General features: G+C 53.7%; 2 protein-coding genes across 5 annotated transcripts; one reads left to right on the forward strand and one right to left on the reverse strand.

Annotated features, from left to right (window-relative positions):
* Positions 1–1,251: 1,251 nt before the first annotated feature.
* Tpo (thyroid peroxidase) lies at positions 1,252–84,943 on the reverse strand. Its single transcript, XM_047522150.1, has 21 exons — positions 84,649–84,943; positions 84,099–84,183; positions 79,556–79,707; positions 70,353–70,485; positions 59,778–59,907; positions 57,543–57,749; positions 56,377–56,895; positions 54,056–54,314; positions 52,698–52,868; positions 51,359–51,596; positions 48,937–49,145; positions 48,103–48,270; positions 21,611–21,742; positions 15,510–15,609; positions 11,537–11,654; positions 8,800–9,016; positions 8,242–8,328; positions 8,067–8,164; positions 5,901–6,015; positions 5,189–5,310; positions 1,252–1,335 (listed from the first exon to the last, which is right to left on the reverse strand). Exons 1-21 carry the CDS (start codon positions 84,941–84,943, stop codon positions 1,252–1,254), a joined length of 3,639 nt encoding a protein of 1,212 aa, XP_047378106.1.
* Positions 84,944–118,188: 33,245 nt separating this feature from the next.
* Tmem18 (transmembrane protein 18) lies at positions 118,189–125,046 on the forward strand. 4 transcript variants are annotated; one of them, XM_047523344.1, is made up of 5 exons: positions 118,189–118,366; positions 119,307–119,424; positions 121,845–121,899; positions 122,474–122,567; positions 122,651–125,046. In XM_047523344.1, exons 1-5 carry the CDS (start codon positions 118,295–118,297, stop codon positions 122,738–122,740), a joined length of 429 nt encoding a protein of 142 aa, XP_047379300.1. In that variant the 5' UTR covers positions 118,189–118,294; the 3' UTR covers positions 122,741–125,046. The 4 variants fall into 4 exon arrangements, with proteins under 4 accessions (XP_047379300.1, XP_047379302.1, XP_047379301.1 ...); XM_047523346.1 differs by having other exon boundaries at positions 118,196–118,351; XM_047523345.1 differs by having other exon boundaries at positions 118,206–118,351; positions 119,304–119,424.
* Positions 125,047–141,037: the final 15,991 nt, after the last annotated feature.

Genomic DNA, 141,037 nt, shown 5'->3' on the forward strand with positions numbered 1-141,037 from the left:
TAGGGGTGCACCTCCCAGGGCCTGGGGGCCCTTCTCAGGGCTGCAGAGGAAGACGGAGACCGGGTTCCAGGCCACTGGAGTCTTGGGAAGAGATGGAGTCAGTTGCCTTACTGGGAGATGGGTGAGGACCCACGTGCGCGATGGCACAGCCCGGAGGACAGGGAGCACACCTGCTCCCTCCGCGGCCCAGGGGCAGGCCGGCTTCCTGCAGAGCAGCCGCCACGCCCTCATCCACAGGGCAGGGTCTGCAGGGGCTCCTATGCATCCTGAGCTTGAGCCCAGGTCTGGGCTGCGTGGGAAGCCTGTGGCCTGGCAGCCCCGAGCCAGCCCGCCGGCAGGGAGGACCCACAGACGGGAGGCCACTCCCCACGAGACCCTCTTCCACAAAAGGCCTTGTTCTCCACTCCAGCCCCTGGGGGTTGTTTCTGGGTTGGCCTGGAAAGTCTCAGCTGAGCCGTTTCCAGAAGGCCGGCAGAACATGGGCCAGCTGTTGCAGATGGGGGGGGGGTGCCCTGAATAAAAGTGGGTGGGCATGGGAGCTGGTGCTTCAAGGGCAGAGGTGAGCCGGGGTCTGGTCTTCTTCCACCAGTGCAGCAAACCGCCATCGCCCCCTAGTGGAGCACCTGCCTCATGGCGGGCCAGGGGCAGGAACAGACCTGCGACAGGCTCCCGTGGAGTGGTCCCTGTGACACACCCCAGGGTCCCTCTTGGGAGAGGCCCTCTCACAGGTGCAGGCCTCCTTCACTCTCAGGGGAAGGCATAGGGGTTCCACTGTCTCCCTGGGCATCCAGGCTTTTTCTAATGGCCACGGGACTGCACCGACCCTGGAGCAGGGCACATGGGGGCAGAGGAATGGCCTTGCCTCAAGTCTATGCAGCTCTGAGGCCAAGGACACCTCCTCCTAAGAAATGCTCTCAAGTCACCTGCAGCATCAAGAGGGCATGGGGCACAACGCTCAGGTCCAGCCTGGGAGGACCAGCCCTCACGGTGGACATCCGCGTGAACCTTGGGCGCTTGGCACTGGTGCATCCGGAGGTGACAACCCCTCTCTCCTGTGTGTCCCTCCCGCTGAAGCCTGTCCCACTGTGCTGGACTCCGCCTGCGCCAGAACCTGCCAGGCTGTTCCCGCAGGCAGACTCAGGGTCTGAGGACTGTCAGTTATCTGGCCCTGGAACATGTTGTCCCCTGAAGAGGTCACGTGCCTCTGCTGACCCAGTGATGAAGAGTCAGCCCTGGAGGGACTGTATCCCTTCAGTGGTCGGCCACAGTCCCTTGAGAAATCTTCTGCTTGATCCAAAAGCTGTCCTGTTCTGACTGCTGCTCGTTCTTCCCAGACTGCTTAAGCACTGGAGAATCATGACCAGGGTTTCAGGACATCTAGGTGCCCAGGCCCATGTCCTGGAGAGTTCCCAAGGCGTAGTTGGATTCTAAACATCTTTTTGGTCACGGGTTTGGGCTGTGCAGCAGAAGGACACGGGACAACTACAGGTGCTGCTGTCACCACAGGGCCTTGGGACCAAGGCCCTCAAGTGGCTCCTCTTGCTCTGGCCCTTCCTCCTGACCCTGGGGTGCCGCCCTCAGCTCTCGCCCAGGAGGTGACAAGGTGAAGCAGAGGAGATGCACCAGGATCAGGGGCACCTCGGGCCCTGCCCAGTACTGGTGTACCAAAGCAGAGGCTGCTCCCCATTATTTTCTCAAACTGCAGGGGCTCATCAGGAGGCTGGGCGCGTGCTTTCACAGCGGTTAGAGAGCCAGTGAACAGGACCTCTTCGCTGGACCTGAGATGGACAGCTCAGGGTCCCTTGGAAAAACAAAACCAAGCCGAGACTAAACCACCACTCAGACCTTTCAAAGCATCAGAGCTTGACAGACAGGAAGCACAGCCAGGAGGTCTCATACCCAGTTGGTGAGTGGCCATCTAGGCCAGGAGTCTCTGGATGCACCAGTGCCCTGGAAACCCCTTCCTGGGGGACATTTCTATGGCCTGGGTGCTGGTCATCAGAAGTGGATGTTTCGAGCAGCAGTTCTCCAACACCCTCTGCTTGCGTCTCTCCCAGGAGCTGGGAGGGCCCTGGGATATGGAATGGGGTGTGCACAGCCCTCTCCTGGGAGGGCTTGGCAGGGAGGAAGCAGAGCACCCAGGACACAATGCTTAGGGGCAGCAAGGCTGACCCGATGGGGTACAGGGCGTGCTCCACGCCTGGATGTGAAGTTGGCCCAGGAAGGCTCCACCAGCAAGAGACCTGGACACTGCCTTGAGGTGTGGCCAACCTGGATGGTGGAGGGACAGTGAGGGGTGCTCAGGAGTGGACACATGGTCCTGGTGGTGGTGAGGCCCCCAGGGAAGCTGCCCAGCACCTTGGGCCCTGGCTCCCCCCCACCCTGGGCTCCGGATGTCCTCCCTGGGTCTCCACAAGGCAGGCCTTCTGCAACCACCCCTCCCCAAGGAGGAGGCGTGGGGAGTCAGGATGAAGCTGGGGAGGCAGAGGAGAGGGACTGAGGCTGGTCAGAAGTTTTCCTAACTTGCCAGGGTGATCTCTGCAGGACAGTCCACCCTGTCCCCACCTCCTGCCTCTGACCTCACCAGTGGCCCCCACTTCCAGTCCTGCTCCTCTGTCCCAACTCCCAGATCTGGGATGCCCACAGAGTGTGAGGTTGGCCATGGTGGGCATGTCCACAGCACTGAGGTGGCAGGACCTGCCCATGGAGGCTTTCCTGCACAGCTTTGCAGAGCCCACCAGGTTGGCAGGGGAGGGCGGAGGGGGGAGGTCATTCCCATGGAGGGGCAGGGTCCACAGTGTGCTCTGACCACGAGAAGCAGCAACATTGAGCACATGTCCACATGGGCCCGGGAGAGACGGCCTGGGTGGCCTCCCTCCTGCCCTGGACAGTGGAACCCTCTCTCCTCACACTCCCCTCTGGACCCTTTCCACCCGAAGTCACACCTGTGCACAGCTGGGGGAGGAGAAAGGGGAGTGGCCTCTGAAGAGGGAGCAGGTCCTGTTCTTCACATGCCCACCGAGCTCCAGGCACAGAGGAAGGGGGCAGAGAGGCGCCAGGCACGGCTGGGCACAGGGCCAGCCGCGTGCCACCCCAGCCCCAGAGGACCACAGATGGTGTGGAGAAAGCTCCCAGCGAGTTCAGGCGGCGGCTCCATGGGTGTGAAGAAGGTGCAGTGGTCCCGAGAAGCTGAGGTGCGGGAGCAGGACCCTCCTCCTCCTAATGTCATGGGGCCTGAAGGCCGGCGACCTGCCAAGCTGGGCCCGGGTGCTTCTGACGAACTCGCTTCCTGAGCTGGTCTGTACAAACGCCCAGACAGGCAGTGGGAAGCTCACGAGGCCCTTCCTCTGCCCTTGCCCGTGGGTCACTCGCGATGCTGGGATCAATGGCACAGCTTTGATCACCTGCGGGGAGGACCAGAGAGGAGCTTCTGCTCCTTCTGTCACGTTGTATCTTTTCCTTCTCTCCCTTCCTGGCTCCTCTGCTGCACAGGATTCCTAGGGGATTGTACCAGGCTGCGCACAAGGACTGAGACCCAGGAGGCCCTGAGGTGCTTGTTAAGTACTTGTGAAATAAGAGGACATGGGGACAAGCCAGGAGCAAGAGGAGGGGCAGCAGGGGAAGACCAGCTCCTCGAGCTCCCACTGCTGCCGAGTCCAGTCCCAGTCTCAGCAGCCCAGGAGGGTGACCGGCAGTGGGAAGACGGTGTGCTGAGGGCTGCCCCCCTGGTCAGGGAGCAGCGAACGTGCTCATGGGCAGCAGGTGAGCCCGGCTGAAGAAGACCTCGGGGTGACACGGGCGTGGCCTCCCACCAGGGTCTGGTTCCCTTCCGTTCTGCCCGCAGTGCTCAGAAGCCGGGTGGCCCCACAGAGCAAGGCTGTTCTGCCCGTGGCAGCCTCTGCACAGGACCCTGACACTCCAGCCACAGGCTAGGGGCTGGGGAAGCAGACCCCAGAGTTTCCAAGATGAAGCTGAAAGACAGTATATTCTTTCCTCTCTCTGCGCCAGCTGCCAGACCTGGGAAGGGCAGTTTGCAACAGAAAAAATAAGCAGAGCAGGGAAGGTGCCTGTGATTTGGGGGTGAACTTCCAGGAAAGCCTCTGTGGGTACAAAGCTTCCAGGGGAGTCCTGCCCACAGAAACCTACAGAGCCAAGAACAGCGTACAACCCCCAGGCTTCTATCACCTCCTGTATTTGAGCAGCAGGATAAAGTGTGGCTGTCAGGAAGCCCTGGCAGACACCAGATGGCCACAGCAGGCCAGAGGCAGCAGGATGGAACAGGACTGTGCAGCACCCTTCTCAGGACGGGAGAGGGCAGCGACCGGGACTTCTCCCAAGGAACTGGATTCTGTGCTGACATCTTGCTGTTTTCTAGGTCTGGACGGCGCAGTCGAGCAGTGTTTTCTTTGGAAGTTCTAGGGACGTCCTGAACCACCAGCCGGATTTGGTCCCGGGGCCTGGAGGGGAGTTTAAGGACAAGGGAGGGCTGCGGAGGAGAAGCAGATGCGGGAGCTCAGCTTCGCAGTCCGCCTCTTTCATGCAGGAGCAGTGGGCACCCCACTTGCCATTCGTTCGAAATGGCCTTGGTCAGCTGCCACGTGCTTGGGAGGCCATCAGTAAGCTCCTGCACTGTGGGTCCATGCTTCCTCCCTGGGGCGAATGCCCACAGATGCCCGAGACCCAGGTGCTTAGAACAGCTGGGTCTGGTCAGATGGCACCTCGAGCAACTCGAGGACGACTGGGCTCTGCTCAGGGCTCTGCTCAGGCCAGGTGCCTCCTCTGCTCTGCCCCGACTGTACACGTTCTTTGGAGAGAAATTTCCTGGGCTTCCTGTGTTAGGCGAGTCTGTCCTGTAAAGGAGCAAAGCATTTCCAGAGCAAACCCAGAGCTGGACTGCAGGGTCTTTCTGTCAGCGCTGACACGTGGGCAGCAACACCTGGGCTCTCCTCTTAGAGCTCCGGCAACTTGACTGTGGACGCTCTGTGGGGAGCACCACTCCATCAACGCCCCGGGCGCTGGACACCTTCCCGAAGTGACCAAAACTCCTGTGTCACACAGATCAGCTCTGCCTACTTGTGAGTTTGACGCGATTGAAACCACACTCTACAGAGTCGTTCTTCTGTTACTGTCCATTTACGGGGCCTTGGGTGCACGCGGTCTGTTTGTGGTCACGTGGAACAGACCGCACCTTGTTCCACCAATCCAGAACTGCCTGCTGTTGTGCTATGCTGTTGTGGGTCGTGAGGTGCGAGCAGGTCTTCTGCTGCACCTGACAGCGCACTTCGCTGGGGATCAAGGCATTTCCACGTCCTGCCACACAAGGGACGGCCAGGGGATTTCACCAACTGGAGTTCCCACCAGAAGAGAGCTCCAGGCCATCCTCTTCCGCAGCTGGGGTACTGAGAGCCCTGAAAGGCAGGTCCAGGAGCACAGTGCGCTCCACCTGGCAGACAGCACCTCGCATCACTAGTGAGCGGAGCTCCTTGGGTGCTTGTCAGCCTTTGGATATCTTCTCTGGTGAGGTCTCCTTGTAGTGGTCAGTAGTCGTCTCTGTCTGTTCTGGACGTCACTTTTCAGAGACCTGCATCCCAGAAGCCACCTCTTGGTTGTGCCTGTCATTCTCCTGACAGTGCCTTGCTGAACAGAAGCTAATGGTTAGCCACGTCCCACTCATCAGCCTCGTCCTGTGGGCCCATTGTGTCCCGCTTGGGAACCTTGGTGGGCAGTAGCTTTTCCTTTGCGTAGTCTCCAGGAATGTGATGACCTCACCTTTCCTGTCCAGTTCTGTGGTGAGCTTGGAAATGGCCCTAAATACAGCAGGCTGCGGGGGCCAGGTTCATTCACTTCCGCTGACCTTTGTCCACATTTGGAAGGCCGGCTGTCCCTGTGGCCCGCAGCACCTTGGATGCAGGGGTCTTGCTGGCCTGTGCCGTGCTGCAACTCAGGGTGAAACTGCTGCAGGTCTGCAAACTGGCTCAGTGTGCCTTTCCACACTGCTTCAGTGTCAGTTTGTCCCTTTTACAAAAAACACAGAGAGGAGGTTTCAGAAATTTTGATTGGTAGTATATTCAATCTATAAATTTTGGGGACTCAATGACAATTTTACAACTTTAATCCTCTGATTCATGAATATGGTGTTTTCCTGTACCTATTGCTGAGTCCTTTGATGGGTTTCAGTAATGTTTGCAGACTTTTATAAGGCTCTTATGCATTTTCGTTAGGCCTATTTTTTGGTATCGATAGGTTTTATGCTATTGTATGCTTTTTTAAAACTTCATTTTCGGGATATGCCATGCTAATAGAGAAACACAAAGAATCGTGGTGTCCAGCCAAGAATCTTGAAATGTTCACTCATCAGCGCCAAAGGAGTTTATCATGTTCCTTTGGATTTTCCACAGACACGGTTCCTCTATTTGTAAGGAAGCATTCATTGATCTATTTCCTGCACTAATTGCTTATTTATCTTCTACCCTGTTGCACTGTTTGGTGTTTCCAGGAAGAGGCTGAAGGGGATCTTGGAAATCCCTGCCTTGTTCAGGAAGGGGTGGCATGTCCATGGGTGTGCTGTGTCACACTGAAAACCGGCCTCTGCCCATGGGAACTGTGTTTTCTTAATCATCTCCTGTTTGAATCATGGCTGGATGCTGGATTTTATTACATGGTATTTCTGTATGTCTTGATATCTTCACACCTTTGTCTTTTATTCTGTTAACACGTTATGTTGCTGTGAGTGATTTTAAGTGCTAAGTCAACTTTCATTAGTCAACTCCGTTGGCCCATTTTTCTTCTTAAAGAGTTTCCTATCCATTTTCTCATTTTGCTTGGAGATGCTTGTCTGCGACCATGAGGAAGCTTGATGTGTAAGCTTCATTTTTCTCTGTTTTCTACAAGGTCACGTTGCCTTCAGAAGACAAGTTATGAAGAGTACTCTTCTCTGGGAGTTTGTGTGATATTGTTATTTTTTTCTCCTTAAATGTTGGAAATCATTTTCTAATTAAGTTGTGAAAAGCTTTGAGATGGAGGGTCCATTGTCCTTAACGGGTGCAAATCCACTGAGTGCTCCTCTCTTCTCACTCCGCTTGCAGGTGGTGTCAAGGACACTGTGCCTTTCCTGGTGTTTTCAGTGTTTTTTAAAGTAAATTAATCGTGAGGGAGGATGTTGCAGGAGCATGCAGTCCATGGACAGGACAGACTGCCTGGCTCCTCCACCACTGCTGGGCGTGCCCGCAGGGGCGTTTCCTCCCCTCTGTCCAGAGCAGTGCTGACAGCTCCCTGCTGATGACCAGCAGGAGAAGCAGAACATGTCCATCCAGCCAAAGCCGAGGGAGACCCAGGCCTTCAGAAATGAAGTCCATGGCCCCGGGGAGACTGTCTTCATGCTGAATCTGATGAAAGAAGCGAAGAGAGTGGAAACAGCTCACAGGGGTGGCCCCTGATCTCCTGGTGATGCTGGCAGGGGCTTCCCCTGAGATCCTGGGGGACATCCAACAGGAGTGCCTGCCAGGGAAGTCAGGGCCGGGGAGGATCTCCCTGGGGTCCAGGGCTTGCTCTGGGGGACGAGATTTTGATTCTGTGATGGGTGGGAGAAGGTGGGAGGGTCCTCACTTCTACGCTTCCCGGTCTCTTGAAGCTGCAGGCCATGGTGGGGTTCTGGGGCATCTGTCCTGGGCCCACAGGGAGCAGGTGTGGCCTCCGAGAATGACTGGTTCAAGGAAACTGCCTTAGGGTCCTCTCAGGGGTCACAGAAGCAGCACTGGGCTGTGCTGACCCCAGTTCCTTTTCTGCTGTGCCCTCCTTTCCTTCGAGGACCCCCAGGGGCTAGGAGCCTCACCTGTGTTCTAAGTGAACCATGATTCCCTGAAGGTTTATGGACCAAAATTTCGTGGAGACCAACTACGACTCTCTGTGTCTAGTAGCCACCACGGCAAGCCAGGCACGAGTTTCTCTTGGTATGATCTTCCTGCGTTTCCCCCTCACTTGGTGGGATGATAGGGGCCCTGTGGCACTTCTCAGCCCCTTGAAGGGGCAGGAGAACAGCCTTTTCCTGGTCTCTGCATCCGACACACCACGACCACTCGGAGCAGGAGAGGTGCTGGGGCAGCGCAGTGCACCTGTAGTGGGAAGGAGGCAATGCCCAGCTGCTGATGAACCTGCTGCGGTGTCCCTGTGAGGCGCAAGTCAGGCGGAGATCTCAGAGCCCGCCAGGCAGGTCTGCCACCTCAGCCGCACGCAAGGCCTTACCTTGGGCGGCAATGCCGAAGCGCAGGCCGGCATGCTGCCCTGGGGTTGTGTGCCCGCCCACCCACTCACCTACTCCCTGGCTCTGGACTGCATGGGGCACAGGGGGCACCAAACAGGCTGAAGGTAGATTTGCCTTGGTGCAGGTGAAGTCAAGTGAGAGGCCACCTGTCCTTCCTGCTCCTTGCTGGAGGCTCAGTCCACCGGCAGGTGTGCAGGGAGTGACAAGAGCCAAGGAGCGGGGTGGCTCTGCGGGAGCCATCCTGTGGCCGCAGCTGCGGCTGGGAGAGGCTCTGCCATGCTCCCTCTCACTCCAGTTCAGCCGCCCACAAGAAACCTGGTCTTCACATCCATGGTTGCATGAGGAACTGGCCATGTTTAGCTCTAAGAAACAAGCCAGCAAACAAAGATCCAGGTAAGATAAAGAGACTTCTGTGTACAAGTGCCAATTGGCACCCTGGAAAACAATGGCCAATAGAAGCTTCCAGCAAAACACACCAGCAGGAAAGCAAGTGGCGGCTCTGCTATCCCCACACTCCCCAGCAGGTGGTGCTGTCAGACCGTGGTCCACCCAGAAGCCATAGCCCAGGTGAGTCCTGACTGGCAGGATTCCACCCACTCGGAGCCCAACTCCGGGAGGAGCCCTGAAGGCTCTTGCTTTCTCAGGATCACTGTTCTCCTCCCTGGCCTGCAGGAGGCCAGGGTTCCAGTGCAGGAAGAGAGGAGAGAGGCACAGAGGCTGTGCACCACGTGCCCCGTGCAGAAGCAGCAGCAGCAGCTGTGGCCAGATGGGGGAGAAACCAGGCTGGTGTACAAGGAGCTCTGGGGGAGAGAAATGGGTCCCAAAGGCCAACAGGTTAGAGGCCTGGTCCGGACAGCTCCCTGGGGAACTGGGGTCAAATGGAAGGTTGCAGGTCGTTGGTGGCGTGTCCTTGAGGGGCACCGTGGGGGCCTGGTCCTTCCTGCTCTCTTCCCGGTCCCAGCCATGGGGGCAGCTCTGCCCTGTACTGCTCTCACCATGATGTGCTGCCCCGCCACAGGCCTACAGCGGTAGGGCTGTGATCTGGAGCTGGAACCTTCCTTCTCCAAGTCGACGACCTCAGTGTTCGTTACAGTAATGGGAAGTGGGTCGATAGCGTGGCAGAAGGGGAAATCAAAGCCAGAGAACCACCTCAGTGTTGCTGGTACACCTGGGGTGGTTATGGTGGAAATCATATTCCTAAGGATACGAAAGTGCATTCAATGCAAACTCTCCAGGACAGGTCAGACAATCTTTACAAAAAAGGGTGAGACACAGCCCTTAAAGGTTGTATGATTTATTAGTCTGCACCGTATAGTAACTACAATGCAATGCCAGATGTGCCTTTATTTGGCAAAAAGTCTCAATGGGGACGTTTGAACAGAACTGCTTTGCACCTAGGGTCTAGGCTGGTTCATGCTCAGCAGAAGCAGCAGCCTGTGGGTCTTGGGCCTTCTCCAGTTCCTCTCGCACGAAGCTCAGAACAAACTCCCATCGCATCTGATCTTGCTCCCAGAGAAACACGCTCTTCACAGGGGTGCCTGAAGCAGGAGTCAAGGTCACCAGGGGCCAGCGAGGAGATGAACCGTCCGCTTCCCATCAGACTGCTGAGAGGTTTCCCACACCAAGGTTCACCGAGGGTCTGGGTGAGGCAGCTGGGGACCTGCACTTGAGGATGCTGGCATTCCAGAGCAGCAAAGGCTGCTACTCACAGAGAGGGAACTGGGACCCACAGGTCAGCTCCTGGGGAGGGAAGGCGTGGTGAGCCGTCCCTGTGGGTAAGGCTTGAGCAGAAGCACCCTCTCCTGTCAGTCAGGCTGATCCTGAGGGAGTGGACGTTGCCTTGGCAGGAGAGCACTGCTGTGGGCACAGCTTGGAGAAGCCCTCACTGCAGGTGGGTGAGGGCTGGCAGCTGCAGGTCTCCTGCTCTGCAGCAGAGCCCCAGGGGCTGTGCTCACCTAAGGCACAGGGCACCTTTACTCCCCTGGCCTGCACATTGGCCGGAGGTGATCTGTCCAGATGGCCCCGTGGATGTACAAGTGACTTCTTTAGCTTAAACCTTAATTTAATTGACAACTAATCATACGTATTTGTGTTGTAAAACCTGATGCATTTTACCTATGGAGGTAATTAACTTATCCACTACCTCACTACTTAGTTTTGGTGGTGAGATGTTTGTTTAAAAGTCGGTTCTTTCGGCAACTGTGAAATCCATAGTATGTTATAGCTCACTACAGCCCACGCCAGGTGGGAGCCATCTCCAACTCACTGCTCCCCTGGCGTTACCTGAGCTCCTAACCACACCCTCCACTCCACCCAGTCCTGCTACCACTGTCCACTCTTCGCTTCTGCAAACTCAAAGTCAAACTTCACAAGGGATGCCTAAACACAGCATCTCTTGGGGTGGTCCCAAAGGTAAAACTGCCAGAAAGCAAATACAGACTTTCTGCTCTGGGTATGTAAGGCAGACTTGCCCCTTTTTGTTCAGACACCTCACCTGTGTGAACCTGCCCCCTTCCACATGAGCCCACTCATAGAAGGCAACACCTCCAACCCCATCCACTTGACCCTGACCACAGTATCCTTGGTCTGTGTGACCAATGCAAGGTTGTTTTTCTGAGAATGTTAAGTTCTGCCCTTCTGAAGATGTAATTTCTGAGAATGTGACTTCTTTTGTAGCCTGGTAATTTTCTACTTTTATGAAATGAATCTTGTAATTATAATTTCTTCTCTTGCCTCCTGCCCCTCTTTGTGGTTTTAAGTCCTATAAGCTTGTTGCTACCCCAGTCGGGGTTGAGGGTTGTGGAACTGCTTTGTTCTCTGCGCTCCTGGCCCTGGCCAGCAATAAAGCCTTTGTCTTCACTTTCAAAAGACCTGGAGAATTATTTGGGAATTTGGGAATAGTGCCTTAACAGTTATAGTTACTCTATTTTAAAAAGTAAATTCACGAGTCAACATCTCTCTCTGCTTTTGTGAATTCACTGTCACTATTACAGCCAGGATTCAGATGGTGGTGAAGCAAATGCTGGAGTCTGGAAATGGTTTGTGCAGTTGGAAGGATTTTCCACCTCAAGCTCTGGCCTACTGATTCCATTTGCAGTGTTTTACAAGATAGGTCCGACTTCTGACACGGTACATTCCCCATGAACACTGCGTGTGAAATTGGAGGGAGGACCTGCGAAGCATGGCACGTGAAGGCTGAGGGCCTGCACTGAGGTCCTGGGCTTGGTGGGAGACCCTCGGCGTGTCGTCAGCCCAACAGGACCTCTGTGCACCCACCTGCTCTGAGTCCACAGCTGCAGCCGGGTGCTGGGCCGGCCCCACTTCCCGACGTTCTCCATGTCCTTCTGCGTCTCTCTCAGGGATGGGCAGTGTGGATTTTGCATCTGAATGTGACCTGTGGTAAGACACGTCCAGTTACTGCCCTCAGTGTTTGGAAGACCCTGAGGGGCTGTGGACATGACTGCTCCCCAAAAGGAGCCTGGAAGGAAGTGGTGGGGTGCTTTCTGCCTGGCATGACTTCCTGCCAAAGGAATGGTTTCCGTGGCTGGGCGGACAGCATGGTGGTGGTTTCCACCAGCCTCCAGGGAGAACAAGTCTGGCCCAGAAACGCCAGGGCCATTGTGACAGGGCTGCTCTGGTCAGGGAAGTACTCCACCACCCCCACCCACCACGACTCGGAGGACATCCCCTCACTGGACACAAGCCACTGCCCGGTCCCCTCTGCTCCAGGCTTCCCTGTGCCTCCCCTGCAGCTCTGCACTTCAGGACGTCCCCTGGGGAGGAGGCTGCTGCTGCTGACCACAGCCCTGCCCTGCATCCGGAGCTCTGTCCTGCACGTTCCCAGCAGGAGGAGGTCAAGGAACATTCCTGAGGACACGGCACATTCCTGTCTTTCCAGGCAGCTCTTCTGCTGCGGGGGCAGCAGCCGTTGCAGCCCACGGGCTCGGCCTCTGGGGGGCACCGTGGAGGGCTGCGGCTCCGGGCTGCGCCTCGGAGTGGAGTCAGGGCAGGTGCCAAGGCCCTGCTCTGCTTTCTAACAGGGATGACACCTCCACCTTATTTCAGGCCACAGGTGGACAGTAAATACGCTACACGTCTCAGTAGTTTACTTTTTTTAGTTTAAACATTGCTCAACAATGTCCTAGTGTTTAACAGCAAAGTCAAGACCTAAAACTCCTAGAGGCAAATTTCCTTACACATTTTTATTTTTTCCAAGATGTAAGGTGGTCTTTTTGTATTTGCTCAAATTTTCAATTCTTATTCACTGTAAATGATGGGTTGACTTGATTCATTAAACAAGTAAAAGCCAAAAAGCCCTCCCCAGGGCACCTGGGGCCCACCAGGAACTTGTACCAGCAACGTTAGCTTTCAGTACTTGACCCCACGCAGGCCCAGTGCTCTCTGGTTCACCCAAAAGGGCTATGTGTCGTTAAATCAAACAAGGACACGAGCCCTACTCTATAGATAAATACGGAGGGGCTGCCAAGCTGGACAGGACACTGCAGGAATTATCACTAGGTGATAATTGATATATTTTTAGGCAGTGAGGCAATAAAATGTTTGTTTTTTAATACTTTAACAGCAAAACAAAAAGATTATATCTGAAGTGTATGCTGCAGAAACTCAGATAAATAAACTGTGTACAACAACCAACCCAGGTCTGTAAAGCAGTCATGATGCAGAAATGCACTCTGGGAAGTGAACTCACAAGTCATTTTCCTGCAGTAATGCTCCCAACACTGGGCACCCAACGTGATATTTTGCAGATACCTGAATATTTTCTGCTTCGTGTGATTTCTTTGGTCTAGTCCTAAACACCTGTTTTCTCCTCTCCCTCCCTTCCTACTGAGGGCCCACACAGGTCGGGCAATGGGCCCACCCCTGAGCTACCTCTCCTGCCCCATCTCTTCTCGAGGAGGTGAGTTTCTTAGTCAGTGGACAGTCAGCACCGCGGTACCATGCTCGGCACTGGAGGGGAACTTCCTTTAACAGGGGCAGCCCTGGGGTCGGCTGTGATGGTTCAAGCATTTGATGACAACGGAGGCCAGCCCTGACTGAGCACCTACTGTGTACTGGGAATGCACAAAATGCCTGGTAGATGGTATCGGTGACCTTCATAGCAGCCATGCAATCAGCCATGGTCCTGTCACTCAGGGAGCTGCAGGGCTCAGGGAGGCCCAGCGGCTTGGCCAGCCTGCCCTGTGCCCACAGCTAGGGGGTCCTCTGACTGCAGGGTCACTGCCATCTGCATCAGCTCCCCCTACACAAAATGCCCTCAACCAAACAGTGAGGGTTGGAAGACAAATCTGAAGACTGCATGGCAGAGTTGGGAAGCCACGTTCCCCCTGCTGAAGAGCTTCAGCAGCCTGGAACTCCAGAGCCTCTAAGTGACAGATAACAACCAAGGTCACGTCATTAAGGGGTCGTGACTTCACTACTATTTCAAAGACACCATCAAATACTAAGATGCCGTCTACTTTTGAAAATGTCTAAAATGTAAGGACTTGGCGAGGTACAACCACCTCTGTCTTCTGAAGAGCAATTTGACAGTAGGGAAAATGTCAGCGTTCAGACCAAAGCACACGCAGTCCCCTCAACAGTACTTCAGTGATAGGTTTGCTTTCTTTTCCATTCTCTTCACTGTACAGTTGTGGCACAAAGTGTCTTCCGTAAAGAACAAGTCGCTGCGTTTTCGTAGTCTTCTGAAGTTTAAACCACGGTGCTCTCTCCGAGTCCACCTGCTCCCCACAGGGAGAGGGGTGTGGTGGGAGGTGATGGGACGGAGGTGCTTTCCCCGTGAACACGCCACACCCCGACCTGACTTGCACCTGAGAGAGTCAGACGGGTGCCAGGCAGGCGAGAAGGGTGGACCAGAAGCTTATGCAGGAAGAAAGAAGCACGGGATTACCCTGCCTTCCCACCTGGCCAGAGGTGAACCAGGCCTGGGGAGTGCAAGGTTTAACCTCGGGGCAGACAAATAAGCGTGTCACAGAAGGGAGAGCTTCGGACAGGGGGACAGCCAGGAGATGCCCTCTGGCACCAAGGGCCTGAGCAGGGGCACCACTCCATGGCCACTGGCACCCACAGGGACATGGGAGGCAAGGCCCCGTGCAGACCCCGTGGAGGCAGCACTCAGGGTTCTGGCCACAGTGACCGACAGCGAGAGGCAGCCGCACATGGAAACCACAGGTGGGACCTCTGGAAGCCACAACTCTGGTGACCCTGGATAGCTAAGACTCCCAGTTTTGATTATTTAAAAACCAGTTCTTGTGCTATGTGCAAAAAAGTTTGAAATGTGCACAAAAGTTACTTCTCAGCTCAAGTGGCAGGCATTTCTTAGCTTCACCAGAAACATAAGGACGCTGGAACATGAGCCTAATCCACTATCGACAAGAGGAGAAGTACCCTAGAGGAGCAGCCCAAGAGCAGAGGACACTGCCCACAGTTCACTGCTGGATGTCCCTCTGGAGAACCCTGCAGCAAACAGCTCTGCAGGCCGGGGCAGGTGGGACGGCCCCACGGCGGCAGGGGCTGGCTTCCAGGAGAATGTGTGCCTCTGTGGAGAAGCCTGCAGGTGAAGTCCCAGCACCCCAGAAGCACGTGCAGGTGCTGCTGGGGGTCGGCAAGTCCTGGGGGTCCAGCCGGGGCATCCGTGACTTCTTACACTTTACGATTTGTCTTAACACTTTCTATTTAAAATGAAAAACCAAACCGTGTGAGAACATTTGTGATGGCCAGAAACTGACCCTTCAGAGCGTCAGTGAGTGGCAGAGGGTGAGGGCAGAGCCTGGTTCTCTTCTGCAGGGTGAGGGACAGGCCATTGCTGGAGGAGGACCCCCAGCCAGCTTCCTTCCACAGAGAACACCAGACGTGACAGAAACCCTCAGACGTGCCGTGTGGACGTTTGAATGGCGGTGCCGTTCTTAACATGAAGGCTCAACTGTCACTTAAAGCTTTCCATGCACGGAAGACTTTTTCCTCTGAGAAACCTAACAAGGGAGCTTTCGATGCATCACTCAGCTTGTCCACAGAGGTCAGGCACCCGAGGCAATACCACCGTCTCTGCCTGCAGCACGTCCTAAGTCCCAGAAAGCTGGGTACGAGGTATAGAGCAACTCTGAGGCCAACGCATCTGGGACACCGATAACCCGTAACTGGCGTCAGAATAACAAAGCAGCTTTGTCGCTGGCCTGGTCCAGAGGAGCGAAAACTGCCAGGTCTGAGGAACAGGAGAGGGTGTGGGACTTACCACCTGCAAATCACCATCCAGGTGAGGGCTGCCAAGCCACCGACGAGCAGCGTGCCCAGTGCGATGGAGACCCAGGACGCCCGGGGAAGCCTGCCAGAGTCTGGGCAAGAAGAGACACAGTCAGCAGAGCCACCTGGGCTGCAGCAGCATCTCGTCTGTCCCTGGCCCACAGCCCCAGCTGTGGAGGGCCAGTTGCCTGCCCAGAAAAGCCACTTAAACTGTTAGCCCAGCCCTGAGCACGCAGGGCATGGAAGGAGGCAGGGACGGGCTGTGCCCTGAGAGCACTGTGGTTCCTGGCTACCTGCATTGCAGCCTCAACCTGGAAGGGAGGGGCCCCCGCCAGGCACGAGGGCACAGCAACCTGAGCAATCCCGCCCAGAGACCTGGGCCCCACCAGGACAGGAAGTGGGCATGGCGTGGGCCATGACTCTAGAACGGAGTACAGGTTGTGGCCTCAAGTTGGTGGCGGATTTTGGTGTCTGCAGAAGCCACCTGAAGGTTAACCTGCGTTCAGAGCAGGCTGCTTGCTGGAACCCAGAGCAGAGGACCATGGGGTCTCAGGCAGACCAGGAGGCTGGGAGCCGAGCCCTGGGTCCCACAGGGTCTGGGGCTGGGGCCTCCGGCGGTGCCTTCCTGGGCATGACATCCCTGCCCTCGTCCTAGGAGGGCTTCCGTGCCCCTCACGGCCTGATTTCCGTGCTTTCTGTGAGCTGTGATCTGGGGCCTGCCTAGTTCTGATCTCAGTCCTCGGTCACAGGCTTACTACTCCCTGGGCTAATGAGCAGCTTGCCTCTGGCTCTCCAGCATGGTTAGTAGCCAAGGAGAAACCCAGGATGAGATGAAACCCACTTTTAAGACTTACACACTCAATTGGTGTAATCCACGGAGTCTGGCCAAGCTCTGGGGACAGGTGGAGACCCTCCTGGGTGGCAAGGACTGGCCTGGGAGCTCAGCCCTTTGGCCTGGCTTTCATGCTGGATGTTACAGACTGACACTTGAATCCTCCCACAGGTGTGCACAGGTATGGTAGAGTCGTAGGTGTGGCTTCCACGAGGGCAGCATGCAGCCCCCGGGTGTGTGTGGTGGACAGACAGGAGCTCACCCTTCCTCCAGCTGCCTCCTCTCAGCCTCCCCCCTCTGCCCTGTCCTCCATTCCTACCCCTTCCTAACTGACTCAGGGTTTTACCCTCTCCTACAGCTGGGGAGTGTTCATTTCTTGCCACAACTTCCTGGGCTTCATATTTGGTGGACAGTATTCAGGCAGAACACCCCAAACCACCCCAACCTGGCTCCCCTCCCTTGGCTGTTGGTATGGTTTGGACATGAGGTATGAGACAACGCAAGAAGTTTCAGAGGAGAAGTGATCAGACTGTGAGAGTCTTAACCCAACGGGTGAACTAATCCCTGATGGGATTAACTGACCAGTGACTGGAGGCAGGAGGGGTGTGGCTGGAGGGAATGTTGATTGAAGGCGTGGCTTTGGGTATATTTATCTGGCAAGTGGAGACCTCTCTCTGCTTCCTGATCACCATGTGAGCTGCTTCCCTCCACCACCCTCGTCTGTCATGATGTTCAGTCTCATCTGGAGCCCCAAGGAATGGAGCCCACCTTCTATGGACTGACCTCTGAAACCGTCAGCCCTCAAATAAGCCTTTCCTCCTCTACAGTTGTGCTGGTCAGGTGTTCAGTGGCAGCAGGAGAGCTTCACTTGGGGCACCACGGGGCTCCCGGAGCTTCTGCAGCCTGGAGCCCACCTCCCTGAGCCTCGACCCAGGGTCCCACTCTCAGCAGCCTGGCCCTGCTGTGCCTGTCTTTTTCACATGAGCACACACCCACTGCAGAGGTCCTGCCCTCAACCTCTGCCTGCACACCACGCCCCCTTCCAGACCGCTCCTGAGACAGGTGGGTCCCGGGTGGAAGCTGTGCCCCTGGGGCCATGATCACACCAGGCCTGATCACATCTGCTCAGTCCCAGCCCAGCCCCGTGAACACAGGATCCTGCCTATCATCTGCCTGGGTTCTCAGACACCTGTTGTTCCTTTTGGAATACACAGAAGAGTGAAGAAATACTGATTTTCCGGAAAATCTTCCTGGTTCAGTATTTAGCGTTCAGAGAGACCCTCTGTGGATCGTCCTGAGCCAAATGTCCAGGAGGGGCAGATGAGGTGCCTTCTCTTTGGGAATAGCAGCCAGAGTTTTTCCCAGAGCCATCTTGGAGGCCAAAAAGACATTACCAAAAATACAGCAAATACTTCTGGGGCTATAGCAACAGGGAAATTTGAAAGTGTCCTCCATGGCCACCTGAGAAAGTTCCCGAATCAGTTTTCTTGGGTCTACAACAGTAAGTGCCAAAAGCAGCCCCAAACTGCATTCTATAAACGTGTTCAGCATGGCTGTGGGCTACCTTGCCAGTCTGCCTCTGGATGGTGATTCAGACGAAAGTTTGCATTTAAAGTTTCAGTGTAAAAGCTTCAGTTTTCTATAGTTTATGCTGACCAGTCATGATCTGGTTTTAAATAAAAAGAGGATCCATTTCAAATAGAAAATGTGATCAAAATCAGAAGATGAGGAAATGGCAGTTTTGAGGGAGGAAAGCCAACTCCGAAGGGGGTGTCAAGTAAGAGAGGAGGCTGCCAGAAAGGAGGCTGCAGACAGCAAGAGCCTCTGAAGGGAACCAGAGGGCACTCCTGCCTCTGGGTCCCGGGGGCCTGGCAGTGCCCAACCAGTTGCTCAAGCAGCCTGCTCACCCTGAAGACCGCCCTGGTGCTGAGGGGGGCTGGAGTGGGGAGTCAGGTGGGGGCTGGGCTTCTGGTCCTGGGCCTCCACCTGCCCCTGGGTCTTGGGCCAGGACCAGCACAGTCTGAAACGTCCCGTGACAGGCTGAGAGAAATGTCCCGCTCGCTCCAGAGCCGCTGGAGCTTCCTGGGTGCATGGCAGCCTGCCTGCTATCTTACCACAGATCTTTCCAGAAGGAAGGCGTGGCAGAGCTCTGCCATTAGGGGAAGCCAGGGTTCTGGGCAGGCATGGAGGCCCTGGGCAAGGGGCCTGGGCAGCTGCAAGAGGTGCAGCTGGTGAGGCTTAGGCCAAGTGCTCTCTGGTCGGTGTGGAGGGAGAAAGTGCCACGCCCAGCAGACCTCAGCCCAGCCAGCAAGGGACATTCCCTGCTGCACAGCGGCAGGCAAGTCCCTCCTCCAGCCAGGCTGGGCGTGGCTTCCACACCCTGGGCTGCACAGCAGCTGGCAAGTCCCTCCTCCAGCCAGGCTGGGCGTGGCCTTCCACACCCTGGGCTGCACAGCAGCTGGCAAGTCCCTCCTCCAGCCAGGCTGGGCGTGGCCTTCCACACCCTGGGCTGCACAGCAGCAGGCAAGTCCCTCCTCCAGCCAGGCTGGGCGTGGCTTCCACACCCTGGGCTGCACAGCGGCAGGCAAGCCCCTCCTCCAGCCAGGCTGGGCGTGGCCTTCCACACCCTGGGCTGCACAGCAGCTGGCAAGTCCCTCCTCCAGCCAGGCTGGGCGTGGCCTTCCACACCCTGGACTGCACAGCAGCAGGCAAGTCCCTCCTCCAGCCAGGCTGGGCGTGGCCTTCCACACCCTGGGCTGCACAGCAGCTGGCAAGTCCCTCCTCCAGCCAGGCTGGGCGTGGCCTTCCACACCCTGGGCTGCACAGCGGCAGGCAAGCCCCTCCTCCAGCCAGGCTGGGCGTGGCTTCCACACCCTGGGCTGCACAGCGGCAGGCAAGCCCCTCCTCCAGCCAGGCTGGGCGTGGCCTTCCACACCCTGGGCTGCACAGCAGCTGGCAAGTCCCTCCTCCAGCCAGGCTGGGCGTGGCCTTCCACACCCTGGACTGCACAGCAGCAGGCAAGTCCCTCCTCCAGCCAGGCTGGGCGTGGCCTTCCACACCCTGGGCTGCACAGCAGCAGGCAAGCCCCTCCTCCAGCCAGGCTGGGCGTGGCCTTCCACACCCTGGGCTGCACAGCGGCTGGCAAGTCCCTCCTCCAGCCAGGCTGGGCGTGGCCTTCCACACCCTGGGCTGCACAGCAGCAGGCAAGTCCCTCCTCCAGCCAGGCTGGGCGTGGCCTTCCACACCCTGGACTGCACAGCAGCAGGCAAGCCCCTCCTCCAGCCAGGCTGGGCGTGGCCTTCCACACCCTGGGCTGCACAGCGGCTGGCAAGTCCCTCCTCCAGCCAGGCTGGGCGTGGCCTTCCACACCCTGGGCTGCACAGCAGCAGGCAGGTCCCTCCTCCAGCCAGGCTGGGCGTGGCCTTCCACACCCTGGGTTGCACAGCAGCAGGCAGGTCCCTCCTCCAGCCAGGCTGGGCGTGGCCTTCCACACCCTGGACTGCACAGCAGCAGGCAAGTCCCTCCTCCAGCCAGGCTGGGCGTGGCCTTCCACACCCTGGGTTGCACAGCAGCAGGCAGGTCCCTCCTCCAGCCAGGCTGGGCGTGGCCTTCCACACCCTGGGTTGCACAGCAGCAGGCAGGTCCCTCCTCCAGCCAGGCTGGGCGTGGCCTTCCACACCCTGGGTTGCACAGCAGCAGGCAGGTCCCTCCTCCAGCCAGGCTGGGCGTGGCCTTCCACACCCTGGGCTGCACAGCAGCAGGCAAGCCCCTCCTCCAGCCAGGCTGGGCGTGGCCTTCCACACCCTGGGTTGCACAGCAGCAGGCAGGTCCCTCCTCCAGCCAGGCTGGGCGTGGCCTTCCACATCCTGGACTGCACAGCAGCAGGCAAGCCCCTCCTCCAGCCAGGCTGGGCGTGGCCTTCCACACCCTGGGTTGCACAGCAGCAGGCAAGTCCCTCCTCCAGCCAGGCTGGGCGTGGCCTTCCACACCCTGGACTGCACAGCAGCAGGCAAGCCCCTCCTCCAGCCAGGCTGGGCGTGGCCTTCCACACCCTGGGTTGCACAGCAGCAGGCAGGTCCCTCCTCCAGCCAGGCTGGGCGTGGCCTTCCACACCCTGGACTGCACAGCAGCAGGCAAGCCCCTCCTCCAGCCAGGCTGGGCGTGGCCTTCCACACCCTGGGTTGCACAGCAGCAGGCAGGTCCCTCCTCCAGCCAGGCTGGGCGTGGCCTTCCACACCCTGGGTTGCACAGCAGCAGGCAGGTCCCTCCTCCAGCCAGGCTGGGCGTGGCCTTCCACATCCTGGACTGCACAGCAGCAGGCAGGTCCCTCCTCCGGCCAGGCTGGGCGTGGCCTTCCACACCCTGGACTGCACAACAGCAGGCAGGTCCCTCCTCCGGCCAGGCTGGGCGTGGCCTTCCACACCCTGGGCTGCACAGCAGCAGGCAAGTCCCTCCTCCAGCCAGGCTGGGCGTGGCCTTCCACACCCTAGGCTCTTCTAGGCCAGGTCAGCAAGACGCCCTGCTGACCACGGTGTCTGGTAAGCTCCTCTCAGCTTTTCCCACCCACGAGGCCTCCACGCTGCCCTTGGACTGCACATCCACACCCCTGAGTGTCTTTGCTTATTGGAGTTGAGTTCAGTTTTTCAAGGAGTTCTCCCCGCTGCTGCAGTCGCTAAACAAAATCTGCTTTAACTCCCCTGGTGCGTAATTTCTTATAAAACCTAGAGGCCAAGATACTCACTCACCTCTGTAACTGAGTGGCTGTGTGGTCTTGAGAAAGTCACTCAACTTTTCTGTTCCCCAGACTCCCCTTCTGTGCAGTGGGGATTAACCACAGCACTTCCCTCAGAGAAAAGTCAGAGGATGAACCAGCTGAAGGCTTACAGTGGTGCTGAGCTGATGGCAGGCCCTCCCTAAACTCTGGTGAGGATTGAACACTGTCCATCATGCAGAGCAGAGTGCCATTCTGAAGGACAAAGGTGGACACACAGGCAGACCTGGCACTGCCCAGTCTCTGTCAGGGCAGAGGGGTATGAGCTTGAAGCAGGAAAGAGGCTGACGGATCTGTGCCTCTGATGTGGACTGCTGGTCCTGCGTCCCCGGCCTGCTGGCAAAGGCTGCGGCAGGCCCTGGATGCACAGCCTCCTGCTGGGCAAGGCGGCCTCAGCCACACCTGGCCTCAGTCTTCTCCCCTCCCCAGCTTGACTGGCGCCCGACTGCCCTGAATGCATTGTCCTGGGACGCGGCGGGAGGCGGCTCACCTACGCAGGTGCGCTGGTCCTCGCCCAGCACGTAGGGGTCGGTGCACACACACAGGAAGCTGCCCTTGGTGTTCTTGCACTGGGCGGAGACATGGCAGGGCGGGTGTGTGGGGTCTGCACACTCGTCCACATCTGGGGAAACAGCACACGGTCAGCAGCAGGAGAGCCCGGTCCTCCCCACAGGCAGCCCGGAGCCCAGGCCCAGCCCTCTGTGGACCCACAGGGAGGCTCCTCTGGCTCCCTGCCTCCCACAAGCGGAATGTGGGGAATGTGGGCACCCACATAGGCTCCTGTTGGCTCTGCCAGCTGGGCAGGTTGTGGTCCAACAGTGCCGCCCTCTCTCTGTGCTCACTGAGCTCCCCCAGGCTGTCTGTCCTACCCCCTAGCTTCCCACATCCCTCCGGAGCAGCAGGGGATGGTCACCAGACACCAGCCCAGCTCTTCCTGCCCTGGCCATGTGGGACACCTCCAGCCATCAGCACTGGATTCGGCCTGGCCAGACCCTTCTGTGAGCCCAGCACGCACAAAGTAAATGACCCGAAGGAGACCCGGGTCTGTGCGCCCCGGCCACACGCCCAGCACCAAGACTTCCCAGTATGCTTCCCCCTGGGCACCACGACAGCACCACAAACTGAGCGTTTGGAACAGGACTGTCCTTCTCAGTCCTGGGGGACAGAAGTCTGCATCGAAGTATCTTCGGCAGACTGTGCTGCCCCCGGAGGCTCTAGAGGCAGGTCCTTCCCTGCCACTCCCAGCTTCACTGCTGGCCTGTGGGGTCCTGGAGGCCACCCGCAGTCCCTGTGCAGCTGCTTGGCCTGTCTCTCCTCATTCCCTAAGGACGCAGGTGTGGGATGAGGCCCACCCTCGGTTTAGCTTGGTGGCGCCTGCAAAGGTCCTGTTTCCAAACAAGGCCCTGCCCTGAGGAACCGAGGGCTAGGACTCGAACACTTCCCCGAGGGGCCCGGCTGCGTCACGCGGGGACTCAGCGCCTCCCCGAGGGGCCCGGCTCCGTCCCACTGATCTGTCCACTCTAACCAGAAGCACATCAGCGGCCAGCGTGTTGATCTCCCGGGTGAGGGCTGGCGCCAGGCCTGTGTTCCTTTTAAAAGGAGGAGCAGCCGAGGCTGGCAGGGTCGCAGCCCCTGGAGCAAGTGCAGGTGCCCTCTGACAGGGTCTGTTTTCAGAGAGGAGCAGATGGAAGTGTCGAGGGCAGCACGCCCACGGCGGCACAGACCTTCCACACCTCTGGGCAGATTCGTGCTGGCTGCAAACCTTATTTTCTGTAGTGGGCATGAAGCACTTTTGTTTGGTGCAAAACCCTTCGATAATTATTGGTACAAAGAGCCTCTGACCGGTAGTTTTTGCCTATGGGACCCCAGGAGCTGATGCACCCCAGGGACTCCTGGCAGCTGCTCTGCTGGTTGTCTGTTCTGCACGCGGGGGGGACTTCGGTGCAGAAGGAGTTGAAGCAGAGAGGCGCCTTAGTTGATTTCCTGCATTAGGCTTCAGCTACGCTTGTGGGTCTCCATTCACAGCTGAGGACACATCAACAAGCAGACTGACACACTCATGTCCATTCACCATAGTGAACAGTCCCTCTGTCAGGCATCGAAGAGCCTGTTTTTTCCTTGTAATCCTTGGTTTGTATGTTTTCAGGGCAGGAACAGCTATGGTAAAATACCTGGGTGCATAAGTGGGTGCATCCGTTGCATGAGTCTTTCATCACTGGGCCTTTACCAGTTTGTTTATTTGAAGAATGTTATATTTTAATTATAAGTGTAGTAAGACAAAACCAGAGTCGTACCAGTAGAAGTCAATATCTCTCCCTCTCCCGCCCATCTCGCTCTGCTGAGGCGACCGACACCAGCGACCTCTGGGGTCATGCCAGGACTCACTGCCCTTGCAGGATGGGACTTTGAGCACCGACCACATTGGCAGTGATGGACAGGGGCCTTGTTCTCCACCCTGTGCTTCACTGAGGGACTGACTGACAGCCACCGAGCTGACTGCACCGCCATCCTTAGCATGCATCTGAACACTTTGTGGCACACAGAAGAGGAGGCACCTTGGGAGTGACTGGGATGGATAGCAGGAGGGTGTGGAGCCCAGGTCAGTGGTCAGGGCAAGGAGAGGGTCAGGGCTGGTCCTGGGGTCTCCACTTCACATGCACTGTCCTGTAATCTCCCAAGGTCTCCTGGAGGGCACGGAGCCTGGCTCAGGAGTAGTTTCAAGCTGCTGCTGGCCACGGAGTATCGAGACCCATCCACACATGGAGCTGGGTCCACTGTTAGCCTCAGAACCTGCCAGCCACTGTGCCTGGCAAGCAACTGATCTGAACTTTAGGGAGCCTTAATTGTTGGGGTGAAGAACCAGGGAGATTCCAGGAACAGGTGTGGTTTGATGACCTCACATTGTCCAGTGCAGGCAGGAAAGTGCATGCTCAGGAGCAGGACAGTGAAGCATGTGGCCTGCAGGCCAGCACAGGCCATTGCAGTTGGTCAGCCCAAGGAGCTGTAGGGTGAGTGCAGATCCCTCACCAGCTTGGGCTCCTTTTCCCTTGGCTCCTCATAGAGCCCTGTGTGGCAGTCAGAGCTGAAATGGATGTGCAGTGTGCAGGTGTCTACACTTAGAGGGATGTGCAGTGTGCAGGTGTCTACACTCAAAGGGATGTGCAGAGTGTGCAGGTGTCTACACTCAAAGGGATGTGCAGTGTGTGCAGGTGTCTACACTCAAAGGGATGTGCAGAGTGTGCAGGTGTCTACACTTAGAGGGATGTGCAGTGTGCAGGTGTCTACACTCAAAGGGACGTGCAGTGTGCAGGTGTCTACACTCAAAGGGACGTGCAGAGTGTGCAGGTGTCTACACTCAAAGGGACGTGCAGAGTGTGCAGGTGTCTACACTTAGAGGGATGTGCAGTGTGCAGGTGTCTACACTTAGAGGGATGTGCAGTGTGCAGGTGTCTACACTCAAAGGGATGTGCAGTGTGCAGGTGTCTACACTCAAAGGGACGTGCAGTGTGCAGGTGTCTACACTCAAAGGGACGTGCAGAGTGTGCAGGTGTCTACACTCAAAGGGACGTGCAGAGTGTGCAGGTGTCTACACTTAGAGGGATGTGCAGTGTGCATGTGTCTACACTTAGAGGGATGTGCAGTGTGCAGGTGTCTACACTCAAAGGGACGTGCAGTGTGCAGGTGTCTACACTCAAAGGGACGTGCAGAGTGTGCAGGTGTCTACACTTAGAGGGATGTGCAGTGTGCAGGTGTCTACACTTAGAGGGATGTGCAGTGTGCAGGTGTCTACACTCAGAGGGATGTGCAGTGTGCAGGTGTCTACACTCAAAGGGACGTGCAGAGTGTGCAGGTGTCTACACTCAGAGGGACGTGCAGTGTGCAGGTGTCTACACTCAGAGGGATGTGCAGTGTGCAGGTGTCTACACTCAGAGGGACGTGCAGAGTGTGCAGGTGTCTACACTCAAAGGGACGTGCAGAGTGTGCAGGTGTCTACACTCAAAGGGACGTGCAGAGTGTGCAGGTGTCTACACTCAAAGGGATGTGCAGTGTGCAGGTGTCTACACTCAAAGGGACGTGCAGAGTGTGCAGGTGTCTACACTCAGAGGGATGTGCAGTGTGCAGGTGTCTACACTCAGAGGGATGTGCAGTGTGCAGGTGTCTACACTCAGAGGGACGTGCAGTGTGCAGGTGTCTACACTCAGAGGGACGTGCAGAGTGGGCAGGTGTCTACACTCAGAGGGATGTGCAGTGTGCAGGTGTCCACACTCAAAGGGACGTGCAGAGTGTGCAGGTGTCTACACTCAAAGGGACGTGCAGAGTGTGCAGGTGTCTACACTCAAAGGGACGTGCAGAGTGTGCAGGTGTCTACACTCAAAGGGATGTGCAGTGTGCAGGTGTCTACACTCAGAGGGATGTGCAGTGTGCAGGTGTCTACACTCAAAGGGACGTGCAGTGTGCAGGTGTCTACACTCAAAGGGACGTGCAGAGTGTGCAGGTGTCTACACTCAAAGGGACGTGCAGAGTGTGCAGGTGTCTACACTTAGAGGGATGTGCAGTGTGCAGGTGTCTACACTTAGAGGGATGTGCAGTGTGCAGGTGTCTACACTCAGAGGGACGTGCAGTGTGCAGGTGTCTACACTCAAAGGGACGTGCAGTGTGCAGGTGTCTACACTCAAAGGGACGTGCAGAGTGTGCAGGTGTCTACACTCAAAGGGACGTGCAGAGTGTGCAGGTGTCTACACTCAGAGGGACGTGCAGAGTGTGCAGGTGTCTACACTCAGAGGGACGTGCAGAGTGTGCAGGTGTCTATACTCAGAGGGACGTGCAGTGTGCAGGTGTCCACACTTAGAGGGATGTGCAGTGTGCAGGTGTCTACACTCAGAGGGATGTGCAGTGTGCAGGTGTCTACACTCAGAGGGACGTGCAGTGTGCAGGTGTCTACACTCAGAGGGACGTGCAGAGTGTGCAGGTGTCTACACTCAAAGGAACATGCAGAGTGTGCAGGTGTCTACACTCAGAGGGACGTGCAGAGTGTGCAGGTGTCTACACTCAAAGGGACATGCAGTGTGCAGGTGTCTACACTCAGAGGGACGTGCAGTGTGCAGGTGTCTACACTCAAAGGGACGTGCAGTGTGCAGGTGTCTACACTCAAAGGGACGTGCAGAGTGTGCAGGTGTCTACACTCAAAGGGACGTGCAGAGTGTGCAGGTGTCTACACTCAGAGGGACGTGCAGAGTGTGCAGGTGTCTATACTCAGAGGGACGTGCAGTGTGCAGGTGTCCACACTTAGAGGGACGTGCAGTGTGCAGGTGTCTACACTCAGAGGGACGTGCAGAGTGTGCAGGTGTCTACACTCAGAGGGATGTGCAGTGTGCAGGTGTCTACACTCAGAGGGACGTGCAGTGTGCAGGTGTCTACACTCAGAGGGATGTGCAGTGTGCAGGTGTCTACACTCAAAGGGATGTGCAGTGTGCAGGTGTCTACACTCAAAGGGACGTGCAGTGTGCAGGTGTCTACACTCAAAGGGACGTGCAGTGTGCAGGTGTCTACACTTAGAGGGATGTGCAGTGTGCAGGTGTCTACACTCAAAGGGATGTGCAGTGTGCAGGTGTCTACACTTAGAGGGATGTGCAGTGTGCAGGTGTCTACACTCAAAGGGACGTGCAGAGTGTGCAGGTGTCTACACTTAGAGGGATGTGCAGTGTGCAGGTGTCTACACTTAGAGGGATGTGCAGTGTGCAGGTGTCTACACTCAGAGGGACGTGCAGTGTGCAGGTGTCTACACTCAAAGGGACGTGCAGTGTGCAGGTGTCTACACTCAAAGGGACGTGCAGAGTGTGCAGGTGTCTACACTCAAAGGGACGTGCAGAGTGTGCAGGTGTCTACACTCAGAGGGACGTGCAGAGTGTGCAGGTGTCTATACTCAGAGGGACGTGCAGTGTGCAGGTGTCTACACTCAGAGGGATGTGCAGTGTGCAGGTGTCTACACTCAGAGGGATGTGCAGTGTGCAGGTGTCTACACTCAGAGGGACGTGCAGTGTGCAGGTGTCTACACTCGGACGTGCAGAGTGTGCAGGTGTCTACACTCAAAGGGACGTGCAGAGTGTGCAGGTGTCTACACTCAAAGGGACGTGCAGTGTGCAGGTGTCTACACTCAAAGGGACGTGCAGAGTGTGCAGGTGTCTACACTCAGAGGGATGTGCAGTGTGCAGGTGTCTACACTCAGAGGGATGTGCAGTGTGCAGGTGTCTACACTCAGAGGGACGTGCAGTGTGCAGGTGTCTACACTCAGAGGGACGTGCAGAGTGTGCAGGTGTCTACACTCAGAGGGATGTGCAGTGTGCAGGTGTCCACACTCAAAGGGACGTGCAGAGTGTGCAGGTGTCTACACTCAAAGGGACGTGCAGAGTGTGCAGGTGTCTACACTCAAAGGGACGTGCAGAGTGTGCAGGTGTCTACACTCAAAGGGATGTGCAGTGTGCAGGTGTCTACACTCAGAGGGATGTGCAGTGTGCAGGTGTCTACACTCAAAGGGACGTGCAGTGTGCAGGTGTCTACACTCAAAGGGACGTGCAGAGTGTGCAGGTGTCTACACTCAAAGGGACGTGCAGAGTGTGCAGGTGTCTACACTTAGAGGGATGTGCAGTGTGCAGGTGTCTACACTTAGAGGGATGTGCAGTGTGCAGGTGTCTACACTCAGAGGGACGTGCAGTGTGCAGGTGTCTACACTCAAAGGGACGTGCAGTGTGCAGGTGTCTACACTCAAAGGGACGTGCAGAGTGTGCAGGTGTCTACACTCAAAGGGACGTGCAGAGTGTGCAGGTGTCTACACTCAGAGGGACGTGCAGAGTGTGCAGGTGTCTATACTCAGAGGGACGTGCAGTGTGCAGGTGTCCACACTTAGAGGGATGTGCAGTGTGCAGGTGTCTACACTCAGAGGGATGTGCAGTGTGCAGGTGTCTACACTTAGAGGGATGTGCAGTGTGCAGGTGTCTACACTCAGAGGGACGTGCAGTGTGCAGGTGTCTACACTCAGAGGGATGTGCAGTGTGCAGGTGTCTACACTCAAAGGGATGTGCAGTGTGCAGGTGTCTACACTCAAAGGGACGTGCAGTGTGCAGGTGTCTACACTCAAAGGGACGTGCAGTGTGCAGGTGTCTACACTTAGAGGGATGTGCAGTGTGCAGGTGTCTACACTTAGAGGGATGTGCAGTGTGCAGGTGTCTACACTCAAAGGGATGTGCAGTGTGCAGGTGTCTACACTTAGAGGGATGTGCAGTGTGCAGGTGTCTACACTCAAAGGGACGTGCAGTGTGCAGGTGTCTACACTCAGAGGGATGTGCAGTGTGCAGGTGTCTACACTCAGAGGGACGTGCAGTGTGCAGGTGTCTACACTCAGAGGGACGTGCAGAGTGTGCAGGTGTCTATACTCAGAGGGACGTGCAGTGTGCAGGTGTCTACACTCAAAGGGACGTGCAGTGTGCAGGTGTCTACACTTAGAGGGATGTGCAGTGTGCAGGTGTCTACACTCAGAGGGACGTGCAGTGTGCAGGTGTCTACACTCAGAGGGACGTGCAGTGTGCAGGTGTCTACACTCAAAGGGACGTGCAGTGTGCAGGTGTCTACACTAAGAGGGATGTGCAGTGTGCAGGTGTCTACACTCAAAGGGACGTGCAGAGTGTGCAGGTGTCTACACTCAGAGGGATGTGCAGTGTGCAGGTGTCTACACTCAAAGGGATGTGCAGAGTGTGCAGGTGTCTACACTCAGAGGGACGTGCAGTGTGCAGGTGTCTACACTCAGAGGGACGTGCAGAGTGTGCAGGTGTCTACACTCAGAGGGATGTGCAGTGTGCAGGTGTCTACACTAAGAGGGATGTGCAGTGTGCAGGTGTCTACACTCAGAGGGATGTGCAGAGTGTGCAGGTGTCTACACTCAGAGGGACGTGCAGTGTGCAGGTGTCTACACTAAGAGGGATGTGCAGTGTGCAGGTGTCTACACTCAGAGGGATGTGCAGTGTGCAGGTGTCTACACTCAGAGGGATGTGCAGAGTGTGCAGGTGTCTACACTCAAAGGGACGTGCAGAGTGTGCAGGTGTCTACACTCAGAGGGATGTGCAGTGTGCAGGTGTCTACACTCAAAGGGACGTGCAGAGTGTGCAGGTGTCTACACTCAGAGGGACGTGCAGTGTGCAGGTGTCTACACTCAGAGGGATGTGCAGTGTGCAGGTGTCTACACTCAAAGGGACGTGCAGAGTGTGCAGGTGTCTACACTCAGAGGGACGTGCAGTGTGCAGGTGTCTACACTCAGAGGGATGTGCAGTGTGCAGGTGTCTACACTCAAAGGGACGTGCAGTGTGCAGGTGTCTACACTCAGAGGGATGTGCAGTGTGCAGGTGTCTACACTCAAAGGGACGTGCAGAGTGTGCAGGTGTCTACACTCAGAGGGACGTGCAGTGTGCTGGTGTCTACACTCAGAGGGATGTGCAGAGTGTGCAGGTGTCTACACTCAAAGGGATGTGCAGAGTGTGCAGGTGTCTACACTCAGAGGGATGTGCAGTGTGCAGGTGTCTACACTCAAAGGGACGTGCAGTGTGCAGGTGTCTACACTCAGAGGGATGTGCAGTGTGCAGGTGTCTACACTCAAAGGGACGTGCAGAGTGTGCAGGTGTCTACACTCAGAGGGACGTGCAGTGTGCAGGTGTCTACACTCAGAGGGATGTGCAGTGTGCAGGTGTCTACACTCAGAGGGACGTGCAGAGTGTGCAGGTGTCTACACTCAAAGGGATGTGCAGTGTGCAGGTGTCTACACTCAAAGGGACGTGCAGAGTGTGCAGGTGTCTACACTCAGAGGGATGTGCAGTGTGCAGGTGTCTACACTCAGAGGGACGTGCAGTGTGCAGGTGTCTACACTCAGAGGGACGTGCAGTGTGCAGGTGTCTACACTCAGAGGGACGTGCAGAGTGGGCAGGTGTCTACACTCAGAGGGATGTGCAGTGTGCAGGTGTCCACACTCAAAGGGACGTGCAGAGTGTGCAGGTGTCTACACTCAAAGGGACGTGCAGAGTGTGCACGTGTCTACACTCAAAGGGACGTGCAGAGTGTGCAGGTGTCTACACTCAAAGGGATGTGCAGTGTGCAGGTGTCTACACTCAGAGGGATGTGCAGTGTGCAGGTGTCTACACTCAAAGGGACGTGCAGTGTGCAGGTGTCTACACTCAAAGGGACGTGCAGAGTGTGCAGGTGTCTACACTCAAAGGGACGTGCAGAGTGTGCAGGTGTCTACACTTAGAGGGATGTGCAGTGTGCAGGTGTCTACACTTAGAGGGATGTGCAGTGTGCAGGTGTCTACACTCAGAGGGACGTGCAGTGTGCAGGTGTCTACACTCAGAGGGACGTGCAGTGTGCAGGTGTCTACACTCAGAGGGACGTGCAGTGTGCAGGTGTCTACACTCAGAGGGACGTGCAGTGTGCAGGTGTCTACACTCAGAGGGACGTGCAGTGTGCAGGTGTCTACACTCAAAGGGACGTGCAGAGTGTGCAGGTGTCTACACTCAAAGGGACGTGCAGAGTGTGCAGGTGTCTACACTCAGAGGGACGTGCAGAGTGTGCAGGTGTCTATACTCAGAGGGACGTGCAGTGTGCAGGTGTCCTACATTCAGAGGGATGTGCAGTGTGCAGGTGTCTACACTCAGAGGGATGTGCAGTGTGCAGGTGTCTACACTTAGAGGGATGTGCAGTGTGCAGGTGTCTACACTCAGAGGGACGTGCAGTGTGCAGGTGTCTACACTCAGAGGGATGTGCAGTGTGCAGGTGTCTACACTCAGAGGGATGTGCAGTGTGCAGGTGTCTACACTCAAAGGGACGTGCAGTGTGCAGGTGTCTACACTCAAAGGGACGTGCAGTGTGCAGGTGTCTACACTTAGAGGGATGTGCAGTGTGCAGGTGTCTACACTCAAAGGGATGTGCAGTGTGCAGGTGTCTACACTTAGAGGGATGTGCAGTGTGCAGGTGTCTACACTCAAAGGGACGTGCAGTGTGCAGGTGTCTACACTCAGAGGGATGTGCAGTGTGCAGGTGTCTACACTCAGAGGGACGTGCAGTGTGCAGGTGTCTACACTCAGAGGGACGTGCAGAGTGTGCAGGTGTCTATACTCAGAGGGACGTGCAGTGTGCAGGTGTCTACACTCAAAGGGACGTGCAGTGTGCAGGTGTCTACACTTAGAGGGATGTGCAGTGTGCAGGTGTCTACACTCAGAGGGACGTGCAGTGTGCAGGTGTCTACACTCAGAGGGACGTGCAGTGTGCAGGTGTCTACACTCAAAGGGACGTGCAGTGTGCAGGTGTCTACACTAAGAGGGATGTGCAGTGTGCAGGTGTCTACACTCAAAGGGACGTGCAGAGTGTGCAGGTGTCTACACTCAGAGGGATGTGCAGTGTGCAGGTGTCTACACTCAAAGGGATGTGCAGAGTGTGCAGGTGTCTACACTCAGAGGGACGTGCAGTGTGCAGGTGTCTACACTCAGAGGGACGTGCAGAGTGTGCAGGTGTCTACACTCAGAGGGATGTGCAGTGTGCAGGTGTCTACACTAAGAGGGATGTGCAGTGTGCAGGTGTCTACACTCAGAGGGATGTGCAGAGTGTGCAGGTGTCTACACTCAGAGGGACGTGCAGTGTGCAGGTGTCTACACTAAGAGGGATGTGCAGTGTGCAGGTGTCTACACTCAGAGGGATGTGCAGTGTGCAGGTGTCTACACTCAGAGGGATGTGCAGAGTGTGCAGGTGTCTACACTCAAAGGGACGTGCAGAGTGTGCAGGTGTCTACACTCAGAGGGATGTGCAGTGTGCAGGTGTCTACACTCAAAGGGACGTGCAGAGTGTGCAGGTGTCTACACTCAGAGGGACGTGCAGTGTGCAGGTGTCTACACTCAGAGGGATGTGCAGTGTGCAGGTGTCTACACTCAAAGGGACGTGCAGAGTGTGCAGGTGTCTACACTCAGAGGGACGTGCAGTGTGCAGGTGTCTACACTCAGAGGGATGTGCAGTGTGCAGGTGTCTACACTCAAAGGGACGTGCAGTGTGCAGGTGTCTACACTCAGAGGGATGTGCAGTGTGCAGGTGTCTACACTCAAAGGGACGTGCAGAGTGTGCAGGTGTCTACACTCAGAGGGACGTGCAGTGTGCTGGTGTCTACACTCAGAGGGATGTGCAGAGTGTGCAGGTGTCTACACTCAAAGGGATGTGCAGAGTGTGCAGGTGTCTACACTCAGAGGGATGTGCAGTGTGCAGGTGTCTACACTCAAAGGGACGTGCAGTGTGCAGGTGTCTACACTCAGAGGGATGTGCAGTGTGCAGGTGTCTACACTCAAAGGGACGTGCAGAGTGTGCAGGTGTCTACACTCAGAGGGACGTGCAGTGTGCAGGTGTCTACACTCAGAGGGATGTGCAGTGTGCAGGTGTCTACACTCAGAGGGACGTGCAGAGTGTGCAGGTGTCTACACTCAAAGGGACGTGCAGAGTGTGCAGGTGTCTACACTCAAAGGGACGTGCAGAGTGTGCAGGTGTCTACACTCAAAGGGATGTGCAGTGTGCAGGTGTCTACACTCAAAGGGACGTGCAGAGTGTGCAGGTGTCTACACTCAGAGGGATGTGCAGTGTGCAGGTGTCTACACTCAGAGGGACGTGCAGTGTGCAGGTGTCTACACTCAGAGGGACGTGCAGTGTGCAGGTGTCTACACTCAGAGGGACGTGCAGAGTGGGCAGGTGTCTACACTCAGAGGGATGTGCAGTGTGCAGGTGTCCACACTCAAAGGGACGTGCAGAGTGTGCAGGTGTCTACACTCAAAGGGACGTGCAGAGTGTGCACGTGTCTACACTCAAAGGGACGTGCAGAGTGTGCACGTGTCTACACTCAAAGGGACGTGCAGAGTGTGCACGTGTCTACACTCAAAGGGACGTGCAGAGTGTGCACGTGTCTACACTCAAAGGGACGTGCAGAGTGTGCAGGTGTCTACACTCAAAGGGATGTGCAGTGTGCAGGTGTCTACACTCAAAGGGACGTGCAGTGTGCAGGTGTCTACACTCAAAGGGATGTGCAGTGTGCAGGTGTCTACACTCAAAGGGACGTGCAGTGTGCAGGTGTCTACACTCAAAGGGACGTGCAGTGTGCAGGTGTCTACACTTAGAGGGATGTGCAGTGTGCAGGTGTCTACACTCAAAGGGATGTGCAGTGTGCAGGTGTCTACACTTAGAGGGATGTGCAGTGTGCAGGTGTCTACACTCAAAGGGACGTGCAGTGTGCAGGTGTCTACACTCAGAGGGATGTGCAGTGTGCAGGTGTCTACACTCAGAGGGACGTGCAGTGTGCAGGTGTCTACACTCAGAGGGACGTGCAGAGTGTGCAGGTGTCTACACTCAAAGGGACGTGCAGTGTGCAGGTGTCTACACTTAGAGGGATGTGCAGTGTGCAGGTGTCTACACTCAGAGGGACGTGCAGTGTGCAGGTGTCTACACTCAGAGGGACGTGCAGTGTGCAGGTGTCTACACTCAGAGGGACGTGCAGTGTGCAGGTGTCTACACTCAAAGGGACGTGCAGTGTGCAGGTGTCTACACTCAGAGGGACGTGCAGTGTGCAGGTGTCTACACTCAAAGGGACGTGCAGAGTGTGCAGGTGTCTACACTCAGAGGGATGTGCAGTGTGCAGGTGTCTACACTCAAAGGGATGTGCAGAGTGTGCAGGTGTCTACACTCAGAGGGACTGTTGCAGTGTGCAGGTGTCTACACTCAAGGGATGTGCAGTGTGCAGGTGTCTCACACTCGAAGGGAACTGTGCAGAGTGTGGCAGTTGGTCTAACACTCGAAGGGACGTTGCAGTGTGCAGGGGTGTCTACACTCAGAGGGATGTCTCAGAGGGAGGTGCGAGTGTGCAGGTGTCTACACTCAGAGGGATGTGCAGAGTGTGCAGGTGTCTACACTCAGAGGGACGTGCAGTGTGCAGGTGTCTACACTCAGAGGATGTGCAGTGTGCAGGTGTCTACACTCAGAGGGATGTGCAGGTGTGCAGGTGTCTACACTCAGAGGGACTGTGCAGAGTGTGCAGGTGTCTACACTCAAGAGGGACGTGCAGAGTGTGCAGGTGTCTACACTCAGAGGGACGTGCAGTGTGCAGGTGTCTACACTCAAGGGACGTGCAGTGTGCAGGTGTCTACACTCAGAGGGACGTGCAGTGTGCAGGTGTCTACACTCAGAGGGATGTGCAGTGTGCAGGTGTCTACACTCAAGGGACGTGCAGAGTGTGCAGGTGTCTACACTCAAAGGGACGTGCAGTGTGCAGGTGTCTACACTCAGAGGGATGTGCAGTGTGCAGGTGTCTACACTCAAAGGGACTGTGCAAGTGTGCAGGTGTCTACACTCAAAGGGACGTGCAGTGTGCAGGTGTCTACACTCAAAGGGACGTGCAGAGTGTGCAGGTGTCTACACTCAGAGGGACTGTGCAGTGTGCAGGTGTCTACACTCAGAGGGACTGTGCAGAGTGTGCAGGTGTCTACACTCAAAGGGACGTGCAGTGTGCAGGTGTCTACACTCAGAGGGATGTGCAGTGTGCAGGTGTCTACACTCAGAGGGACGTGCAGTGTGCAGGTGTCTACACTCAGAGGGACGTGCAGAGTGTGCAGGTGTCTACACTCAAAGGGACGTGCAGAGTGTGCAGGTGTCTACACTCAGAGGGACGTGCAGAGTGTGCAGGTGTCTACACTCAAAGGGACGTGCAGTGTGCAGGTGTCTACACTCAAAGGGACGTGCAGTGTGCAGGTGTCTACACTCAGAGGGATGTGCAGTGTGCAGGTGTCTACACTCAAAGGGACGTGCAGAGTGTGCAGGTGTCTACACTCAGAGGGACGTGCAGTGTGCAGGTGTCTACACTCAGAGGGACGTGCAGTGTGCAGGTGTCTACACTCAAAGGGACGTGCAGAGTGTGCAGGTGTCTACACTCAAAGGGACGTGCAGAGTGTGCAGGTGTCTACACTCAAAGGGACGTGCAGAGTGTGCAGGTGTCTACACTCAGAGGGATGTGCAGTGTGCAGGTGTCTACACTCAAAGGGACGTGCAGAGTGTGCAGGTGTCTACACTCAGAGGGATGTGCAGTGTGCAGGTGTCTACACTCAAAGGGACGTGCAGAGTGTGCAGGTGTCTACACTCAAAGGGATGTGCAGTGTGCAGGTGTCTACACTCAGAGGGACGTGCAGAGTGGGCAGGTGTCTACACTCAGAGGGATGTGCAGTGTGCAGGTGTCCTACACTCAAAGGGACGTGCAGAGTGTGCAGGTGTCTACACTCAAAGGGACGTGCAGAGTGTGCAGGTGTCTACACTCAAAGGGACGTGCAGAGTGTGCAGGTGTCTACACTCAAAGGGATGTGCAGTGTGCAGGTGTCTACACTCAAAGGGACGTGCAGAGTGTGCAGGTGTCTACACTCAAAGGGATGTGCAGTGTGCAGGTGTCTACACTCAGAGGGATGTGCAGTGTGCAGGTGTCTACACTCAAAGGGACGTGCAGTGTGCAGGTGTCTACACTCAAAGGGACGTGCAGAGTGTGCAGGTGTCTACACTCAAAGGGACGTGCAGAGTGTGCAGGTGTCTACACTTAGAGGGATGTGCAGTGTGCAGGTGTCTACACTTAGAGGGATGTGCAGTGTGCAGGTGTCTACACTCAGAGGGACGTGCAGTGTGCAGGTGTCTACACTCAGAGGGATGTGCAGTGTGCAGGTGTCTACACTCAGAGGGACGTGCAGAGTGTGCAGGTGTCTACACTCAAAGGGACGTGCAGAGTGTGCAGGTGTCTACACTCAGAGGGACGTGCAGAGTGTGCAGGTGTCTATACTCAGAGGGACGTGCAGTGTGCAGGTGTCTACACTTAGAGGGATGTGCAGTGTGCAGGTGTCTACACTCAGAGGGATGTGCAGTGTGCAGGTGTCTACACTTAGAGGGATGTGCAGTGTGCAGGTGTCTACACTCAGAGGGACGTGCAGTGTGCAGGTGTCTACACTTAGAGGGATGTGCAGTGTGCAGGTGTCTACACTCAAAGGGATGTGCAGTGTGCAGGTGTCTACACTCAAAGGGATGTGCAGTGTGCAGGTGTCTACACTCAAAGGGACGTGCAGTGTGCAGGTGTCTACACTTAGAGGGATGTGCAGTGTGCAGGTGTCTACACTCAAAGGGATGTGCAGTGTGCAGGTGTCTACACTTAGAGGGACGTGCAGAGTGTGCAGGTGTCTACACTCAAAGGGACGTGCAGTGTGCAGGTGTCTACACTTAGAGGGATGTGCAGTGTGCAGGTGTCTACACTCAAAGGGATGTGCAGTGTGCAGGTGTCTACACTTAGAGGGACGTGCAGTGTGCAGGTGTCTACACTCAGAGGGATGTGCAGTGTGCAGGTGTCTACACTCAGAGGGACGTGCAGTGTGCAGGTGTCTACACTCAGAGGGACGTGCAGTGTGCAGGTGTCTACACTCAGAGGGATGTGCAGTGTGCAGGTGTCTACACTCAAGGGACGTGCAGAGTGTGCAGGTGTCTACACTCAGAGGGACGTGCAGTGTGCAGGTGTCTACACTCAGAGGGATGTGCAGTGTGCAGGTGTCTACACTCAAAGGGACGTGCAGAGTGTGCAGGTGTCTACACTCAGAGGGACGTGCAGAGTGTGCAGGTGTCTACACTCAAAGGGACGTGCAGTGTGCAGGTGTCTACACTCAGAGGGATGTGCAGTGTGCAGGTGTCTACACTCAGAGGGACGTGCAGTGTGCAGGTGTCTACACTCAGAGGGACGTGCAGAGTGTGCAGGTGTCTATACTCAGAGGGACGTGCAGTGTGCAGGTGTCTACACTCAAAGGGACGTGCAGAGTGTGCAGGTGTCTACACTCAAAGGGATGTGCAGTGTGCAGGTGTCTACACTCAAAGGGATGTGCAGAGTGTGCATGTGTCTACACTCAAAGGGATGTGCAGAGTGTGCAGGTGTCTACACTCAAAGGGATGTGCAGAGTGTGCATGTGTCTACACTTAGAGGGATGTGCAGTGTGCAGGTGTCTACACTCAAAGGGATGTGCAGTGTGCAGGTGTCTACACTCAGAGGGATGTGCAGAGTGTGCAGGTGTCTACACTCAAAGGGATGTGCAGTGTGCAGGTGTCTACACTCAAAGGGATGTGCAGTGTGCAGGTGTCTACACTCAGAGGGATGTGCAGAGTGTGCAGGTGTCTACACTCAAAGGGATGTGCAGAGTGTGCAGGTGTCTACACTCAGAGGGATGTGCAGTGTGCAGGTGTCTACACTCAGAGGGATGTGCAGTGTGCAGGTGTCTACACTCAGAGGGATGTGCAGAGTGTGCAGGTGTCTACACTCAAAGGGACATGCAGAGTGTGCAGGTGTCTACACTCAGAGGGACGTGCAGAGTGTGCAGGTGTCTACACTCAAAGGGACGTGCAGAGTGTGCAGGTGTCTACACTCAAAGGGACGTGCAGTGTGCAGGTGTCTACACTCAGAGGGACGTGCAGAGTGTGCAGGTGTCTACACTCAAAGGGACGTGCAGAGTGTGCAGGTGTCTACACTCAAAGGGACGTGCAGTGTGCAGGTGTCTACACTCAGAGGGATGTGCAGAGTGTGCAGGTGTCTACACTCAAAGGGACGTGCAGTGTGCAGGTGTCTACACTCAGAGGGATGTGCAGTGTGCAGGTGTCTACACTCAGAGGGACGTGCAGAGTGTGCAGGTGTCTACACTCAGAGGGACGTGCAGTGTGCAGGTGTCTACACTCAAAGGGACGTGCAGAGTGTGCAGGTGTCTACACTCAGAGGGACGTGCAGAGTGTGCAGGTGTCTACACTCAGAGGGACATGTGCAGTGTGCAGGTGTCTACACTCAAAGGGACGTGCAGTGTGCAGGTGTCTACACTCAGAGGGATGTGCAGTGTGCAGGTGTCTACACTCAAAGGGACGTGCAGAGTGTGCAGGTGTCTACACTCAGAGGGACGTGCAGTGTGCAGGTGTCTACACTCAGAGGGACGTGCAGTGTGCAGGTGTCTACACTCAGAGGGACGTGCAGAGTGTGCAGGTGTCTACACTCAAAGGGACGTGCAGAGTGTGCAGGTGTCTACACTCAAAGGGACGTGCAGAGTGTGCAGGTGTCTACACTCAAGGGATGTGCAGTGTGCAGGTGTCTACACTCAAAGGGACGTGCAGAGTGTGCAGGTGTCTACACTCAGAGGGATGTGCAGTGTGCAGGTGTCTACACTCAGAGGGATGTGCAGTGTGCAGGTGTCTACACTCAGAGGGATGTGCAGTGTGCAGGTGTCTACACTCAGAGGGACGTGCAGAGTGGGCAGGTGTCTACACTCAGAGGGATGTGCAGTGTGCAGGTGTCCACACTCAAAGGGACGTGCAGAGTGTGCAGGTGTCTACACTCAAAGGGACGTGCAGAGTGTGCAGGTGTCTACACTCAAAGGGACGTGCAGAGTGTGCAGGTGTCTACACTCAAAGGGATGTGCAGTGTGCAGGTGTCTACACTCAAAGGGACGTGCAGAGTGTGCAGGTGTCTACACTCAAGGGATGTGCAGTGTGCAGGTGTCTACACTCAGAGGGATGTGCAGTGTGCAGGTGTCTACACTCAAAGGGACGTGCAGTGTGCAGGTGTCTACACTCAAAGGGACGTGCAGAGTGTGCAGGTGTCTACACTCAAAGGGACGTGCAGAGTGTGCAGGTGTCTACACTTAGAGGGATGTGCAGTGTGCAGGTGTCTACACTTAGAGGGATGTGCAGTGTGCAGGTGTCTACACTCAGAGGGACGTGCAGTGTGCAGGTGTCTACACTCAGAGGGATGTGCAGTGTGCAGGTGTCTACACTCAGAGGGACGTGCAGAGTGTGCAGGTGTCTACACTCAAAGGGACGTGCAGAGTGTGCAGGTGTCTACACTCAGAGGGACGTGCAGAGTGTGCAGGTGTCTATACTCAGAGGGACGTGCAGTGTGCAGGTGTCTACACTTAGAGGGATGTGCAGTGTGCAGGTGTCTACACTCAGAGGGATGTGCAGTGTGCAGGTGTCTACACTTAGAGGGATGTGCAGTGTGCAGGTGTCTACACTCAGAGGGACGTGCAGTGTGCAGGTGTCTACACTTAGAGGGATGTGCAGTGTGCAGGTGTCTACACTCAAAGGGATGTGCAGTGTGCAGGTGTCTACACTCAGAGGGATGTGCAGTGTGCAGGTGTCTACACTCAAAGGGACGTGCAGTGTGCAGGTGTCTACACTTAGAGGGATGTGCAGTGTGCAGGTGTCTACACTCAAAGGGATGTGCAGTGTGCAGGTGTCTACACTCAGAGGGACGTGCAGAGTGTGCAGGTGTCTACACTCAAAGGGACGTGCAGTGTGCAGGTGTCTACACTCAGAGGGATGTGCAGTGTGCAGGTGTCTACACTCAAAGGGATGTGCAGTGTGCAGGTGTCTACACTTAGAGGGACGTGCAGTGTGCAGGTGTCTACACTCAGAGGGATGTGCAGTGTGCAGGTGTCTACACTCAGAGGGACGTGCAGTGTGCAGGTGTCTACACTCAGAGGGACGTGCAGTGTGCAGATGTCTACACTCAGAGGGATGTGCAGTGTGCAGGTGTCTACACTCAAAGGGACGTGCAGAGTGTGCAGGTGTCTACACTCAGAGGGACGTGCAGTGTGCAGGTGTCTACACTCAGAGGGATGTGCAGTGTGCAGGTGTCTACACTCAAAGGGACGTGCAGAGTGTGCAGGTGTCTACACTCAGAGGGACGTGCAGAGTGTGCAGGTGTCTACACTCAAAGGGACGTGCAGTGTGCAGGTGTCTACACTCAGAGGGATGTGCAGTGTGCAGGTGTCTACACTCAGAGGGACGTGCAGTGTGCAGGTGTCTACACTCAGAGGGACGTGCAGAGTGTGCAGGTGTCTATACTCAGAGGGACGTGCAGTGTGCAGGTGTCTACACTCAAAGGGACGTGCAGAGTGTGCAGGTGTCTACACTCAAAGGGATGTGCAGTGTGCAGGTGTCTACACTTAGAGGGATGTGCAGTGTGCAGGTGTCTACACTCAGAGGGACGTGCAGTGTGTGCAGGTGTCTACACTCAGAGGGACGTGCAGTGTGCAGGTGTCTACACTCAGAGGGACGTGCAGTGTGCAGGTGTCTACACTCAGAGGGACGTGCAGTGTGCAGGTGTCTACACTCAAGGGACGTGCAGTGTGCAGGTGTCTACACTAAGAGGGATGTGCAGTGTGCAGGTGTCTACACTCAAAGGGACGTGCAGAGTGTGCAGGTGTCTACACTCAGAGGGATGTGCAGTGTGCAGGTGTCTACACTCAAAGGGATGTGCAGAGTGTGCAGGTGTCTATACTTCAGAGGGACGTGCAGTGTGCAGGTGTCTACACTCAGAGGGACGTGCAGAGTGTGCAGGTGTCTACACTCAGAGGGATGTGCAGTGTGCAGGTGTCTACACTAAGAGGGATGTGCAGTGTGCAGGTGTCTACACTCAGAGGGATGTGCAGAGTGTGCAGGTGTCTACACTCAGAGGGACGTGCAGTGTGCAGGTGTCTACACTCAAGAGGGATGTGCAGTGTGCAGGTGTCTACACTCAGAGGGATGTGCAGTGTGCAGGTGTCTACACTCAAAGGGACGTGCAGTGTGCAGGTGTCTACACTCAAAGGGACGTGCAGTGTGCAGGTGTCTACACTCAGAGGGATGTGCAGTGTGCAGGTGTCTACACTCAAAGGGACGTGCAGTGTGCAGGTGTCTACACTCAGAGGGACGTGCAGTGTGCAGGTGTCTACACTCAGAGGGATGTGCAGTGTGCAGGTGTCTACACTCAGAGGGATGTGCAGTGTGCAGGTGTCTACACTCAAAGGGATGTGCAGTGTGCAGGTGTCTACACTCAGAGGGATGTGCAGTGTGCAGGTGTCTACACTCAAAGGGATGTGCAGTGTGCAGGTGTCTACACTCAGAGGGACGTGCAGAGTGTGCAGGTGTCTACACTCAAAGGGACGTGCAGTGTGCAGGTGTCTACACTCAGAGGGATGTGCAGTGTGCAGGTGTCTACACTCAGAGGGACGTGCAGTGTGCAGGTGTCTACACTCAGAGGGACGTGCAGAGTGTGCAGGTGTCTATACTCAGAGGGACGTGCAGTGTGCAGGTGTCTACACTCAAAGGGACGTGCAGTGTGCAGGTGTCTACACTTAGAGGGATGTGCAGTGTGCAGGTGTCTACACTCAGAGGGACGTGCAGTGTGCAGGTGTCTACACTCAGAGGGACGTGCAGTGTGCAGGTGTCTACACTCAAAGGGACGTGCAGTGTGCAGGTGTCTACACTAAGAGGGATGTGCAGTGTGCAGGTGTCTACACTCAAAGGGACGTGCAGAGTGTGCAGGTGTCTACACTCAGAGGGATGTGCAGTGTGCAGGTGTCTACACTCAAAGGGATGTGCAGAGTGTGCAGGTGTCTACTACTCAGAGGGACGTGCAGTGTGCAGGTGTCTACACTCAGAGGGACGTGCAGAGTGTGCAGGTGTCTACACTCAGAGGGATGTGCAGTGTGCAGGTGTCTACACTAAGAGGGATGTGCAGTGTGCAGGTGTCTACACTCAGAGGGATGTGCAGAGTGTGCAGGTGTCTACACTCAGAGGGACGTGCAGTGTGCAGGTGTCTACACTAAGAGGGATGTGCAGTGTGCAGGTGTCTACACTCAGAGGGATGTGCAGTGTGCAGGTGTCTACACTCAAAGGGACGTGCAGAGTGTGCAGGTGTCTACACTCAGAGGGACGTGCAGTGTGCAGGTGTCTACACTCAGAGGGATGTGCAGTGTGCAGGTGTCTACACTCAAAGGGACGTGCAGTGTGCAGGTGTCTACACTCAGAGGGATGTGCAGTGTGCAGGTGTCTACACTCAGAGGGACGTGCAGAGTGTGCAGGTGTCTACACTCAGAGGGACGTGCAGTGTGCAGGTGTCTACACTCAGAGGGATGTGCAGTGTGCAGGTGTCTACACTCAAAGGGACGTGCAGAGTGTGCAGGTGTCTACACTCAAAGGGACGTGCAGAGTGTGCAGGTGTCTACACTCAGAGGGATGTGCAGTGTGCAGGTGTCTACACTCAAAGGGATGTGCAGTGTGCAGGTGTCTACACTCAAAGGGATGTGCAGTGTGCAGGTGTCTACACTCAGAGGGATGTGCAGAGTGTGCATGTGTCTACACTCAAAGGGATGTGCAGAGTGTGCAGGTGTCTACACTCAGAGGGATGTGCAGAGTGTGCATGTGTCTACACTCAGAGGGACGTGCAGTGTGCAGGTGTCTACACTCAGAGGGACGTGCAGAGTGTGCAGGTGTCTACACTCAGAGGGATGTGCAGAGTGTGCAGGTGTCTACACTCAGAGGGATGTGCAGTGTGCAGGTGTCTACACTCAAAGGGACGTGCAGAGTGTGCATGTGTCTACACTCAAAGGGATGTGCAGTGTGCAGGTGTCTACACTCAAAGGGATGTGCAGAGTGTGCATGTGTCTACACTCAAAGGGATGTGCAGAGTGTGCAGGTGTCTACACTCAAAGGGATGTGCAGAGTGTGCATGTGTCTACACTTAGAGGGATGTGCAGTGTGCAGGTGTCTACACTCAAAGGGATGTGCAGTGTGCAGGTGTCTACACTCAGAGGGATGTGCAGAGTGTGCAGGTGTCTACACTCAAAGGGATGTGCAGTGTGCAGGTGTCTACACTCAAAGGGATGTGCAGTGTGCAGGTGTCTACACTCAGAGGGATGTGCAGAGTGTGCAGGTGTCTACACTCAAAGGGATGTGCAGAGTGTGCAGGTGTCTACACTCAGAGGGACGTGCAGTGTGCAGGTGTCTACACTCAAAGGGATGTGCAGAGTGTGCATGTGTCTACACTCAAAGGGACATGCAGAGTGTGCAGGTGTCTACACTCAGAGGGATGTGCAGTGTGCAGGTGTCTACACTCAGAGGGACGTGCAGTGTGCAGGTGTCTACACTCAGAGGGACGTGCAGAGTGTGCAGGTGTCTACACTCAAAGGGACATGCAGAGTGTGCAGGTGTCTACACTCAGAGGGACGTGCAGAGTGTGCAGGTGTCTACACTCAAAGGGACATGCAGTGTGCAGGTGTCTACACTCAAAGGGACGTGCAGTGTGCAGGTGTCTACACTCAGAGGGATGTGCAGTGTGCAGGTGTCTACACTCAAAGGGACGTGCAGTGTGCAGGTGTCTACACTCAAAGGGACGTGCAGTGTGCAGGTGTCTACACTTAGAGGGATGTGCAGTGTGCAGGTGTCTACACTCAAAGGGATGTGCAGTGTGCAGGTGTCTACACTCAAAGGGATGTGCAGTGTGCAGGTGTCTACACTCAGAGGGATGTGCAGTGTGCAGGTGTCTACACTCAAAGGGATGTGCAGTGTGCAGGTGTCTACACTTAGAGGGACGTGCAGAGTGTGCAGGTGTCTACACTCAAAGGGACGTGCAGTGTGCAGGTGTCTACACTTAGAGGGATGTGCAGTGTGCAGGTGTCTACACTCAAAGGGATGTGCAGTGTGCAGGTGTCTACACTCAGAGGGACGTGCAGTGTGCAGGTGTCTACACTCAGAGGGATGTGCAGTGTGCAGGTGTCTACACTCAGAGGGACGTGCAGTGTGCAGGTGTCTACACTCAGAGGGACGTGCAGTGTGCAGGTGTCTACACTCAGAGGGACGTGCAGTGTGCAGGTGTCTACACTCAGAGGGACGTGCAGAGTGTGCAGGTGTCTACACTCAGAGGGACGTGCAGTGTGCAGGTGTCTACACTCAAAGGGACGTGCAGTGTGCAGGTGTCTACACTCAGAGGGATGTGCAGTGTGCAGGTGTCTACACTCAGAGGGACGTGCAGTGTGCAGGTGTCTACACTCAGAGGGACGTGCAGAGTGTGCAGGTGTCTACACTCAAAGGGACGTGCAGTGTGCAGGTGTCTACACTCAGAGGGATGTGCAGTGTGCAGGTGTCTACACTCAGAGGGACGTGCAGTGTGCAGGTGTCTACACTCAGAGGGACGTGCAGAGTGTGCAGGTGTCTATACTCAGAGGGACGTGCAGTGTGCAGGTGTCTACACTCAGAGGGACGTGCAGTGTGCAGGTGTCTACACTTAGAGGGATGTGCAGTGTGCAGGTGTCTACACTCTGAGGGACGTGCAGTGTGCAGGTGTCTACACTCAGAGGGACGTGCAGTGTGCAGGTGTCTACACTCAAAGGGACGTGCAGTGTGCAGGTGTCTACACTAAGAGGGATGTGCAGTGTGCAGGTGTCTACACTCAAAGGGACGTGCAGAGTGTGCAGGTGTCTACACTCAGAGGGATGTGCAGTGTGCAGGTGTCTACACTCAAAGGGATGTGCAGAGTGTGCAGGTGTCTATACTCAGAGGGACGTGCAGTGTGCAGGTGTCTACACTCAGAGGGACGTGCAGAGTGTGCAGGTGTCTACACTCAGAGGGATGTGCAGTGTGCAGGTGTCTACACTAAGAGGGATGTGCAGTGTGCAGGTGTCTACACTCAGAGGGATGTGCAGAGTGTGCAGGTGTCTACACTCAGAGGGACGTGCAGTGTGCAGGTGTCTACACTCAGAGGGATGTGCAGTGTGCAGGTGTCTACACTCAGAGGGACGTGCAGTGTGCAGGTGTCTACACTCAGAGGGACGTGCAGGTGTGCAGGTGTCTACACTCAGAGGGACGTGCAGTGTGCAGGTGTCTACACTCAAGGGACGTGCAGTGTGCAGGTGTCTACACTCAGAGGGATGTGCAGTGTGCAGGTGTCTACACTCAAAGGGACGTGCAGAGTGTGCAGGTGTCTACACTCAGAGGGACGTGCAGTGTGCAGGTGTCTACACTCAGAGGGGCGTGTGCAGTGTGCAGGTGTCTACACTCAGAGGGATGTGCAGTGTGCAGGTGTCTACACTCAAAGGGACGTGCAGAGTGTGCAGGTGTCTACACTCAAAGGGATGTGCAGAGTGTGCAGGTGTCTACACTCAAAGGGATGTGCAGAGTGTGCAGGTGTCTACACTCAAAGGGATGTGCAGTGTGCAGGTGTCTACACTCAGAGGGATGTGCAGTGTGCAGGTGTCTACACTCAGAGGGATGTGCAGAGTGTGCAGGTGTCTACACTCAGAGGGATGTGCAGAGTGTGCAGGTGTCTACACTCAGAGGGATGTGCAGGTGTGCAGGTGTCTACACTCAGAGGGACGTGCAGTGTGCAGGTGTCTACACTCAGAGGGACTGTGCAGTGTGCAGGTGTCTACACTCAGAGGGATGTGCAGAGTGTGCATGTGTCTACACTCAGAGGGATGTGCAGTGTGCAGGTGTCTACACTCAAAGGGACGTGCAGAGTGTGCATGTGTCTACACTCAAAGGGATGTGCAGTGTGCAGGTGTCTACACTCAAAGGGATGTGCAGAGTGTGCAGGTGTCTACACTCAAAGGGACGTGCAGAGTGTGCAGGTGTCTACACTCAAAGGGATGTGCAGTGTGCAGGTGTCTACACTCAGAGGGATGTGCAGAGTGTGCAGGTGTCTACACTCAGAGGGATGTGCAGTGTGCAGGTGTCTACACTCAAAGGGATGTGCAGTGTGCAGGTGTCTACACTCAGAGGGATGTGCAGTGTGCAGGTGTCTACACTCAGAGGGATGTGCAGAGTGTGCAGGTGTCCACACTCAAAGGGACGTGCAGAGTGTGCAGGTGTCTACACTCAAAGGGACGTGCAGAGTGTGCAGGTGTCTACACTCAAAGGGACATGCAGAGTGTGCAGGTGTCTACACTCAGAGGGACGTGCAGAGTGTGCAGGTGTCTACACTCAAAGGGACATGCAGAGTGTGCAGGTGTCTACACTCAAAGGGACGTGCAGTGTGCAGGTGTCTACACTCAGAGGGACGTGCAGAGTGTGCAGGTGTCTACACTCAAAGGGACATGCAGAGTGTGCAGGTGTCTACACTCAAAGGGACGTGCAGTGTGCAGGTGTCTACACTCAAAGGGATGTGCAGAGTGTGCATGTGTCTACACTCAAAGGGACATGCAGAGTGTGCAGGTGTCTACACTCAGAGGGATGTGCAGTGTGCAGGTGTCTACACTCAGAGGGACGTGCAGTGTGCAGGTGTCTACACTCAGAGGGACGTGCAGTGTGCAGGTGTCTACACTCAGAGGGACGTGCAGAGTGTGCAGGTGTCTACACTCAAAGGGACATGCAGAGTGTGCAGGTGTCTACACTCAGAGGGACGTGCAGAGTGTGCAGGTGTCTACACTCAAAGGGACATGCAGAGTGTGCAGGTGTCTACACTCAAAGGGACGTGCAGTGTGCAGGTGTCTACACTCAGAGGGACGTGCAGTGTGCAGGTGTCTACACTCAGAGGGATGTGCAGTGTGCAGGTGTCTACACTCAGAGGGATGTGCAGTGTGCAGGTGTCTACACTCAAAGGGACGTGCAGTGTGCAGGTGTCTACACTCAAAGGGATGTGCAGTGTGCAGGTGTCTACACTCAAACGGATGTGCAGAGTGTGCAGGTGTCTACACTCAAAGGGAAGCCAGGCATGCCTGTGATGAGCGCACCAGGCAGAGCTGCTCAGAGGGAGCCCTGGCACTCCAGGCTTCTCCTGAAAACTGCCCAACCACGTGGACACCAAGTGCCCTGGGCACAGGAACTTGGCAGGAGCAGCACAGGACTCCTGCAGGTGGACCATGCTTTGCCACTGAGGGATCAGCTGCAGAGCATATGATTCGGGTGATGACTGCCATAGCTCAGAGCAACAAGAGCAACAAGGACAGGCACGTTCAGATGGGGTGGGCGCCTGCCACTGGAGGCTTCCCCCAGTGCGTCCCGGGGGAACGTGCTTGCCCTGTTCTCTGGGCACTGTCCAGCCTCCTGAAGCTCTCCCTGCCCACCATCTGTCATGCCCACCCTAACAGAACAGGAGTCTCTGCCCTGAGCCTCCCAGGCCCCTTCCTCCGGGTGCGAATCTGGGAGCAGGGAGTCGTCACAGTAGCTGGGCTCCTGTTCTGGCCTGGCTCCCGCCTCCCCAGCGGGCGTCTGACCTGTTTGCCCGTCAGCTCCAGGAGCCAGGATGTTCTCGGCAGGTTTTCCCCAACGTCCTCCCAGCTGCTGCTGTGCTTCTCCTCCTCACCCCTGCTGTGTCTCGGGGGCCCTGGGCGGCGCCTGGGATGGCTGGTGTGGTGGCAGCCACTCCTCGATCTGACCATGCCAGATCCTTTGGAGAGACTGGTGCTGGAGCCTCAGTCTCTTTTACTTTTCGGGGTCTGGAAGCAACTGGCCATTGTAATCCTTCAAGGTTGAAATGTTTTGGAATTTCAAAATCTAAACAAAACATTTTTGCTGTGGGACGTGGATAGCATGGAATCAGCCATCTGGGCCATTTGCAAGCAGGCCATCCAGCAGCACCGAGCCCAGCCTGTCCACTGTGCGGCCAGCGCCACCCTCTCTGAGCTTTCTCCTCTCCTACACTCAACTCTGCAGAACCTAAAACCCTGGGCTTTGCTTTTATCTCTGCTCCAAACCAGCCAAGCTCTTGCATGACTTCTCCTCTTTCCTCCTGTGCTCTGCGGGCGATGGGCCGGTCTGCATCCCTGGCCCGGGCTGGGACCCCCCTTGGATCCCCAGCCTGGGCTGGGACCCTCCTCTGCCATTGCCGTTGGAAACTCGTTCTGCAGGGTGTTTGTGTGTGGCTGCGGCCTCCTGATACTCTTCCCTCGCCCAAGCCTCTCTGTCCATCAGGATGCAATGTGACCGTCCCGAGCTCCAGGATCCAGAAGGCACCCTGGGAAGCGGCTGGCGATGGCGAGTCTGACTTCCTATGCAGAAGCCGCTGCAGGTGCAGAGGCACCTTGCTAGGAGGATTGGGCTCTGCGGATTGCTCCTCACACACCTGGGAATGCAGGTGCTTTGTGATCACCCCTCGCCCTCACGCCCCTGGGTGGTACTGACCTTTGCACACGGGGGGCTGGAAGTCCCACCCGTCCCTGGTGCAGTTGACCTGCTCCTGCCCTTGCAGCCTGAACCCGTGGTGGCAGGAATACACCAGCAGCCGCGTCCCAGACTCCTCGCAGTGCACGAAGCCCCCGTTGTCCACCTCGTCCGGGGAGCCACACTTGTCTGTGCAAGGCCAAGGTGACAGCGGGGTCAAACCATGAGAGGAGGACACGAGCGGATGCCTGTCACACAACTAGGCCCCGCCCAGCCTGCGCAGGCCACCTGGAGATGTGTGTGGTGTGTGTGGAGTGTGTTGTGTATGGAGTGTGTGGTGTGTATGTTTTGGTGTCGTGTGTATGGTGTGGTGTGGTGTGTAAGACATGTGTAGTGTGTATAGTGGGTGTGGTATGTGCCCAGTGGTGTGTGTGTGTGTGTGTGTGTGAGTGTGTCCACTTCTATGAGTGGCCCTGGCCTGGAGAAGCGCCCACCGTGTAGGTGGCCTCAGTAGAAACTCCTCTGTCCCCCTCCACCAGGTCTTGCCTGGCACAGAGCTGCCGCTGCAGGTGACAACAGAAGGAACCCTATTTGCTGCCGGACGCTGGTGACATGATCTGGCCTGTTGGGCGCGGGAGCTGACCATGGAGGCCCAGGCCAGGGCCTCTGCTCTGAGGCCCCACCCCAATGCCTTCAGGCTCTGGCTGGTGCCTGCTTTCTAGGAGCTGAAGGTCCAGGCCCTTGCCCCTCAAGGGGCCCCTCAGGCCGCTTGTCAGGCCGGCCAGCTCTCTTCTCCCGGGTGGTTGCAGCTCCTGGCTGCTGCTGGGCCCATGGCTATGAAGGGCCTGGTGTCACCTTGTGGAAAGGTCTCCCTCCACGCCTCCAGGTCCAGGCCGGGGATGCTCGAGCAGGGCACGAAGTCCTGGGGGAACGTCCCTGTGCGGAAGGCGTCCACGGGCACGCTGGTGAGGCCCGTGTTGTCACAGAGCACCCGGGGCAGCGAGTGCTTGCCCAGCTCCCACCTCTGAGCCTCCGTGAAGACCGCGCTGTTCTCCCACCAGAACCTGCACAGGGTGGGGGCAGCGTGAGCAGGCCAGCGGACGCTCTGTCCCGCTTCTGTCTCCCAGTGCAAAATGGCCCTGTGGTGAGGCAGGCCCAGGATGGAGTCTGGACGGGAGTGAGGAGGACCCCAGCCCCAATGTGGGCTGGTCTGTGGGGCAGCACGGATGGACACAGCATGTCAAGCTGTCCTTCCGGGGCCCCGCCAGTCCGGCTCACAGCAGTCAGCCTGCGGTGCAGCGATGCTGCGGAAGCAAGTATAGCCAGGCAGATGGGCCGTCAGCAGCGTCTGAACCGCAGCCAGCCTCGCCCGAGCCTCCTCCTCCAGGCCAGGGCCGTCAGGGAAGCTGGCGTGTTAGACACAGCCTCACTCTCCTCTAAGACATTAGCACCGTGGACAGAGCCCCAAGGGCGGCTAGACTGAGTGCACCACGTGGAACACATTCCCTTCGAATTGGAGAAGCACCTCAACCTACAAGAGTCAGATGAGCAGAGTCTGGGGCTGCTAGACATTCAGTCATAAACGCTCAGGACCAGAGTCATGCAGCAACACAGACCAGCCTCCATCTGCAGCCTGCTCCAGCCCCGAGGTCCTGCAGCCTCCCATGTGCCACTGCCAAGTCAGGCACTCTCAGGACCTAGGATACCCCGAACCTCAGAACTTGAAAGATACATGTTTTATGCAGACAAATTCTCCTAGTTACTTCTCCCCAGATGTTCTTGTCTACTTGAAATGCATCTCAAAAATTAATGACAAAATTTTTAGTGGGAGGAAGGACTGAATCCTTAGTGTGTGGCTGATTCCTCCTTAAAAAGGATTCAAACATGCTTGAAAACAATTTGACTTTGGCAGAGGCAGAGAGAGGAAGAGAGGAAGAGAGAACTGCAGGTTGAGGGTTACTGTATCTATCTAAGTATCTATCTGTGTATCTAATTATCCATTTATCTACGTATGTATCTATCCACGCATCTATGTATCTATGCGTCTATCTACCTATCTACGTATCTGTCTATGTATGTATATGTGTATGTATGTATATTTATTTATGTGTCTATGTATGTATGTATCTGTGTATCTATCTGTGTATCTATGAATCTATGTATCTATGTATGTATGTATATTTATTTATGTGTCTATGTATGTATCTGTGTATCTATCTCTCTGTGTATCTATGTACCTATCTATGTATCTATGTATGTATGTATATTTATGTATGTATGTATATCTATTTATGTATCTATGTACATATGTATATCTGTTTATGTATGTATGTATGTATCCATGTATCTATGCATCTACGTATGTATGTATCTATGTATTTATCTATATATCTGTGTATCTATGTATGTATGTATATTTATTTATGTATCCATGTATGTATGTATCTATCTGTGTATCTATCTCTCTGTGTACCTATCTATCTATTCATCCTTGCTTTTTCCTATGTTGTTCCCCACAACACAGATGTTCTAAGCCCCAGTAGGCATCAGTCCTGGTGCTCCATCTGCAGACCAGAGTGAGGTGTGGAAACACAGCCTGCTCTACTGACTCCGGTTGTACAAGGTCCACAGCTCCAGGCTGTAGTTGGAGGGTCCAGTTGCGCCTGCACTGTGGCCGTGAGTGGAGCTGGGCTGTGCTGCAGGGTGGAACTGGAGGAGCAGGATGCCTCGGCACTGCGGGCAGCCCCACCTCTGCAACTTCAGCAGGTATTTCAGAGGATGTCTACAGGTGGAGCAGTTTCAGGCTGTCGTGAAGGACAGTTTGATTTTCATTACCTGCCTGCTTGTTTGGGAGAGCAGAAGTGTGGAAGTCAGCCATCATTCACGCCTTAGTGTTTAGGTATGATACCCCTGAGCCTGGTCCTCCTTTCACATTGTAAGAACCCCATTTTACAGTGGAAGAAACTGTGACTGACAGATGACCTGCCCAGGGTCACAGGAGTACTGGACAGTGGAGCCAGCCCTTGAGCAACACCTGGCCGCTTCGCCCAAAGCCAGTATGCGGAGGGCTGGGGTGTGGTTCAGTGGCGGGAGCCTGTCGGGCCCTCCTGGAGTACTGGCCTAAGCCCCAGTACAGCATGCGGAGGGCTGGGGTGTGGTTCAGTGGTGGGAGCCTGTCGGGCCCTCCTGGAGTAGTGGCCTAAGCCCCCGTTCAGCAAGACCCCCGCCACCCATGTGGAGCAGCATTGCGGGACAGAGGCTTGTCCCACCCACCTACCTGTCCCCGTCCCTCAGTGCCCTCATCTGCCTCCCAATGATGCATGCAAACAGGGGGCCCGTCCGGGCCCTGGGCAGGAGGTCCTCGGCTAAGCCACCCAGCCAGACGTCAATGTTGTCAGGATGCTTGTACAAGTCCATCAGCTTGTCGACGAGGCTCCTGTTGGCGACGGCCCTGCTCAGGTCGGCGGCGGTCTCTAGCCGAGGCAAGCCACAGAACTCTCTCCATCTGTTGTACCCTGCAAGGAACAGGGGCCCCAGTGTCCCCAGAGTGCTGCCCTGGCCTCACTCCCAGCTGCGGAGCTCGGCAGGCTGGGCACAGGAGCAGCTCCTGCTGAGGGGTCTGCTCCAGTGGCGCAGGTTCCCAGGCATCTGAGTGGACTCGGGCCATCGTGGGCTCCGTTCTCTAGAGAGGGGCCAGACAGGCCCTTCCCTCTTGAGGCCTTGTGGGCACAAGGCCTCAGGAGCACACGGGAGCCTGGCTCCCCGCTGCCACACACACACACACACACACACACAGGAAAGTGGACAATGGCAAGCATATCTGCCTTCCCTCTGCCCCGTGGTCTCTTGCACTGAAGACCTCTCAGCACCCACCTCCCACCCCAGACCACGACCTCTGCTCTAGGAAATCTTCCCAGCAGGGAAGACCAGCCTGCACTGGCCTGGGCCCAGCTTCTCCCGCTGGGCTCCCTCTGCACCCATCAACATCAAGTGCCCTGAGCTGCCCCTGTTCTCCTGGGGTCCTCTGGCCCAGCTCCAGCTTCTCTGGGCTGCTGCCTGCTCTTCCTGTATCCTGCTAGGCACCGCCCAGCCCTTGCCTTCCACCCATCCTATTCATCCTAGTTCAGCCTCTGCCTTCTCCAGACCCCCTCGCTCCCGAGGTGGTGGGGTGAACTTTGGAACAGCTCCCCAGGCTACTCTACTCTGCATGCACATGGAGGCCCATGCTCTCTTGCCTTCTGCCTCCTGCAGGGGCCAGGACTGTGCCCATCTTGACCCCACTCCCTTGTATGCTACAGGTACTCAGCAAGTGCTGCCTAAGTGCACACACACAGATGCACTGAGGATGGGCCTGAGGCCCCTCAGGGTGCTGAGTCATTGTGGGAACCCCTCAGCTCCCTCCCTTGGGGCTCAGGGTCCCCCCGGGCCATTTCCTGCAGGTGGCTGGAGTGGCCTCTTGGGGTGCATGAAGCAGAGCCTCAGAAGACCTGGCTTAGGAGACAGCAGCAGGTTTGTGGGCAGATTTCACCTCAGGTCAGTCTCTCAAAGGACAGTCTGCTGGTCTGGCCAGTCATACAGAGCAGGCATGGGCATGGGGTCTGAGGGCACCCACAGACCTGGCAGGCCATGGTCCCGGCCCCGCTGCAGGTTCAGTGACGCCAGATCCAGGACGTCGGGCTGTGCCAGCACAAACAGCCTTTCTGTCAGGTCCTCATTCATCAGCTGGTGCTGCGCCTGCAGCTTGGCTGGTCGGGCAAGGAGGCCTCTCACTATGGGGTCCAAGCCACCTGGGAACACCACACAGAAACCGAGGAGCGTGCTCAGCCTGGAGAAGCCGACGTTCTCCGCCACAATTGTGCTTGACAACTGTGTTTGTGTCTGCTGACGAATCTCCCTCTGAGACTCCAGAGTTTCCCAGACTCCCTCGGGTGGGGCCCTTGGTGGTGGATTAGCTCCAGACCCGGCACTGACCACGCCACGGTCGAGGATGGCCCTTCAGAAACCAAGGGACCCTGCGACTGGCCCTTGTTGGGAAGTTTCTTCCCTGTTCATCACAGAAGCTTTACAATCAAAAGATGCATCTGCCATACTCTGCCGTCTGGAACAGGAAGAAGGAGACATGGCTTGGCCCCGTTCCACCACCCCAGGCCTGGGGCCTCCCCACAACAGGCTCTGAAGACAGACCAGCAGCTCTCATGTTCCACCTGCCCCATGTCATGCAAATCCAGTGACATGCAACAGTCTGCCAGGGACCAGGGGTCCCGCTGCCCCCAAAACACTAGGCAGCATCCATGATGTGCCCCCACCCGTGTGGGTGAGTTGGTGAGACCCTCAGCCTCTCTCCAAAGCTGAGCACCACAGCACTCTGTCTAAACGAGGACAAGGGAGCCCACTGTCACCCCTGGTCACCGTGGCCCAGGCCCCACTCCACCCGACACCCCCAATCACCAACTAGTGAGAATCAGAATCACCAACTAGTGAGTTTAGAATCAGCAGTTCAGAACCTTCCAGACAGGCAGGGAGAACACAGGGAAGAGACAGCAGAGATGAAGGGAAGTGTGCAAACAGCCCTCCCAACCACCGGCCACCAAGTGCCGCCCTCTGAGCGACTCGTTGGCTCAGCTTCCTGGTGGTTGGCACCCTAAGCTCCTGGCCCTGACACTAACCAGAGAATAGGGCAAAGCTCAGCAGTGGACAGTCCGTGGTGCTGTCCATGAGGCAAAGGGGGTTTCTACTTTAACGGATCTATAGTCATAGTGTGCAGCCCCGGAATAACTTGTCCTGAGTGCCCAAGGCCTTCAGGAATGGCAGGGAAGGATTTGAGCAGCAGTCCACTTTGAAAAGGCTCTAACCGACTTCTCGTCCCAGTGGACACTTGGAACGCATGGGCCAGGGGAGGTTAAGGCTCTGTGGGCGACATGGTTTCTGACCAGCTCAGGACAGAGCAGCATCCCTGGGCGGGAGGGGGACGCACCTTCCTGGATGAGTCTCCAGGGTCTGAAGAAGGCATCCCGAAGAGGCAGCCTGGGCAGGTCGGCATGCTCCTGGAAGCCCACGTCCAGCCTCCTCACCAGCGGGTGGACCGTGGCATGGCCAAAGCGGAAGGCCGCCGTGGAGAAGACGTTGGACACGGTGGGGTTCACGGTGGGGTCATAGCCTTCATAGGGGCCTATGTGCTGCCTGAAGGCCTCCGGACCCAGGATCCTGGGGACATAATCTCGCAAGGTGATGATCTGTGCAGAAAGAAGCCAGGTGAGTTTTGAAGGGAGGTTGCAGTGAAGCCCAGGGTTGCCCCAGGGCCAATGAGGGTCAGAGTCGGCCACCAGGAAGAACACCTTCCAGAACATCCCAGAGCCCAAGGTCATGGCAAGAGCTGGGGCAGCAGGCAGAGCCTCCAGGCCAGGGTGCAGGCACAGGTACAGGCCTGGAGGGGAGCACCACAGTCCTGGGGCAGTGCCCCAAACACACCCGAGCCACCCCGGCACCTGGAGCAAGACTCGGGCAGGGCCAGCCCCACAGAACCTGGCCCTGCAGAAGTGGAGACAGCAGAGTGCGCCTGATGGTACTGCAGAATTACGGAAAGGCTCCTGGGGCACCCTGCTTCTCCCCTGGACCTCCCAGGAGCAATCTCTCCACCCTAAACTCAACCCATAATCAGACGCCCAGTCCCTTCCTGGGGCCTTGGCCCTGGAGGCTCTGAACCTAGGAGGCCCTGAGTTCTCTGCCTGCCTGTCCTGAGCCGTGTGGTTCTGAGAAGCCTCAGAACCTGGAACATCCGTCTTCAGGTTTCTGTGGGAATACGAACCCTATGTCCAGGGCTTTGTGTACCCATGGCGTGTCATGTGGCACCCTGTGCAGATGTGATATGCAGTGGACCCAGACAGTAGGTCAGTGCATGCTAGCAAAGCCCTCCCAGAAGAAAGGACATAGCAGGCAAGCTCAGGACTGTGTGTTCCCGGGACACCTGTCCTAAGTTAGAACTGAAGCAGGGACCAGGACCACTGGCTAGATCTTCTGAATGACCCCCAGCAACTATCCCTAGTTCTTTGGGCACAAGGCACAGAAATGCAGTGGCTGGGGACTCTCCTTCCTCTCTGGCAGGTGTCTGCTACAGTCTACCTCCCAGATTTGCTCCTGGTGTTGCCTCTCCCACCCAACCTCCTGTTCCTGGTGGTCCTTGCTGAGCCTGGGGACCTGGGTGCACGGGAGGCCTGGTCCCCGCTTCAGGAAGGCACGTCTGTGCACACAGCATCTCTGTGCACCTGCGTGAAGTGTCTGGATACTCTCCTCAGGTTGGTCAAGTGTGTGAGTCCCTCCTGTTGCCCTGCCTGTGTGCCAGATGCTCACGTCCCTCTCCCTCCCAGCAACTCAGGGGCTCATGCCAGGACCCTGGACTGCAATCGGCGCCTGAGCACACGGTTAGTCAAGTGGCCTGTGGTGCCACCCATGCGGTTGTGTGCTCCTGGGCAGGTTCACCTTCCTCAGATCCCAGATGGTCTCTGAGGACAAAGGGCAACACCAGGTGTCCAGGTGTCCACCACAGGGCCTGGCTCAGGGGATGATCCAGAGGGTGACTATTGGTGGAAAGCAGTGCACACAGTCCTCCTGAGAAGCCAGTGAGACCCCAGAGCCAGTGATCGTCCACAGCGTCACAACCCACTGACATCTCCTTTCAAGACCCTCTGATTCAGTATTAAAAATAACCATAAAATGGACTCGGTTTAACTTGCTAATTAAGAAATTCCACACAAAATGACTAAGGTCTCCATTGTTTTCAAAACACAATAACAAGGGACTCAGGGCAGACCACCCACCTCCAAGTGGCTGAGAGGATTTCTCTGGGCGGAAAACCTGCATGCACAGTGGCTGCAGGTGCAAGGAGAGCCACCACAGCACACCTGCCAGCTCTGGTTGCTGATGGAGAGTGGGTCACCAGCGCCAGCACGGTGTGTGAGCATACAGCTGGGCCAGAGGGGCCAGAGGGGTCCTCCATATCCTGAGTGAAACTCCGCATGGACGCCTGAGGCCCAAGACTAGGGGTACCCACAGTGACCTTGCCTGAGCAGACTGGGGCACCCGTTGGAGGTGCACATTGTGACCCTGTCCATCGGAGCTCATAGTGCCCTCACCTGCACCCGTTCAGCTCGTCCACGATGACTTTGTGGGCACACTTTTATGGAGCCCACGGTGACTGTGCCCGCTGCAGATTAAGTGCCCACCGTGACCTTGCTGACACTCATTTGGGACCGCCCAGATCGCCCTCCCGGCTCGAGAGCCTACTGTGAACGTGCGCACCTGGTGCAGGGCGCCCACCACCTTGCGTGCCTCCTGGTAGACTGTGTCTGCGCTCCAGTGCGCGTTCAGGGCCTTGAGCTTGGCGGCCAGGCGGTTGTGCTCGCGCAGCCACAGGGTGTGCACAGCTGCCAGGGCGGGGACCTCGCTGGCGCGGCCATCGCCCGCCAGGAAGCAGGGCGCGCGGGCAGCGCTGGGGGCACCTGGCGCGGGCACGCAGGCGGCGGGCGCGCGCGGTGGCGTGAAGGGCATGTAGGCGCGGCCAGCGTCGTGGTGGCGCAGGTTGACCCGAAGCAGCCCCGCGGTGCTGGTCCAGTTGCGCAGCTGCTTCTCGGCGGCTGGGGAGCTGCCGTACACGGTGGACGCGTCCAGGAAGGACGTCAAGGCGTTCATCTGCTGCCGTGGGTTGGCCGCGGACAGGTTGCCGAAGAGCACGCCCCGGTCCACGGTGCCACAGGCGGCGGATGAGCGGTAGAAGGGCAAGCATGCCGTGCCCGCGGCAGGCGAGGCGTTGGCGGGAAGCTGCAGCAGAGGGAAGATGCGGGTCACCTCGGACCTTGGGCCCCTTTCGAGGACACTCGTAGGATCCGGCAGGGCCAGGATCAGGTCGGACATCTGGGTGCCCAACCAGGCCTCTTCCTGCTGTGACCCTCCTTGCAGGAAGAGGTGGAGCCAGCAGATGTTGAACCCGCCCCAGGCAAGCACGTCCTGGTGCCCCAGATCCTTCGCTGGGATGCAGCCCTCACTCCCACGCACCTGTCCTGGCCTCTCTGGATCCCCTCGTCCCTGGTTTATGGTCTGTGTTCTGGAGTTGCGACCTCTCCTCCCCTAAGGAAGCTCCTTGGTCAAGTGTGCTGTAAGGCGGCTTAAGTCCCATTTTTGTCTATTCAGTGTTGGAGTGATGCCTAAGAATTACTGCCGAGTGACCCTCCCAGGTACGGCACATGCACGTGGGGAGGCACGGTGGTGTGATAGCCTTGCACACACCTGCAACACACAGGGGCTGTGGCACATGTGCATCGAAGTGCCTGAGGGTGCAGGAGATTGACAGCAGCTCCCACCTCCCGGCAGCACACACCAGACACTGCATTTCACCGCATACTTTTCTGTTTGAGTTTCGAACACAAATGTTAGTTTCATAATGGAAATTAAAACTTTGGGGAAGTTACCTGTATGGGGAAACAGGGGCCTCGGATCTCGCATGTCTGCAGGCAATTAGCTCCTCCCCAGGAGGCAGCGGGGCTGGTGCTCTGAGGTGTGAGTGCCATGTCGTGATCGATGTATTGTCCCCACACAGTCAGGAAATCAGAATACTGGTCATCCTCTGTCACCGCCTCGTTGGAAACTTGGATAACTTGCTTTGTCACGTCCCGGACCTGGGTGAGAAGAGAGCGGTTTGTCTTGATGCTGCAGCCAGGAGCGGAGGCCTGGAACCCCACCTTCCATGATGGGATTCTCATTCCCAGGGCTGTGTGTCTGTGGGACACCTGCTCCCTATGGGCAGGTGGGAAGAGCTGAGCTGGAAGAAGCTCCACTGTGGTGACCTGTAGGCACATGCTTGCATGTTTGGTTTCCTCATCTCTGAGTGGACCTAACAGTGGAGCCTTCAGGGTTGCCATGGAAATCGTGTGAATGGCATTTGCAGGGCATCTAGCTATTGGCATGATATAGAGCAGGACATGGGTCTTGAGTGGCAGAGTCTCATTCCCAATGCAGCCTCACCGGGTGGGTTTCATCATTGCCTGGGGTCAGTAACTCCTGATTTTTCCCATTTCTTCAATTTTTAAATGGGATGTCTTCAACGGTTGTCTTATACCTGCCCAACCAGTATATTTTGGGGGCAAATGACTTTCTGGATTCACAGATCCAGATGCAGAGAAAATTTGCCCCCAGGTGGAACACACCCACAGACTCCCTGTTCCTGATTTAGAGGATTTAGATGGGGAAATGGGTTGTTGGAGGATGTAAATGTGTTTTGCATGTAGAATGCATAAAGAGGGTGGACACAGGTGGGCAGAATAACATCCCCCTCAAAGATGTCCTATTTCTGAATCCTAAAACTACAGATATGAATACGTTAAGGACCTAAGATGAAGGAATATTCTTGGATTTCCAGATGATTCCAGTATGATAACATGAGTGCTTCAAACCTGACTGTGGGCAGAGACGTGGCTTTGAATGGAGGATGCAGAGCACACAGTTCTGGCTTTGAGGTGGGAGGCAAGAAATAGCTGAGTGGTCTTGGCAGCTGGGAACAAAGAGGGAGCTCCCCCAGGCTTCTAGAGGGACTCTGGCCTCAACCTGGGGACTAGGAGGAAGGGCTTCTAGAAGGACACTGGCCTGCAGTCCCTGTCAGCCCACCGAGGCCCTCCAGAGACCTTCGACCTACAGAACTGGAGGATCATCAAGCTGTGTTGTTTTGAGTCATTATAATGGAGCAATCTGTGACACAGGGGCAGGAAACTAACATGCTGCACATTTGAACATCCTTGAGCTCCAATTCTCCTAGATGATGATGTATCTGAGCAACTGTGGGTTTGTAGAATCAGAGTATCATGATTCTTTAGAGTTCCAAGATCCCAGGACTTGAACTGGTCCAGTGCCAAGTGCAAGATGGGTAAAGACTCACCCCATCTCACCAATAGTCTGCAGAGGCTGAGAGGCCAGTGCCGGCAGGAGTCCAGGTGGAACAAGCCCATTCCTGACCTGTGGCCCAGCAAGGGGCCTTCCAGTGAGTCCCTGCACCCACTCCCTCTGCCCTCCCCAGCTTCAGGGAACACTCAGTCCTCTTCTAAACAGCCAGCTGGAAAATCATCTGGGTCAAGTGGTCCCTCTCTAGGAGCACTCCGTGAGCGTGTGCAGCCTTGCTGGTGGACCCCTGGCTCCTGGACAGGTGCTCTCTGTGCTGAGCACAGCACCCTGCTGTGGCCTGAAGACCACCAGGATGGAGCATGCATGAGAGTGACGGGGGGCCACCCCTGACTGGCACATCAAAGGGGCACCATGACCGTGTCTGACCAGAGCATCGTAGACTGGGTGTAAGTGTGCTTCACAAGTAAGCCTGTGGGAGCCAGGTGGAGGCCACCCTCCCCACCTAAGGAGTGGAGAGCTAGTGAGCAGGTGTCTTCCACCTCAGGGACGGAGGATTTTACTTGGAAACACCCAGTGCTTGCTGAGAGGGGAGGTGCTGGAGTCAGATGAAGCTCAGTTATGCCTACGCGGTTCCACTTGCGAGCTGAGCGGGTCCTCCACAGAGATGTGGCCCAACCTCGGGGGCTGGGAGGACCAGGAGGACTGGTGGGGTACCAGGCTCAGGAGGTTTGTCCCCCAGGATTCTGGTGGGGCGTGTTAGCATTGCGGGCAACTGACTCCCATCACGTTGAAGCAGCATTTCGAGTACTAACCGGGGGCAGTGGAGACCCGTGATATAAGAAGCCGGAGTTCCAGCCTCTGGGCTGGCTGAAGCCATCTTCGTAGACTGGAGGGAGCCATCTCGCCAGGGCCGTGTTGGCGGCCCCCCATCTGGGATGGTCCCTGTGGAAATGAACGTGTGGGTGTTTTTGAGATGGGGGAGAAAGAAAGAAGCATCGTCCCAAATACAACACTGCGCTCAGTGAGATGTCTCCGAGCAGGTGCTCCTGGGGACTCTCCTGCGGTGTGGCCAGGTCTGTGGGCCTTGGGGGTCAGCACCTGGTCCACACGCTCCCCGTGCCAGAGCAGAACCCCAGAGCCTGGCCCGCCCATGGACCTTCCTTCCGCAGTTTGCAGGGACCTTCATCAAGTTTCTTTTCGAAGGTGGGCCTCTCACCCCTCCAGAGGTCCTTGCAGTGCTTCCCTGGAGGATGGACCCCTGAGCTGCTCCAATAGGGGTTTGAAAGTTGACATGCGTAGACGTCTTTAGCCACGGCTCCATGCTTCTGCCCAGGGTGTTGGGACCTCCTGTCTTCCGGGTTTATCAAGAGCACAAAGTTTCTGTAGAAACCTCCTGTCATACTCCAAATTCAGAGGCGAGGTGGCATCCAGGGAACAGGTCAGTCCCTTCATTTGAATTGAAACCAGGCCTTTCCTGAGTGAGTCATGCGCGTCTGGATGACCACCAGCTCTGCCCACGAGGCTGCCTGGCGTCCACGGTTCTTCTCCATGGTCAGGAAGCACGTAAAATGCAGGCTCTGGCAAGTACTGCTAATAGTTTTATCTCACCAACACCAGAGAGTGCTGTGTCGGGTAAACTGCTCTAAGGAGAAGAGCGATGGGTAGAATTAAAACCCACGTGGCACGTCTTGGAGCTCTTTCTGGAAACTGAGAAACTTGACTACTAATTATTGATTATTGGTTACCAATTCTCCTGAAAATTAGGTGTTTTTCAATTTTTTTTTGTAACTGAAGAGCCAGCTGATGGGGTTGTTTGGAGACAGATCAATACAAGTGGTTTTAATGATAGCTCACAATTTGTTAATTTTCCTACACATGGAGAATAACAACTCCCAAGGAGAAAGGAGAGTAAAACAGGGTCTGAACTTGTTGAATTTTCCTGATCTACAACCTCCCCTGACTGCCAAGGTCTCCCTCCAGCTGTGACCAGTACACTTCCTGCCGGGACTCAGACGTTCTGAACTCTGTAAAACTCAGACCCAGAGCCAACCGACATTTTCCCTCTTGAAAATATGCCCCGCGCTGCGTGGTAAAGCATCACAGACCCGTTGAGGTCCTGCCTCCATTTCTTTTTCTTTTTGTGTTTTCTTTCATTTGCTTTCACATACCACAGAAGGAATTGTGAGAATCAGGATCCGTTTCTAACAAGTTTCTGTTCCCAACCACAAATTGCAAGCCAATTGCTGAGTCTCAGGACCTGGGAGGTCCCAGGACAGAAGAATTAGTACTGGAAAAGATTGGGATCTAGACTTTCATTTATCTGGGAACTGGAGACTACAAGAATCATAGAGCCAGGGAACTTTTTACCTTGTTAAAAATCTTAGAGTTTGGAAATATACTCAGAATGGTTGCTTTATCACTAAATTATCATCTCATTGTGGACCTAACAACTTGTACATCCTGACATGACTGATCTGGATGTCTTCCTGGGAGGGAGAGGAGCAACGCGGCCGCAGCTGGGGCTGGCTGGGGATGTGGCACCAGGGTCCTGCAAGTCGAGGCAGGGTCTGTTCTGGACCTGAACCCAGCAAGTGGAGGTTCCTCCTGATTGCAGATCTCCTGATGGAGCTTCAAGGGGCCCAACTGTGGAGAAGAGGAGCGACCTTGTTCCTGTGACTGTGGCTTTGCCTGGGGATACTTGGGGCAACCGTGGAGGGAGAGCTTGGGGAACTTGGTCACTTTGCACATCTGCAGGGACAGTCAGTGCAGAACAAGTCTATTACTAGTGTGTGCCAACCTCCAGCCCACCGAATGTCTCCATTTGCAAATCCCCCCGGGGCAGTAGAGCATGCAGCTCAGGCAGTGTTGGGAGGCTGCCTGTGCCTCCTTGGTGCACAGGTGGGCACAGCTGGTCTGCCTTTGTTGGAATTCCATCAAGTGGGGCTCACCAGCAGGGGCCACTTCCCTCAATTACAGACAGTGGAATGTGAATTCAGCTGCTCCAGCGGGGGTTTTGCTGATTGGCCTTTATATTTCAGCAGTTCACCAGGGTGTTGGGAGAGTCCAGAGCACCTGCACCTGTGTGAACACCCAGCCATGCGTCCCCATCTCTGCACCTGCACAGTGTCCTGCAGGACCCCAGGTGGAGCTCCCTGTCTGCCTGGCCCCCCCGAGGATGCTCCAAGATGCCCACCCAGCTGCTGAGGAAGAGTCTCTGCCCCAGGTGGAGTGGAGTGAACGTACTGCAGGGTGCTTTCCCGCGTTACGCTGGGACTACGGGCAGCCCTGAATGCACAGCAGCCCTCTGAGAAGCGCCTTTCCAGAGGCACACGGCTGCGTCCTCTTACTCCCAGCGCCTGACTGCGGTGCTGATTTCTAGGAGACAGGACATCCCGGAACTCCAGTTAAGGAGCTGGCCGAGCTCGAGAGGGGCCAGGGGCTTGAGCGTTGGCTTGCCAGGCCACCACCAGCCTGACCACAGGGCCCTGTGGGAAGAACCCAGGCCAGCCGCTCCATACTTGAGGAGACGGCGTGGCCGGCTTTGGACTTCTTCCTTGCTGCATTGCTTGCTCAGCCATGAGGCAGTGGGACACAGAACGAGGGTGGCCGTGGCTTTGCAGGGGACAGGCATGGCCCAGAGCAGGATGTGCCCCAGCAGCCCTGAAGCCCCCAAGTGGCCTGCAGGTTCTCGTTGTTTTCAGCAGATTTCGTGTCGGGGCCTGGAGGTGAAGAAGCAGCTTCTCCTCTGTGGGATCTCTGCAGAGGTGCTGATCAGAAACAGTCAGACCCTGCTCGGGACTGGGGCACCCATTGCGTTCAGCAAGTCCTGACTAAGGCTCTGGAAGGCAGAACACGCTCTGAGTGCTCTCCAAACCTGGGCAGCCTCCTCTGTCCTGGTGGCTGGTGCCCACATGGTGTTCTGAATGCTTCCTGGGACATCTGCCTAGATTCCACTTCCCTTTCCTTAAGGATCAGTGACCTTGTTGGGCACACTGATTTCCCACGCCCAGTCGTGAGGGGTAAGAAGATGCTAGCAGCAGAACCTTGGGACATCATCACTATAATGGGGTATCTTCCCTGAACCGTGAAAAATGTGCTCTTACTCTGAGATGCAACGATATCCAAGAATCAGTTACTCAGCCCTTAACCTTGAGCACCTCCAGGGCTGCTCTCCTGCACACTGAATCTCCTTTAGGTCATTCTGTGGCCTGTGCCTCCGGCCAAGAGCAAGACATCTACACACTGCATGTTGTGGCCCCATGGATGGGGGTGGCCTTCACGCCAGTGCCTATCCCTTGCGGGAGTTGTCTCTGTCCAGAGTCCTACTCCGACAGCCTCCCCTGCTGCAGAGGACATTGGTCAGGGGTGTGTGCTATGCCTCCCCACAGAGCCCCGCTCAGCCAGGGTGCCGAGCTTCCAGGATACCACGAGGCCTTGGATCCCAGCACCTCCACGTTAGGAGGAGAAGCTAGACGAGGCATCTGCCAGCTAAGCTGGTCACCTTCCAGGGATGCAGAGCTGATTCCAGTGCATCACCTGACTTGGGTCCAGTTGACTAGCTCACTGGCTTGGAGGGTCCACCTCCTCCTGGGAATCCACAGAGAGTCCAATTCCCTGCAGGGAAAGGGAAGGGCCCCAGCAAGGAGCATCTCAGTTGTGCCTGTCGTGTGGTTTCTGCAACGCTGCTGTTGATGGGACGTCTTGTTCCCTGCAACCTGGACGCTCCATGGAGGCAGAGACTGCCCTGGCTCAGTGGTCCTCTGTGACGCAGGGTCCTCATCGCAGCGGAGTTACAGTGGATGGGGAGGGAGGGGCCTTCCCTTGTGAGCAGCTTTCCTTTCCTCCAGCTCCATGGGTGGCCACTCTGGAAGGCAGGAAGTGTCATTTCCACTCTGCGGCTGGGGATTTGGCCTGATGACAAGCAGCTGATCCAGGCTTGGAACCCTGGCCATGTCGCCCCCACCCAGCCTTGGAAAATGTTTGCTCTCAGTGGGCAGCCTGTGGGCAAACCTTGGCCCCTGGCACATTCCCACACTGTCAAGAGGATGAGGAAGAGCCCAGGACCGGACCTTGGCTGAGCTGCACCGCCTGTCGCCTCCCACCCTCGCTTGCCACCGCACCCAGTAGGATACCCCAGGCACGCTCAGAGCTCCACCACTGACGGCTCTGCCTGCCCACCAGCCCTGCTCCACCTGTGGTTGTCCCAGCAGCCCTGTGGGAGGGGTTCCAGGGAGAACCCAGGTCTTAGTGGCCCATCTTCTGTTACTACAACAGAATACCCAAGGCTGGGTACTTTATAAAGGAAAGGGGTTTTTGTGATGCACAGTTCTGGAGGCTGAAGACCAGGCAGCACATTGGCTCCACCTCTGAGGCGCCTCCTGGCTATGCTGCCAGGTGTAAGGTAAGATCATGGCTGAACAGGACACGAGGGAGACCCTGGCCTGGCTTGCTCTCTTCACAATAGCTGTTCTTGTGGGAACTAGCCACGTCCCAGGAGATCTCTTGGTCCCTCTTGTGGGCGCTGCCCCCAGTGACCTTGTCACCTCCACTGAGCGCCACCTCACAGAGGTCCCTCCACCCACCACACTCCAGCAGGCACACCCTGGGGGTAGCACAGTGCCTTGTCCAAGTCGCAGCCCCATGTGACTCTCATGTGGGGAATTTAGATCAATTTAAAGACTCGATTTCCTTATTCTTGGTATTTAGAATGAAAGTTCGTGGAATTAAAAGGTGGCTGAAAGGTGAATGTGTCGGCTCTGTGAACCGAGCGGTGTGAAGGGGACGTGAGGAACGAGGAGGAAGGAGGGCTCGGCCTGGGCCATGCCAGGAGCCAGGCGCAGCGCGAGGGTCCTCGCGGGCCCCTCGCGGGTTGGCGGGTGAGGCTCTTCAGGGCAGACTGCTCTTCTGGGTTAGCAGAGGGAAGCTCTGGGGACTGCACAAGAGCACATCAGTCCATGCTGTTGTCCCTGGGTCAAGATGAATCCTAATGTTGCGCGAACTGGAAAGACCACCGTCCAGAAGGTTCTCAGGGTGTACCGTGTGTGCTCAGCTCTGCCCCCAGACAGAGAAGGCCTTGGAGAAGGATCCGCACTAGACCCCCGCTTCCCGAGGAGGGCAGCTGGCAATCTCCTCTGTGCCAGGCACTGGGGAGCACCAAGTCTCTGGGGACTCCATCTGCAGAGTCCACCTCACCTGAACTACTTTCTACCCTGCGGAGCCCACCTGTGTCCCCAACCCTGCACAGACCTCTCCTCTGCATGCCTGGAAGCAAGCTCATCTTCTCTGCAGGGGCCACACGGTATTGCCCATGTCTATGTCCCCTCCTCACCATGCGTCAGTCCTTGGGGCTAGAATGGCAGCCCGTACACCCCTGGCGGGCATGTACAGGGTGCTGTGGTCATCTCTTCACCCCTGTGATGAACAGCGACTTGGTGTCTCCTGTCCATGTCCTGCTGGGGGCTGGTGTCCAATAGCGTGACTGGTGGATTTGAAGCTGCAGAACCAGGTCCTTCCAAGGTTCCTCATCTGGACACGGAGGCCGAGCTCTGGACACGGTTTTCCATTCTCACTGGCCAGCCCTGGGCATGTTAGCTTTCCATAAGGCCTTTCTCCCACTCTCCCTGAAGCTTAGTTACCGTACCTTCCTTCTCAAGAGCTTGTCACCAGGAGGCTGCTGCTCTGTTGGTGGAACCATAAGGGAATCACAGCCCTGATCAGCCTGCACAGTTCACGGGCCACATCTGGATCCAAAGACAGGGAGGTGGGAAGACCGCAAGGTGAAGTGGAGGCAAGGGAGTCACATGGGGCAGGCGCATCTGGCTTCCCTCACAAGATAAGCAACTGACCACAGAGACACGGTCAACATAGTGGCCACTTTTGGGGGCTCCAAGGGCTGGAGGGCAAGGTCAATCCCTGGGTGCAGAGGAAGGCAAGCTGGCCCACCTGTGCCTGGGGGCTGGCCACACAATCCCGGGCAAGTTACACCTCATCCAAGGCGGGGCTCCTCCAGCAGGAGGGCAAGTCACACCTCATCCAAGGCGGGGCTCCTCCAGCAGGAGGGCAAGTCACACCTCAGCCAAGGCGGGGCTCCTCCAGCAGGAGGGCAAGTCACACCTCATCCAAGGCGGGACTCCTCCAGCAGGAGGGCAAGTCACACCTCATCCAAGGCGGGGCTCCTCCAGCAGGAGGGCAAGTCACACCTCATCCAAGGCGGGGCTCCTCCAGCAGAAGGGCAAGTCACACCTCAGCCAAGGCGGGGCTCCTCCAGCAGGAGGGCAAGTCACACCTCATCCAAGGCGGGGCTCCTCCAGCAGGAGGGCAAGTCACACCTCATCCAAGGCGGGACTCCTCCAGCAGGAGGGCAAGTCACACCTCATCCAAGGCTGGGACTCCTCCAGCAGGAGGGCAAGTTACACCTCATCCAAGGTGGGACTCCTCCAGCAGGAGGGCAAGTTACACCTCATCCAAGGTGGGACTCCTCCAGCAGGAGGGCAAGTTACACCTCATCCAAGGCAGGACTCCTCCAGCAGGAGGGCAAGTTACACCTCATCCAAGGTGGGACTCCTCCAGCAGGAGGGCAAGTTACACCTCATCCAAGGCAGGACTCCTCCAGCAGGAGGGCAAGTTACCCCTCATCCAAGGCGGGGCTCCTCCAGCAGGAGGGCAAGTCACACCTCATCCAAGGCGGGACTCCTCCAGCAGGAGGGCAAGTCACACCTCATCCAAGGCGGGGCTCCTCCAGCAGGAGGGCAAGTTACCCCTCATCCAAGGCTGGGCTCCTCCAGCAGGAGAGGTTGCCACAGCCATGGCACAGGGTGACCACCATGTTACTCTTAAGACAGTAGTTCAAGGAACAATGGAACTACTTCAGAGACAAACTGCACCAGTTTAAAAAGCTGTAAGTAAATGGCAGAAAGATCAGCAGAGTACGGGGAGGGAGCGGGGAGAAGGGAAGCACTGGGGACTGAATCAGAGCAAACCATGATCCGTGCTTCTGTGATCGTGTCAAGATGGATGCTAATGTTATGCATAACTCAAAAGAACCAATTTAAAATTTTGGAACCACAGAATCTTTGGACTGAGGTCTTCAGAGTGGTGGTGATTCACAGGCAATGAGAGCTAACATTTACAGGACAGGCTGCTCTCGGAATCCCTGCTCGATTTCCTCACTTGACCCTCGCGGCAGCCCCTTGAATGACCCTGTAAATAGACATCAGTGTCTGGCACCTCTCAGATACCATGGAATCAGACAGAGGAAGCCCAGCACCTCACAACTGGTGGAGTCGGGGCTGAAATCACGTTTTCTATTTTAAGACATGGTTTTCCATTACACAATGCACAGAAATGTAGGGAAACTTCTTAAGAAAACACACACTAATTCTTATCACATATCAGCTGAATTCTGGATGAATAGCATCATCATATATGCAGGCCCATGGCGCAGTGTGTCTTGCACTGACGTTAGTTCACAACGCACGCTTTGCTGCAATGCGTGTAATGCACCGCACAGCGCCACACATGGTGACTGCCGACGGCAGCTCCAGCTCCTCTCTTCCCTGTGGCCCTGCTGCTTTTGGACGTGCTGTCTGAATGCAGGACAGGTCACTTTCCTGGCCACCCAGCTGATGTTCCTCAGTAGCCTCTCTCACACACTCCACCAAAGGTGCCCACGCCCACCCTGAAATCTGATTTTCAGGTGCAGGTTCTCAGGCTGCGGGGTCCTGCTCTAGCAGGAACAGTCCCGGGACTCCCCCGCTCTCCTCCACCTCCATTCCCTGAAGTTCTGTGCAAACACACTCCAAGGAAGCAGGGGCGACTGGACTCGGGGAGCCCTGAGCTGAGGCCAGGACCCCAAGGGCCTGTACATGTTGGTGTGGGAAGGAAAGAAGCCGGGAATGCTTGGGGTGGTTCTCCTGCAACGTGCCCCAAAGCGTGTGCACAACCAGAGCTTCCGATATCCTGGACGTTGTGTCCACCAGAGCTTCCGATATCGTGGACGTTGTGATCACCAGAGCTTCCGATATCGTGGACGTTGTGATCACCAGAGCTTCCGATATTGTGGACATTGTGTCCACCAGAGCTTCCGATATCGTGGACGTTGTGTCCACCAGAGCTTCCGATATCATGGACGTTGTGTCCACCAGAGCTTCCGATATCGTGGATGTTGTGTCCAGGTATCCAATTTTCTTATAAAGGGACAAGTCCAGCATGCAGCACATCAAAACAAACCAACAACACAAAGAGCTCAGGGAGAAGCTGAGGAGCAGCTTCAGGACAATGCAACAGGAGCCAGAAGCCAGTGGGGGGTCTGGGGGAGGCATCCTCCTCTCCACACTGAGTGGTTCCACGCTGCGTCCCAGGTGGCTGGGGATCTCAGCAAAGGGAGAAAAGCACAGAAGCCACACAGAAGGCATGGTGACCCTCACCACAGTGCAACAGGACAAGGGAAATGGGTTTAAAATATACCTTTTAGAAAGGCAAAATATTAAAAGTTGACTCAACCAGCATTTGGCTTGAAGATGCAGCTGGCAGCCAGTGTTGCTTAGGAGGACCACACAGTTGTAGCTGGCAGAAGACAAGTGAGCTAATTGACCCTTAGAGAGGAGAAGAACACAGAAAGAACCACTGTGCATCTGAGCTAGAGCCTAGCAGAAAGGCAATCACAGCAAAGCAAATCCAAATGGAAAAGAAGGAAACATTTGTGAATTTCAAGAAACACCATGGAACATAAAACAGTGGCAGTGATCACAAATCCAAGATTTAATCCTTTCCAAAATCTTCCAAAGAATCTCGATCAAACAAAAACCTAGATTTTTTGCAGAACACCAGCTAAACACATCAACACAGAGTCCAGTCCAGCAGGATGCACAGCCAAAGCTCAGTACCCAGAGGAATGCAAAAAGCACTTTCCAAGTCAAAAGGGTGCACCAGGAAGGAGAGTATCCTGGAGCCTCTAAGCACTGCATACGGAAGAGGAATAGAGTGGTGGGAAGTGGGAGCTCAGGACGGACCCACTGGGTCAAGACCAGCTTACGGCCAGGACAGGCAGGGAACACACCGCAGCTGGACGGGAGCCGGCCCTCAAGGCCCCACCACCCAGAGGCCAAGGCAAGGGCCCACCACTCACAACCAGAGGACGGGAAGGGTGTCAGGCAGGGGCTGTGTCTGTTGACCACACTCAGCTGCATGTGGGGCCTGGGTCAGGCAGCTCTGAAGGGCAGTGCCGGCTGGGACCTCACAACCACATGCTGTCTTACCACAGCCAGGTGTGCTGGGGAGGGCTCGGGAGGGGATGCAGAGCCGCCCAGCTCCAGATGGCACACATCTGCTTGTTGGGGCTATTTTTGTCAGAGTTGGATGTGTATAAATTTGAATGTGGTCTCAGGATTTTGAGCTAGTGGGCTTCCGCCTGCAGTGGAGAAATACAACACCCGGGAGTGAGAAGCAGAGGCCCTCTGCCAGTCAGGGTGGCCTCGCTGTCATCCGAGCAGGGTGCATGGAAAGCCTCCTAGGTGCAGGTACCTGGGGTCTGGCTGCCGTGATACCACCACACACACCCCAGGTTCTACCACGGAAGGGAAGGGAACTGGCACGGACATGCCTCCCCAGCCGCAGCCCAGAGCCCTGCAGAGAGGCTGTCTGTGGCCCACAGAGATGTGTCCACCATCAGCTCCTGGCCGTCCTGTCCCCATTCTGCGAAGCCTCTGTGCCATTCTGCACCTCAGGGGCTCGCTCCTGGACGTCACCCCCACACCCACTCACTGCACATGTCCCTTGGAGCTCTTCCCAGGCTGGCCCCTTGACACACCAGGGTGCTGAGCCAAGACAGCTCAGACACAGCACCTTCTCGGCGTGCAGGACGGGGATGGGGAGGGCAGAGCTAAGCAAGACATGAAGAAGTCGCCCTAAGAAACGGACCGGGGAGGCCGGGTTCCGGGGAGGCCCTGCCATGGAGGTCTTGGTGCTGAACCTAGCGGGGCAAGGTGAGGGACTTGCATGGCCACCAGGAGCAAGGATGCATGAGAGGGCCTGGTGGGTGGTGGCCAAGTGGTAGCTGCCCAGTGTCCGCCTCAGCCGAGGTCAGTGGCGGGGAGTGGGCTCCTTCTGCAGTTGGAAGTAACGGCCCTGCTGATGCATGTAGGCAGGAGGGAGGGAACTCGGAGGAACGGAGGGCGACTTGAGCCGTTCTGTGGGTCAGGCAGGGGAGGGTAGTGGGGAGGACAGGTCTTCTCTGCGGGCTGCCTGCGGGGCCTGCCTGGCACACAGGGGGCGAGGGCAGACAGGGCAGGGAGCGGGGAGTGAGGAGGCTCACAGTGACCCGGTCTCCTCCACAAGGGCGCTCCTCGGGCTCAAACCCAGCGGGGAGCAGCCTGGAGGCCTCACGGTACCTGTTGTTGCAGGCTCCTGTGATGAGTCTGTACTTGCTTGCCAGGCAGGAGGTGGGGCACGTTGGTGGCAGCATGTGAGGCAGGCATCCGGACAGACTTGCCACGGTGCTCAGCAGGTCTTCTGGGAAGGCATCTGAGGGACAGGACACACACCCTCAGTCTGTCTGCCATATCCAGCCAGCCAGCAGAGGGACTGATGCTGTGGCCTCCCAGGCGCTCCCGGCAGCACGGGGTCCCGGTCCCAGCAACCCGCCCTTCCCTGGGGAAAGTCTGCCTCCTCCCTGCAGCTGATTGCTCCCTCGAGGAAGCTTGAATCCCTTGGCCTTCCATACTGCTGGGAAAGTGGGGTTTTGCTTTCTGATGTTTCAGAAAAGCAACTGAGAGCCCTGAGCCCCCAAGAGGAAGGCCAGGGGCCCCTTCTCAGACTCTACCAGGCTTATGGGCATGGCTCCAGGGCTAAGCCTTCATGCCTGGACAGGAGCTGCTTGCAGAGGCCAGGTCTTCAGAAGACTGAGCACCCCCATGAAGCCTGCTGGTCACGTGGACAGAGCTTGCCTGTCTGTCCGCAAGCCCTTTGTTTCCCTTCTACTGGCTCTTGGTTCCCTTCCTGTGAATCCCTCTGGACCTGGGCCCCAGGAAGCAGGCTCCTTTACGTATTTATGTATGTATGTATGTATTAAATATTTAGTTATGCATGAATATAAGTAGTTATGTATTTGTGTATGCATGTATACATGCATTTATGTATGTATATATGTAGTAATGCATTTATGTATGTATATATGTATGTAGTTATGTATATATGTGTACTTATGTATTTATGTGTATTTATGTATTTATGTATGCATGTATTTGTGTATGTATGCATGTATGTAGTTATGTATTTATGTATATATATGTAGTATGTATGTATGTATGTATATATGTATTTCACCAATTCTGTCACTATTTATGTCATTCAGCAAATCAAAGACTGCTTGTTGTCCATTAGGAGAAGCAGCCATCAGTCAACTGTCCAAGTTATTTACGTAAGTCTTTGAAGACAATGCCATAAAACTTGATGAGGTGCAACATGGATGTCCGGCGCCAGCCCAAGCCCTATGCTGACACCACAGTGCTGAGGCTCCCCGTCTACCAACACATTGAGATGCCTCTGCCGCCATCTTGGATTATTTCTAATGCTGACACCGCCATCTTTAGTTGGGCAGCTTCCATCCTGGGACACTGGCCAGAGACTAGATGCTCATATCAAGGTAACTGTGGGTTAGCCCCTGCTGCAGCCACCAACTTGGGATGTGACCACTTACATCTAGGGATATCAGCCAGGTCCTGAAAAATCAGCACCAAGGGCCTTTCAGGCTTTGTTGCATCTGAGGTGTCCCTGCCAGGTGTGCTAATAGCCACCATCCTGCTGCAGAGGGAGGAGAGAGACTTGCAAGGTGGGAAAAGGGTATGAGGACATCTTGATCTCGGCTCATCCAGCCAACCACCCAGCACCCACCAGGATCCCAGAGACAACTCAGGAGCACTTGTGGGACCCAACGTCAACCTGGTCCATTATTGCACCAATCACCTGGTCCCGCTGGTGTGGCAATCAACAGGCCCTCCAGCTCCTCAATCCCCAGTCTCCCAACCATCCCCTGGCTACAAACCAGCCCAGTGCCTGCAGCTACATGGCTGACCCACAGCTTCCAATGCCTGGTCATTGTGATTAGCCCAATACAGAACAACTTTCCAAGACAGGCACACAGGTCCCAGTGCTCAGGCCTCAGGACCTCCAGGGAGAGAGGTACCTGACTGGGAAGCCCAAAGGGCAGGGGTAGGAAAGACTAAGTTATAGTCCAGGAATTGTGGGGTCCACAAGTGAGGGAAGGGGCTAAGACCAGGCTCCTGTGTCACAGGAGTGGACCCCAAAGGAGAGTCCTGGGATGCAGTCTTGCAGAGGGCCTGGCAATTGCTTTGCTCAGTCTCCAGGAGTCCACCTCCAAGTCTAATCCTCCCACCTTAGTAACTATCAGCATCCTGAGGGTGGAGTCACCAGCAAACTCAGACAACCCCACCTATCAGAAGAGAAGGAGGCAGAGATACTGAACTCCAACAGAAACAGTGTTCAATTTTCCTTCAAGACCCTTTTTCCCCATTATTTTTTATTTTTTCATCTCCTGCTTCACATCCCCATCATCTTTAAAACCAAGTACCTTTCATGCATCAGGCTACTGAGGATGGGAGGTTTGAATAGCATATTACAGTTTTGTTGTAAATGTTTTTTTATTTTTACTTTTTATTTTTATCACTCTATTTTCCTCTTATTTACCTGTTTCCTCAGAGTCTCTTCTCCCTTTTCTCATGCTAACAACCAACTTCTTTTGATTCTACTTTCACTCTTCCTATGATCTAGTACCCCCATATTCTCACTTCTTACCTCATTAACATTACACCCTACACCTGCCCCCATCCTCTTTGTCCACCATTAGAAATTGTAGATGTTATTGCTCTCTGTGTATTATGACAATACTGTTAACATCTTCATAGGGGCTATCTGGTTTAGGGCTGCATATTGTTTGTATTGGGTGCTGTTAATATTGATCTCCCCCTTAAAAGTGAGGTATTAAAACCTGCAGAGTCACTATAAGCCTGTAGGGGGAAACCGTACTACCCCAGATCTGCACTGCTAGAGGGGAGGATACATGAACAGCATGAAAAAACAAGGGAAGAAAGTGCCCCAAACAAACCAAGATGCTATATTAATAGAATCCATTGAGACCATGGTAGAAGAAATATCAGAAAAAGAGTTCAGAATGTACAGAATTAAAATAATACAAGAAGCAAAGGATGACATAAGAGAACAAATGCAGGCAATGAATGATCACACCAATAAACAATTAAAGAGCAAATGCAGGAAGTAAATGATCATTTCAATAAAGAGATAGAAATTCTGAAAAAAAAAAACAGATATCCTTGAAATGAAGGAAAAAATAAACCAAATTAAAAACTCAACAGAAAGATCACCAACAGACAGAACCTCAGACAATGAAGACAAAATATTCAATCTTGAAAATAAAGTTGACCACACAGACAAGATGGTAAGAAATAATGAATGGTACCTCCAAGAAATATGGGATATCATGAAAAGACCATATTTAAGAATTATTGGGATTAGGAAGGTGCAGAGATACAAACCAAAGGAATGAACAATCTACTCAATGAAGTATCAGAAAATTTCCCAAATCTGAAGAATGAAATGGAAAATCAAATACAAGAGGCTTATAGGACACCAAATGCACAAAATCACAACAGATCCACACCAAGGCACATTATAATGAAAATGCCCAACATACAAAATAAAGATAGAATTGTAAAGGCTGCAGGAGAAAAGTATCAGATTACATTTAGGGGGTAACTAATATGGATATGAGCAGATTTCTCAGTCCAGACCCTAAAGCTAGAAGGGCCTGGAACAACATATTTCAAGCTCTGAAAGAATATTAATGCCAACCAAGAATCTCATACCCAACAAAACTAACTTTCCAGATTTGATGATGAAATAAAATCCTGCCATGAGAAAAAAAAATTAAAAGAATTTACAAATAGAAAGCCTGCACTACAGAACATTTTCAGTAAAATATTCTATGAGGAGAAAATGAAAAACAACAATGAAAGTCAGCAAAGGGAGGAACTACCCTAAAGGAAAAGTCAATTAAAGGAGGAACCAAGTCAAGTTAAAAACCAAAAATAAGCCAAAATGACCGGAGATACAAGTCATATCTCAATAATAACCCTGACTGTTAATGACCTAAACTCATTAATCAAAAGACATAGACTAACAGATTGGATTAAAAAGAAAGACCCAACAATATGCTGCCTTTAAGAGACTCATCTCATAGAAAAAGACATCCGCAGACTGAAGGTGAAAGGATGTGAAAAAACATACCCACACACAGACTCAGTTAAAAAGCTGGGATTTCCTTCCTCATATCATATAAAGTGGACTTCAAGTCAAAAATTAATAAGAAGGGACAAAGAAGGTCATTTCATTCTACTAAACAGATTTATACATCAGCAAGACATAATGATTGTAAATATTCATGCCCCAAACAATGGAGCATCTATGTATATCAAACAAACCCTTTTCAATTTTACGAATCAAATAGAACACAACACAATAATACTGGGTGACTTTAACACACCTCTCTCGCTATTGGACAGGTCTCCTAAACAAAAACTGAACAAAGAAATCATAGAATTCAATAATACAATCAATAATTTAGACTTAACAGACATATATGTAGATATTCTATCCATCAATGAGCAAATACACTTTTTCCTCAGCAGCATATGGATCCTTCTCTATTATAGATCCATATGTTATGCCACAAAGCAACTCTTAGCAAATAGAAAAAAATAGAGATACTACCTTGCATTCTATCAAATCATAATGGAATGAAACTAGAAATCAATAATAAAATAAAAAACAGAAACTACTTCACCTGGAAACTAAATAATATGCTATTGAATGATGCAATGATAACAGAAGACAACAGGGAGGAGATAAAAATAATTCTTAGAGGTAAATGAGAATGATACAACATATCTAAATCTCTGGGACACTATGAAAGCAGTACTAAGAGGAAAATTCATTGCACTGAGCTTATTCAATAAAAGAATAAAAAGTCAACAAATAAATGACCTAACATTACATCTCAAAGTCCTAGAAAAAAGAATAGATCAATGACAAAAGTAGTAGAAGACAGGAAATAATTAAAATCAGAGTTGAAATCAATAAAATTGAAACAAAAGAAAGAATTCAAAAAATTGACAAAACAAAAGTTGGTTATTTGAAAAAATAAACAAAATAGATAAGCTCTTAGCCACACTAATGAAGAGGAGAGAGAAAATTCAAATTACTAAAATTTGTGATAAAAAAGGAAATATCATGACAGACACTATTGAAATACAAAACATAATTGGAAGCTATTTTGAAAATCTATACTCCAACAAAATAGAAAATCTCAAAGACATTAACAAATTTCTAGAGACATATGATCCACCCAAACTGAATCTGGAGGACATACACAGTTTAAACAGATCAATTTCAAGCAATGAAATAGAAGAAGCCATCAAAAGCCTACCAACCAAGAAAAGCCCAGGACCAGACGGATTCTCAGTCTAGTTCTACAAGACCTTCAGAGAAGAGCTAATACCAATATTCCTCAAAGTATTCCAGGAAATAGAAAAGGAGGGAACCCTTCCAAATTCATTTGATGAAGCTCGTATCACCCTGATACCAAAACCAGACAAAGATGCATCAAGGAAAGAAAACTTCAGACCAATATCCTTAATGAACATAGGTGCAAAAATTCTTAACAAATTCTGGCAAATCACATATAAAGCATATTAAAAAAGATAGTGCACCGTGATCAAGTGGGGTTTATCCCAGGAATGTAAGGTTGGTTCAACATCTGGAAATCAATCAATGTAATTCATCACATCAACAAACTTAAAGTTAAGAATCATATGATTATTTCAATAGATGCAGAAAATGCATTTGATAAAATACAGCATCCCTTCATGCTCAAAACACTAGAAAAAATAGGGATAATAGGAACATACCTCAACATTGAAAAGGCTATCTGTGCTAAGCCCATGGCCAACATCATTCTAAATGGAGAAAAACTGTAAGCATTCCCTGTAAAAACTGGGACAAGGCAGGGATGCCCTCTTTCACCACTTCTATTCAACATAGTCCTTGAAACACTAGCCAGAGCAATTAGACAGACCAAAGAAATTAAAGGAATACAAATAGAAGAACTCAAACTATCCCTATTTGCTGAAAACATGATTTTATATTTAGAGGATCCAAAATATTCCACCAGAAAACTTCTAGAATTAATAAATGAATTCAGCAAAGTAGCAGGATATAAAATCAATACTCATAAATCTAATGTATTTCTATCCATAAGTGATGAATCCTCCGAAAGAGATTCACCATAGCCTCAAAAAAAAAACCCAAAAAACAAAAAACTTGGGAATCAATCTAACAAAAGAGGTGAAAGACTTGTACATGAAATGAAAACTACAGAACACTAAAGAAAGAAATTAAAGAAAATCTTAGAAAATGGAAAGATCTCCCATGCTCTTAGATAGGCAGAATTAATATTGTCAAAATGGCCATACTGCCAAAAGCGCTATTCAGATTCAATGCAATTCCAATTAAAATCCCAATGATGTACCTCATAGAAATAGAGAAAGCAATCATGAAATTCATACGGAAAAATAAGAGACCCAGAATAGTCAAAGCAATCCTTAACAAGAAGAGTGAAGCAGGATGTATCACAATACCAGACCTTAAGCTATACTACAGAGCAATAGTAACAAAAACGGCATAGTATTGGTACTAAAATAGACAGGAAGACCAATGGTACAGAATAGAAGATGCAGAGACATACTCACATAAATACAATTATTTCATACTAGACAAAGGAGCAAAAAACATACAATGGAGAAAAGATAGCCTCTTCAACAAATGGTGCTGGGAAAACTGGAAATCATATGCAGTAAAATGAAATTAAAACCTTATCACCCTGCACAAAACTAAACTCAAAATGGATCATGAACCTAGGAATTAGACCAGAGACCCTGCACCAAATAAAAGAAAAAGTAGGCCCAAATCTTTATTATGTTGGCTTAGGACTAGACTTCCTTAACAAGACTCCCAAAGTGCAAGAAACAAAAGCAAGAATCAATAAATGGGATGAATTCAAACTAAAAAGCTTTTTCTCAGCAAAGGAAACAATCAATAATGTGTAAAGAGAGCCTATAGAGTGGGAGAAAATCTTTTCCACACACACTTCAGATACTGCACTAATCTCCAAAATCTATAAAGAATTTTAAAAACTTCCTTAGCCCATTTACTGATTGGGTTATTTGTACAAATAACAAATGACCCCAAAATACAAATACAAACAATAAATAGCCCAATCAATTAATGGACTAAGGAACTAAGCAGATACTTCACAGAAGAAGATATACAAGTAATCAACAAATATATGAAAAAATGTTCAACATCTCTAGTAATCAGAGAAATGCAAATCAAAACCACCCTAAGATTCCATCTCACTCCAATTAGAATGGCTTTTATCAAGAATACAAGCAACAATAAGTATTAGCAAGGATGTGGAGAAAAAGGTACACTCATACCTTGCTGGTGGGATTGCAAATTTGTGCAGCCACTCTGGAAAGCAGTGTGGAGATTCCTCAGAAAACTTGGAATGGACCCACCATTTGACCCAGCTATCCCACTCCTTGGCCTATACCCAAAGGACTTAAAATGAGCATACTACAGAGACACAGCCACATCAATATTTATAGCAGCTCAATTCATAATAGCCAGATTGTGGAACCAACCTGGATGCCCTTAGATAGATGAATGGATAAAGAAACTGTGGTATATATACATAATGGAATATTGTTCAACCATAAAGAAGAATAAAATTATGACATTTGCAGGTAAATGAATGGAGTTGGAGAATATCATGCTAAGTGAAATAAGCCAATCCCAAAAAACCAAAGGTGGAATGTTTTCCCTGATAAGTGGATGATGATATATAATGGGGGTGGGGAGAATGGAGGAACTTTGGATTGTGTAGAGGGAAATGAGAGGCGGGAGGGAGCAGGGGAGAGATGGTGGAAAGAGACAGACTCCATTACCCTGTGTACACGTATGATTGCACGAATGGCATGACTCTATAACATGTACAACCAGAGAAATGAAAAGTCGTACCCCATTTGTGTCCAATGAATCAAAATACATTCTGTTGTCATGTGTAACTACATAAAACAAACAATTAAAAAAACTTTGACTAATTGGGTACCAGCGACATGGAGATATTCACTGGAAAAACCCAGGGAGGAATGACGGCATTCCGTCTTCAGCAAAGGAGGAGAGAGCAGGAGAGCAGCCTGCAGCACTCTCCGTGGGACGGTGACGCCTCACCCGTACTTCAGCTCTCGAGGGCTGGGGCGCTCATGGGCTCAGCCAGCCCAGCCCTAGGGGCCACGACTGCTCAGGAGCAGCAAGCAGGAGGAGCCCTTCCCGGTTCCTGCAGAGAGCGCCTCTCCTGAAGGAGGCCCAGCTGGCTGCTCAGGCAGGGCTGCTGCCTCACACCTGCAAGCGGGCCAGAGCTCAGGCAGAGCGCCTGCCAGGGGAGCAGGTTCGTGGGCATAAGGACTGAAGCTGCCGAGATGGGGAAGCACCAGGCAGCGTCCTGAACCTGTGGCAGGAATTGGGAGACAGGGTTCTTTGAAACCCTGAGCGGGAATTTTCAGTGCGGGACATGAGCTGCCTGGTCTCTGAGCTTCCCAAACTGCTACCCTAGGTTCACCCAGCGCTGTTCACTTTTAGAATGCCATGAACTCACCTGAACAGGGGCAGCTAGAAGTCTCAGGCCCTAAACTTAACAGTTAAAATGCTTGATTTTATTACGACAAAATTTTATTCAAAATGGCCTTTGTTTGGAACCATGTGATTGAAAGTGTTCCGAGGACATTGGTCCCTGTCCTGTCGTGGAATTAGCAGGATGGCAGTAGAAATGACTTGGAAATGGCCTGGCGTCAGAGACGTGTGTCTTCTGGCTCACGGGTTAGCACCACCAGGCACTGCCCAGGCCAGGGCGTAGGCACTCAGGAACGGGCTGAAGGTTTGGTCTGGGCCATTCAAGAACTGCCTTCCGCAGGATGTTTTGAGGCTATTTCCACCACTGACAATCTGGAGCATTAAGAATGTAAGAAGAGCCCGGTGTCCGAGGAGACACCACCAGCCCTTCACGGCCAAGCCATGGCTGCATGGGCGCCGTGCCCCTGCTGCCAGGGTGGTTCCTACCCTGGTTTGATGTTAGCATAGTTCGCCCACATGGTCCACGGTGCAGGACGCTGCTGTGCTCTAGAATACAAAGCATGGGGAGATGTGGGGAAGTCCCAGTTACTGCAGACCAGAGGGCATTCAGCTGGTCCTCCAAACTGGATTTGGAAAACAGAGAAACAGCATTTCCCAGACTACCGGAAATAAGAGACTGACTTTTTAGGCATTCTAGGGAGATGTTGGTTGGTCCGGTGAGACCCTGCTGCTGTCAGCTAAGAAACACCCTGGACAACGGCCCCCAGCAGAGCCCAGGACCTCCCAGGAGGCTGTGGGCAGGGGCACTCACCCAGGGGAAGCTGTGACTGCTGTAGCCTCAGGGCTTCCAGGGAAGTCTCCATTATCTCTGCTGCTCGGGAAACAGCTCTGCTGCTGGGCTCCGCGAGCTTGGAGAAAGACAGAAGCTCAGCTGGGGTGGTGACTTCCCTCTTGTCCAGGCTTCTGTGGCACAAGAAGGAGGTCAAAGTAGAGTATGTTTATGGTTGCAATGAATCGAGCACCTGCTGGGCAGCTCTGGGCACTGTGCAGGGTGCAGTGTGAGGTGACACTGTTCACAAAACAATCAGGACATGAAGGTAATGGGGCTTCCATGCCGAATGGTGAAGACAATGGTCAAGATTCGCCTTTTATAAAACTTTCCTATCAATTGTTTGATTCCCATTACAACTCAGCTATACCTCATTTCATCGAAACTCAGCTAGACTTCATTTCTTCATGCCCAGTCAATGAAAGGGGAGATGGGCATGTACGTTCCTGCCCAGTCCTCAGGTACACAGGCGCCTTGGCCACAAGTGACCGGCATGAGATGCTGAGGGCCTGCACACCACAGCATGGGCCCCCACAGGAAGCGAGGCCTGCGAGGCCAGCCTCCCCGGCAGGTCCCGCCTCCCCGAGGGCAGCCCTGTTCTCTCAGGTCCGGGTGCTGGCTGTAGTTACGGGTTGTGTTGTACACTGAGAACTTGCTAAAGGAGACCGAGCGCTCCCATCCAAACAAGGAGGTGACCATGCAGGGCTGGGAGGGTGGATCTGACCGCTGTAACCAGGCCCTTTGCGCGAGCATGTCAAAAGACTCAGAAATCACTCAGGGCCATGGAAATGGGCCAGCACAGAGGGAGTGAGGGGCGCCATCTCAAGATAGGCAATGCTCGAGTCTCAGATCTGCCCACACGTTCGTGAACACTACCGGGAGGTGGTGAGCTGAGGAGACCGGTCCCGACCTGAGAGGTGGACATCTCGCAAGTGTCAGGTGCCCTGGCGGAAGACCAAGGTCTGGGTCAGAGGCCAGCCTGTCACCCTGGCAGCAACAGTAGGGACGTAGCCTCCGGGACGCTGGGCGGCGCCCCAAGTCCCGCCTTCCCTCGGGACTCTGTGTGAGACTCTGGCAGGAGTTTGCTCGCGGAGAGGCCCTGGGGCAGGACAACCGCTTGAGCTTCCTGAGGAGACCCCAGCACGAGCTTTCTCCGGGCTAACCAGCACCCCGAGTCCCAGGCACTGCCTTGTGAAGAGAGGCGAGCTGTGCCTGGTGCCTTCTCCTCCCCAGGGAGGCGGAGCCTCACCCCGGCCTGGCCGCAGACCCACACTCCGTGGGCGTGTCCTGGGAGCCGTGGGGGAGCCCGGCATCACCAAGCCACCGCCTCAGCACTGAACCGGGGAGCACGTCCTTGTCCCCGAGATACCCAGCGGCCACCTCCCTCGAGCCCCGGAGGACCAGGGCCAAGGCGCGTGACCTTGTGAGTCCACTGCTTGTCTCAGAAACAGTGGGACCATGACCCTGCCCACTGAGCACACTTGCCCACAGCTCACACCCACACCACGCAAGCACATGCACACGCCACACGCACGTCACAGACAGCACACCCTCCAGGCCCAACCCACGTGTCCAAGCACACACACAGCATCGCCCCCTGTGCACACATGTGACCCCAGGAACGCGATCACATGCACAACGCACAACACACACTTGCACACACACCACATGCACGCATCTGCACTCGGGACACTGGACACCTTACGCACGTACACATGACTGCCAGTCCCTCACACGCACCTCTCCTGCCACGTGCAGGTGCCTGCCTTAGTCAGCTTTCCGCGCTGTGACACAAGGCCTGACAAGAGCAAGGCCCAGCAGGAAAGGCCTGTCGGGCTGAGGTTTCAGAGGTTCCGCCCACAGTCGTCCGACTCCACAGCTCTGGGCCTGAGCGGAGGCCGACACCAGGTGAAGGACGCGGTGGAGGGAGCCACAGGGCCTGGCCACCAGGAAGCAGAGTGCGCCACCCTCCAGGGACAAAAGGTCAACCCCAAGGGCAGGGCCCACAACCAGCCCGCTTTAGGCACAGCCCACCTGCCTGCCGTCACTACCCTGTCTGTCCATCGGGGACTGATCCCGGGACTAGGCAGAGGCTCTCGTGGTCCGAGCATCTCACGTGTGAGCTCTGGGACCACACACAGACCACAGCCGCGGCTCGGCTGTGCAGGGGGGCCTGTCTGTCCTCTCCCCTTTCCCTCTGGGCCGGATCCTACAGGAGGCACTCATTTTGATCTCCTCGCAGGAGAGTTTTCTGCAGAGTTGGTGGTTCCAGTCTCCAAAATTTCTGAGGATTTCCAAGACGTCTGGCCAGGAGGGTCCAGACACCCCAGGCCCCAGCCCCTGCGGGAGAGGGTCAGGATGCCCCAGGCTCACAGCGTCTTGGGGGATGGGTGCTCCAAGCAGCCCTAAGTGTGGACACACAGGCTGTCTACACCTTCTCACCCTGCACCTGTGCATTATGCACACATGCACACACCCGAGGCACAGGTATACGTGTGTGTCCACACTCACCCATGTTCTTACAGCAGCACGTGTGGAAAGGGTGAGCGTCGTGCTGACCATGGGGATGGGAACAAACCACTCTGCAGATGCCTGGGAGTAGGTTGATTGACGTGCCCTGATGGCTGCTCAGCATCCTCTGGACTCCAGAGAGGCCAGATGACTCCTAGCCTCTGCCCTCTGTCCTCTCCATGGCCCTGACCACTGGGTTCCCAAGTTTGCTCAGTGCTGGGCCTGAGCACCCCTGATGAACCTGGAGGCATGGAAGTCTTCTGCTGCCTATGAAGAGTCTGTCCTTGAGCTAACACTGGACTGGGCATGAGTGTGAGTGTATGAGTACATGCAAGTATGTGTGTGTGAGTGTGCAAATGTGTGTATGCACGAGCACATGTGTGATTGTGTGAGTGTGCATGAGTATGCATAAGTTACTGTAATTTGTGTGAGTGTTGACAGTGTGTGGGATGTATGTGAGTTGGTATACTTTCTGTGTATTGAGTGTGAGTGTGCAAGAGTGTGTGAGAGTTTGTGATAATGTGTGAGTGTTAAGTGTGTGGGTGTGAATGTGCAAGAGTGTGTGAGTTGGTGTGAGTGTGCAAGTATGTGTGAGTTGGCATGGGTTTATAATGTCAGCGTGTGAGTGTGCAAGAGTGTCAGTGGTATGATTGTGTGTTGAGTGTGTGTTGGTGTGATTTTATGATTATGTGTGTGTTGAGTGTATGGGTGTGAGTGTGAGTTGGTATAATTTGTGTGAGTGCTGACTGAGTGTGAGTTGGTGTGAGTTTGTGATTATGTATTAAGAATGTGGGTATAAGTGTGCAAGTGTGTGTGTGAGTTGGTATGACTTGTGTGAGTGTTGAGTGTGAGTGTGCAAGAGTGTGTGAGTTGGTGTTATTTGTGTTCAGTGTGCAAGAATGAGTTGGTGTGAGTTTGTGATGATGTGTGTGACTGTTAAATGTGTGGGTGTGAGTGTGCAAGAGTGGGTGTGAGTTGGTGTGATTTGTATGTGTTGGGTATAAGTGTGCAAAGTGTGTGAGTTGGCGTGAGTTTGTGATGATGTGTGAGTGTTAAGTGTGGGGTGTGAGTTTGTGGTCTGTGGTCTGGGGGTGATGAATCCAGCCCTGGGTTTGCCGGGCAAGCTCTGCCACTAAGCTGCTCCTCAGCTCACAGGGCTGATGGGGTCGTACTTGGGAGTTTTCTGGACTCTCCTACCAAACATTTGTAGCTAGGATGGAGGTTGATTTCAAAAGGACCCCTTCCCAGACCTTGGGTAAGAGCAAGATGGACTTACCACTGTGCCTTGACCCCCACCTCCTGCCCCCACTCTCTAGATGCATTGAGATGTGAGGGATTCGTGGAGGATGGTTTTCTTCTCCTTCACCTTTGATTCAAGGTTTTAGAAAATATGCAACCATTTGTTTATAGTCAATGTGGACAGTGGAGTAGTTTTTTTCCAACTGGAGTAATAAAAATTTGGAATAAGTCAACAAGTGTCTTGGGATGTTTTGTACCATGAGAGATTGTAAAAACTTTAGTCCAACAGGACAATAAGCCCCCCGAGGTCTTTTGCTGCCTGCAGCTGCTTTCTGAGCCTCCCACAGGGGACCACGGTGCCCTCAGGGCTGGTGTCTCTCACAGCCAAGGTTTGCTAATGACCTCAGCAGGGAGTGGCGGGCAGGCTGGCCCCCTGTACCAAGTCCATGGGTGTGCCCGCCCACCACAAAGGCCAGATCCCAGGGGGTCCTGGGCCCCTTTTCTCCTTCCCATTTTCATCAGGACTCTGGTCTCTATTGTTTCTTCCCCAGAATATCTGGATTACGGGTTGGATCACGGAGCTTTTGCTCTGTGCTTTGCTAAAGAAAGGGTTTGAGATCGAACAGTCTGCCGGGGCTGGCGGTAACACGGGGAGCCTGGCCGGCTCTCAGGAGCTCCAGGTCCTGACCTTAAAATGGGCTGTGGCTGGTCTTGGAGGTACGTGAGCTGGGGAGCAAGGGAGGGACCCGCCCCTCACAGTCCTCAGCCATGTTACCTCTTCACGGTGTCGAGGACAGCATCATCCACCTGGCGCTGGCTGGCTTCCAACACGTGGAGGACGGGGGGCACCTCCGTCTTCCCTGGAGGATAAATGCCCACAGTCAACACTCAGCCACAGGCCGCTCTGTCCGTCAGCTCTGGCGCCCATTCCAGCTGCTGCGGAGATGGCCAGGAGCTCTTGGGTGCTGGTGGGTTACTGCCCCTGCCTGGGGCAGCCCACGCTCACCCAGGATGGCTCCCCCACAGAGCCTGAGCAGGTTGGATTCATCTGCACCCCATTTCTCAGGTGCCTGAACACCCTTTGGCTCTGAATAGCTTTCTTTCTGAATTTTTTAGTTCACGATAGTTTCCTATTATGCATTTAACAAAAGATAAATTATTCAAATATTCTATCAGGTTCCTGTGAAATCCCTCTCTTCTTATTTCTCCCTTTCCTGCTGGGAACGTGGGGTGGTCAGAGTTCCTTCGCTGGTGGAGGGTGAGGTCTGAGTGTGTCGTGGAGAAGGTGAGGTCTGAGTGTGTCGTGGAGAAGGTGAGGTCTGAGCGTGTCGAGGAGAAGGTGAGGTCTGAGCGTGTGGAGGAGAAGGTGAGGTCTGAGCGTGTGGAGGAGAAGGTGAGGTCTGAGCGTGTCGAGGAGAAGGTGAGGTCTGAGCGTGTCGAGGAGAAGGTGAGGTCTGAGCGTGTCATGGAGAAGGTGAGGTCTGAGCGTGTCGAGGAGAAGGTGAGGTCTGAGCGTGTCGAGGAGAAGGTGAGGTCTGAGCGTGTCGAGGAGAAGGTGAGGTCTGAGTGTGTTGAGGAGAAGCTGTGTCTGAGTGTGTCGGGGACGGTCGTGGCAGACATTCCTGCCACCAGGAGAACACTTCCATAACCAGCACCTCACAGAGGAAATTTGTTTAGTTTTAGAAGTGAAACTACATTTGAAGAGGTAGATTTCAATGGTCTGGGAATTGAGTTGCACAGCATATTCCAGAATAGTGTGAAGCTGAGTGAGCCTAGCAGGATTGTATTTTCCTAACGGCCTCCATGCAGGAAGAAATGCCAGACTGGAGAATCCGCAGGAGTCTGGGACACCTCTGGGGGAGCCCTGCCTGCTGATCCCCACCTGCTGAGCCACACCAGGTCCCAGCCTGGGCCCGGCGCACCAGGAATCTCACCTGCGTCCCCCGTTTCCTTCTAACCCCCTGCGGCTGCCTGCACTACCGACTCCATCTCTTCCTGAAGCCGACTGCGTCCCCCACCTGCTGAATGAGACAGCTGCTGCCCCTGTGTTGACGGCCTTGCTCACGTGGTTTGAGCACAGAGCTGCAGGCCTGGGTCTGGAGGTAGGCTGGGTTTGAGCCCATCTGAGACCTCTCAGGGAGTGACATGGCACACCACAGCCTTGCCCAGAGTCCTCACTGTGAGCGCAGTGACTGCTGCACTCTGTGTAAGGAAACGCAGAACAGCCCCCTGCTCAGGCCCCACGGCACCAGAGCTCAGGGGAGGCCGGACTTCCCTTTTCCTTGCGTGCAGTTCTCAGCCTCCCCAGCCTCAGCTCCTGGCTCTTTTGCCTCCTCTGGATGCTGGTCCATGAGCCCCTTTAAGCCCCTACCCTCAACTTACCTACGGAGCAAAAATTTAAACTGCTTGTCACTGAGAGAGAGAAAAATAACCCTAACCAGCCCAATGGCCAGTGGCATGTCTCAGTAAGGAGCATGATGTAGCAGCCCCATTTCTCAAAAGTAGCGGGAGATAAAGTTTCATGATTTTCTGCATCCAAACCTGACCTGATTACCAATCAGGGAAAAAGGGTTAAAAAGCCCTAGGCAGCAATTTCCCTAGTCTAGCCTTGCTGAAGCCAACGGTGGAATGTAAACTGTAAAAAGATAGCAGGCTCAGCGAGGGACCAACCTGAGACTGAAGAAAAGACTCTCCATTTTAAACTTCCCCTGCACTGTGACACAGAAAAAAGGGTTTTAAGTCTTCGTCTCTCTCTCTCTCTCTTGTTCTCTCTCTCCCTTGTTCTCTCTCTCCCTTGTTCTCTCTCTCTCTCTCTCTCTCTTGTTCTCTCTCTCGTGCTCTCTCTCTTGCTCTCTCTCTCGCTCTGTCTCCCTCTTTCTTTTGCTCTCTCTCTCTGTTTCTCTTGCTCTCTCTCTCTCTCTCTCTCTTGTTCTCTCTCTCTTGGCCTCTCTCTCTCTCTTGTTCTCTCTCTCTCTTGCTCTCTCTCTCTCACTCTTATTCTTTCTCTTGCTCTCTCTCTCTGTTTCTCTTGCTCTCTCTCTTGCTCTCTCTTTCTCTTGCTCTCTCTCTCTTTCTCTTGCTCTCTCTTTCTTGCTCTCTCTCTTTCATACTGCTTTACAGATTATACTACATTACAGAGTCTGAATTTTCCTTTAAAAGCTAAACTTGGTTAATATAAAAACATTAGTATGGCATACTAAATGTGTTCATATCTTCCAGGTATACAGGTCTTTAAAGCAGAAAATTTATCAAGCTGCTGTTCTCCAAACTAAATTTGTCTGAAATGGTAATTTTAAACTTATAAGAATAGTGAATTTTATTTATATCATTTAATGTTCTGTAACTAGATCTGAACCTTATGTTACCTTCTACACTGGGATGAAAATGTAAATGTATTTCTAAAAGATAATGAGAGCCTGAACTGTTTAAAGGTCAATATCACGAAACATGAAAGCATTTTGCCACTTTTCCACACAAAGGAAAGTTAAAAGCTCTCTCAGCCTTTCTCTGATTCGTGTTTTACATATAATGTTATTTGTGTTAACTAATGTTCACATAGATTCAGGAAACAATATAGTAAACTCCATAAAATGACATTTAAGAAAGAGGCAAAGACCAGCTTCAGAACTAGAACACTTTACCTAAGATTTGTGAAGACCCCACCTTACCTGAGATAAGGTTCTGCATCCCACCTCACTGCATGTTAGAATGACTCCACAGGAGACCAGGATCCAGCTCATTTAAAGTTGTATTGAAAAGATTTATTTTGTTGTAATCTCAAATAGGGGATATAATGTGTGATTCAGTCAAAATTTAGGATAGCTATGATGCAAGCTGAATATATTTTTACTCTTGCTAATTTTATTTTTAAAAACTGTTACCTGTTAATGTTTTGCAGAGGTACTGCTTCAAGAACACACAACCTAGGTCAACTTGAGATAATAAGCCATCACCTATAGGGCAGATAGTATATAGTGGTAACTTCCAGTACTAATACAGAACCTGAGTTAAATAAAAGGGTAAATGACTGTAAGGTTATAGACATTAAAGTCAAAGCCCAGCACTCTCACTTTAAGACTGGTGAGACTGCCTTGCTGGACGTTTAAGATCAATATTAACACAAAAGGACCAAGAAACCAGTACTGGGCTCTTGCCCTCTGAGTCAGCCTGACAGGGAATGGGAGAACTTCTCTAGGGAGCTTTGCAACTCTGGGCCACATGACCTCCCAATCGGGGAGATTGATGAGACCACTGGAGAACAGAAAGCCAATCAGTGCACCTGCTGCAAAGAGGAGGGTCATTGAAAAGGGAGACATCCCTGGTGCTTCCCAGGGAGGCCACTTCATCAAGGAGACCCTACCTAGCAGATGGCACTAGGAGAGCTAAGCAGCTGCTCTCGAGTTCCCAAGAGTGACCTTGTGAGAACCCAGCTGGTTCTTAATAGCAGACAGGAACAAGGTCGATTTAACCGGCTTGGTATTGAACAACTGGCAAATATTCATAACCAAGATACAGACACACTGGGTCTAAAAAGAGAGACTGTTTCCCTTCATTGGGACTTAAGACCTGCACTTGTGTCAGGCCCACAGCACGGATGCCCCCAAATTCTGAAGCTTTTTCCTTTGGGAGACTCATGTTTATCTCTGACACCAGAATCACTCCTCAATCTGACTTCACCCCACAGCCAAAGCCTGTCCACTCTAATAACAGCACATGCCAGATGCAGGACTCCCCCAAATCAGTCTTTTTTTTTTATGTAGGACTTAGGACATCCACCAGGAGTAGCAGAGGAGCAGCAGGGTTAGGAACCTCTGTTCACTGTAAAAATAGCACCAGCCATTGCAGATGTCCAACAGGTATATCTGGTCTGGTTCTGACTTTACAAACTCAATTGCACTCCCTGACATCTGTCAATCAGGGAAGAAAGCTGTTTCTATGTAAACCAATCAGGAGTGATGAGCGGCAAGATTAAACAGCTCCACAGCCACCTGGAATATGGAAAATAAGTCTGATTCAGGAGCCTTTTCAAATCTCAGACAGTGATTTTCAATATAATAAATTTAAAATGTTACCCGTCTTAACATTTCCTTTCTTACGGAGTCCTATCTCACAGCAGGTGTAGAAAACCCCTGTTTTATTATCTGGATCTATTCAAGTACAATATGAAGCCTCACAAAACATGTTATGTAAATGTGAAGGCTGTATGTCACGTACCAATTGGACTATATGATAGAATTCAGGGCAAATTGTTATGATTCCCAAAGGCCAGTAGCCACCTGGCTCCCTGTAAAAGTGCTAGATGCTTCATCTGAGGCTCACAGCTGGCACGGTTATCAAGGCTGGGATGACGGCCTCTGCTCTACTGCAGTGGTGGCAATGCACCAGCAGCCACCACAACTCACTTCCTTCAGCAATTTCAAAAATTTTACCAAGACCTGGAAAACTCAAGTGAGTATTGATCCTTTTCATAATGCCCGTTTGGATGTGTTAAAATTACAATCTCAGGTTCTGACCACAGCCCATGCAAAAGCACCTACTCTTAATAATGAAGACATTTGGGGCAGTTTAGCTGAAGGAATTTCTTCTCCGAACCCTTTTAAATACTTTTCTACACATGTAGCTGGGTTACTAGTTATAACTATACTGTAAATTTTATTTCTGTTCTTATTTTGTATAATTGTCAAGCAGGATGGAGATGGTTAAAACATCAGGAAATTATGGTTCCAGAGTTAATCATGCTTGCTATGCTTCAGAAGACCCAGACTCCTGGAATCATGGAGAGTACGCCCTAAATCTGAGTAGGGTCCATGATCCTGTCTAAGGACAATACAGTCCCAACTGCATTATATGCTGAAATTATTCAGTATTAGCTAATCAATTAATCATCACCTGTCTTATAATCACCTGGTTTCACTGTACTTATAATAAGCCTTTCTTCTGCCTACTCTTAATTCTGTACAGGAACACCTTTTTTTTTTTTTTTTTGCGGTGCTGGGGATTGAACCCAGGGCCTTGTGCTTGCGAGGCAAGCACTCTACCGACTGAGCTATCTCCCCAGCCCCTGAACAACTTCTTAATAAGTTTACCTGTGCAGCCTTGGCTGCCTCCCGGAACACATGGACGCCATTCGCCTGCTCACCTCCTGACCCACTGATACCACAAAGGGGACTCCGCCTCCGGTGACCTCAAGCCTCTTCCCCACACCTTTCCCCACCAAGGTCTCCATGCTCTGTTCCAGAACTCTGAAAGGAGGGTCCCCCCAAATTTGCCCCTTTTCAGCTCGAAGCAGCCAGATATGACCTGATGCCCCAAGTCTTTCTCCCCTTTCAGAGTCTGGCATGAAGGGTTATGGAAAGTAATATTCCTATAAGACAGCTCCCCAAGAAAAATGGAGGGACGGTGTGGCTCAGGAGGAGGGAGGAGAAATTGGTGGAACATCAGACCTCTCCCAGAGCACTTTCCTAATAACAACGGGCCCTGGGGCAGAGGGGCGGATAAGCAAAGCTGAAGCAGCTGAAAAAGGAAAAGGACCCTGACCTTCGGGGACAGGCAATGCCCAACTGGAGGTGGACGTGGCCAGGGGCAAGTTTGGCCAGTCCCTGGTCTCTGGCATTCACCTCTGTCCTCAGTCAGGAGGGGAGAGGGCACCGAGCAAGTCTGTGTCCTGCTTTCAGGCAAGGCGGTGGGCAGAGAGCTCTTCCAGAACCGGCTTCTTCTCAGCGCCTCAGCCCAACGTCATCCCTGTGCCTGCGGGTGTGCTGGGCCTCCTCCTGACCCGGGCGCCCCTCAGGTTGGGCACTGCTCCCCGTTCGATGGCGTTTTCTCTGCAGAGGCACACTACCCAGAGATCGTGGACAGAGGAACTGTGATTTTCAGAACTGGATATGAAATTCTCCTGAGTTTCCCACTCAGCTCCTTGATCAGGAGACCTTCTTGGGCTCTCAGTGTGAGAAGCCACCACCGGCTGAAGGTGGCCTCTGCTCCAGTAGGTGCAGTGACCCCAAAGTTCCCTGGGCCTGTTCCCATCACATAGTTCACACAGGGGAGCCGAATTCAGGAAACTGCTGCTCTAGAAAGTACTGTTGTCAGGAAAAAGAGAAGTTGCTAGTTCCACCAGCCTCCCTAAAACCAGGCAAAATGAAAGCAAACAAGACAAGAGCCCAAATCTTCCTTTTCCAAAGCCGGAACCAGTGCCAGATCTGAGCTTCACGCTTCGCTAACTCAGCACTTGGCTTTCACCCAGAGCTGCTGGATTCTGATTTTAACAATTTCTGTTTGCTGAAATCCAGTGAGCTGGAATGGAGTTTTCCAACTCTCTTTAAGCAAATCCCCCACAGTCTTCCCAGATTTCTCAATCTGCAGGCCGTGCCACTTAACTTCTTTCAACAGCTGTGACCTGCAGGGACACTGGCCATAAAGACAAGGACTCATGCATCCGGATCTTGCACAAACATCAGAAACCACCCATTAGGAACACAGGGCCTCTGTGATGCACACTTCTGCAGGGTTTTCAAGAAGGGGCCATGTCAATTTTTTCTCAGATCTGCAATGGTCATGTGTGAAGCCTCGTGGAAAACGTATTCCTATACAGCCCCAAGAAAAATGGAGGGACGGTGTGGCTCTGGAGGAGGGAGGAGAAATTAGCCAGACATTAAACCTCTCCCAGAGCATTCTTTCCTGATAACAATGGGCCCTGGGGGAAAGGGGCAGATACTGAGTGCCAGGCCCTAAACCTTGACCTTCCCCACATCAAGTTAGTCCTAAATGACAATGGGCAAGATTTGAGTACTCATCCCTCAGGGTCTGGTTTTACCTGGACAATTAGCCCCTGACTGTCAAAACTGCTTGGCCAAAACTGCAGGTGGGGTTTCCAATGATGACATCATCCTCACTGTACCCTGAAACCCCTCTGTAACTGACAGCCATTTTCCATTCAGAAAATGGGCCCCGAGCTCAAGACGGGATAAAGGTTTCTCTGAATCTGTTGAGGTCTGCTTGTCGTCCTTTTGCACTTACGATGTGTATGTTTTCTGGGAAAAGTAGAACTTTTAAATTTTCAAATATTTTTATTTCAGAATTTTCAGGAGACGAGGGCTTTTTCCCTTTGTGCTTTGGCCTTCTGGGAAGGTCCTCCCCACCGGGTTTTGCACAACAGAGAGGGAGGGCACTGTGAGCAGAAGCACTGTGCATCCAACCCACGCATCACCCAGGGTCCTGGTCTTCCAATGCGATTCAGCTTTGGTCGAGGTGAAATGCAGCTGATGGGACTGCGTTTCAAAGGAAGCTCAAAGGAATGCATTGTCTTGAAGCTCCTGCCTCCATGTCCAGCAGTAAAAGCAAGTGTCTTATACCAAGGACGTAAAGCTGAAAGTCCTTGAGACAAGTCATGTTTTCTAAGCACTTCACAGAGTAAAGGAGTAAAGCCCTTTGAGCAGTAAGTTTTGTTCCGGAGCACCCTGCTGTTTGTGGAGGGGCCTTTATCTTCTGCTACGCTGGACAGGGCAACACGCTCCCTGCGTTAATGCTAACCGGGATGACGGCGGTGGGCAGCTCTTCCGTTCTCTCCGCTTGCAGGTGAGGACCTGGATTTAGAGGGGCGGGAGCAGGTCCACTGGGCCCTGGCAAGGACACTGCAGGAAGATGCTGGGACGAGAGTGAGCATCTCCTTTCCGCCCTGATAGCCTGCACCATGCTGTGTCCACAGGAGCTCGAGAGTCTGTGGACTGTGGGCAGCATCCTGGTTGTCAGCAGGAGGCAGAGCTGGGTGTGGGCAAGACTGGCGAGGGCTCAAGGGCTGGATGTCCCTTCAGGACCAGGATCCTCAGAGTCTGACAGGTTCCTCCATGTGCCCGTGATGTCCAGGGGCCGGGCCTTCGAGGGGCCGGGGAGCATCCACACAGCTAAGGATCCGACCAACCCTACGGCATTTTTTATTTATTTTTTTTTTCAAGTGAAGAGCAGCTGCTTTAAGCACTGTGTCTCCTTAACTTTCTTACCCTAATTCTGCATTTCCACACACTGATTCCAGAACCCACCCTAGGGAAGCTATTTCATGAAAAATGATCTCAGAGCAAAGAAACAAAAATATTCACAAAGGAATTTTTGTTCAAACGTATGAATGGTGAAAAATGGAAAGTTTTAAATTCTGTGACCTTAGGAACATCAATTTTTCAGAAAAATTGTTTTAATCTGTCTGAGCCTGAGAATTGCATTTTCCTTTGGAAAAACCTGGCACAGCTACACTCAAGGGGGGAGAGGGACGCTCAAGAGCCACATTAGGCCGTGTGCTAGGTGAGAATAGCCATCGAGAGGACAGCACTGTGTCTGCTACTCACCCCACAGGAGTCCTCTGCCTCCCAGGATGAAGGCGAAGAGCACCCCAGCACAGGCCGCGGCCAGCGTGAGCTGCAGGGCTGCCAGCGCCCTCATACTGGGGCTGCAACGGGATGGGAGGAACACAGCGCTTAACACAAGGGCCAGGTCCTGGAAGCCTCCCCCACTCCCACCCTGCTGTGGCCACCCACCCAGGCCCCGGGCAGGCACTGCATGAGTCCCCGTGGCCTCTGGGGCAGGAAGACACCGTCAGAAGGAGGCACTGAGCGGACGCAGCCCGACTTCACAGATGGAGCCTCAGGTCTGACAGCTCCAGCTACCAGCCGTGGTCAGGGTGACTGATTTCAGGTGATGGCCTTGTCAGATCACGTGAACTCACTTGGAATACTGTTGGGAATAAAGAGATCTATTCCCCTAGTGTCTCTGGGGAACCAAGGACTGTTAGGAACCCCGCATTTTAAGGAAAGGCGATTCAAAGCCCCACCTGTCTGTGCCGTCTGACAGCACTCTCACTCGCCAGGTGATTTCAGAATCAGGTTTTCAGACAAAGCAGGCTTTCTTAGCTGCGCCTGGGCGGGTACTAAGGAGGATGCCACTGGCCCTCTGCAGCGGCAGTCACGGGAGCGATCGACTTCGCCAACGTGGCTTTGCTAGGAGAAGCTGCCCACGCCTGCCTCGGCCAGTAACAGGCTTGCACAGGCCACTCTCCAAGTGCCAGGGACAGATTTCTCTTAGAAAATGGGGAAGTCAGCGTCTCACAACCCCAGCTCCCCGACCCTCCCCGGGAAGGAGACAAGCATGTGTGGTCAGGCACTTACCAGTGGAGAAGCTCTCCTGGAACATGGACCTTGCCTGCCCCAAGCCTGGCTCCCACTGTATAAACCCTCTCTGCTCTGCTGCCTTCTCAAGTGCTCCGGAGGTGGAGCAACTCCACCCTCCTGGCCACAGAACCCGTGCTGGTGCTCTTGTCCCTGGGCTGGGTCCTCCTGCGTCCTGGCTGGCCAGACACAGGTGCCACATCATGCAGGACTTGTGGTCCAGCCCCTGCCCACGAGTTAGAAGGACAGGGAGGCCTGGGGAGCTATACCTGCCCAGTGGAGGTTGCACACGGTTCCGCTCTGCCTCCGTAAGCGTGGTGAAGGACGCATCTGGTCCACCACCACTGACCTGTTGCCGTGAGGAGAACACTGGGGGTCTCTCTCAGCAATTCCAAGTGAGCAGCACCTGCTGCAGTCTCTGCATTGTGCCCACGTCCCAGGACTTGCTCGTCTTAAACTTGAAGCTGCACCTTTGATGGGCACCAGGGAGGTGCCCTATAGCCCTGGAGCCACCTTCAATCCTCTACGTTGGGCTTTGGATTCCACACAGGAGGGCGGGCATGACCTTCCCCATGCCTGGGTTCAGTGTGCACGTGGCCGTTGGCATTGCGTTGTCTGTGAGTGATAGATCTGGCTGTACTTCCAAGCAAAGCCTGATTGAGTGCAGAAGGCTCAGTCCAGGGGTCTCTGGGCAACATGGTGTCTGCCCTGAGTTCTGGGTAGGAAAAGAGCCCTGAGGAAAAGCTGGGATCCAGCGTGTGAGCTGCCGCCGTGGACAGAGCAGGGTCACTGCTCACGTCCTGTGGGAAGGAGGTGCTGTGGCCATGCAGCATCCACACAGGGGAGGTGGTGAGGACACAAGGGCCCGGCCAGCTCTTGTTCCGCTACAATCATCTCAAAGTAAACTGGATTCACACTTGTGTGGCTTCCCAGTAAAATCTGAAGGGCGATTCAGGGCTGTTCAAACCCAAGTCTAGGTCAGTAGGCATTTTCCAGTTTACTTTAGTCAGACAAGGTAAAGGCTTTAACTGACAGAGATTTGAGGAGCGATCCTGGAAGCTCTGCAGTTAGCCTGAGGGTTTCCATGACCCTGGTGTTCCACAGGACAAGGAGGGAGCTGGGGTCCACGGGGAGCAAGGTGTCTCCAGGGCCCCAGCCGTGCCCCCAGCTCCTGCTTCAACTGAACAACAGAGGAGTTTTGACCCCGCCAGGGAGGCTGGCAACACTGCACCCACCATGGAGAGTCCACCCAGGCACAGCTGACGCACCATCTCCCCTGCCCAGTGTCGACCTCCTGCCTGCCCTTAGACATTCCTGCCACATTTTACTAGAGGTGGAGATGCAGATCTAGAGCAGATGCCACAGAGTTCTCACAAAAAGGAAAGGTAGACGAGGAATTTGCTGTTGAATTTCTCCATCATTGAAGTGCATTCTTTCCCTAGATTCGCTCTTTCCTGGAGCCTCTTCCTGTGTTGCAGGAAATGTGTGAATGTGATCAAACCTCGAGGTTCCTGGGCTGAACAAGCCATGTTCTGCCTTGAGGTCTCTGCGCCCCCAGATCCGCCAGCCCCCTCCGCCACCCAGCATGGTCCTGAGCACGGGGCTGAGAAGGGCTCCTCGGCCCTACCTGCTGAAGCAGAGTGAGCTGTGCACCTCACACCTGCTTCCAGGAGCAGGTGACCCCAACTGCACAGATGTTCTGAGTTTCAGTTTCTTCTCATCTGCAGCTGTGCCACCCAGCCATCCCAGCGGCCGGCTCCCTCACCAGAAGCAACGGGAGCTTGCCAGCTTTGGTTCAAACGTGCTAGCAGCCTCCCAGTAGGGGGAAGATGTCCTTCCCAAGAGAAGCAGGAAGCCAGGGCAGGGACGGTGTAGGCCCATCGGTGAGAGCCAACTTCAAGGGAGGGGAGACCTGACCACTCTGATTTAATTACCTGGTTTTCTAAGAGTGCTTGAGCCGGCTGTGCACTCACACGGAGCCTCTGACATCAGCCAGCTGACCCTCTCAAGGTCATGGAACCCAGGGCTCTCTGCCCCAGGGCCAGTGCCCACCACAACTTGCAAAAGAGCAGCCTGTGCCTTTGACGTCTGGGGACCCCAGCAGTGCCTGCCTTCCGGAGGCTCAGTGGGGTGTGAGGAGGCTCTCAAGAGCCCTCCAGCTGTTCCGAGCCTTGGTCAGGCCACATGCACTCTCCTGGGAGGGCCGAGTGGCACGGCCCAGCAGCCCTCAGAGCATCCGCCCGCGTAGACCTGAGTCTTGGCCTTGTGGAGTGCTGTCTGCAGTTCGAGGACAGCCCTCTTTGCGGTGCAGTCTGAAGGCAGGGTCCCGACAGTTGTAGCCTCCCTCAACCTCAGACATAGGAAGGCTGCATACAGGTCCTTACTTTTGTGACTTTAGCTTGTTCTCAGGGGTAACTGGAATATTGGTGAGTGTCAGTGGATGTGACTTATGAACGCTCGATGACCTCAGTTTAATGTCAGGTGTTAGACACTGCACTGGGTGAGTTCTGAGCAAGTAACTAGTGACTGTAACTAGTGACTTTTCTGAATAGGAAAGGGAGTGGGCTGTAAAAATAACATATCCTTCTTAAGCAGAAATAAAGCACTTTGGCTTTTGTTAAGAGGACAATATGCAAGGGGTTGGTCAGTTTGCCTAACAGTGAAGGGTTGTCCTTCTGTCCTTCTAAAGCCTCTTGTTGAGGTTCCCTTAAGACATTCCTTACTGCTGCAGTGAGCCTGCCTCCCTGATCAGGCCCAGGCCTAGAGCCTCGAGCCAGGACACTGGAGGAGGAAACAGAGGGGTTTGTCCTGAACTTGAGCTGTACGGTATGAAGGGCACTCACCTCTCCCACGTATTTGTGCCCAGGGTCTCCCTGCCCCATCCAGGGTTGAGCTGGGTAAGGCGATCCTTCCAGAGAGGGACCAGTGTCCAGTGCGCCACTGTGGGTCTAGGAGAAGCCTGGTAAGGAGGTTGGGGCTTCTCCCAGGGCTGGGATCTGAGCGCTACAGGCTGGTCTTCTCCTCTGAGCAGAAGCTTGGGGAGGCCCTCTCCTCTGTGACAAGTGTGTCCCAGTGCAGAATTGGCTCGTGGAGTGTCTGGGGAGAGTCTGAGTCAAGTCAACGGATTTCCAGCAGCACCAGAGCTGAAGTGACTGAGCAGGCCTTGAACACAAAGCCCCAGCAGGCAGGCGGTGGGGCTGCAGACTGCATGAGGATCCCCATATCTCAGGACACGGGACACCATGTCACCAGGTGTCAGCAGGCACCACAAGCCAGCAGGGAGGGAGAACCCTGGTCTCTGCTGGGGTCACCGTTCACGGAGACTTGCTGGGAGAAGGGGAAGCGGGGCGACTGGTGCTTCTCTGGTCCGTTTCCTTTGTCTGCATGAGATGGGGGCTCCATGCAGATGAAATTCCATACCAGAAATGTCGGAGCACCCCTCTTCTGTACGCTTTGTGGAGTGGGCTCTTTCTGCATAAGGCTGCATGTCAGGAACTGCTGAAGGGTGAGCCCCAGAGCAGCCCCGTGGGAGTCAGAGAAGGAGCTTCTGAGATGTGAGATAAAGCGCTCTTGGGTTGTCAGGAGGCAGGGACAGCCCTGAGGGCAGGGTAGGGGCCTGCCTCAGGCAGGGGCAGGCAAGGACAGGTGGACCTCTTCCCAGCGGAACGCCTGTGGGGCTTGGGGACATGTTGGAGGAGACAGGCGATTGTGACAAGATGGGACTAGAGGGCACAGGTCAGCCCCAGCCTGGTCAAGAACGGCCACCAGAGGGCAGAGGGCAAAGGCCAATTGAGCCTGCCTCCAGGAGAGAGGTGGTCAGGGAAGCTGGAGGGGTCCAGCGTCCAGTGCTCCACTGTGCATCTAGGAGAAGTCTGGGGAGGGTGCGGTGAGTCCTCCATGTGACAGCACCATTAGCTGGTGGGGGTCTTGCTCATCCTCTACCCAGGAGAGTCTCCACAAATCCCTGGCAAAGAAATAGCCCCAAGCTACTTGTGTTTTCCTTGGAGAGAATGGGATCACAAGATTAGGAAGCACGAATAATCCCCCAACTAAGAGAGCTTGCAGGCACAAGGGGTGCAGCAAACACGGAGAGCGGAGAGCGTCGTTTCTGCAGATCCGGGACACCACCTGCCAAGAGTCGACTGGTGAAGCCGGCACCAGGCTGCGTCCTTGTGCGTCTTTGAAGGCTGTCCAGCCTCGGTTCTGTTTCAATGAGCAGACTGAGGCTCAGCAATGATCAAACACCTGGTAGGTGCTGGGTCTGAACAGACCCCTGTGTTTGCAAAATGCCCTTTATTTGGATATCCCAAGGACAATGAGCGGTGTGTTCTGTAAGGTAGAAACACCAAGTTGGAGTTCTCGGCTGCGTTCCTAACAATGCTCAAGGAGTTTATACCATTAAACGTGTGAGTTCACTTATTTATAAGTTGCATGTTTCAGGCTGATGGCAGGGAAGGTTGGGGGAAGAGTTGACTCCTTTGCTAAAACATAACTTTCTAGAGGTTGCCTCGAGACCTCTGTGAACCAGCCAGACAGGACTGTGCAAGCAGGAGCACTGCGGCAGAGACGGATCTCTGTCAGACACAGTGTTGGGGTGGAACTGTCCCATCCTTCACACCACAGAACTGAACAGAGGGTGGCACTGGGTTTTCCCTTGTGCTCACCTGGTACTGATGCGGTTACGCGCCCTCCCACTTTGCAGGAGCAATGGGCTCTCAAATCAGAGGTCGGCTTTGCTGAGCAGGAGGCATTTCAGAGCTGCAGGTTCTCAGGTGGCCAAAGGGCAAGCACACATGTCCCGTATGCCCTCTTAGCTACAGGTCCACGCGGCTGGTAAGCTGTGGATGTGTGGTCCTCAGGGTCAGATGCTGTCCCAAATCTCCTGCCCCCATCCCTCTGGGCACATCTGTCTATCCTAGGAAACGTGTTGGTGCACTTTGGAGTGGAATTCCTGGAACACGTTTGGGTTTTCCTGGACATTGCTTTCCAGTTCCTCACTCCTGGCTAGTCCCTGCTGGCCTCTGTGACCACGTGGTTCTGGAGGGTCCCAGCCTGCTGGAGGTCCTCCCTCTCCTCCAGGTCTGGGGTCCACTCTTGTTCTGACTGGAGGCCCTCTAGGGAATATGAGCCTCTGGACACACCGGGCAAGCTCTGGGCTGGACTCCTGCTACTGTGTCTAGCCAGCCTGGCCCACCATGGCATCACCGTCCCAGAGACGCAGACTTGGCCTCCTTGTGAGGCTGCTAGAGGCAGCCCAGTCCTCAGATGGTGAGTCCTCACCTTTGCAAACATGTGTCACATGCAAGCATTGGTCAGTTATGTTCTGTTGTGTTAATTAACAACCCCATGAGGGAATGCCTTGGGAAGACCCCCTGACACGGTCTCCCTCCTGCACCCTCTCCTGCTTGCTGCTCTGGGCCACCGACCTGAGCAGTGCCCACACCCGAGAGACATGATGGCCCACTCACCCCTGGGCCCCACCTCCCTCCCTAGGGCTCATTCCCCTGCGGCCCCGCTGGAGTCCCATGTGACCATCAACACCGTGTGACCACCCTTGTATTGGCCCTTAGCTCTGTCCTCTCTCACCCAGCACTCACTCCCCACCCAGGGACCTGCTGCCCAGGCCCCCTTCATGCAGGACCCTTTGCTTTGAGAGGACTCGCTGCCGCCCATCACCACCCGTCAGGGTCTGACCCCCAGCCATGATGATGTCACGCCTTCTGCTCTTCCCACACTCCTACAGCCTGTCCCACAGTCGGCTCTCCTCCTGCTGCACTCTGGAACACAGGCGGGGGGCGTACTGAAGGCACCGTCACCACACCCCTTCTTCTGCCCTCCGTGGTGGTTGGGGTTCAGCTGTAGGAGACCCACCGAGCTGTTGGTGCACTGGGCGCCATGGAAGGACAGGGTCACTGAAGCTGGTTGGTTCATTGCATGCCTGTGTACAAGGAGGCCCGAACCTGCTACTGCCCGATGGCCAGGAACTGTAAGAGAAGCTCTGACCAGTCATTGTGTTGAGTTTCTGAAAGTCCAAACTCCTGTAGGCACCCAAATAAGCCCATCTGCATTAGTTGGAGGAAATCCATGCCCCACAGTTCACTCCTGGGTTTACCAGTTGCCCAGCCCAGTCAGCTCTGTGACCAAGGACACAAAGGTCCCTCAGTAAACTTCCGCCGTGGCTGCTCTGAGATTAAGGAATCCACATGTGTCTTAGTGATCCTAAATCCAAAGATGAACATGTCCTGTGCATCTGGGAGGACCCTGATATTACACCTGGGTGACCTGGTGCTCACCTGTGCATCCTCCTGTGGTGCCTCTGCCCTCTTGAAGCACAGTGTGCATCAAAGTCCAAGCCCCTTGGGCATCCTGACCTGGGCCATCGCTGCAGATCCTCTGCTTTTGTCTACTTAGCAAGAAGTGCATCCTTTTTTTGCGTCAGCAATTTCCTGCCCTACTGAATTATTTAGACATTTTCTTAATACCCTCTCTGAATTTACCCATTTTCTCTGATCTCCTTTATAATCACACTGTCTTAAAATAATAGAAAATTGCTATGGGCAAACTGAGACCCTGTGCATTACCTATGGGAAGCTGAGCTGGTGTAGCCACCATGGACAGTAGTTTGACAGCTCTTCAGGAAATCGGCACAGAGCTACCACTGGATCCTGCACCCCCACCTGGAAGAGCCTGAAACCAGGGGTTGTATATTGCACACCCAGGTTCACAACAGCATCACTCACAGTCACCCAAAGCACCTGCAGGTGCACGGATACACAGTGTGTGTGTGTGTGTGTGTGTGTGTGTGTGTGTGTGTGTGTACAACTGCAACAGAACATTATTTGGCCTTAAACAGGGAAGACACTGACACATGCTAATGATATCATGGGAAGTGAAAGCAGTCAGTCAGAAAAGAAGGTGTTCCATGATCCCACTAGCCAGGGTACCTAGAGGCATCAGCTTCATAGACAGGAGGCGGACCGAGGCTGCCGGGCTGGGGGAGATGTCCCCTTCTGTGAGGGGTGATGTCTGCAGAGCACAAATGTCCTCAGGCTGCTGAATGGCCCCCTGAAAGCCACAAGGACAGCGAGTCCTGCCCTGCAGGCTTTGCCAAGGGTGGTGCTTTCCCTGGAGCCCAGTGACCACGGTCTCCGCTCTCCTCCCTTTCGCCCACCCTACCCGCTCAGATACTCTCCAGCACCTTCCAGAGCAGCATCCCCAGGACGGCTGGGCCTTCTTCCAGGAGACTTCTTCTGCATGGACGGTCTGACTCCATGCCCTCCTGATTTCCCTCCTGCTCCCCGGTTTCCTCCAGAGCCCTTGCCTAAACACCAGGGGCCCCGGGGCGTGGCAGGGGCCTCACCTATCCATAGCCTCTCCGCGGTCACCATCCTGCCGGGTCTTAGGGACTTAAGTGCCACTCAGGCAGGTATCCGCCATCAAGCCTGCAGCCTGGACTTCAACTGGGGCCAACAGGGCATCTACCTGCTTTGTTCTGGACATCTCCAGTGCTCAGCGGGCAGCTCAGACTCTCTCTCGAGTGCGTTCTGATCTGCTTCCCCAACCGCTTCCCCCCAGTCCTCCCACTCTGTGCAGAGCGCTCACACTCCACCACCAGAGCAAGCTCCTGCTTCCCTCATCGCCCAGGCTAATCCCGCCACAGACCCTCTCCCCCACTGCCTGTGTCTCCTGGCCCAGGAAGCATCCCCTCCCTCCTGCACCACTGGAAAGGCCTCCTGCTCCCTCTTTTGCTCTTGATTCCTATCTTCGATTCTTACCATAGCAGACAGAAAAACACTGCAATCTGTCCTGGCCTCAAATGCTCCAATGTCCAACGATGGTCTGCAAGAGGTCCTGAAGGCTCCGTTCCCCGCTCCCTGGTATTGCTGCCCCGGAGTGCCCACCTGGCCAGTGGCACCTTCCCCTGGCTCAGCAGGTTCCTCCCACTCTATTCCAGCCTCTGACCAGGTAACATCTTGGCGTTCGGAGGATCTCACCTGGTCCTGTGCTGTAGACAGACAGCGGCCCCTCAGGGCACCATATGGCTCTCTCAGCTGCTATTACCAGGTGCCCTGTGCAACGTTTCCTTCTTCTTTTTTTGTATTTGGAATTTGACCCAGGGCACTTAACCACTGAGTCACATCCCAGTCCATTTTATGTTTTATTTTGAGACTTGGTCTCACTGAGTTGCTTAGGACCTTTTATAAGTTGCTGGGGTTGGCCTTGAATTTGTGATCCTCCTGACTCAGCCTCCTGAGTCTCTGAGACTATAGGCATGCACCACTGTTCCAGGCTGTTTTATTCTTTTTTGTGATCTCTCATCATTAGAAATGGTCACAGATCCTTTATAGCTCCTCTGATCAAGGGGCAGGATGGAGAGAACTGTCTTATTTACCTCTTACAGCCTCCCCCTGCCTGCGTTATTAGTAATGAGCAGTAAGGGTCAAAGAGCACACCCATTTTTATTCAGTTCAATGAAAACATACTGAGAATCACTGTATGCTAAGACGTTTGCGTTCAGAACAAGCTCCTGTGCTCCGGTGTCTGAGGGGAAGTGGGAGATGTGTACTGGTAGATGCAGAGTCCGTGTCCTCACCTTTGCGACTGTCCGAGGGCAGGCAGCAGGGGGCTGCAGGGGCTGAGTGGACAGATCCGCACATTGGTTGTCGTTTTAAACAGACGCAGGCAAGTCCCTGGCCTCCACCAGTCGAGTTTGCCGGACTGCACTACAAGGTCCACTTCCTACCAGTGGAGTTTCATGCCAGGATCTGCAGCTGAAGCCACATGAAGCAGAGCACACATGAGACTTCTTCAGAGCATCACTTGCCCTATGCTGGGTTAAAGTCCGTCTTTCCAGGATATCCAATAGTGGATGTGGCTTAGGGAATCGAAGCCTTCCTGGGATCAGGGCTGGCCCTGAGGTGGGAGCCCACTCACCAGCAATCTGTGACTGGCAGCAGCCTGCGGAGGCCCCAGCAGCCAGCCCTGTAGATCAGTACTGTCACCCTGAGCCCAAGCTGCCAGCACGGGAGCTCCCAGCCCAGAGCCACAGTCTCCCGCTGCTGGACTGTATCTGCTTGAGTGACCAAAGAAAACCAGAGTCTGCTTTATGTTCACGCCATCACTGTGTTCCAGAACATTCTGTCTCTTCTAAGACAACTTCTCAGAGCCAGCACCTTCACTGGCCCATTGCACAGAAGTCAAAGTGAGGCTGGAGTGCAAGGCACTCCCAGACTCACGAGGGTCCTCATCCCTCAGCCTGCAGGACAGGCAAGCCAGGTTCTCTCCAGCAGGGGCTGAGGAGCCCAAGGGGCAACACCCCACGTGCAGACCTGTGCGGAGGCAGCACAGGCTGGTCCTCACGGCCCAGCAGACCCAGCACACACACCTCCCTCCCTGCCCTGCACGTGGCCCTGGAGATGAGGCCTCCTGCTCCCGAGGGTGCTCAGCTCCTCAGATCCTGAGCAGCGAGGGTCCCACCACCTGCTGGAGGATACCCTGCCACGTTGAGTCCCAAACACAATGATTTGTGCTCCCTAGGGTCTCATTTCAACCTGAGGTCTTCGATTGCTTCCTTCAAGGTTTTGGCAAGCACTTGGAGAAACTGCTCCCGTTCCAGTTTTAAGACATGGAAGTCAGGCTATTCCCGAGTCGGTTCGTCAGGTGTGGTCGTAGGATAAACGAAGGCCCTGGTTCTGGAGCGCTCGGTGTCTGTGCCTCTCCCTGCTTCATGTGGAAGCATGAAAGCAACGGGGTTTGCAGGGTCCAGTCGGCGACCACAGAGGGAGGACTGCTGCAGGCTCCTGAAGCTGAGCTTCACTGCCGAATCTGAAGGGAGGGAAAGCACAGGACCAGTGCTTGCGCCCAGCGGCCCCAGGTGCACAGCAGAGTGTGGGCCGCCATGTGGGGCATTTCCACTCTGCCCGCACGTCCTTCCTTACGCTGTGCAGTCTCCTGCTCTTCAACAGCCCTCAGGGCTCCCGACTTCCTGTCCCCCGGGAGCACAGAGCCCCTGCACCTGTCTCCAGAGCTGCAGCTCCGAGGCCTCAGAGGGTCCTTCCCTCACACAGTTTCTGGATCTGGATTTGTCCACACTGACCAGCTGAACGTGTGGCCATTCCTCCATGCCATGGGCCTCAGCATCCCTTCAGCAGAGTGGGAGTGAGGGTTCCTGCTTCAGGTGGGGGAAATGGGGGAGGGGCGGGACAGGGGCTGGCAAGGAGCACACCCAGCGTCTGTCCTGCAGTGCTGCTGTGGTCTGACTCTCCCACTTGAGGCCACCTCCTGTGCCCTGTTGTACTGCTCAGCAATGCATGGGTGACATGCAGGTGGTGTGATTTATTCCCTGCCCTCTCAGGATCTCCTGCTGTGGCCCTATAAGTGACATTGGTCAAAGAGAGGGCACAGCGGGAAGACAAACTGGGGTTCTTGACCTGCGCCTTGGCTCACAGGTGGGAGCCCTGGGACATGGGTCACCCAGGGGTGCATTTAAATAATGCGCTTAAATACAAGACGCAAAAGCCTGGCTATGAGGTGGGGAGCTGCCCAGGGGTGACCAGCAGAGGGTGGTGGGCAGGTGTCCTGCAGGAGCCCTCTGCAGGTGGAGCCCTGGTGGTGGTGCTTGCTGACCAGGGCTGTGGAGGGCCCTCCTGTCCTTGGTGCAGGGAGGGGGCTGGTTCAAGCTGGAGTGCCCTTCACAACAGGACAGTGCCCTGGGCTTAGAGCTCTCTCTGCACCTGCGGGACCTCGGTGCCTTGGCCCTCAACAGCCGGAAGCCGAGGGGCGCCCTGGGGTGGTGTGCCTGTCTGGATCCCTCCAATCTGGAAACGCTTTATGAAGTGTTTAGAATTCAGTTTAGAAGTTCTCTGAACATGACTCCATTATCCCAGCAAACCCTCACCCCGATGAAGTGGCTGACAGTGGCTTTGTCGTGAATGTGGTGGGCACCCAGTCCTGGCCCACCGCCCCACCTGCCTGCGCAGGGCCCCAGGGCTGACCCAGGACACTATAGGGTCCCCTTGGGGCTCCCACGGTGGCCCCATCAGGTGGGCCTCTGCAGGGAAACGGACCTCAAACCCTTCACCAGCCCCTTGCAGGGCCTTGCCGGGCTCCCTCACTGCGCCAGCTGGGGACTCACCCCTCACCTCGCAGCCGCAGCTCCACCCTGCTGTGCTTATCAGCTGGCTCCTTCTTGTTTTATTTCAGGGAGTTGCTGTCACCAGAAAAAGAAACAAGCAAGTCTAGCATTGCTCACTCACTGAGAACTGAACATTCCCGAGACTCACTCTCGTTCACTGACTTGGGGCAAGAAGTTACCTGGAAATTTTATTCAGCGATTGCTGGGAGCTGCCAACAACCATGACGACCATGATGTAGAACAGATGACAAAGCTGCAGATGTGCAGGACGCCTCGGTCTCCTGCTGTGGTGTCAGGACTCGGATGTGCTGTGTCCCCCCAAGAGTTCAGCGTGAGACAGTGCAAGAGGCTCAGGGATGTGATGGGTCCTGAGAGCCTGGACCTGATCAGTGCCTGATCCCCTGTGGGATTAGTGGGGGCGCCCGTGGGCAGGTGGGTGTGGCCGGAGGTGGGACCCTGGGGTGTGGCTGGAGGTGGGCCCCTGGGGTGCTTTCCTGTGTATACTTTGTACATGGTGAGTGGAGACTCTCTCTGCTTTCTGGTGTGATGTGCTGCGCTGCTTCCCTCCTCTACACTCTTCTGCATGATGTCCTGCCCCACCTGGAGCCCTGAGGAATAGAGCCAGCCGTCCATGGACTGAGACCTCTGAAATCGTGAGCCTCCAGTTAGACTCTTCCTCCTCTGCTTGTGCTTGTCAGGTCTCTTGTCACAGCAGTGAAGAAAGCTGATTGCAACAGGTGGGCTCTGAGTAGGCAGGTCTGGGCGGGGAGAGGGTGTGGGAGCAAAACCACAGTGCACACCAATCACCCAGCAGTCACGACAGGCCCTGTGCCCGCAGGCCCCTCCAGCTGCACTCAGAATGATCAGCAAACAGAAGTGAGGAGCACACTGGGCTGTTTCCCTTCTGAGATGCATCCTTAGACTTCCCGGAAGTGCAGGCTGGTCATGCAGATTTCCCTCTCACCCAGTGCTTTGGTTAACCACGGGGAGAGTGGGTCTCACAGAGCCCCAGACACTGGCCTGGCCCCTTGGCTTGGGGGCCACTGCCTGCCCTGGCCCCTGATTCCTGCTTCCCAGGCTGTCCTGAGACCAGGACCAGTGAGGAGACACACCTTCCTCTTCACCCCTCATTCAGTTCTTGACCACTCTACCCAAACCCAAGCCTGTGCTGCCATTGCTGTGTGTGCAGGTGAGATCACAGGATGCTGTACAGGTGGGAAATGGTTGGGGAAATACTGTCGAGTCCAAATCGTCTCCCAGGTCAAAGGACCAGTATCGGGTCCCCTCTGGCCGCAGAGAGAGACACGACAAATGTCTGAAGCTTTGGAAGTTTATTGTGCACAGGTTCTTTCCTACGCTTCTCTTACCCCTAGCTTCTGCGCACTCTCAGCTTCCCTTTTCCCAGCTCCTTCCTCTCCCGCGTACTCCCTCCTTCCAGCTCCGCTCCCGCTGCTGCCGCGGCCGCCGTCGCCACAGCTTCTTCCGCTCCGTTCGTTCCGTTTTCCAGCTTCTGCCCCCTACTCTCCCACCCACCAGGCTTATATACACTTCAACCAATCAGGGGAGAGTACACGAGATAAACGCGGACAGCTGCAGGCGCAGGATGGGTACACGAGGGGGGCATGCTCTAGTCACATCGTTTACTAGCCAATCATTGGAATTCGCTGGTTGTTTACTGTATAGCTGGCCGCTTTTGGCTCAGCGTCAGGCGCCATCTTGACCATGTCTAAGGCCGGGGGCTCTAGAAACCCCGACAGATCCCCCTTCTTTAATATTAAACTAAGGCTCGGGACCGTGTCTGTCTTAGGCTGAGTGGTCAGCATATGTCCTTACCCGTCATCAGAGCCTGCAGAGCATGCTGCAGCTCCTGTCTTAGGTCGGTACACAGCCACCTCCTTCATTACCCGTCTTTGACTACCGATCCAGCATCAAGAGCCATACTAATGGGGGGCTGTCGGCCTTTAGGGCGGTCATGGCCTGATGAAAAATAATTTGATCTCTATTGGCTAGCTTGCAGATGCATGCCAAAATGAATGAAGAGAAGAAGGCCAAGGCAGAGGAGTACCACCATAGCTCCTAAGCTTGCCCGCTGTTTGACAAATCTATAAACAGAAGAAGAACCTTATAGCCATATTAAATACAGAAACAATATACATCCCAATGGAGTTACAACACGGGTAACACAAAACAGCTCTCAGGGAATAAACGCATCCCAGTCCCAAAAGTTCTTGCAAGGTATCCACTTGTTCTTATGAGTCCATTCTCTGATAGAGTCTCTATGGTCTGCAAGGCTGCAACTGCATTCTCGGCCGAATGATCGTTGTTGTGGTTGTGTCAATGCTGCCACTGCAAGGACCGTGGTGGCAGTGATCACGGCTGTTGCAATGTCAAAGCCTCTCCTGCTTCTTGATAATAGCACTGGCAATTCTATATCTGCAACAGAAACTAGGACTGGTAGGAAGATAGAAATGTGCAAATTGCACAGGTGGCAAGAGAATCATTCCAGTATTGTGAAAGATAGCACACAGTTAGTGAACAGTTAAGAGGTATTATTAGAAATGTTAGTTGGTAGAAACATAAAAAAGAGAAAATACACAAGCTGACGTAGGAGGAAAAGCAATATCACAGCTAGGGTCAGCAGAACGAGTTGCTCTACTCTGGGTCTGATCTGTAGTATAATTCCAACGACAAAGTACAGAAATTCCTCCTGTTAAAGCAAAGAAAGGCTAGAAATATCCTTGTCACCAAAAACAGCACGACCTGAAAAATCATCAGTAGAATTGACAGACTTGTAGAGAAATTGGTGAAAAACAAGAAAAGGAAGGATAAAAAATATGTTAGTCAGAAATGAAAAATATGGCCAGGCTAACAATGGCCCATAGGTTCCGGGTTTGCCTTTCCGTCTGAGTTTTTGTTATTGGAGGAAGGCTCAGACTCGCCATTGTGAGGAGGAGCAGCATCACTTGCATGCTGTAAAACTCTGATTAGCCTTTCTGGAATCCAGACTGGAGTCTGTTGATCCTGTGGGAAAATACAAACAGACCCTCGGACCCAACGAAGGACTGGATCCGGTCCTTTCCAACAACCTGTCAGGATATCTTTCCATTTTGCCCATACTTGAGGAGTATTATGGGGATTATAATGTCGATCAGCTGCAGAATGTCCGTCCCTATCCAGAGTTAAGAAATTTAGAATGAAAAGAACTAAATTAAGTTTATCTTTAGGAGACTTGTAGGAGGCTCCTATTCCCCCTTTTTGTTTATTTAGACAATTTTTTAAAGTAAGATGTGCTCTTTCCACAATGCCCTGTCCCTGAGGATTATAGGGGATGCCAGTGACTGATTGGATGTTAAATGTTTGTAAAAACAACTGAAAGCTTTTGGAAGTATAAGCAGGACCATTATCTGTTTTAATAACTTTAGGTATGCCCCAGCCAGCAAATGCTTGTAGGCAGTGTTGAATGACATCTTTTACCTTTTCTCCAGAATGAGCGGAAGCCATAATGACCCCTGAAGCAGTGTCTACTGACACATGTACATACTTAACAGTACCAAATTCAAAAATATGGGTTACATCCATCTGCCAAATATGACCAGGCAGCAGTCCCCTAGGATTAACTCCAAAGGATTGCACTGGGATTAAAGGAGCACAATGCCGACAATTTTTTACTATTTGTCGAGCCATACATTTAGATATAGGAAATTTTCTGCTCAAAGTAGTGGAATTTACATGAAATTTTTCATGAAAGAGTTTTGCCTGTTCCTCTATGGAAAAAACAAAAATTGATTTGGTGGCCATATCTACCAAGTCATTAGCATTGGCCAAAGGTCCTGGTAAATTAGAATGAGCTCTAATATGTCCTACATAGAATAGATGTTTACGCTGTAGGATAAGGTTTTGTAGCGTAGTAAAATAAGAAGCTACCGTGGACATGGAAGAAATATGGGGTACCGTTTCAAGAACCTGTAAAGCGTTAACGATATATAAGCTATCAGATAGAAGATTGAATGGCTGATTATCTGCTAATTTAAAGGCTAATATTACAGCTGCAAGTTCAGTAACCTGTGCGGAGTTGGGTGGAACTATTATGGTGTGAAGTTGTTTACCAATAAGTACTGCACCTACTCCATTTTTGGAGCCATCAGTAAAAATGGTTACACAGTCTTTAAGAGGCTGGACACTAGTCACTTTTGGAAAAACTATGGGAGTATTTTTACAGAATTGAATCCAGGGATGTTGGGGATAATGGTTATCGAACTGAGCTGAAGTGGAACAATATAATACTGACCAATCATCATCATTATTAATTAACCATTTAATTTGCTGAGTGGAATAAGGAGTTATAATAATAGACGGATGGATTCCAAAAACAGTAATGCAAGATTCTATTCCCTTGAATATTACCTGAGCAATAGCTTGGGGATATGATTGCAATGTTTTAGCCAGAGAGCTAGGGAGATTTATACTTTGCAGAGGTCCTCCTTGCCAAACTATGCCAAAAGGGGTATGCTTCTCCGAGATTATGATTAAACTTAATGGTTGAGTAGGATCACAACGATCAACGTAACACTGCTGAAGTCTATTCTCTACTAGCTGTAAGGATATCCGTGCTTCGGGAGTAAGTTTCCTAGGGGAATTCAAGTCAGGATTACCTTTTAATATATCGAATAAAGGTTTTAATTCCCCTGTGGATAATTTTAAATAGGATCTGATCCAGTTAATGTCACCTAAGAGTTTCTGAAAATCGTTCAAGGTATTCAATTGATCTGTCCTGATGGTCAACCTTATTGGTCTGACTGTAGTAGCAGTGAGCCTTGTACCCAGATATTCTTGGATCTCCTCTAATTGTAATTTTTCAGGAGCTATCGTTAGTCCTCTCTTTTCTAATGCTTGAGTTATAAATTGTAATGCTTCTAACAAAACTTCTTTTCTGGATGGCAAATAAGTATGTCGTCCATATAGTGATAAATCAACAATCTCTTAAACTTTTGTCTAGTAGTTGTTAACGCTTTATCTACGTATATTTGACATATAGTAGGACTGTTAGCCATACCTTGAGGCAACACTGTCCATTCGAATCTCTGGTCAGGCCGAGTGTGATTAAGAGAGGGCAAAGTAAAGGCAAATCTCCAACAATCATTTTTGTGTAAGGGTATAGAGAAAAAGCAATCTTTTAAATCCAGAATAATAGTAGGCCAATTTTTTGGTAGTGCAGTAACAAGAGGGAGTCCACATTGGACGGGTCCCATAGGGTACATTTGTTCGTTTATGGCTCTTAAATCATGTAATAACCTCCATTTTCCTGATTTTTTCTTTGTTAAGAATATTGGAGTATTCCAAGGAGAGGTAGAATGTTGTAAATGACCTGCTTGTACCTGCTCTTGTACTAACTTATGAGCTGCCTCTAGCTTTTCTTTTGTTAGGGGCCACTGTGGAATCCAGCGAGGCTTATCATCTTTCCATATTATAGGGATTGATGGTTTATCAGTGGCCCCTAGGAAAAACCCAACCCTTGAGAATCATTTTTTGGTGGAAGTAAAGGCAGTGGTTGGGTAGATCCTTGGCTATGTCTTCCTAATCCTTTTTTATCATCATAATTCATATTTTGTAACATATTTCTTACAGGAGTCCCTTGGTAAATCTGGTCAGTGGTGAGTTTCATATCCATTTGCTGCAGGACGTCTCGTCCCCATAGACTAATAGGAACATTACAGACATATGGCTGAAATATTCCTGTGTGTCCTTCTGTATCTTTCCATGATAATGAAGAAGCACTTTGATTGGGGCTCTCTGCTACTCCTAAGCCTCTCAAGCTCTGAGCTGCTGTGATCAATGGCCAGTGCTTTGGCCAGACCATTGCACTGATAATACTTTTGTCTGCTCCTGTATCTAATAAACCTGTAAATTCCATATTTCCCACTTTTAATTTCAGGAGGGGCCTCTGTTCCATATCCATAGTAAGGTTTATTAAAGTGGTTCCTGTTGATCCAAAACCTCCTTGTCTTTTATTTGTATTTTCACTGGGCCACAAGGAATGTCGACTGGGCAATATAAGCATTTGTGCAATGCGATCCCCTGGAGAGATGACCGTAATTCCTTTTGGTGAAGAGACCAAGGCTTTTATTTGTCCAGTGAAATCAGGATCAATGACCCCTGGGTGTACTATAAGTCCTTTTAGCGTTGAGGAACCTCTACCTAGTAATAGCCCTACACTATTTTGTGGGATTTTTTCATGCCAATCGGTATCAATCATCTGCACCCCCATATCTGGGGTTAGTATGAGTCTGGAGGTGGCACAGATGTCCAATCCAGCACTTCCTGAGGTGGCTCTGCGCTCCCCTTCTCTGTGGGAGGATACCACCGTCGGGGAACTTGTTGAATTACCCCGTATATTTGTTGCGGGCCCCGGGGAGGGCCCTGTCTCCCGTTTTTTTGAAGTTCAGGATTCGACCCTAGGAAATTATCCTCCCTATCTCTAATAGGCTGACAGGCACTATTCCGATGACTTCCTCTTCTGCATCTTGGACATAGCCCTGGGGCATAAGGTGTAACAGATTTTACTATAGTTATCTCTTATCTTTTGTTAGGGCATTATCTCCTTGCTGCTGATTTTGTGCATCTATTGAAATGTATTGGTCTTCTCCTATTAACATTTCTATCGGGAAACCTTGCCACTATGTTTCTGCAAGCAGTTTCAACAGCTATTTCTTGCTACTGAGCTTCTCCAATTAGCCATTGTTCTCCAGATAACACTGCTCTGCATAGCTATCTCCAAGTCTTAACTGCCTCTTTAAAGTTTTTCTAATGGTTGATGGTATCTCCATTTGCTCCTCAAATACGGGCAGGTTCTACAGATTTTGAAGCTCTTTTTATTAGGCTTAGGTTTCTCCTACCTTTTTCCCTTGTTCTTAAGTTTTCACTACCACTTGGTTATTCCTTTTGGGGGTTCTTTGTGTTAGACTTAGTTCTCTTTTTTCCCTTGTTCTTAGATTTTTTGAGCAATTATTTTCTAGGTCACCACCACTCAATTTTTCCTCACTTTATTCTCTTTAAGCGTTCTTTTCTGTTACTATTAGATCCTGTTCATGAAAATCCCCCTTGTGGCATACTGAGCAGCTTTTCTTTACTTTAGCTGTTTTTTTTTTTTTTTCCTCAATGGCTCCCATTGTTTTTTAATGGTTCCCTGAGGGGTTGCTGCATTCAGACCCCATTGTTACTAATTTGAATGGCTTTAGTTATGGCAGTTACAATAACAAACAGTGGCCTAGCTGCCAGGAGCAACGAGATTACTGAAGGGAAAACTATCAAGTGCGCATTAAAATTTTTATAGCGGCTTTTCACGTAGGACCGCTTCAAACGTGTTTCTACTTTCACTTTAATTAGACCGCGTTCCACGCGCCAGGACCGCTGATGGCGTGTCCCGATACCCCCCCGACCCGCGTTCTACGCGTTAGGATCCCGGTACCCCTCAACCCGCGTTCCACGCGTCAGGACCGCTAATGGCGCGTCCCAAGACCCGCGTTCCACGCGTCAGGACCCCAATACCTTTCAACCCGCGTTCCACGCGTCAGGACTCCTGATACCTTTCAACCGGACTGCACTCCGCGTGTCCCCAGGACCGCCAATGGCGCATCCTGACACCCTTTAACTTTTTTATAACCGGTTCAACTTGTATACAAAAAAAAATTCTTTCAAATATCTTACCTTGTTTTCTTTTATAAGGCCTTCATCTTCCCGGGTTTCGGCAGCAGTTATCGGGTCCCCTCTGGCCGCAGAGAGAGACACGGCAAACGTCTGAAGCTTTGGAAGTTTATTGTGCACAGGTTCTTTCCTACGCTTCTCTTACCCCTAGCTTCTGCGCACTCTCAGCTTCCCTTTTCCCAGCTCCTTCCTCTCCCGCGTACTCCCTCCTTCCAGCTCCGCTCCCGCTGCTGCCGCGGCCGCCGCCGCCGCCGTCGCCGCCGCCGTTGCCGCAGCTTCTTCTGCTCCGTTCGTTCCGTTTTCCAGCTTCTGCCCCCTACTCTCCCACCCACCAGGCTTATATACACTTCAACCAATCAGGGGAGAGTACACGAGATAAACGCGGACAGCTGCAGGCGCAGGATGGGTACACGAGGGGGGCATGCTCTAGTCACATCGTTTACTAGCCAATCATTGGAATTCGCTGGTTGTTTACTGTATAGCTGGCCGCTTTTGGCTCAGCGTCAGGCGCCATCTTGACCATGTCTAAGGCCGGGGGCTCTAGAAACCCCGACAGACCAGTGCAGGAAGGTGGAGAAGGAGAGGTGCTGCTCTGACGGACGCTGGTCAGCATGAGGTCCTCCAGCAGACCACCCAGGGACTGAGGTGACAGCAGGTGTCCCCCCCGCCAGCAGACACACTGCCAAGATAGCAGCCCTCAGCAGGCCTCTCCCACCTGCTCCCGGCCCTGGGGACCCTCTGGGCTGCTCCTGCTCCACTAGAGGAAATGGACTCCTCCATCTTCCCCTCGGGAGGTGGTCTGCCAGTGTGCAGCAGCTGTGCCTGAGTTTAAACTCCTACCTTCCTGCAGAGATGATGCCTCTTCCTTGGTGAATGTATATTTTTACATGTAGATTTTTGAAGATGCATTTTGTTTTTAATTGATACACACCATACACACATTTATGGTGTACAACTCCATGCACACAACAGAACCAGTGGTCAGTGAGGTGATTGGTATAACCCTCACACCCTCATCACCTCCTTGTGTTGGGAACATTCAAATCCTGTCTGCTAGGAGTTTTAAAATATGCAATTAATTGTCTTCAGCCACAGTTGTCCAACTGTACCGTAGTATATTAGAGGCTGACCTCTGCTTAACTATGCCTGCACCTCCACCACCTCCCCCATCTCCCCGCAACTTTCCCAGGCCTGGAGAGCACTGTCGGCTCTCTGCTGCTGAGTTGGACTCCTTAGCTCCCACGGGCAAATGAGGACACACAGTACTGCCTCTCATGCCCAGCATGTTCCCTTAGCAAGGCCTCTTCTGCCGTTTGCAGCAGCACACATGGACCTCGAGGATTTTATTTCTGGAGGATGGCTCCCAGGTGTTTGATAAAGACACTCTCAGGTTGGAAACCAACTAGGAAGCTCATTCATCTTTTAGAAAACATCATGTACATTTCAAAGAGGAGAAAAACACTTGCAGTCACAACTCTTCTAACATCAATGATCTAAGAAAAAGGAGTAAGAAGTCTCAGGTTCAACAGGGAGAACTAAGCCTCTTATTTTAACGTGTATTTGCTCTCACAAAGCACACCTGTCAGAGAGTGTGTAAATCGATTCTGCACAGGTAAGGAAGATGCTAAGAAACAAGGCTGTCGCCCTCCTCTCACCCCCTAATAACGTAACTTAGGGCAGTGCAGATACCACTCAACTCTGATGCCACTCTGATTTGGAGTCAGAGGCCCAGGCCAGAGTGCTAGATATTACCTGAACAACCAGACAAATAGGTGGGGCCAGCAGCCCTGAGGTGCTTTCTGTGGCCCTGGGCAGCTTTACAGTCCTACTGATTTCTAGACACTCCTGATCTGGGGCAGGGGAGTCTTTGTGGCTATATTGACATTGATTTGTTTGGTGCCGAGGACACAGGACCAAAGTCAACAGGGCGAGCAGAGGGGGAGCAGGTTCCTGTGAGCTGCTGTTTCTTTCCAAACCTGCTGGTTTGCTTTGGACTTTGGGAAGGTACAGAAATCCTGCTCACAAGAGGGGCCAAGTGGTTTCCTGGGATGCCATGAGACTGACCCTCATCTCTAATCCAAGTCCCAATAAGGGAAAGGTTTGCTCTGAAGCCAGAAATCTCTATTCACCTTGAAGCTGGCTTTGAAAATTCCTTAAGTAAAACCAGGACTGGTGACCACAAAGAGGTCCCCAACCAAATTCTGAGAACTTCTTTGTCATTTCCAAATACAAAATAAACTTTCAGCTGTGCACTCACTAAAGCTGTCAACCCTGCTACGAAACGTGCAGGTTTCCAAGCTGTGAGTGGAGCAGCAGCTCAGCCGACCCCTGGGCGCTGCCACAGCCCTGCGAGGTGGAGTTTTGAATTTTGAGTAATGTTTCAATGGATAAATTTGCAATTATTAGAGAAAAAGACAGCTTCATGGGTCTTTGATGTTTAAGAATACATGTCAAGACAGTAACCTGCAATTTTTGTTGGTTGAATTTCACTTGATGAATTTTGATTCTTTTATTTATTGAAATATTTCATTTCCATTGTTGATGCATAAAAATTTAATTCAAATTCCTTGGAGACAGTAAGACAAGTCTGTCACTAGCTGTGACACAGAACAGAATATGCTGGCTCCTGAAGACAAATCAGGAAAGACGACTCATCCCTGTCTTGGTCTGGGAAGGCTGTGCTTCTGGGCCTGGAACCTGTGTCTGGTGAGTGCTGCGGAGGGCCGAGGAGGTGTGTCCAGGGGAGGTGGTGACTGGAGTTCACTGGGCATCTTCTGAGGGAACTGGCAGGGAGTGCCAGGCACTGCAGCTCAACACTTGCTTTCTGTGCCTTTGGGACACTTCCATCTTTCTTCCACCCCTTCCCAGGAGCCTGCAGCTTTGTCTGCCAATTCTGTCCTCCTCCGATGCACTGCGGAGGATTTCCACTCTCTGCAGAACGGCCCAGCATACACAGCCTGGGAGCCTCCTCCTACCACTCAGGCTTCTCTTGCACGTGGCAGGAATCCACGCCTGGCAAAGGCTGAGTTCCCCTGCAGGTGCTCTGAGGTCAGCACCGGTTCAGGCCCACTCCTCAGCGAGTAGCCACCTGAGGGACAGTGTCAACCTGCTGGCTGTCCTAGGAGATGTCTGGACATTAATACAGCTGGAATGTGGCAGCGATTGGAAACCAAGAAGAGACAGACACATCAGGGGATCTCTCAGAAGGTCCAGAGTAGGAGGCAGAGATTGATGTCTGCCTTGGGGTTCAGGCCCAACCCCAACAGAGCTTGCTTGCTGGGCACTGGCTTCTCTAGGTTTTCCTGTCTAGAAATGCAGCAAGTGCCCCAACACCACGCTGGTGTGCCCTAGTCTCCAAGCACCCTGAGGCACTTCATCTGCTTTGGGTCAACACAATCAAGCAAAGAGAAACAACTCCAGATGCAAAGCACAGGTGAGCCCTCTGCAAGGTAGAGGTAGGCTTGAAGGGCTTCTGCAGAAACCCCCTGGGACTGAGGACCTGGCACCCACTCGGAGTGCATGTGACTACACTGGCCTCTCACATGTGTTCTGGAAACCCCTCTCCCCATCACACCAGTGCTCAGTTTCCCCAGAGAAGACAGTAGTGGCTTGGCTTCTCCCACCATCCGTCCTGCTGTGCTGGAGTCACCTGTTCCTGCTAAGGTAGAAAGTTCCAGGGAGCTGCTCTGCTGCAATCCCAGAAATGGAGATGGAGGAGCCTCCGTTCAGCTACTGCACGAGCTGTGACACTGCCCACCTCTTCAGGAGAATCATCACTTTGTTCTTCCACGCGCCTGTCGAAAGTGCTGGGCGGTAAGAATAAGTTCTCGGATAGATGAATGCACTGGAAAAGACCAGAACAGAATGGACTGGACTAAGACAACTGTTTCCTTGATCTCCTCCAGGAGCATCGAGGTCGGAAAACAGCAGTAAACTTAGAACGAGAACTTAAGGTGGCAAAGGTGTGAGAATTCATTCCTTGGATTTTCTCTGTAAACCTTTTGTTATCTATAATTATGAATTTTCACAAGCAGTTCTAAAAATTACTAGTTCAATTTAAGCAAGGAGAGTTAAAAAAAAATAACAGATTTGTCTATTCCCAGTTCCTGAAAAGTGTACTGAAACCTTTCACTTCAGAAACTATGAACATATGAATTAATTCCTTTTCTCAAATATCCGGGAGGCCTGAGATGGGGTCAGCCAATGAGGAGGCAGGTGCTGCCACCTAGCGCCAGGACGCAGTGCAGGGCGGCCCTGTGTGCCTGACCAACACACTCACAGGGCTCCTCCGAGATCAGGTTCTTTCTCTAGCCCCCATGGGTACAGTGCGGCTGGGCTAGAGGGGTCAGAATGGAGCAGTCCCTTGTAGCAGTGATGCCAGCGTGCCCACCTGGTTTTCAACACAACACTGCAGGTCGGCACACAGAGTTGTATATCCGGATCAGGGAATTCAGTGTGACTCTGTGCAAAGACATCACTGTGCCCAAGAGTGAGGTGGGGATGGAATAGAAAGGAAAACAGTGCTCAGATCATGGGGAGTGGGGGACAGTCACCATGCAGGACCACTGAGAGTTACAGACAAATGCCACAATCCCTGAGAAATGACAAGGGCCCAAGGGAACTGGAGAGAGGGCTGAGAGTCAGGGGTCTCAGGAGGCAGAAGTATCTCCCCCACCAGCCCCTCTTGGAGAAACCATGGACAGCCCTCCTGCCTATCTCCCCTGTATAAGGGCAAACAGTTGAGCGTCTGGTGGAGGGATACTGTTGCTGAATGTTTCCACTACAAGAGGGTTAGGAGTAGAAAAAAGACCAGGCAGCAGCAAGGGGGAGGGCCAGAGCGGATAGCAGGGGTCAGAGTCCAGGGAGGTGGTGACCTGCTGACCCAGGAAGTGAGAGCTGCAAAGCAGGTGGTGGCCAGCAGACTGCAAGGGTCACAGATGCAGGGAGCAGATGGTCAGCCAGAGGGGTGTGTGTTGTCTTTTATAGACCCTAGAACCCCTCTCTTAATTATTGTCTTCTCTTTCTTTTCTGTGTATGTGCCTAAGAGAGGGATATGTGGTTAATTGTTCACAACCCAGAGTGCCCAAGAGCACAATCAGATCGCAGTTAACACATTGTCTTCTCTGTTTGATAACCAGTCCTCACCCTCTCTCGACCCCCATCATTCATTACCTACACTGACTGCCTGACCTTCGGCCCCTGCCTCAGTTTGCTAAGGAATGTGACATATCCTGTCCACTTAGGCCGGGTGGAGCTGCAGGCAGATGGCTGCAGCATATTGGGGCGGGGCGGTCAGCACAGCGGGCTTATTTACAGAATCATTCTCTTAATCTCGGGTTCCCACCATCTCCCTCTATCTGTTCCCTTACACATCTGGGAGCGGGTGGGTAGGAGGCTGTCTACCCAGGATTGTGGCAGCCTCCACTGCGTCCACTCTGCTCCACGCGGAGGTCGCTCTGGCTGCATGGGCGCGAGGGTCTCGGCCCTCACCATTTTCACACGCAGTGCAGTTCCTACGTTGCATCTCCTGCCTGAGCCCAGCGTGCGTCCCCGTTAGATGTGCCCTGTGCCCTGTCCCTTCAACACCGGAGAGACTTTCCACGGCCTGGGTATCCCTAAGCCACAGCTACGACACGAGCTTTGGGACACTGTCCCCGGCCCGGGGAGTCCCGGGTCGCCCATGCCGGACCCAACGCCCCGCTGCGCCCGCTCCTCTGACAGGGCCCAAGACGACCCGGGCCGCCCGCGGAGTCTGGGAGCAGCACCCCAAGCCCACAGCATCGTTGCCCTTACACTCCGAGAGCACAGAAGAGCGCAGATAGGGACCTTTAAGGACGAGGAAATGTCGCGAGATGACCGGACCAGCACGCCCAGTCTCGCGAGACCACCTGTAGTCTCGCGACACTACAGTCCGAGCCCCTCCTTGGGAGCCGGGCGGGGCGGAACGGCTTGGCAGCGGTGGTGAGGGCGGGCCTTGCGGGCACTATGCCGTCGGGCTTCTCAGTCAGCTCCTTCCCCGTCAGCATCCCCGCGGTGATCACGGTAACAGCCCCTGAGGTGGAGGAGCCGGTGTGGGCGCGCGGTCGGATCGGGTCTCCCCAGGGTTCGCGGGAGGGAGGCGTGGACAGCGGACAGCGCTGCGAGGGCGGGGCATGGCCTCGTGGGCGGGGCGAAACTGGCGGTAGGCGGTGCCTGGGCCGCCGTCACGGATGGGGCGGGGCCGGGCCGGGCCGGGTCCAGGTGGAGTGCTGTGCTTGCAGGTTGGGTGTCCATGGGGGCCGCTCCCAGCCAGCACTTCTGGGTCCTTGGCGCCCGGTGTGGCCTCCTGTTTGGAGCCTGGGCAGCGAGAGTTTCCTTCCCTGCTAGGCTGTAATGCTCAAGATGCTGGGGTGGACACTTAGAGCTGTCCTTCAGAGTCCTGGGGGCAGGTCCTGCCTCACACAGGAGCACAAGGAAGGACTTGGGAAGGATTAAACATCCTGGGTTGGGGGCTGAGCCTGGGGTGGGTACAGGCTCAGGAGGCTCTGAGTCTGGCAGTGGAGACCAGGAAGGCTGGACATATTGCAGAAAGACTGGAGAAGGTCAAGTCATGTGGGTTAGATGGCTCAGGCTTCCAAGGTGTTGGTACTAAGGCCTTAGTCTAAGGGGCTTCACGCAGTCCGGGTTTCTGTTTGGTATTAACCCAGTGCATCAACTTGAAGTTGCCCAACCTCCTCATCACCCCACGGAGTGGTCATTGCTTATAGATTACCCAGCTTAAAAATACTGCTTTATTCAACCACCAAAAGGGGCAAGCTGGTGATGCCCTGTGTTTTGTGTGCTTAGACTTCCAAATCTTTAAAAACTGGGGTGTGGGTGCAGTGGAGGGGACTCCTGCTTCTCTCTCTTTCCTGCCTCCACATTCCTGTGCAGGCTGGCTATGTTCTCTGGCCCCCTGAGAAAGCAACATCCAGACTTCAGCCTGCCCTGCGTTACTAACCATGTGTCCTTACAGCAGACAGACTGGAGTGAGCCATGGCTGGTGGGGCTGGCTGTCTTCCACGTGCTGTGCCTGCTCCTCACTTGCTTCTCATCCCAGAGGTACAGACTACAGATTGGCCATTTCCTGTGCCTTGGTGAGTAGAAGCAAAATCCCTGTGCTCTGATGGCTGTGCAGCCTGGTGCTGTGAGTATGCCATCTTCAAAGTGTGTAAACGTTCCCACATGCCCTCCCAGACCTTCCATGAGGCATTCTGTGTGGAAACCATAAAGTGAGTGCTAGATGATCAGATTTGAAAAGAACCCTAGGGGCACCTCCTACGTGCAGGAAGGGTGCTGAACTCCGGCGCTTACAAAGACTTCTTAAGTTTAGTGAAGTCTGGCTGTTTTTAAGCAGACATTTCCCTGCTTGGGCTTAGTCCTGCACTGCTTGCTCCAGAGGAAGCATGTAAACTAGAAAGGAAAGTCATGTGCCTGAAATTAAATATTGCCCAGTTGAGTCTTGAAGGTGAGGGTTAAGGAATTTAGGGAAGGAATGGAGCTGCAAGAATTGATCAACAAAAATTTCATGGAAGGAAGCAAAATTGTGGTACAGGACGGGAAGAGCAAAGGAGACGGTGTGGGAAAAGATAAAGCGCAGCTAGCTGGCTAGGGCATGAGAGCACGGGCATCCAAATGAGGGCAAGAGGACAGAGCCCAGTCTTAGAGGGCTGGAGGTAGGTAGGGAGTGTGGATCAGAGGTCAGAGAAACTACAGCCTGCAGGGGCTGAGCGTTCCATGCCCCTCAGAGGCATCGTAGGTGCTGTAACACCGTGGGGTAGGGCCTCCAAGCCCGACCAGGCCCTTCTTGATCTTGTGGACATTAGAAATATAGTGAAGATTCTACTTGGTAATGAAAACACAGCAGCTACCTTGAGACAAGCAGTCACTGGGCCGTGTGCAGGGTAGGAAATCTGGACACCAGGTTGCCTTAGGAACTGGAGTGAAGTGATGGGAGCTTCATTACAGAACAATGGATCTGTAAAATTCAAGTGGATTGAGTTGCTAGGTCCATTTCTCCACAGGAGAGCCTCTACCAACTCGTGCCCTAAGGACAGACAAGGATAGAGTGGGGAGCCTCCCTGCCTTAATGGAACCTCTCAGGGACAACTCCTTCAGCACATAACAGGCCTGATCACATAGTTATCACCATCCTGAGACTTCTGACGGGAAAAGCCAGAGACAGGGAAAGTTGCTGCAATGCCAGAAGCCAGGCCAGGGCCAGGGAACTCCCTGCAGAGGACAGTGGGAAGGGGTGGAAGAGCCAGGCCAGGGGCCAGGGAGCTCCCTGCAGAGGACAGTGGGAAGGGGTGGAAGAGCCAGGCCGGGGGCCAGGGAGCTCCCTGCAGAGGACAGTGGGAAGGGGTGGCAGGAGCCAGGCCAGGGCCAGGGAACTCCCTGCAGAGGACAGTGGGAAGGGGTGGAAGAGCCAGGCCAGGGGCCAGGGAGCTCCCTGCAGAGGACAGGGTAAGACGGCAGTGCAGCAGGTACCTTGGAGAGGGCAGCCTCCTAGATGAGCTAACCCATGGAGCTTATGGGTGGTGTGGGCTTGGGATGTGAGTGTGGTCACACTATTCATGTGCTTTGCATGTCCTGTGACTTACTAAGTTCTTCAACTGTCCTAAAGGCTGGTTTTATTTGACTCCTCCTTACAAATGAAACACATCAAGGTTCAGAGACTCCCCCAGTTACACAGTGATCAGCAGCAGGAGAAGGCCAGGCTTCCCACCAGCCCCTCTGCACATACCTGCCCTGCATGCCAGCCTTCCGGGCCTCTCTGGCTCTGCATTCCTTTTGCCTCAGTGGTCTACCTGTCAGGAAGGCAGTGGGGACTGGACAGCCCTGGTCTAACCCACTTTCTGATTTGGGTCAAGAAGGTGTGGCTGAGCAGTGAAGGCAGGGGCTGCTGAGTTTGCTGTAGTCCATCCCGTGGATCTCTCTCTCAGCCCTGTGTGGACCCTGGCCTCACCCTGCACTGGAGGGAGGCCTGGACTGATGGCTCTGTGCTCCAGGAGCACTCTGGTTCTTGGAAGGCTGAGGACGGAGGAGCCTGTGCAGCCCCAGGCCTCCATGACTTTATTGCCACATCCTGGCAGATGGGGACTCCATTGCAGTCCCACTGGGCAGCCTGAGCAGGAGGCAAGGCAGCAGTTTAGGCACTGGGTTTGGAGTCTCACTTATGATTCCACTGCAGGCTGTCCAGGAGTCCCCTGAGGCTAGAATCATGAGGAGATGCCACCTCAGCGCAGCAGTGCCTCTTGGTCAGTGCTAGACCTTCCAGCTGGGTCCCTCATGCTCTGCCACTGCACAGCAGTCCTGTGGGTTCCATCTCGACTGCTGACTGTGCACGTGTGATGCTCTTGGTCAAGGAGCATGTTCTACATTCACAATTTAAAATCATTACCTCACGTAGCCAAAACAGAAATTGCATTTCTCTTCATTGTCAGTGTCCTGTTGTAAAGGGTGAGCTGCGCCAGCACTGGCCATCCCAGTTCTAACGTGATTTCTGTCTTCTCAGTGGTCCTGGTCTACTGTGCTGAGTACATCAATGAAGTGGCCGCAATGAACTGGAGGTAAAGGCAGCTTCTCCTTGTCCTGCTGAGTCTCAGGAGTCAGCCGCAGTGATGTTGTCAGACAAGCACTCCACAGTGTGAGACTTACAGAGACAGCAGAGTTGCAGCCCGAGTTGCAGCCCCACCCCTAGAAGCTGCTGGTTAAATGTTTCATGAACTGTGTAACCTTTTAAGAGTACACCCCAACAGAGTACACCCCAACTGTTACCCTTAATAACAGAGTGAGAGAATTTCATGGGCTATTTTAATTTCAGTTACAAAATAAAAAACGGTGGGTCCTGCAGGAGCCTCCTGACAATGCAGAGCACGCCCAGCTCAGTGGGTCCTCAGAGCAGAGCATGGTCACAGTGACACTCCTCATTTGAGCAGAGTACTGAGTCTGTTGCTGTGTAACTTTAGGACTTCAGGTCACTAGCAGGCTCACAGTGAATGTCAGGTCTGCAGCGAGCCCAGGGCTCCTGGCGGGCAGTGATTTTGAGCTTTCAAGTGTGTCTCAGCTCTGTTCCTCCATCATCATCTCGCACTGAGCCCTACGGCGATGCCAAGTAATTTGCTGTTTTTTTCTTAAAAACAGGTTGTTTTCAAAATATCAGTATTTTGACTCCAAGGGGATGTTCATTTCTGTTGTGTTCTCAGCACCGCTGCTGCTCAATGCCATGATCATTGTGGTATGTAGTTGCAGACTTTTAAGCCCTGGTTTTCTTCAGGCCTGTTTCCCAGTTCTGAACTTGTCCAAAAATGATTGTTTTAGATTTTGTGGGTACGCAAGACTTTGAATGTGATGACTGACCTGAAGAACTTGCAAGAAAAAAGAAAGAAGAGGAGGAGAAAGGAAGAGTAGGCTTTTGGCAGTGCTGGGCTCGGTTGGTCGTGCTGGCCGCGGTGGCTTCTGTGCAGTGATGCCCAGGCATCCTCAGCTGGCGTGGTGGGAAGCCGTGCTCCTCTCTGGGGCTCCAGCGCTGGAGCGCACACTAAAGTTGTTTCTCAAACCAACACGGATCGTACCCTCGCGTGTTTGTTGAGCCTGGTCTGCCCTTAGCAGGCCTGATCTCTCAGACTAAGTCACAGGAGGGTCCTGTGCATCCTTCCAGGACTCTGTGGTCAGTTGTAGAGTGTCCACTTGGCATGGAACCCCAGCGATAGTGCCGTCCTGCACACAGGCCAATCACCTGGCCATCGCCCTGCGTCTTGTGCTCTACAGGATAGCTCTTAACTGAGGGCAGGTTTGCCCCCAAGGGACTTGGGATAGTTTGGTGACACTTTTGCTCGTCACTGGAGGAGGAGTGCTGCTTGCACCTGGTGAGTGGAGCCTGAGGGCTGCTGAATCCTGCAGGGATGGACTGTGTCCCCACCCTGGAGGACCGCAGAGCGCTGGCCCCACGCCTGCTCCGCCTGAGACCTCTGACAGGTCTGGAAAGAATGGCGCATATCTCAGATACTGACCAGTGCCCTGGGCCTGGGCCTTCTGAAGCCACCAGATGGGCATATCATGTGATGACCCATCTCCTGAGTCTGGGCCCTCTGAAATCACCAGCTGGGCGTATCTCATGTAGTGACCAGTCCCCTGAGCCTGGGCCTTCTGAAACCAGGAGCTGGGCATATATCTCAGCTTAACCACTGGGTCCCATGAGGTTAGGCCTTCTGAACCGACAGTGGGGCCACCTCACTGATCACACTTCTGCTAGTGGGAGGAGAAGCCTGAAGTTGGACTGTGTGGACAAGACTGTGTTAAATGCACTCTTTATTTTGCTCTGAGTGCAGCATTACAAATAGAGAAACATTCCATGAAGGACCCAGTAGTCTCCACTCCACCTGGACAGTGCAGGTCCCTCCTGCCCTCCTGAGTTCCATCCTGTAGGGGTGCCCTCAGGCTGCCTGTCCAGGGCACTCATTTGGTGTAGTGAAACATTTTTCAAATTTCTAAAAGAAAAAACTGTCCAAGTGAAAGCACTTCATGTATTAAGAACATGACAGTTTGATTGCAACATTGTCTTGAAATCCAGATGTGTCAGTTTTAAGTTTTTAGGTGGTGGTAAGCTCTTAGTGGAGAAGCTGGCAGGAGGTAGATGTGAGTGGATAGAATCCTCTCAGCCAGGCCACTGGAGTTTTGTGCCTGCAGCTCTTCTCAGTCCCTCTGCAATTTGTTCAGCTTTTACAGTGAATGCAGAGGTGACTTGGGAGTAGCAGCCTGATCTTAAGTAAGACCAATCTCAAGTTGACAGCACCCGTGGGATCGTGTGGCAAGTCTGATTGTGCACATCTCAGTGGCTGTCTCAGGGTGTTGGACGACGCATGGCTTGATGAGGGCTCCCCTCACCCCCCACAAGGTGGTTTCACAGAAAACGAAGAGCCGCTCTGTGTGACTGCAGGAGCCCAGAGCAGGTGTTGTGTGAGTGTGGAGGTGGCCCTCCAGCGCTGTTCCCTGCCAGGCTGTCCCAGGCCAGCATTGGGAAGCAGGTCAGGAAATTGCTGGAGAGAACACATCTGAGGCAGCTGTGGGACCTCTCGTGCAACTGAAATAAGCCAGTGAGACCCCATCTGTACATTGGACCATGCAGATCTGGGCCCGTCCACCTGAGTCTAGCTTCCCTGTGATAAAGTGGTGACATAGTACTGTTAGCTCAGTACCGAGGTGCCAGCCCATGTGTGACCCTGATGTGGGCTCTGGGTTTCACATGTGTGTTGTTTTCACACAAATGAAGTTTGCATCATTTTAGTGAGGCTCCTATCTCAGTGGCTGGAATTGCATTGTTAGGAACTGTCTTCATATCTTGTCCTCGTATTAGGGAAAATCCTGCAAGCTAAAATCATCAGCTCTCGAGTAATTCATAAAACTTGTGTGGGTACATGCAGGGTGTGGGCTGGGACTGTGGCTTGGGGCAGGCACTTGCCCGTATGCCTGAGGTGCTGGGTTCCATCCCCAGCACTACAGAAAAGTAAATTCAAAATAAGGTATGGGGTGTGAGCCCCACTACATCCACGCTCTGAGAAGTGGAAAGCTCATAAGTGATCTGCTCCTCTGCTTTAGTTAGCAGGTGCTTTTACCATGTGTTTATGAACAAAGCAGAACAAAGAACATCGTGCATTCTCCAAGCCTGTGACACCGTCAGTTTGTTGATCCATGTGTAATAAAACATCTTCAATGTACATCATGTTTACCCCAGAGAGTGCTGTTTTGATTCCGAGCTTAGGACAGGGCCTCCACTGCATCGGTGGGCTCCTTAGCACCTGATTGTGACCTTTACTTGCCCAGAAATTTTGTTGGTTCCCACAGAAGGACACGAACTCAGGCACGGAGATGGGCACTTCAGATCAGAAGGAAGTGCATGGACCTGCACTGTTAAGAACTGAGAGGGTAGCAGGGGATCTGAGGTGCCCTCTCTTCACAGGACACCTACGTGGAAAGTGAACGTGCTCACCGGTGTGCCGGAGGCTCAGCTCTGGCTCCTCTGTGGTCCTGAGTCAGATGCTGGTGGTGGCTGAGGAGATGTCCAAATATATATTACCTGTGGAATCTAAGAAACCAAGAGTACTTGAATTTATACTTAGTTGATGTTTTAGTATTTTAACTTTGCAAATTAATTAGATGTTTCCTCTTACAAATGTGCTTATGAAGATTAATCCCATTTATGTTAAAACTAACTTACCCGTTTTCTAACTTAGGTTACCTATGAAAACCAAGGTATCAAACAAATCTAAGTTACTTATTTCTGCCAAAGAAAGATCCTTCAAAGGAATGGATATTACACTTCAAACATTTTGTAGAAACCAACACTGATTGGCTGACCACCTAGAAAAATGTGTGGGTTAGTAGTTTCAAAGGCATCATCTACTCTCACCAATTAAGATTGACCATTTTGTTAAAGTTTTCTTTAAGTCATATGAACTGAAAGGCATTTCAGTTCATTCATTGGATTTATGAGTGCTCATTCATAAGCCAGTGTTAGTATCTGTACATGATAAAGACAAGTTGTGTGTAGAGAGGACACACATGTGCAGGCATGCACAAACACAGCACAGGGACTACCAGACTTAACCCTTTAGAAATTAAACTAGAACCCGTTGCAGGTTTTTACCGTGTGATCCCAACATGAGAAGGCCTGTGCGCCTGGGAATGTAGGAAGAGTCTGCAGCTGTGGTGGACACTGAACTCAAAGGGTCAGGCCACTTGTCCCCCTTGGGGGCAGATCCGCTGGCACCATCACCGTGGTTTGTGTTCCCTGCGTGGGTCTCCTTGGAGGAAGAGAAGACCTGCACATATGGGATCTTTTCATCGTCCTTCCTCGTCCCGAGGCCTAAGATTTTTAGTCCCCAGGTCTGGTAGCTGAGTTTGCCCTGTGTGCTCAACCTCACTTACTGGGGTGTCTCTACACCTGGGCCCCGGGTGCTCTTGCACACCCGCCCATCCCACTCTCCTGGGTTTGTGAATAGTCTCGGTCACACTCATACAACCTCCGGGATGTCCTGAAAACCAAGGATGTACTTCTTTCCTGAGGACAGATCTGCCTGTGTTGGTCCATGCGTGGAGTCACCTGGTGCCACGGTACTTGCTTGGGCCCCTCCTCATGTTGTTGATCCACTTTCAGTTTGGGGTCCATTGTCAGCCATGTGGATGACAGTTTCCTCCCCGCTCTGAGGCCACTGCAGCCAGGCAGCAGGACGAGTCTCCTATAAGGAGTCCCCATGGCCCCTTGGGCAATATACGGAGCCCCACTTCTGGTGCCAACATCGTTAGGAAGACAAAGTGGTGCCAGGGATCAAACCCCTGCTGGAAGGGGCAGGCAGGGCAAACTGCAGAAGGGCCAGCAGGTGCACCTGGGGGTGGGGCAGCCCCCAGCTTTTGTCCCTGATGCAGCACTGCCCCTGGCCCTGATAGGAGGAACTCGGGGTCACAATCTATGTGATAAGCTAATTTTTAAATTGGGCTGGGCAAAGGGAAGGGCTGTAGTTAAAATGGCTGTAATTGGATCTTTCATCTCAAGGATAAATAAATACTATATTCTGAAAACGAACCACCCCGCCCCCCAACACACGGTGCATGTACACACATGCAGACGTGTTCACAACATGCCTATGAGCACATGGGGGTGCACACGCCCGCTCAGGTGTGTCCCACAGCACTAATGTAGGCACCTGGGGACGATGCTGCCAGGTCCCCTCCCCCCTCCCTTGCTTCTTTTTTTCTCCATTTCTTGGCTTTTCGCAGCCAAGTGGAAACCGTCAAAGCCAGCAATAATGTCCATCTCCATGTCTCACAAAGGCTCAGGAGATCTGACTGAGAAGTGATCCCTTGCCGACCATGCTTGCTGTGCTGCTTTGCTTTGCCTATCAGTGGAGAGAGGGGGCGGGAGGCCCGAGGAAGAGAGGGGTCTGCCTGGAGGGCATGGCTGCAGCCGATCCTCTGAACCTGCAGCGTGATGAGCATTTTCATTTCTGAGGTCGTTTTAAATTTAACCTCAAAGGTCAGCTCATGGTTTGGAGGTGCCGTGCTGGCCCCTCAGATGACCAGAGGTGGAAGGAAGTCAGAGGAGGGAAGTGCAGGGTGGGGACCTGAAGCAGCCACCAAGTGTGGTCTGGGAGGCTCCGGGGAGGACGGTGTGTCAGCTGCACTGTCCCATCTGAAGCACACAGAGGCTGTTGTCCTGGGAATTCAGGGGAAAGTCCAGCACACAAAGCCTGTGTCTCACCTTCTAGGAAATGAGAGAAGCAGGTGGCTGTGTGAACGGCTCCCTGCTGCAGCAGCTCTGTGAGCCTGCAGTCCTCGGCCTGCCAGCGGCTGGCAGAGCGATGAATGGCCAGAGCTAAAGGGAAAAGCACGTGCACCTGGAAGCCTCCCAAGATTCACCTCATAACTAACAAGTGATGTCGGGCTGGCTGTCGCCACACTAAGACGATCGCGGCTGGAGACGGGGAGTTCATGTGTGGTCCTGTGTGATTTAAGCGTGGTGACAGCCCAAGTGCAGCTTCAAGGGGAGAGGACAGAGTTCCACTGGGGTGGAGTTTCTCAAGTTGCCAGTGCCGTCCTTGCTCGGGACGCTGCGGGCGTCAGGTTGGGGCAGCCCTCTTGCAACCTGGAAGCACCTGGTGGACCAGCTGGGACGCTATGCCACAGGGCACTCTGGACGGTGGCACCTCGCTCCCCCCAGAAAGTCAAGACACACCACACCCAGCTCGACGTCTGTGGTGGACACATGCAGGTGGCAAATGGACCAGGAGAGCAGGGGAAGTGGGGAGCCAGGATGGGAGTGCCGGGGTCCCGGCAGGGCGCAGTCCCAGGCCCTGTGATGTCTGACGAGACCATCATCAAAGTTCATCATCAGAATGATCTTAGAAACCACAAAGCCTCAGGCACCTGGGGTGGTGATGTTCGTGCTCATTGGTGAGCACATTCTGCTACATCCAAGAAATAATCTCACCAGGCTCCAGAAAAAGAAAGAGAAAAGAAAACCAGGGAACAGGAAAGGCTGCAACCTCAGTACCTTCCCTACCTCTGAGCAATGAGCGTGGGGATTGATATTTACCTAAACGTGGGGCCTAAACATGGCGCTGGAAGCCAATCTCAGGGTTCCCTGGCCAGGAGCAGGGAGGTCAGGGTGGGCCTAGGCTGGGAATCTCCAGGCTGTGGGCAGAAGCCTCAGAGGGCTTTGCTGTAGCCCTTGATTCCAAAGCATGTCCCTAACACTCTGGTCCTGGCAGCTGTCCCTGGATAGGCCTGTTCCCACACTGGGCTGACCCAGGCCCTCGGCCTCCGCGTGGGCTCCGCCTCCTCCGCGTGGGCTCCGCCTCCTCCGCGTGGGCTCCGCCTCCTCCCTGAGGGCTCCAGCACCCCTTCCCGCTTCCACTCCCAGGCTGTGCCTTCCCTGGGGAGCTTTGTGCCTTGCTGCTTTGGGGGCCTCGGCCCTGGAGTGCCTTCCCGGGGCACCTCTGGCGCCTCGTCTCCCTCCACTGGACCCACCACGCTGGCCACAGCTCCTGAACACTGCAGCTCTTCCTTCCTTCCCTCCCAGCTGGGCTGCGGATGCTTGTGCTGTGAACGCCTATGTACAAATAACCCATGAGAGACTCGATTTACCTCTCATAAACTGTGGGTTTGATGATGCTCTGTGTGGAACCAGAGAATATGAAGATGGTCACAGAACTAAATCTGAGAAGAGGGGACCCTGATGTGGATGTGCCCCCAGGTGGGAGCCCCAGGAACCCCAGGCTCAGGTGCCTGCTATGGCTCTGAGTGTCCCACAGCCTGCAGAGGAGTCCCTGGGCTTGGGAAGCCACTTCTCCCCATGCTATCCCTAGATTCTCAGAAGCCATGGGTCTCATGTCACATGGGTTCAGCACTGCCCACTGAACTCATGAGCCAGGGCAGGAAGGGGCCAGCATGGGGTCACAGTATTGGCCTCAGGCCGGAGGCCAGGCTGAGGGGTCCCGAGGTGGATGCAGGCCAGGGTAGAACCTGTTCTGAGCCCCACCCTGCTGAAGCTGGACGGGGGAACGTTAGCCTGCATTAACTCCGAGCTCTCCGCCTGGCCCTGCACTCCCCCCCATGGCATCTCCCACACTGCCTCTGGCTGGAGAGCCGAACAGCCCAGGCCCCACGTCGAGCCCTCCTAGAGACAGATGCGAGTTGAGCAGCCTGAACATGCTGCCATGTGGCACTAATTTAGACTGCTTCGGCTCCGTAATTGACCCTTGCTTTATCGACAATCAGGCGGACAACACCCACCCCCTGAGTTGCTAAAATATTTTAGAATCCATTCCAGAAAATCACTTTCCCAGATTTCTGAATAGCAACTGCTATCGATTTCATTGCATTCACCCTAGTAAACAGAATATTTTGAATACTTAATACGTTTCCCATTATTTGGCATCACACAAACCAGATAATGGAGGCTTGAGGATCGAGATTCAGTAACAAGCAGTGTGGGCAAATGTGCTGGGTTCCTCCCGACGCTCCTGGAGGACCAGATGTGGGCTCAAGTCCGGGAACCGTTCCGTGGCGCACACATCTGCTCTGCTGTCTGCACCACACCCTCCGTGCCCAGAGCTGCCCAGGGCAGGAGCCAGGCCAGAGGCCTCGGGGGCCTGCAGCTCCTGGGCTGGCCCCTAAGGCCTCCTCTCTCGGGATGGCAGAGATCTGCTGCAGCAGGCCCCGTTTCGTGCTTTGGATCAGCCATTGCTGCTCTGCTGCTGGTGCTGCTCTGTTGCAGGACTTGGTTCTAAAACAGACATGTTTCTCTTGCTCCCTCCCTCCTACTCCCTAATCTCCCCTCCCTAATCCTGGGGAAGCAGGATCACCCTTCTTCCTCGATCCCAAGCAGAGTTTTCTGTCCTTGAGCACATGCCCACCACAGGAACCAAGAAATCCAAACGTGGGATGGCAACAGAATACCTCAGAAATGACTATCTCCAAATTAACAAAGGAATATGACACTGGACAGAGAACAGTCCAATGTGGGCTTCAACTCACTTCTTTAAAAGTCCCCGTCCCCCTTGGTGGGCAGAATCACAGTCCCCGGTGTCTCTCCTTGGCTAGCAAAGCAAAACAACTTTTTCCTCAAAACCCTGTCCTTGTGATTGGATTGGCTTCGGGGACAAGGACCTGGCTTTTGGTAACACGCCCACTATGAGCACAAAAGCTTTTGAAGGAGTCTAGTTTGTGATGACATGCACTGTGCCTCTCTCCCCGAGGGCTCTCTCTCCACGCCACACTGACTTTTGATGGACACAGCGTTGGCCTCTTGCCACTGCTCCAGGGTCACTCCTCTCTCTTTGCTGGCCCTGGCTCCCAGTGCTTGGCACCCCCTTGCTTCCCTGTGGAAACACACTGTCATTCTGTGGTCATAGCAGCCTGATCTAGTGACTCTGCAAAACAGGTTGTTTTTGTTCATGTGACACGCACCCTGCAGGTCATACAGCTCCCTCCAGTCTCACCCCATCCCAACTGACAGAACGGCTGCTGTCTGGACCCATGGCTCCTGCAGATGTGCCCACCAGCAGCCAGGGGCCACTGCTGCCTCTGCATGCCATGGGAACGTCTTCTGTCAGCTAGCTGCCGTGGTGATGCCCTGGTGCCAGGTAACTGGCCACCACCAGCACCACACAGAGCGGGAGAACCTGTTTGGATTTGCTAGCATAACTCTGCATCTTGAGTGTGTACTTTCTCTTAATTTCAGTGAAATATTCAACCTCTCTGGGTCTGTTGGCTGTCCCCGCCACAGGCCACTGCAGAAGTCAGGGACAGTCTTGGAAGGTGTGTCTTCTGTGGGGTTAGGCATTCCGGCATTGCTTTAAAGATGATAGATAATCTGTGTTATTTTGACTTAGTACTTCATACAAGTATTTAACCAGATGGTCATTTCTGTAAAGGAAAGAATTGGAACACACACACAAAATCAGATAATGATGAAAGGACCACCGTTATTTTAGGTTCTGTGTCTGGTGTTATGTCTGCGCCTTCCGCAGGACACTAAGGGCAGCATCTAGGTCATGAAGAATTAGAGCCACCTTCCAGCTCTCCTGGGGCATTCTGCAGGTCTGTGCGGGGGGCCTGCCAGGTGACAGAGGCAGTGAACTTCAAGCTGCTGCGAATTCCCCAGACCCTTCTAGTGAGCAGGCAGCAGGAAAGCTGGAGAAGGTGGTTTCCCTCCACCAAGACAGATGTGCTCGGCACAAAGCCCACGTTGCAGGATCCAAAGACAGGGTTTGTTTGCCGTAAGAAGCGTGTGGTTCTGAGAGCCCCAGATGGAAGCCAAAGGTGCACGGCTCTTCCATGTCTGCAGGTTGCTCCACTTAATTCATTGGTGATGCCTTTCAGAGTCACTTTGAAATATTGCTGTGTGGACGTGGGCGAGAGGTTGCAGGAAGTGGGCACGGTGCAGCCTGCACCCTCTTGGTCAGCAATGTGAAGCCTCCTCTGGGCTCACTCTGGCTCGGATGTGCTGGGATTTAGCAGGAAGCTCCTCCTCCAACTCGCTGCCAGCAACTGCCTTGCTGCAGCTCCTTGCCCAGCTCAGCACAGATTCTGTTTTCTTTTGTGCTGGATGAGCATTAGAAAAGGGTACCACCATTCGTTATTCTATATGAATAGACACACGGCTTCATTCTGCTCACTCATACAGTTCCTATGGAGAAAAGTATTCTAAGCAATAGGTCTGAGCTGAGTTCTGTTTACGAGGGATGAGTTGACAGGCAATCTGGAGACTTGGTTTTCAGACCGAACTCTGATGAGGTTGACCTGCCTTCCTGGAGGTTGCGCGGGGGCAATGACTTCTCTGCAGAAAGATCAAGCCTGGCTCTTCAGGACGGGAATACCAGCTCTGAACACATTAGGCTGCCCACCTGTCCAGCTCCATCTGCCCTATCAATAGAAACGTCTTGATGTTTTAAAGATTCAGAATAAAATGCAAATACCATTGGGATTTGAAGCACTTGGAACTGTTACAGCCTCCGCAGTATCATATGAATATGCATCACTTTGAGCTGCAGCTCTGAGGTCTCAGAAACCCCCATCCACTTCCTGAGCAGCATCTTCCTGTTTGTAAGGCCAACAGCACCCCTGGTCGCTCCCCTCTTCTTTTCCTTGTGAGGAGTGTGCGCCAGTGGGACTCAGCACCGGCAGGGACATGGTACTATAACAAGCTAACCAGGAGTTTTCCCCACTCAGTCACTCAGTCAGAGAAGAGCTGCCCAGGTCCAGCAGGTGGCTGGGCTCTGAGGCTCCTTCATCCACTTGCAGAGATACATCCAGCCAGAGGGCAGGACTCAGGAAGACAGGAAAGTCCCTGGAGGTTTTACCCAGTGGGCCTGGGAGCGCCATGTCAGTTCAGCCTACAGGTCACCAGCTAGTGTCAGTGGGTGGCCCCACCCAGAAACAGGGACTGGGCAACACCCTGGGTACATGGGCCAGCACCTGCAGAGAGCATGCAGGTGGGTGGCAACAGTAAGCACTGCCCAGCGCAGCCCCAGAGCTAGTCCTTGCTCAAGCACCCACAGTAAGAAGCATACTCTGTGTGCAGATATTTGGAGGCCCAGCAAGTTGCTTTTTCTCTTCACAAAATCATATCCACAGAGAGCATGGCATGCTGGGAGAATCAGCACTTGTGACCTCTCAGGAGCTTCAAGGACCCTGCGGTGCTGTGAGTGACAGGCAGGAGCACTGCCTTCCCACTGTCTGTAGTCCAGAACTCAGTGCAGGCTCAGGCAGGGCCAGCATCTGATCGGACCGGGTGTCCTGGGGTCTTCTGCAAGAAGCATTTGAGCTTGCAGTCCTGAGAAGACCAAACCACAAGCTGTATTTTTCTGGGACTGTAAGGACTTTGAACCTGGACTCCATCAACACTCTGGTGACTCACCTAAAGTAGCACAACTGTCAGTCACGCTTTGACTGTGGACAGGAAGCCAAAGGAAGATTCAGAACCTCCCAGGAACCCAAGGAACCACCGGATTTAAGCAAGGTGCGCAGCTCAATGCTGGCGGATGGTGGCTCTCCACGTTTGGACTCAGAGAGACAGAAAGGCAGAGACAAACTCCGGTTTGACCCTGTCAAGGAAGAGGACAAACAGGTGTGACTTGTCCCTGACAGTGCTGCAAAAGCACAGCTCCCCCATACCCTGGCATGGCAAGCCTCCCTTGGAGATCCACCCCAGGGCCTGGACATGGCCTGGAGGTGGCTGCATATAGCTCAATGACCCTAAGCTGCATGAATCAGGGCCTTTGAGTGGAGTGCAGTTCACTCCAGGCACAGTGAAACCAGGGGAGCAGGGATGACAGGGGGCCACCAGGGCAGGCAGCCAAGGTCCAGGAGGAACAGGCTGCCTCCCTGCCCACACTGTGTGTTCATGCCCCACTCCGCCCTCCCCACCACCCACACTGCGTGACCAGGGCAACTGTCCCTCATGCCCTCTCTGCTTCTGAGGAGCCTTTCCCTTAAAATCTCCAACACCTTGCTTTATAGAAGGGCCAGTGTCTACTCTGGAATGAGCCTCAGAGTGAGACCCACGAGGGCGAGAACAGGTTTAATCCAGTCAAGGCAAGCAGGCAGCTTTCGGTCAGTTCTGGAGGAACCGCACAGTTGTCCTGTTGCCCCTGGGAACCTGGTGGACAGAGCCCTGGCATGGGGGCTGATTACAGTGGCCTGTCCATGTGGCCTCAGGGATGCAAGGGCAGGTTCCCAGGCGCGGGTCACTCTTGGAATCAGCTGTGACTCATCCATGGACTCAGGCAGTCAACAGCCTGTTGGTGAAACCTTGGCCTCCTGGGCCCATCAGGGGTTCCCCCAGGAAACTCCCTTGCACTTTCTGCTGTTTGGAGAGGAAATTGGCAAAGTAACCTGTCCAGATGGTGCAGCTGAGGAACAGGACAGGCAGGTGCATGCGCCTTCTGTGCGCAGGGATTTCTGCTCTGGTTTGTTGGCCCCAGTGACCGAGACGTCATGTGCACACAGACTGTGGCCCACCCAGATGTTCCTCTGTCTCCTCGGGAACACATTTAAACTTCCCAGCTCAAGAGGAGCGGCTTCTGTCTGGAGCCAAGAGGCAGTGCCTGCTTGCCACCCCGCTCACGGGGGATCTGGGAGCTCTTCCTGGAATAGGCTGTGGCCAGGTCCTGTCTGATTCACGGTGCATGCTGCTTTCACCACCAGTGCCCCTGGAATCACAGTAGTTCCACTGCAGACCCTCCAGTCACCCTGCAGAGGGTGTCCTGGGGCCTCAGCACCCAGGTCCTTTGGAGCTCATGTTTGCTTCCCCAGTCTCTGAATGGCTCTGTGAGTTTAGAGGGTTTTCTTTTGCAGTGATAATAAAACTGACACCATTCATGAAGCAGATCTTTAGTCTTACAGGCCAGGAGGCCTCAAGCTGAGCACACGGACACCATTTGGGTATGCGGAGGCAGGGGGCCCACACATCACTGCAGATGCCTCCTGTATCAGGTCTACCCTCCTGCATCCAAGGCTGGCTGGAGCCTGGCAGCCAGCCCAAGCCCCTCACCCCTGCCCAGACTCATACTCCACTCATCGAAGACAGCAGCCTGTCACCTCCCCAGCACAGTGCCACCTGCTGCAGTGACACCTCAAGACACCACAGCCCGCAGACTGTCCTTCTATGGTGCCTCCAGAAGGTGAGTCTCCACTTCAAGGTCGACCTTCCCTGGTTAAGGGCAAACTTTGAAAAGTGGAGGAAATAGACCTCAAAACCATGGGAGGCTGGGGTGTGCATGAGAACACGGCCCAGGTGGCTTGAAGTGACCGGGTTTTACTCTGCACATCCAGATGCGTCCTGGAAAGACCCTTGTGCATGCCATGGCAATGGCGGACAAAAGGTGGCTTCAAGCGTCACCAGGAGCAGGGACTGCAGCATGACAGGATCTCTAGAAATCTCGTGAGTTATGATGAACCATGGCACGTCCACGTACGGCCCGCGGGTCCTGTGAGGAACCTCTGCCTTGCCGTGGCATGTCCATGTGTGGCCCACGGGTCCTGTGAGGAGCCTCTGCCTCGCCGTGGCACATCCACGTGAAGAGCCTCTGCCTCGCTGTGGCATGTCCACATGTGGCCCTGAGGGTTCCTGGGAGGAGCCTCTGCCTCGCCGTGGCACATCCACGTGAAGAACCTCTGCCTTGCTGTGGCACATCCATGTGTGGCCCACGGGTCCTGTGAGGAGCCTCTGCCTCGCCATGGCATGTCCACGTGAAGAGTCTCTGCCTCGCTGTGGCACATCCACGTGTGGCCCACAGGTCCTGTGTGGAGCCTCTGCCTCGCCATGGCACGTCCACATGCAGCCCGTGGGTTCCTGGGAGGAGCCTCTGCCTCGCTGTGGCACATCCACGTGAAGAGCCTCTGCCTCACCGTGGCACGTCCACATGCAGCCTGTGGGCTCCTGTGAGTAGCCTCTGCCTCACCGTGGCACATCCATGTGAGGAGACTCTGGCTCGCCGTGGTACGTCCACGTGCAGCCCGTAGGCTCCTGTGAGGAGCCTCTGCCTCACCATGGCATGTCCACGTGAGGAGCCTCTGCCTCACCGTGGCACGTCCACGTGCAGCCCGTAGGCTCCTGTGAGGAGCCTCTGCCTCGCCGTGGCACGTCCACGTGCAGCCCATGGGTTAGGGGGAGGAGATTCTGCCTTGCCGTGGCACATCCACGTGAAGAGCCTCTGCCTCACCGTGGCACATCCACGTGCAACCCGTGGGCTCCTACGAGTAGCCTCTGCCTCACCGTGGCACATCCACGTGAGGAGCCTCTGCCTCGCCGTGGTACGTCCATGTGCAGCCCATAGGCTCCTGTGAGGAGCCACTGCCTCACCGTGGCATGTCCACGTGAGGAGCCTCTGCCTCACCGTGGCATGTCCACGTGCAGCCCGAGGGTTCCTGGGAGGAGCCTCTGCCTCGCTGTGGCATGTCCACGTGTAGCCCATGGGTTCCTGGGAGGAGCCTCTGCCTCACCGTGGCACGTCCACGTGAGGAGCCTCTGCCTCGCCGTGGCATGTCCACTGAAGAGCCTCTGCCTCGCCGTGGCACGTCCACGTGTGGCCCGAGGGTTCCTGGGAGGAGCCTCTGCCTCACCATGGCACGTCCACGTGCAGTCCGTGGGTTCCTGGGAGGAGCCTCTGCCTCACCATGGCACGTCCACGTGCAGTCCATGGGTTCCTGTGAGGAGCCTCTGCCTCACCGTGGCACATCCTCGTGCAGCCCATGGGCTCCTGTGAGTAGCCTCTGCCTCACCGTGGCACATCCACGTGAGGAGCCTCTGCCTCACCGTGGTACGTCCACGTGCAGCCCGTAGGTCCTGGAGCCTCTGCCTCACTGTGGCACATCCACTTGCAGCCCGTGGGCTCCTGTGAGTATCCTCTGCCTCACCGTGGCACATCCACGTGAGGAGCCTCTGCCTCGCCGTGGTATGTCCACATGCAGCCCGTAGGCTCCTGTGAGGAGCCTCTGCCTCACCGTGGTATGTCCACGTGCAGGTCAAGGGTTCCTTGGAGGAGCCTCTGCCTCACTGTGGCACGTCCATGTGCAGCCCGTAGGCTCCTATGAGTAGCCTCTGCCTCACCGTGGCATGTCCACGTGAGGAGCCTCTGCCTTGCCGTGGTACGTCCACGTGCAGCCTGTAGGCTCCCGTGAGGAGCCTCTGCCTCACCATGGCATGTCCACGTGAGGAGCCTCTGCCTTGCCCAGAAGCAGCTGGCAGAGCTCCCAGCACTCGGTGTGCACTGCCCGGTGCCTGTGGCTTCAGCAACTGGCCGCACCACCATTTCTCCCTCCTGCACGGGTCCAGTGCTTCTGAGACAGACCCCCGCAGTCCCTGACTCCCCACACAGCCCCAGAGCCTCTCTCTGCTGAGTTCACCCTTTCCTTTCTTCATGCTTCTAACTGGGACCTGCCAAGCCTCTGCTGTGGCTCTTGTTGCAGAAGAGCTTTGCAGGCTGTGGTGGTGACTCTCATGTCTGCCTGTCCCTTCAAGTGAGTCGTGCACTCAAGAGAGAGCCAGAGGCCTGTTGGTGTGTGCTTGGCAGGACAGGCGGCCCATGCCCTGACCAGAGTGAGGTGTGTCTGCTTTGTGTGCTCCCAGTTTCCAGAGCTCCTAATATCCAGCTGTTCCTCCAACTGTTTCTGCTCCCCAAGTGCTGGTTGGTTCTCTGCCTATGTACCAGCACCATACCAGGCCCTGCAGCATCATCCTGGACACCCCATCCAGCCAGGCAGGCAGTCCAGGTCTGCAGCTCCAGAGGATGAATGGGACTCACTGCCCCAGAGACCCTCAATCCTCTAGTGTATGGGTGCAGGGGCATGTGCATGATCGTGTGGGAGGTGCATGTTTGTGTAGGTAAGTTAGTAGGTGTACATGTGTGTACTATGTATGCATGTGCACATGTGTGTGTGTTTGTGCAGGTGGGTGCCTGTGTGCATATGTGTGCCAACATGTGCATGGCTTATTGTGGGTATGTGCATGTTGTGCAGGGGCACGTGCAGGTATGTCCACATGTGCATGTATGGGCCTTGCTTGTGTGGGCATGCATGCAGGTGTGTGTGCCTCTGTGCACATGTGTGTGTGCATGCATGTTTATGCATGTGTGTGGACATTGCATGTGCATACATGAGGGCTTGTGCTTAGGCATGCATGTGTGTGCATATGTGCATGTGTGGACAAGTGCATGTGTGGGGGCATGTGTGTGGGGTATGTGTGTACATGTGTAGACATGTGTATATATTTGCATGTGTGTGGAATTTTCTTTGGATGATTTTTGTAGGCACAACTTTAAGACATTAACAGAAATATAACACATGAACATTCAAAGCTGCTCACACAGAAAACTAACTTTTAAAGTTGCTTGATGAGCTCAAGAACTTGGAACTAATTGTCAATCTGAGGTCTTCTGAGACTCGCCAGGGGTAAGATAAAGTCCTGTTCTAAAGTTGGTTTGCATGCAACCAGGTAGAAGTCTCCGACTTGGTGGCTTGAAGTGATTCTGAGAAACATGGCGGCTGGAGAGCCCATTACCTCTCTGGCCCTGGGAGGCCCCTTGGCAACACTTCGGATTTTTGGTAGTGACTATGCACAGTGACAGAAGCCTCTAAATGTTTGAGTAAAATTTAAGAACCTTTTCCGAAACATTCTGAGCCACAGGTTCCAGCCACAAGGTTCAGGCTCATCAGCCATCTCCACATGCCTCTTCTCTGCTGTTCAAGACCAAGGGCTGACCCCTCACAGATGCCAGCTGGAGTGACCATGCCTGGAAATCCCATGCTTTTTCTAGTCGCTGTCACATTTTATGTGCCAAATCCTAGAGGGTTAGTTTCCACTATTTGGGGTTGTTTTGGGGTCACTATCAGCTTCTGGCCACCCTGATCATGATTAATAAAGGTTAATTCCCCACAGGGTAGCGGGGGGCTGATGTCTACAGGAAAAAGCAATATGCCGATCGCCAGGCATTCTGCAGGTTCTGATCTACGGAAGCATGGATTTCGAGTGGTTGGTCTAACGTGGCAGACACAGAGGGCTTTGGTACTAGATGGGGTATTCCCACAGGCAAGAGTGGGGAGAGAGTGCAGCCAGTGGGTTTTGCTCCAGATCTATCTCACCTTCTGAGCAATGTGAGATTGTAACTCAGGTGTTTCTCTTGTTTTCATTTATCCAAGGCCCTGGAGTTGCCAGTCAGAGGGAAATAGCAGGGGTTTCCCCACAAAGACCGAGTTTATCCTGTGCTTCTTTATTTAGGGAAAAGTTGGATTTTTTCCCTTGAGAGTCTGTCTCTCTCAAGTGGCGGACATCCAGTGGCAAAGATGCCAGTGGGTTGTACATACAGGAATACAGACACGTGTTCTGTATGATCACTTCTGTCCAGGCTGGAAGTGGCCAGCCTGCATTGCATGGCCGCAGGGCTGGATTTCTGCTGACAACCTGGGCTCCACCTGGGCTTTGTGCACCAAAAGAGAGATGTTAAGAAACCTGCCATCTCTGAGCACTGGAGATGTCCCTACTCTGAGTCCTCCCTCCCCACCAGATGCAGAGGAGACTCGACCCTTGGTTTACTCAGGACAGGATCAGCTTAGATCCTCCACAAGTAACTGCCTGGTCCAGACAAGCTCTGTAGGTGGAACCCAACTGACCTCATCTGGTTCTCCCCTCCCAGACCCTGAGCAAGGAGGGAAAGCCCCCAGTGCCGCCAGAGACTGGCTTCAGTTGACAGGGCTCACCTGCATCCTGTGTTGCCCCCATGGTCCCTTCTGCCTGACGCTCAGGGCTGGGGTCTCTCCAGATGCCTGTACTCCCTTCAGGCCCTCAGTCTGACCCCAGGGTGCACAGAGAGCAGGATAAGATGCATGCTGCTGCTGCAACATACCTGCCTGTGGTGTGACCAGCTTTCCCTTCACTGTGCAGAACTTCCCTCTGGAAGGAGCTGCAGGTGCTATGCAGCTTGAGAGCAGCAGGTGGTGCCAGAGGCTTTCTTCTGATGCGTCCCCACCGCTGCCGAGCAGGAGCAGGGGTCTAGGGACAAAGCCAGGCTGCTCAGGCCTCCCCAGCTCTTCCTTCAGGTGTTCCAGGCTGCCAGGTGATGCTGCTGTTGCTTCTCGTCTTTCCCAGGGTTGGGCTCTGATGGCACAGCAGACTGGGGGGTAGTTGTGGAATCCCAGGAGAACCCTTACTCCAACTGCGGACTGGAAAGTTCCCCAAGGGAACTTCCTGCTGCTGCCTCCATCCTCTTCCTCCTGCTCCAAGCCTGCCGTGGTTCCTGTGTGCCCTGCTGGTCAGCACCTTCTGTCCTGTTTGTGACTTGGTCTCTGTTGGCTGCCTCTCCAAGTGAGGGAACCTCAAATCTATCAGGTCCCTCCTTGTCTCCCACAGCCCCCACTGCAATGACCGCGAGCCACAGGACTCAGCCTGGGCAGCCCTGAGCTGGTGAAGGGAAGGGCCCTCTGTGTAGAAGGGCAGAGGCGAGGAGTCTGCACTGAAAGCCAAGCTGGGACCCAGGGTCGGGAAGCAGATCTGTGGGCACAGGAAGGTGCAGGTGAGAACAGCCCATGTCAGCCACAGTGACTAGAGGGCAGTGTTCCCATGGACACCCTTCTCAGGCCAGAGGCCCCTGCTCCCCAAGCCTTCCTGAAGTGAGAAACCATGGAATGAGGAGCAAGACCCGGCCATGAGGACATTGTGGACCACCCAGACCCTGCCCTGGAAAAGCTGGGAAGCTGAGCCAAGGAAACCTTGCTGCCACAGGAGGCTCTTACCAGGAGGCTCCAGGCAGATGAGGGAGGTCCCTGCCACATCCGCATCTGGTGCCCAGCGGCCTCACTGCCCCACCGTGGCTACTCCAACCTCCCGGGCTCCTTTCTTCTCGAGGTCCCGGCTGGAGGCTTTTCTCAACTTCCTCCCTCATTTCCTCGTCATTGGCCCGTGGTCAGGGTACCTGCCGTCACATTCCTCTCCCAGGCCCACCTGCTCAGTGCCCCGGCAGACTCGACCTCACGGGCCTCCTCTTGGCCTGGTCTGAGCCTGCCCACTTCATCCGCCAGCTTCTCCTCTGAGTCACTGGCACGTTTGCAGCCCCTACTGTTCATCGTGGGTGACAAGTCCCCAGACACAGTACTGATTGCAGAAGGCACCTGACCTGGTCCTCTTGTCTTTAGTCAACCTTGGAGTCTCCTCCA

Source organism: Sciurus carolinensis, chromosome 13 (genome assembly GCF_902686445.1).
Source record: "Sciurus carolinensis chromosome 13, mSciCar1.2, whole genome shotgun sequence".
Lineage (NCBI taxonomy): Eukaryota > Metazoa > Chordata > Mammalia > Rodentia > Sciuridae > Sciurus > Sciurus carolinensis.

What these genes read in the sequence shown, in the direction of transcription:
- Tpo (XM_047522150.1), bottom strand. Translation starts at nt 84,943, where the DNA reads ATGTCTGCCACGACCGTCCCCGACACACTCAGACACAGCTTCTCCTCA. An exon ending in ACAGGAGCCTGCAACAACAG is followed by an intron (nt 59,908 to 70,352) that starts GTACCGTGAGGC and finishes TCATTTCCACAG; the next exon opens with GGACCATCCCAGATGGGGGG. An exon ending in TGGATGGTGATTTGCAGGTG is followed by an intron (nt 11,655 to 15,509) that starts GTAAGTCCCACA and finishes GTCTTACCACAG; the next exon opens with GTCACATTCAGATGCAAAAT.
- Tmem18 (XM_047523344.1), top strand. Translation starts at nt 118,295, where the DNA reads ATGCCGTCGGGCTTCTCAGTCAGCTCCTTCCCCGTCAGCATCCCCGCG. An exon ending in GTGGCCGCAATGAACTGGAG is followed by an intron (nt 121,900 to 122,473) that starts GTAAAGGCAGCT and finishes TCTTAAAAACAG; the next exon opens with GTTGTTTTCAAAATATCAGT. An exon ending in TCAATGCCATGATCATTGTG is followed by an intron (nt 122,568 to 122,650) that starts GTATGTAGTTGC and finishes TGATTGTTTTAG; the next exon opens with ATTTTGTGGGTACGCAAGAC.